This window comes from Acartia tonsa, chromosome 1 (assembly GCF_053477335.1).
Source record: "Acartia tonsa isolate MP-2025a chromosome 1, ASM5347733v1, whole genome shotgun sequence".
Taxonomy (NCBI): domain Eukaryota; kingdom Metazoa; phylum Arthropoda; class Copepoda; order Calanoida; family Acartiidae; genus Acartia; species Acartia tonsa.
The window spans coordinates 48,326,659-48,450,936 of record NC_137260.1 but is presented as its reverse complement, the minus strand read 5'-3'; the positions used below and the strand labels follow the sequence as shown (position 1 = coordinate 48,450,936).

The following is a 124,278-nucleotide window of genomic DNA, read 5'->3' as shown; positions in this document are numbered from 1 at the left end:
TAAAACCAAGAAAAACTCAATATATTTTTTTTTACCAAGTCTATTTTTGACTTTTGAATGTTTTAACATTCTATTTTTGACAAATTGGACTTTAATAACTTAAATGGGGCATTTGCACACGACACAACTGAGTTACCAAATTATAAATACTAAAAATTCTCTTTTTTTAGCTACCCTGGAGCTGGAGCCGTTTTTTTAACGAAAATAACGGCTCCTGCTAAATATGGTGGCTCCGCAACGCTTGTCTCAACAATGTGCAACAAGCACCTATCCCTCAGGCTCAACAATATGCCACAAGCACCAACCCCTTTAGGGTCAACAATGTGCAACAAGCACCTAGCCCTAAGGCTCAACAATATGCCACAAGCACCAACCCCTAGGGTCAACAATGTGCAACAAGCACAAAGCCCTCAGGGTCATGTCAGCAATATGCAACATGCACCTAGCCCTTAGGCTTAACTATGTGCCACAAGCACCAGCCCATTAGGGTCAACAATGTGCAACAAGCACCAACCCATCAGGGTCAACAATGTGCAACAAGCACCAACCCCTCAAGCTAAACAATGTGCAACAAGCACCAACCCTTCAGGATAAACAATGTGCAACAAGCACCAACCCTTCAGGGTCAACAATGTGCAACAAGCATATAGCCCTCATGCTTGACATTGTACAAACGCACCTAGCCCTCGGGCTCATCAATGTGCAACATGCACCAACACCTCAGGGTAAACAATGTGAAACAAGCACCAACCCCTCAGGGTCAACAATGTCCAACAAGCATTACCCATCAGGGTAAACAATGTGCAACAATCATTAACCCCATAGGGTAAAAAATGTGCAACAAACATTAACCCTTCAGAATACAAAGTGTGCAACAAGCATTAACCCCTCAGGGTAAACAATGTGCCACAAGCACCAACCCCACAGGGTTAACAATGTGCAACAAGCACGAACCCCACAGGGTTAACAATGTGCAACAAGCACCAACCCTTCAGGGTTAACAATGTGCAACAAGCACCTACCCTTCAGGGTTAACAATGTGCAACATGCATCAACCCCTCAGGGTCAACAATGTGCAACAAGCACCAACCCCATAGGGTTAACAATGTGCAACAAGCACCAACCCTTTGGAGTTAACAATGTGCAACAAGCACCTACCCTTCAGGGTTAACAATGTGCAACATGCATCAACCCCTCAGGGTCAACAATGTGCAACAAGCACCAACCCCATAGGGTTAACAATGTGCAACAAGCACCAACCCTTTGGAGTTAACAATGTGCAACAAGCACCTACCCTTCAGGGTTAACAATGTGCAACAAGCACCAACCCCTCAGGGCTAACAATGTGCAACATACACCTAGCCCTCATGCAGGCTTAACTATGTGCCTCAAGCACCAACCCCTCAGGGTCAACAATGTGCCTCAAGCACCAACCCCTCAGGGTCAACATTGTGCCTCAAGCACCAACCCTTCAGGGTCAACAATGTGCTACAAGCACTACCCCTCAGGGTCAACAATGTGCCACAAGCACCAGCCCCTCAGGCTCAACAATTTGCTACAAGCACCTACCCCTCAGGGTGAACAATGTGCCTCAAGCACCAACCCCTCAGGGTCAACAATGTGCCTCAAGCACCAACCCCTCAGGGTCAACATTGTGCCTCAAGCACCAACCCTTCAGGGTCAACAATGTGCTACAAGCACTACCCCTCAGGCTCAACAATGTGCCACAAGCACCAGCCCCTCAGGCTCAACAATTTGCTACAAGCACCTACCCCTCAGGGTCAACAATGTGCCACAAGCACCAGCCCCTTAGGCTCGATAAAGAGCAGCAAGCATCAATCCCAAGACATCCCGGCCCCCTGCACTGAATCAATTTCTTGGCCACTGTAGCTGAAGAAAATCCTGGGTCATTGCTAGCTCTCTATCTCGTACACTACAATCAACTGCCCTTGCGAAGGAGAAATTAATCTATTTATATACAATACTCTTAACAAGTCTATACTTCACGGCCGTTTGGTGTGCCCAGCGTAGCAGAATATTATGGTGAAACTATATATAATTCTTAAGTCCCTTGATTTTAATAATCACACAACATTAAAAACTAAATTATAACTGTAAACGTGCCGTCACTAGTTGTACATTTGCTGTGCGCGAAAATGCCGCGTACATTTGTCAACGCTGGGTTGTCGATAAAATTTTTAAAAAATAAAATAAAATCGCTTTTTACATTAAATTACATTGGTACTTACAAGTAAAAGTATTGTGTGTATTAAAAAATATTTTTTTCATCATTTAACAGGGTTTGCGTAAAACTTTCACTCCAAAATATATTTCATAAATTTGTATTTTACTTTTTCAATATTTTTGAAGAATAAGAATGTATTTGACAAGAATATTTATTTCTATTATGATTTAAAAGGAAAAAACTAAAAAAAAACGTTAGAAAATTATAATATTATAAAATAAAGTTTTCTTTCCGGTAAATTATAGCGGGCTAGAATTAAACGTTTGAAAAAAAAATTATCATTATAGGTTTATTATGTTCTTTTCTTCCATAATATGAAAGGAAAAATCTAAATTTATATTCTAAAGGTGTTAATTTTATCATTAAAGTTCGTAATATTTATGCTCAAAAAAATTACCTATACTTTTACTTAATAAAATTTTATTTTTATTTCAGAAAATATTTATTTCATTAAGAACAAAGACGTTTATGAAAAAAAATGCTTAAATAAGAGCAATAAAATTATTATATCCCTTATAGCGTATGTTTTGTTGTGGGTTGCGGCATTTTTATGCGTTCTGCTGAGCTATCATCAGCTATGCAAAGTTATTAGTTAACAAACCAGGAGTGACTTATAGAAATTTTCCCGGCCTGACAAACTATTCTTTCTCCTCATTGAAATTGTCCTCCCTCAAAGTTAAACGTGTGAGACACAATATTCTCCCGCCAAAACTTCGGCGGATTTATTAAACGAACTTAGTTTAATCTAATTCTACCTAATAAGTAACAATTCAGTCCCATCTTTCCTGCAAAATAATTCTAATAGCTTCGACTTTACTTCTTGCAAAAAGATAACTTTAACAAAAACCATGCCCAGCAACTTGACTCCTATAAATATTAGCTGAGAATACCTTAAAGAAAAGTACAACAATTAAGTTAAATTAAATACCGGTGTACAGATACCGGCAAAATATTAATTACTAAGCCTTGAAACTTTCAACAACAAACAAACAGTTACGTTTCCGCGCATTTTAATCAATAAAATCCGCAAATTTCAATTCAAAGAATTGGTATGTTAGAATATATTTAATTAAATAATCATAAAAAATATATATCTCTTAGGTTACTATTATCAATATATAAATTAATTAGAAATCTTATAATTCCACATCTATAACCTCAAGAATATACGACACCAATGCTTTATGGCAATAGAATAATGCTTAAATTAACAATTTAAATGTTATTTTTCTAAATTATCTACATAGTTAAATCAGCTAATAAATGTACATCACAATTTAATGTAAAATATAACCTGTATACTAAAGAGTTAAATAAAATTAATGCATGATAATTAGAAACCATGAAGATATTAATAAACCAATTAACTTTAATACACTTTCACATTACAAAACACTTTTAAACTTTCTAGAGATTTTTCTCTCCAACACACTTTTACCACATGTTGATGTCATCATAATTTTTCTCCCTTAAAACATAATCGATCAATCAAGTAAATAAATGGATAAGGAAACACAAAAATACTTGCGGCATTTGGGCATTTGAAAGAAGTCGGTTTATATTGTTGAGTAATTAAATTAATTATGGTTATGATAATGAGTATAACAGAGAAAAATTATTTATAATATTCAAATGGTCCCGAGAAGAAATACCAGAGAATATAAAATGTATTTTCAACTTACGTCCGAATAAACAACAACAGAATTAATTCCAAAAAATATTTTGAAATTTCATCTGTTTTTTTTTTAAGGGTATTTACTAGGACAGTCCCACAGAATTAGTTGAAACTACGAAATATTTTTTTCTATTTAATTTATCTATTGGTTGAGTTTTTACTTCACGAAGACTCAAAATAATCTCTTCATAATACTTTTTAAATTACTTTTTCGTTGTCATATTCGAAATAATATCTGAATTTATAATAGTTTTTTTTTTTTATTAATTCTTGAGCTTTTGTCGTGAATGTGTGAATATGACATTTTTTTCTAAATACAAAAATAAATTTGACTCAACAAGAGTTTTGACGTTAAATCCATAAGACATATCGCAACTTTTAGTTTTATAAATAATTTCTTACACTCGTTTTCGGATTATGAAAATGTTTGACAAAACTAAAAGTTGCACCTGTACAGTACGACGCGGCAATTGCGCAAATTGAGCGTTTAAACAACAAAAGAAAAGAAAATATTAATAATTTTGTGGATTAATCATACTTTTCACTAAAAAATGACGATTTTAATATTTTTTTGTTAAAATTATTATGCTTTATGCATATTTTTAGAATGTTATTATAGCGAACTAGAAATATTCACAAAAAATGGCCGGTAAAATATCTATAAACGATACAGTTTTTAATGTAGATCAGGTTAAATTTGTTTTTTTCTTTCCCTTAATTACAAATATAGTAACTTAAACCCGCGACCATAGCTCTACACGAAGCATAATGCACAGTTAGGGCTTTCCAAATAAAGGTCGTACAATCTAAAAGTTGTTTGTTTGATGGGTGTCACGCACGTACTTAACCATGCAATAAAAGTAGTTGGGGGAAAATTATAATTTAAAATACAGCATGCATACAAAAGAAGGTAGGGTTAGTCAGCTAAAAATAAAAGGAGGATGCGTATTTCTTTCATATGTATAACGTGCTAAATTGACACTTGAAAGAAACGATTTCGTTGGCGATTAAGTGAATGAATTCTCGTTAAATTCACAGTTGACCGTGGAACGATGATATGACTGTTGTAAATACTAACGACAATGGGGGAGAAATATCCCTTATTCAATCCAAATTCACATAGCATGTTCTTAAAAAGCCTTAGTGTGAGGATACATTTTCATTGTACAATATTTATTACACTAGTACAGCTAGTATATTTTATCTTTTATTAAATATGTCTTTTACATTCAGGATGTCTTGTCGAAGCATTCAGATTACTTTAAAGCTCTTTTTAATCCTATGTTTACCGATTCTAACAAAGAGATCATAACAATAAAGGTAATTTATTTTACAAATCAAATATAATTTAGGTATCTAATTTAAATAACTAAATTTTAAGGATAAAAACGCATGCGCTTCTAGATTTGTTAGTGCGGCTATAATATACTGGAGTGTTTTGTTGTTTGGTACATTTGCAATTATAATGAACTACTTAACGGTTTATTTGTCCTGAAATATTTTTATATGCCTTACAATACCTGCGTACCTATTTAATTTTTTTTATCTAGGATATAGTCGACGCTGACAACTTCCAATTGATATTGAATTACTGCCAAAGTGGACACTTAGGAATTGATTGATCTCAATTTTTGTTTGTTGGATATTCTAGTAAATATTTAAAGAAAGAAAGGCAAATGTCTAAATATCTCTTTCAGACTTTCTCCCCCCTCCCTCCTTTAAATTATGTGTAGGTACATATAATGTTGATTAAGATTTTGGAATCTCTAGGTAGTTAGGTACTCAAAACCATTCATTCACGTACCCTTCAATGTGTATATATGAGATTAAGATGATGAACAGATTTGAACAGAAATCTTCCCGAACTTATCAATCTCCTAGAAACAGCTCAAGCTCTTGCATTTGATGAAGCCAGTAAACTCTGTGTTCAAGAATTACATAGAAGAACTCTTCTTTTTGATAATATAAATAATTTCTGTGATGTTCTTAAAGTTGCGGAAGTTTTGAGTGTTAAACAACTCTTTAACTTATGCCTTGAAAGACTTGCTCTAAATTTTGACACAATTGACCAGGATTATTTTTCCAGTTGTTGTTTTTCTGAAGAGACCGTGATAGCTCTGATAGGATTTGCTCAATTGTCATGTGCCAAAGATTCAAATCTCTTAAATCTTGTCAACAAATGGACCGAAAAAAGGCAAATATCTACCAGATTGTACAATGCCATTGTCACCAGCCAAATGTAAGTTTTTTTCTTAAGTCTATTGAATTATATTATGATTAGGCAAAGGACAAATGTAAATATATTTATGTAGAGAATAATGTTCTTACATGTTTTTTTACGATTAAACTAATTTTTATTTTAGGTCTATTGTCGAGGAACGATTATGGACACTAAACTCTAATTGCACATCTGAGGAAAAAGAATTTTTAAACAAGACAATTGTGAATCTCAAAAGTCTAAGAAATGAAAGTTGCCAAATAAAAGATTTGGAACCAGCATTTCAAAGTAGTTTTAGGTAAGTTGTTAGGTATTTATTAAAGTTTAGTATTTTATAATCAGAATTTAAAATTAATTGTTTATCTTTCAGATCTAATTGGCCGAATCTCTGCCTGCTTGGAACTGCGCTACGCTGTGAGCCAAACTCCATACAAGACATTATTTGCTATTCCTTTAATCCACGTCTAAAACATATGATTCCACAGTTTAAATTTATTGATAACTTAACGGGAATAGAACAAGGAATTTTAAAAGGAAAGGTCATCATTTTAAATTTTAGATCAAACCTTAATTTATTGTTTACCTACCTATATCTTTTATTTTAATCACAAATAAATTTAGGCATCTTTTATTTATTTGTTAATTATGAATGATGACTCATAAAGGTGGAAGCATTACAACTGTATCTGACGGCTTTATTTTGGCTGGTGGAGAATATAAATATGGAAAGAATAATTGGAATATGGAAATTATAAAGTACCAATATTCATCTGGTAATCTTAGGAGGATTTCAAAGGTGACAAACTTTTTCTTTTTATTATTAAATGACTAAAAGGTTTTATAACCCTAGTCAAAAATTACCTTTTAACTTTCAGTTGGGAACATTACCTTCCCCAAGACGTCACCACACAGCTGTTCTTATTGGTCAATGCCTGTACCTGCTTGGCGGGTTTTGTAGAACCCGGGTCATGCTCACAGACATGCTTGTATTTCATTTGGATTCAGGCCAGCATAGAGTAATAGAAATGCCAAGTAGAGGATATAATATTGCAGCCACTGTTTACGAGGTATAGTTTTTGTTAGTTTAGTCTCCTAAAAATTATAAATAATAATATTGTAAACATTTAATTAGTAACAATATAATATGAATATAATCAATTTAGGGCAAACTTGTGGTAGCAATGAATGGAAGCATTTATGTTTACAACAACCAAGAAGAAAATTGGACTCACAGAGTTGTTTTAACTAGATCTATACCAATGAATGTCGAGTTCCATTATGCATTTTGTTATGAGAATACTATATACCTTACGTGTAACTTTCAGCAGACAGTTTTTAGGTAAGTAAACCGCTGAAAATAAAATAAAATAATTACCTATGCAATAAAAAATATTCTGTCTTCCGATTTTGGTAAAGAAATTGGATTGAAATTGAACATACTTTGTTTCTAGTACTGACTTGTCTCAGACAGACCTGTTGGAGTTCCGACAAGTTGGAAAACTAAACAACGAGGCACAGAAACCTTGCAGTCAAGGGCCGTACCTGTATAATCTCGCCAAAAGTGATGTCCTGGATTTTGATGGGTCCGGCGAAAAGGTCATTGAGAAGTTTGATGTTCGGACAGGTACATTAAAATAAATAGAATTAAAATAATATATTATATGCTTATTTGTTCATCAAAATATGATTTCAATGTTTTTAAGGTATCACAGAAGAGATTTACAAGTTTGACCTTCCAATACCAGTTCAAGATTTTCCTGTATTTTGGCTTATCAGCTAAAGCTCAATGTTCTGCATTTTGTAAAAAAAAAAAAAAATCCACTATATGATGCATATATTTTTTTTTATAAAAACTTAAATAATCATGAAATATTATAATTACGTATCTGCTTCCTAGTTACCAGTGCTCAATTCTAAATTGTAAAATGTAAATATATCGGTACTTTTCAGAACTATTTTTTATGTAAATTTTTACAAAATGGCTGAACTACTGGACAAACTCTTAGAGAATGCTGAAAAATTTGACAAAATAGACAGGTAATTTTGTTGTCACAGGTCATTCTAAAAACTATGCCACTGAAGGATGTTGAATTAGTGTATTAAATAAAAAAAAATGTTTTTTATGTATTTATATTAAGAAAGATAAAATGATCTTGTGTTTATAAGCAATTCATTGAAGATCTAACAAAAACTGCATAAAATAATTTGTATTTAGAATACTGAGTAATGTAACGCCACCCCCAGGCATTGACGAACATACATGGTTGTATAAAGAGGAGCTGCCATTACATCTAATTAATTATCTCAGAGAACAAACTACAAAGTAAGTTTTATATTAACAGGGATGAAGTTAAACAACAAACAAACCAACAAATTTTTACATTTTTGAACTTAAAAATTGTTATTATTTAAAGTTTTATGCATTATAATTGTTAATATTTTTGATACAATACTACTAATGTGTAATTTACAGAGAAATTAGCACTTATTATTTAACAATCTTTAAAAAATTAGAATTTCCATTTATTCCTGATTATATCTCATCGGTGTACAAATATTTTGGATGAGAACTCTGTCACAAGAAAGCAAAATTTTCATAATTTATCTTTTGAACCAACAATAAACAAGGGAAGAATTTATTGAATATTTTTATTACAGAATTTTATCAGAAAACCTATGTAAACAAACACCAAGCAAAGTAAAATCCACAACAAAATATAATTACAACTCTCCTGTCAAATCTGTGCGTAAAGAACAGCCGGCCAAAAAGGAACGAAAGGACAAGAAGAAAATCAAACTATTTCCCGCCAACGGCGGTAACGATTTTGGCGGAGGCGGCGGCGGAAATGGACCAAGAAGTAGTAATATTGATCCTGGCGCCGAAACTGATGGCGTAGGACCGATTGAAAAATATGGCCGCTATCAACAGAAAACACCGCCGACAAATGGAAATTCTTCCGCCGTTTTCACACCAAAAGAAAACTCGTTCAATAATAGGCATAGAAAACTTTAGATTATTAATTAAAATATTTTCAAAGGCGAAGCTTTTCTAGATTTATGGTCGGTCCAATGTTGCCTTGATTGTTAGAATGGTGATTGTTAGAATTATTACTTAGATATGTTTACAGAAAATTGCAATAAATTCATTTTTAAAGAAATTCAGAGGTGTAAATTCTGCACAAGATTTCTTTTCTCCTGCTGCTAAGAAATATTTAGTTTTTTTCCCCTCCTAGTTTTTTCCTCAGAAAAATGGGATAAAATGGAAAAATGTTTCAAGTTCTCCTTATTTTATTCATCTTTTTACCCATCCCCCACATATTTTTATAGTCCCCCCCCCCCCCCCAGAGGATGGGGAAAAATGTGTTTTTACATCTTTACTTTCATTTTTTTCACTTCCTTTTCTCATATTTTTTTTATTTTTTTACCCCAACTTTAGCAGGGTCAATTTTGCAGAATATACCTACAACCACGAAGAAATTTTATTCTACGTTCATTATTGTACGCTTGTCCGCTTTTATGTTGGATGTTGTCATTTTGGTTTATTTTAAAATACAAAGTCGACCCTATATCAATGTTACCTTTTTATTTTCAAATTAATTAAGCTACCTGTCTTGTCATTCTTAGTTTTCTATGATAACAGGTCTACCGGTGAGAAATCCTCACGAAAAAAGACAAGTCCGTCGCCACAGCCGTTTAGCCTCGGCGATTTTATATCCGTTGCCTGTAAAACCGGGAACGCGAGTACGACAAGAAGTCCGAAAAAGAATAAGAATGGTCGCCACGTGAGCGTGAACAAGTGTAGCACGCCAGTCAACTTAGACAGCTTCATGACTCGCCTGGATAGAGTCGAGGAAAATGTAAACAGGAGCGTGATACAAAAGATTTCACTTGACATTGATAACAAGGTATGTAACTCCACCCGTTTTATAATTATTGGCAACTTTACTAAAATGAGCTAATAATAGGTACTGTCATATTGACATTGATGTAGAATAAAATTGGATATTATAACAGGGGAAAAATTGTCTTCAATTTAGCTTGCTAACATGTTGCTCGTTTATTAGTCACTTCGTTCATCCAGTAGGAGGGGATAGTATAAAGGTGGGTTGAAAGGGGAAATCGTTATTTCAGCCCGTTGCAAGTTTCCCTTTATTAGAGAACATGGAAATCTTGTGGAAGAGTTATTTATATCCATTCTCATAGAAAAGTTTTATTTATAAATTGCATCATTGAAAATCAATAAAAAATAGTTAAAATTCTTGTTACGCTAGGTAGGTAGTCAAATTTTGTGCTAGAAATAAAATAATTTGATTTTGAAAAGTTTTACATGAAACATTTATTTTGAAGCATTTGCCGTTTTAAATATCTTAAATAACAAACAAACCTCCAACTACTTTACTTTTAGATTTATAATAAAAGAAACTCAAATAAAATGTTAAAGATTAAATGATATAGAAACTTTTATAATTGTACCCCTATTCTTACATTTGTACATTTAAAAACACATTTATAGTAAATGTAAAGGAAAACCTAAGCAAACAAAACCTCATTTCTCCAATACAAAAGTAGAATTTATTTTTCATTTCTCTGAGATTAAATGAACATTTTTTCTTCTTTTTACATTATTTTTCTCAGATTTTTGGTTTTAAAGCTTATCGGAGATGGATGGGACATTGGAATGTTTATTACACTCCCCAAAGTCCTATAATAACGTTTTTTTATTCGTTGGCTTACTAACATTGGGGACTGTTATTTAATTTTGATTTGTTTGTTCAGTTAGTTGAGTGTCCAAACGTTTCAACCACTATAATTTTGTGTATTATCATTTGGGGTGTACATCAATTTATCTCTGAAAGCTTATATAAATTAAGAATCAAATATTACACGCTGAGAAGCTGTATATAAAATAGTTAATAAGATTTAATTTGAGATTATTTTTTAAACAACAAGGAACATTTTTGATATTATTCTACTAGTCTTTTAAGATTTATAAGGACATACCTACAAATTTATTTACAAATAAATTATTGATTTATTACAACTATAAAAGATCCCAAAGGCAAAATTGCTCAAATACCAGAGCTTGATCTTTAAATCATTTTAGTGGTGAATCAGATCGGGGTGCGCGAAATTTCAGCAAATCACAGCGCGGCATTTTAAAAATGCCGCGCTGTGATTGGCTGAAATTTCGCGCACCCCGATCTAAATCACCATTAAAATGATTTAAAGATCCAGCTCAAGAATTATATGTCGTTGTCGTTACAGAAAAATACAGAACTTGGGACAAAAAATACCCGAGTTTAAATATCTCATAAAATGCAAATATTTTTAGGAACTTTTCCCCGAAATTGGCCAAAATACTGACAATGAAAAGAAGCGAAGAATTAAACCGATTTCTTTAGCTGGTAGTTCTTCAAATAATACAGGCAAATTTTTTTTTGTTGAGTTTCAATAATCAATTATAGTTAAAAGTTGCTCAGCTACTCCAAAGTCAAGCTCATTTTTCAAAACAAACACGACAGACTTGCATTAGAGCTGCACTTTGAATAATTCATATATGTAAATATGATTTGTAAGTTAAAAAGTTTTTTTTAATTGTTGCTATGGTTGTAATGGTCCTTATTTTTTTGAAAATAATTTTATTTTATTTCTTCTAATTTTAAAATATATTTTTTTTAGCCCCTAGGTGCCGTAGGCACGGGCTAAAAAAAGCTGGTTTTAATCTTATGATTGTACATTTTTATATTCGTAGAAAGCCGTTTATAATACGATGCTAGACATAGTTTTTTCGTATGGATGAGAACCGGTTCCCATCCACCGGATTCGAATAAATACGAGAAAGTTAATTATCAATGTATGAAAATAATATTTTTGAAGATATATTATTTTGTTATGAGTAATTTAATCCCCAAAAAGACAGAAACAGGATGTTTGTCTGTCTGTCTTTATGTCTTGTAAGATCTTTTAATAAGCTAGACTGGTTGTTTCATAAATTTTGTCTAGGACAGGTTTTTAGACTTTTTGGGGGATGTAGTACTTAACCTTCTTGTATTCTTAAAGTTATTGCCTAAAGAAATAAATTACCCCTCCCCTGCTTGGTAAAAAAGTTTTCTTTTTCAATGTAATAGAAAATAGATAGGGGAAATTCCCAACTCCCTAATTGGGCGAAGCCTCTAGATGCTAGGGACAAAGATACTAGTCTAACTATATTGTAATAAGATCTTATAAAATACATATTATGAATTATTCTTTTTCTGTTCTCTCTTAATTTAAATATTTTATAATACCCCAATTAGTTTCAAATATTAAGAGATTCTTAGAACTGTTTATTTTGTGTTAAGACTTACTATGTGTAAGATGGATTATTAACTAACTTTCACTAACACAAATAAATTCTTATACAAGTAACAGGATGTCTGTGTGTACCGAAGGATCTCGCTAACTACTGAACCGCTCAACCCGCCCAAGAGAAATAGTCTCCTCCAATCTTTTTACATTTTCTTTTAAAACTAAATATGATAGTGGGGGGGGGGGGGGGGTTCTCCCACCCCTTCCTCCTAGAGGCCACTAGGGGCATAAAAAAAGAAAGAATTGACTTAAATCTTTTATTGAATTTTGATTGGTTGGTTCCTGTTCCAACCTACAGTGTACATACTTTTCAACTAATGATTTTCATATACATTATCATTTGGGATGAACATCAACTTATCGTCCATTGGCTTATCTCTTAAGATCCTGAACTAATACACTCGTGAATACTGAATATTACATTATTGCTTTAGGTTTTGGTCAAGTGACGAGTAGATCCCACTCAACCTCTAGCAGCAACCTCCAATTTCGAGTGGCTGAAATCAACAGAGAAGATTGTCTTGATGACCGGCAGCAGCTGTTTAGAGAAGCAGCTGCCACCTCAAACAAAACAAATATGACGCCATATAAAAGTACAAGTGTACTGAATGGTCATGCTACTCCTGTTAAGCCGGGTACAACAATGACACCTAATAATAAGAATAACAGGTAATCATCAACTAATTCTAGAAATAATTCTCATGAAGGATTAAGATTTTGGACATCTAACATGGATGTTTAAAATTAACTTAAGGTAGAATATATTTAGCTAATATTGGATGTTCTTTTATTACAAGATTTTTTTTTGTTTTTTGCTTGGCAATAACTTTGTGACTGACAATTTTCAAATTAATTATATTTTTATAATTTTATTCTTGAAATACATACATTTGTTTCACAAAATTTTTATTATGTATTATTAAGCAAGAAAAGTACTTAGTTAATTTACAATCTATTTCATTTAACAAAATATTCTTTTCTAGTTTTACCCCTATGTTGTCAAGATCTATGTCAACTGTCTCCATGATTCAGCCATCATTGGAAGCTGTAACACATCAACAAAAATTAGGTAATTTTGTTTATTTATCTCAGTTATTCTACTTCAAAACATTTTTTTATTAAAATTATTAGGTTACTTTGCTTTGTTTTCTTTGTGTTTAAAGGTAAATCTAATATACATAAATCAAACAAATAGCCTTTCAGGCGATACAAAAGTAGGAAGTTGGAAAATATCTGGTTTAATTAAATAGTATTCACTGAAAAATCAAGAAAATTGTATTATACAGGGTGTCCCACGTAAACTGTTTTTTTTAAACGCTTATTACTCCCTGAATATTTGAGCTATCTTCGTAAAATAAAAAAGTATTTGGCAGCCTACTACTGACCATTTAATGATATAGTGATGAAAAATCCGCAAAGTTAACAGAAAAAAATCTACAAGGTAATACATAACAGGCTGATTTTAGTGAATATAAAACTAATCCACAAGAAAAATATGAAATAGTTAACTTTTAAAGCAGCTGGTGGTCAAACGGTGGATCACAAAGACTTACTCTGACATTATAAGAACTGGCATTGTAGTCTAATTAAAAAAATCTGGTATATTTCAGGTTCTTGTGTGCATTTAAAGCGAACTCACATGAAAAATTAACAAAGAAGATCAATATTATGCCCATTTTTACATATTGTTCACTTAAATTACACTTCAGATTCTTGAATATTGAGAATTTCTAGTATGCCATGTCACGATTGTTCTATTTTTGTGCTTAGAAAGTCTGAGCGACCAGCAGTTTGGACCCGAACTAATTTTAAAGTTCACAAAGCAAATATTTTCTTGTGGGTTAGTCTAAATTCAATAAAATGAACCTCTTATGTAATACCTTGTAGATTTTTTCCTGTTTATTTTGTGGATTTTTCATCATTATCCCATAAAATGGTCAGTAGTAGGCTGCAAAATACTTTTTATTTTACTAAGATCGCTCAAATATTAAGGAAGTAATAAGCATTTAAAAAAAAACAGTTTACGTGGGACACCCTGTAGTTAAGTTTGTCATGCATTTTTTTGAAAATGCATACCTATAGTTTTCACTTCTTCCATAAATGCTTTCTCATTAATTGGTTGGCCTTGCCCTTTAGGGCCTCAATAACAGTGGTCTCCAAAATGTTTATTTCAAATAGGCCTTAGTTTTCACAAAAACTAATCTTGTATTATTTATGTTTTATTTTAGATCTGTTGGTGTCTTTGTACTCGTATGTGATAATGAACAATTTAATGCCAAATTATATTGTGGAAATATACTTTCTTTTAGAATTATTGCAGGTATTGTATCTGAATATCTATTTTCTTAAAACTAATATATAAAAAATTACTCCCCTAGGGGCCGCTAGGGACGTAACCGCTAGTCCTAAAATGTAGAGTATTAACTTTTTCTGTCTGAAGCTTAATATTTTGATATTCTCTACTACCTGTATACTTGTAACTTCATTTTTCATAGTTATGTCTCTTAATCCAGACTAGCAAGTTGGCCTCTATAGAATCTTAAAATTGTCTAAACCCATTAAAAAAAAATAAATTTGAAATAGCCTAAAACCACCTCAAATTTTTTTTAAAGGAATTTGAGATGATTAGCAATTATTATGTTTTTTTTAATAGGTAGAAATAAGTAAAACAAATGAAACTGTAGATATTCAAACAGACGAAGGTATTTTTTATTAATATTTATTTCTCGCATCGTATTATAAACGGCTTTCCGCGGATATAGAATGTACAATTATAACATTAAAACTAGTTTTTTTAGTCCCGAGTTGCCGAAGGCACCGGCTAAAAAACTGGTTTTAATCTTATAATTGTACATTTTTATATTCGTAGAAAGCTAGATAAAATACGATGCTAGACATAGTTTTTTCGTATGGATGAGAACCGGTTCCTATCCACCGGATTCGAATGAATACGAGAAATTATTTTATATGTTATTGATAAGTAATATTTTATTTTGAATCCAAAATAATGCATGTAAAATATGAGATTTATCAAAATATTATGAAACATTATTGTAATGAAAATATACCAAAATAATACCTATATATTATAATTTACATATTGCGACTGAAAAATAAAAGAATGTCCATTCTGTAAAACTAGAGGAACAGAAATATTGAATATTGATTAATTTTAAAAGAAAAAAATGCCCTACATCAAAAAATGTAAATGAAAAGCGATTAAGATTTTTTATACTTAGTTGATGATTTTTATTAAAGTTTTGTTTATATTCCTTGAAAAGAAATTTCTTTTTTTTTAAATTACGTGTATTTAACACTAATGGATTTATTATAACTGGAATATTCATCAGATTTTCATATTATCAAATAAAAGGAAACTCAAAGCGGGCTAAAATAACGATACCCCCCATCCCCGCTCCTTCTACTGGATTAACAAACTGACAAATAATGAGTTCCATGTTAGCAAACTTAATCGAAGACAATTTTTCTCTGTCATAATATCGACGTATATTCTATATCCGTTAGAAATACAGTGTGTTTTTTTTTATGAGAACTTTTTTGAAAGCAATTTTACCCCACTTATAGTTATCAGAATTTAATGATTAATGGCTTAATTTCTTCGTTTTTTAAGGGAAATTATGAAACAACCAAAAAAAATTACAGTTTTTGTTGAAAAAGTACAGTAAAGTTGAAAATTAAAAACTTAGGTGTCAACATCTAAAAATGGTTTTAGCGCATTTTTCTTATGTTCAAATATTCTACCTTTTGCAAGAATGGCTGCAAAACGCTTCAAAGTTGAGATATAGAGCTATAAATTTATACAGATACTATTGGGGACATGTACTAGAATAGGTCATATCTCTATCTACTTTGAAGGCCATATCTCAATCAGGGAGAAAGTACTGCCCCCCCAAAGTCGACTACTGAAAATCCAATTTTTTTCTTGCAAAGGGTAGAAGATTTGAGCATAAGAAAAATGCGCTAAAACCATTTTTAGATGTTGTCACCTAAGTTTTTAATTTTCAACTTTACTGTACTTTTTCAACAAAAACTGTAATTTTTTTTGGTTGTTTCATAATTTCCCTTAAAAAACGAAGAAAATAAGCCATTAATCATTAAATTCTGATAACTATAAGTGGGGTAAAATTGCTTTCAAAAAAGTTCTCATAAAAAAAACACACTGTAGTTATATCAAAATTTATAAATATCTTTCTGTACAAAAATTTACACAAAAATATGTACAAAATTATTTTTATTTTAGAAGATTTGTTCCATAGTGTACACAATTGTGTGTATTTCAGTGTACAAGTTTTAGAAATAGTTCACCCAACATTACAATATTTTGACAGGTAAATTAATAAGTACTAATAACAAACAAATTTTATACTATTTGAAGCAAAGCTTTTCTATACCTACACAACTTTACGTTAAAATCGTAATGTTGTGATAGTATAATCATATTATAATGTGAGTACGTCCATATTACTGTCTCCGACCGTCTTATTTTTAACACTGCCATCATAAGCCTAGGTTTAAGAACTTTGAGTGTTTTAGATCGTTTTATTTAACAATGTTTAGCAGTGCTAAATCTTAACACTCTTCAAATTAACCATCGAGGGGTTAAGGACATTTCATTTGTTTACATACGTCAGTGTTAATGAACGTTTAGCAAAGTTAAATTTTAAACTCTGTAAACATCGCTTGCTCAGGGTTGCCATAGAAAAATCATATGTTTTTGCATTAATATTTCTAATGTCGTCGTTTCATATAGGAATAATACCGAGTTTAATTGATTTCTTTTTAAGGGGGATGTAACTGCTTTATTATGTAGGCCTTAACCAAACTTTGAAAGCCTTAAATTAGGATTTAGCCTAAGTAAATAAAAATTCAACATAAAAATGACTAAGTCCTACCGCAGTGGAAAATTTTTGGAAAAAAATAACATGTACTTAAATAATACAATATTGTCTGATTCGGCGAGAAATGTTAAAAAAAAATTCCGCCGGCGGCGGCGTTTTCTGCAGCAACGGCGCGGCTGCCACAGTTTCTCTGAGATATATACATAGTACAGAGACAAACATTGTCCTAACAAAAGAGATTTTTTTCAATTATCATTTGGTACAGACGGACATACAGGATAGACATCCTGTTACTTATGTATAAGGATTTCCTCTTTGTATTTTTCTTATATAAATTACCTACACTCTTTGTAAATTTAATTGATTAATAAGAGAAAAAAAATTCAAGAACATATCTATATTACCTAAATGTCTACAGAAAAATTATTATATAGAATAAATATTAATCTTTGTATTAAAATAAAATAATTTTAAAAAATAATAGTTATGTATTAAGAATCGAATTCCTTCTTTTTATAGAGAAGAAGACATTTAATATTATCTTCAAAATCAAAATTCAGTGTATTTTAATGGTCACGTGACCCAAATCAAGTGTGTTTACAGAGCGTTTAATGATGTAAAACGATCGTACCCATGGTTAAATTTTAGCAGTGTTAAGTGACGTCATACAGTGTTAAATTCAGATCGTTAATTTAGTTTGTGAACGTCCTTAACCCTTGGGCGTACAAAATGCGTAAAATTTGAGCAGTGTTTAAAAACTATTTGGGTTCTTAAACCTAGACTATAGATGTATGATGTCATCCTTGTTTTTATAATTGATTTTTTCGCTTATAGTACAAATCGAGGAAAAGTATGTTTATTATTAGCGAAGCAATTACAAGTTGCAAAAATAAAATCGTTGTGTAATAAAAGAAAAATTAATATTCAATAGGCAATATCATATAGGTAATTTTTTGATGTAGTTAAATTATGGAATAGAATTATTGAACCAATAGGTATTATATTATATATTAAAACACACAAAAAATGTATCAATGGAAAAAAAATTTTAATGAACTTGATTGTGTTAGGATCTAAAATTTGAGTATGCACTTAGAAATAGAATAATAAGAGTACTGAAGAAAAAGAGAAATAATCTTTTTAAAACATATAATGGTTTCATAATTGAGCTTCTTCATGAAATAATCTCTTCTTAGTTAATCTACAAAAAATGTTGGTGGACATTGCTACTGAAAATGAACAATTTCAAAATTTGTACCTTTTAATTTGATTATTATTCTATTGCCCTTGTTATAGAGTAGAAATATGAAATATATCCTTATTGGAATTATGTAAAATATATACACCCCTCTGCTACTGGCTTTCAATGACGATTATTGTTCAGATACCATATCTGTGTTACAAAGTTAATCCTTCTTGTAAATCTTGTTATTTAAGAAACAAATTATGTTGTTGAAATATTAAGTTTAAAAAGTTCTAATTTTGAGAGTATTATTGAAGAGGTTTTTAAAAGCGAAGCTTTTCTATAATTAGGGTCGGTCCGTCCGTACGTCCGTCACAAACGGATAGCTTTTTTCGTTAATTTATGCATGTTAGAATTGTCCTATCGATTTCAAACTTTGCATGGTGATTCCTTTAGTTGTTAGGTACGATTTAGAAAGCGTAGCAACTCTATAATCATACTAGAATGTCCGTACGTCCATTTTAAATATGTTTATTTTTTAACTTTTTTAACAACAAATTTTTATGTGATCTAATCATCCGATTGATCTGATTTTTGGTATGTTGATTCGTGGAATAATGTTATAAGCAAAGCAACTCTATAATCAAGTCCTTAAAATGTAAGTATGTCCATAAACATTATCCTGTATCTAGCAGTTTTTCATCAAATTTACTTACAATTTTGCTCCGATTCTTATACATTTATATTCTGATTATTTAGTTCTGACACTATACAAGTAATGTCCGGACTATACAAGTGTTAATGTCCGTTTGTCCTACCGTTTCAGTGCTTCGCTTTTATGGATATTGTCATCCTTGTTATTTATTTTGATAGGAGGATAAAATATAAGACAACTAAAATAATTTTTGGCCTTTAAACCTATTTTCTATTTACTCTGTTTGATTTTGGATTATATAATAAGATAACACTGAATGACAGAAAAATCAGGGATCTAAAAGGATGAGACAATGGCCCTTAAATTGATGTACACCCCCAATGATAAATGGTTGAAATGTTTAAACATTAACTAAATGAAGCAACCAATCAAAATTCGAACAGTCCCCAAAGTTGTTGAGTTGTTGAAAAAACGTTGGGGACTAATCTAATAAACAGTCCATTGTCCCATTCCTCTTTGCAGAAAAATACTAAAAAAAAGGGGGGGACCTAAAATTTTATAAATATTAAAAGCAGCATAATAGACTTGTGGATTAAAACTGTTAGGGAAAAAATTAAAAAAACAAGGTTTAAAATATACAAGGGGATTGATTAACAATTACTTTTCATTATTTTTTAGATCAACATTAAAACTACTGACAGAGAACTCGAGAGTTCAGCAATTTTCTGACAAACTATGCTCAAATCTTGAAGGTAACAAATATTCATCAAATTTTATTGGGTTTATTATTATTTGGTTATTATTACACCAGATTTTCATGATTTATTATGAGGTGAACTCTGAAGCAGGCTGAAATAACGATCTCCCCCATCCCCCTTCTTTACTCCATCCCCTCCCTTCCTACTGGATAAACGGCCCGGCCAATAAATGTGAGGGGATATTGCGAGCTTAATGACGACAATTTTTCTCCTGTCAAAATATCCACGTATATTCTACATCTATTTTTAATTTTAACAGATTTTTTGTTCAGTAGAATACTTGTTTAAAACATCACTCATAGACTATCCACTAACAGAATAATACATTACTATTGCTAACTTTATGTTTTCCTTATGAAGAACGTTATGGCATTCATAAAAAAATAGTAATGTACTTTTTCAGTAAAAATGTACTTTTTCAGTAAAAAAATTTACTTTTTACAAAATATACTTAAAAGAATTACCAAATCTTCTTAACATTTTAACTAAAATTCTTGTTATGAAAAAGAAATTTCCATCTACAATGAATACTTTTTTCTTCTTATGAACTATGCCTTGAAAACTTAAATTTTATTAATTTTAATCCCTTTTGTTTAGATTTAATGACTGGATTTACAGATGAAAGTCCTAATAAACCACGAGAGTAAGTTTTCCTTTTTTGTTTAAAATTGTACTCATCAATTCTGCCTAAATTATCAGATTTTAAATCAATAGGTAGTAAAATATAGGACCTCGCACAACGTAAACTAATTTGGATCTCCTTTACAGTATTTGTTTTCATAGTAAATAAATAGCTTAGGTACAATGAATTTTTATAGTTATTCCGGGGTAGGGTACCTCCGTCCCCCAAGAGAAATCGCTCTTAGTAAAAAATGCCCCCCCCCCAAAAAAAAATATTTTTTTTTTACTTTTTTAATAAAATTAAATCGAGGGTCGTTTTCAATCCGCCTCTCGTTTTTCCTCCCAGTGCCCCAAGAGGTATCTATGGGCGTAGCCGTTAATACTTTATGTAAAAGAATACCACACATACAAGAATTTAGTTTGTAATCTTAAAGAAAGAAAAAAAATCTGGTTTCAATGCAAATATGCCTGTTTTTCTTTAAATTTTGAATTGAAAATAATTTTCTGTTTTGCAGACATGTTGTGAAAAACGTAAGTTTCCAAGCAGATACGGACAATAGGTAAGAAAATAATTCTCCTGTCAACAGGGGTGTATATTCTGCACAAGATTTATTTTTTTTTTCCCCAGCTACAAAATTTTTTATTTCCTCCCCCCCCCCTAGTTTTTTCTCACCAAGTAGGGGGAAAATGAAAAAATATTTAAAGAACTCTATATTTTATTTATTTTATCCCTCCTACCACACATTTTTAAAAGTTTTTTTCACCAAGGAGGCGGGGGGGAAATGGAAAAAATGGTTTCAGTTTTCTTAATTTTTACATTTTTTTCCCCTCCAACCACTTATTTTTTATTTCCCCCCCCTCCCCCCCCTGAGCAGGGGATCCCATGTAGAATATACACCCCTGCCTGTCAAAATCAGGAAATTCACTTAGTTTTTTTCTTCTATCTCTCTGTCAACATTTTGATAAGAATTGTATTTTGTTTTTGTATTTTGAGCGTGGCTACTCTATAGGTAATTAATAGTGCAGAGAGAAGCTGCCGAGCCTTGGTTCAAAAAAAGGCGTCGGGATTATTTGTATTTATTCTTAATATCTGTTTCTAAGAAGCCAAATAGTAACTTTTAGTTTTACAGGATGATTTTAAAAGTACTATATGCTGGGATTATCATATCTATAAATTATCATGTGTAGTGTATCAATCATCATTATGTTAGTCAAAATGTGCTGTGAAAATCCTGCGTGGTACCTTATCCGCTACTCTAGTCCCTACTTGTCCTTGCTTTTATAAACCTTGAACTTACACAATATTTCCTTTGCAATTATATTTTGCATTTCTTATTTATTTGTTTAGTAAAATTTTTGAATTTGAAAATATTCTGTATCAAACATTTCCATTAAAGGGATAGTTGCACGAAGTGCATTTAATCCCGAATTTAGTGAACTGTATATTTTTTTCTGTTCAATAGTTTAAACTAGATCTATAGGACATATATATTTAAAAGAATTTCAATTTTTACCAGGCAGTTTCAAAAATATCAAGATTTGAAAATTATTTTTTTGGATATATGCAACTTATTATGGCTGTCTTATTTTCAAAAACAGCATGAAGACTATTTTGGTGGTACCTTATTGATTGCTATTTTTATTGTAATACAAAATTATATATGTTAGATGGTATTCTTATAACTTATGCTAGCAATCAAACTTGTTAAATGCACTTCATTCAACTATCCCTTAATATAGGAATCTATCATTTTAATTATTTAGGTTAAAATTTTCATAATATAAAATTACCTACCTTTGATTAGCTGTTAGATTATTCAATCCTTATACATAATACTCTGTACAATATTTTTTAGGTCCAATTTTCCATCTACCTCCTCCTTCCAAGATTTTAAGAAACAGAGAGACAAGTTTTATGCACTGGTAGGTTTTTTTTCTAACAATATTTCCTATAGTGACGTTTTTTAAGTTAATAACATACCTTATACAACAATTGTTAATATGTTATTATTTTTCCAAAACATGCGTCATAATTTTATTGTAAGTATGTCTCTTAAAATAGCATGTATAAACCCGCGATTGTGGTAAACACGTAGCGTATCCGAGCGTTGTCGGGAAGGTGATAGGTACAAATCTCGGCTCAATACTGTGTCATAACTAAAACTGTAAAAATGGTTCCTACTGCTGATATAACATAAATACCAAAAACGTTGTATCACAACATTAGATTAAAACACTAGAGAGGGAAAGGGTTAAGTAACTGTATCTCCCCATCGCACTGAACTTTCAAAAGGGTGATTGAAAATCAACCAATGGTGTGGTGTGTATTAACACAGCCAAGTAGCAGGAAATAATTTGATTGCAGACGAATAAGGTCATTGAAAGAAGGGAGGTAGTTATCTGTATAACATCTATACTATAGATCTATTATCACAACACACTCACACATTATTTACGGAAAATATTTATTTTCTAGATTCGTAGCTGGCAGGAACAGTACAGAGGAAAGGAATATGATTTCTCTCTGGTCTTTGGTGCTCAGGTAAAAACGTTATTTCTGGTACAGGTATAGTATTGGGGCTACCTAGTATTTACTCCCAAAATCAGCTAAATAACGGAATTTTTTTTGTGCTTTTTTAATATGATGCTTCATGATATATTGTTAGGGTGCTCGCTTGCAGTCCTATGGGAAGACATTTCAAGCATAACAAAGATGATTTCAATTAAACAAGCATAAATTATACATTAGGTTCCGTTCATTAGAGTGAATTACAGGACACCTGCCATTCTCAAAAGGATTACGGGTCTGCTATCAGAATGTGAAGCTGATATTAAAAATATTATATTTACAAATCATCCCTATACATAAGATCAATTCAGTCAAAACAACAAAAAATATATTTAAAAATGAAACTGTTTTATGATATTTAAACTGAACTTTGTTTAGGTTGATGATATAATGAAGATGTACCCACATCCAGTCAACTATTCTCACTTTTGTTCCCTGTTTCTACATCAGATGCTTGCCATGTGTAGGTATGGACATTTTCATTTCTTTTTCACGACTGAAGCCTTATCATACACACACATATAACATTGATAGTCATCCATAAAGATAATAGAAATGCTGTCTTATAACATTATAATTAATGGTCAATGGAAGCCTTATTCCAAAAATGAAGTGAACAGAATGATTACCTATATAATATAGGATACCATTTGCGTTTAAAAAATTAAAAAATAGTATGTTTAAAATGAACATTCGGACTTACTTGTAATGATTATAGAGTTGTATCTAACTGCCACAGGAATCATCAAGTCAACATGCCTAAATGAACTGTTAGAACCATCAGTTATCGACTCTAATATTAGAAAAAGCTTCGCTTTTAGAAATAACTAACATTGCCTTTGCTTAAAAGGGGGGAGGCGAAAGTGACACTTTTTGAAACCAAAACTAAAAGTAAACATAGGAACTCAACTAAAAAAAAGAGTTACAGGTCTGAGATTTTGCATGGCAGTTGCTTTATAGGGGTAAAATATGGAACAGCGAAGAAATGGCGGCGCAACCGCCAAAAACCGCCGTTTCCTGCCGAATTTGTTTTTGCCTTTTCTCGGCGGTTTTCGGCGGTTGCGACGCCGTTTCTTTACAGTTCCATATTGTACCCCTAAAAAGCAACTGCCATGCAAAATGTCAGACCTGTAACTCTTTTTTCAGTTGAGTTCCTTTAACTTTTAGTTTTGGTTTCAAAAAGTGTCACTTTCGCCCCCTCCCTTTGAATCAGAAGTTCAAAATAACAAAATTATGTTTACTAACAGAGGTGAAAACCTTGGACCGCTGCAAGGGCAAGCCAGAGCAGGACACGCACAGGATGATCTGTCCCTGCTCAAGACGCTTGACCCGGTCAAGTATGCAAAGTTGGCGGTCAGACTGGTCACTCCTAGCCAGCTGGGAGGCCCCTGCCCTCTTCCTACATTCCTAGGTAAAATAAGTTTGATTTCAAACTTCGAAGTTGACTATTAAACTTGATGGTTTATATTTATTCACTTGAAGGAATGGGGGAGGGAGTGTTGGTACCCTTAACTTTTTGATTTTTAAAAATTATTTTTTAGAGGGGTCGGTTTTTTTATAGGGTCAGTTCCTCTTGAAAGTGTGGTAGTACCCTCCCAAAAAATAGTTATAAATCTCAACAGGACCCAAGCTTCTTTTTACAGGACAATCATATCAGTTCAGCGGTTAGCGAGATACTTCGGTGCACACAGACAGACACACTTTCTATTACTTTTATATAAGGATGATGTTGCAAGCGCCCTGGCAATACAAATAATTTTTTTAGGTGCACAGGAGTTTTTCCGCGATTTTGTGTTGTGTTGCAATTCATTTAGATTTCTAGCACACCTAAAAAATACTTTGGTAGCTGAAATTCTAAAACAAGAAGCTGCTGTTTCAAATAATCAGGTTTGTCTAAATATTTTTTTTTTATAATTTTAAAATTTGGTACCTATCTAAAACATTGTTTTAAAAATTTAAATACGCACTTCTACTGTAAAAATACGTTCCTCTATGGTTATGCATTCGAAGGGATTGGGTAAAGCAGAAAAAATAGCCTAAAACAATCTCAAGACTTAAATCACATGGTCTATGTAAAGCCTCCCTAAAATAGAGAACAAAATCGGTTCAGTAGTAATCGTAATCAGCTACAGACAAAAAAAAACCTTACATTAAGATTAATTTTACTCTATTTGTTTTAGGGTGAAGATACCTCAATGCTGAGCAATTGTAAAAGTGATTGTGGAGATTCATTTACTCAAATACAGGTATTTATTTAACCATTTGAAAGTTTTATAAACTTTAAGTAAAAATTTCCTTCTTCAATTAAAAAATAGCATTTTATGAAGCCCAAGAGATAAGACAATTGACGATAAATTCATGAACATTCCCAATGATGATGAAAAAGTAGGAAATCCTTTCTGTAGATTAAAACTATTGTTAGTAAAGTTTGGACTTTACTGGTTTGGATCCAATTAATCAAAAATTAATTCAGGTACCCAAAGTTTTTGAGCTAACAAATAAGATAACTTGGTTATAAAACTTTGTGTACCTGTAATCTGTATAATATATAGTTTACATTCAAATGTCCCCTTTCTCGCCGATGAAACATAATTTTTCAATTGTACAGGATAAGTCAGGACTGGGCCTGGACGACACCATCCACGAGACCATTCTGTCCTTGAGGCTGCTGGGCAAGTTCCTGGGATTCATTGAGTTTATGCCGTTCGTATTCTCGGATCATGAAAGCAAGGGGTGAGTATTTTCATCAGATAGAATGTGTAATATTGCTAATTTTTATGGAACCCCGATAATTCCCTTATATGGCCTTTGGATCCCCTAAAAATTTATGTTTGAAGATTATTATTGGTTAGGTGAATTTAAGCAAGAGTTAGAATATCACTGCAAGTTGTTACCAAATAAGGAAGGGCAGGGTTAGAGCTTCCCGCATGGGCTAAATATGTTTTTTTTAAGAGATAGGTAATAATAGAAGGTAAGGGCATGGGTTTGGTGGTCCATATAAAAGTATGAGTGAAAGTACCTAGTTATTTTAAGGTTTCTAGCTTATGATATTTCATAATATAATTTTTTAGATCTTTATCAGTCGCTGATTCTGTGATAGAAACAAGAAAGGCCTGTGTTGCCCCTATTGATCTCAGAGAGGTAATTATGGCTTTAAATGTTATCATGTTCTGTTTTTTCCCTTATCCACTGTAAAATTATACTTATCATTAACTAATATTTGCTTGTGTATGTCATGTGTCCTGCTTCAATCCATCTTTTTGAGTTGAATCTAAAATATGGTGTAGTGAGAATTGAAATTAACTCATTTTAGTTCACTGAGATAGACTTCAACTATTAATATCTACCCAAATATATTTATTTTAAATTAACTAATTTTTTTTATTAAGATCTTGCATACAGCGGAGAGTAATGGTAAGCTGATAGTCAGCCTTCCTTGGATTCTGGAATACCTGGCACAAATGGATCCTTTCGGTTATACCCTACAGTATTACAAAGACATTGCATTCAGGTAAAAATTTCAGTATTAACGTTTCAACAACAAGATTAATAATAAATATGAGAAGCGAAGCATAATTTTAGATTTAACTAACAGCCAAGCAGATAGACTGACAAAATGATTAAAATATGACTTGAAAATATTTAAGCTTACGTTAGTACAATAGCAAACCACCGTTTAGCATTACAAGTTGATAGTAATTCTATACCTGTATTTTAGGACCTTTGCAACATCTAGAAAATCTATAAAATCTTCTCTTTTTTTTAGAATTGTACAAATCTACCAGAATATACTAAAACCTGACCAGGGACTGTCTCCAAGTGTAGCATTTTTTCTCAGGTATTAAAAATAGTAAATATCTTACATATACAGGGTGGGGCACATAAATCCGGACTTTTTTAAACGGCCATAGCGTCAAAACTATTTGACCAATCAGGACGTTTTACCCCATTATAAAAAGCTTAGGTAATGACCTTTCAGCACAAAAAAATATTTGGACGATTGGGGACGTGTACTCCGAGCTGGCCGCAAATATGTTCAACAAGGCAGATTCGAAATGCGCTGGTGGTTTAATCTTGATTCCCGACTAGGGCCTACTAAATCTGACCTCAGCCCATCTGTAGGTGAGGTAGGGTTATAAAACTTGCTGGAGATACTTTTAGATACATAAGTAAGACACTAGAAAAGACTAGAGCTCTCTATCTGAAATGGCTTGGCCGTAGTACTCCAGCAAAGTGAAATGTGTCAGATTTTAAGATGTTAAAAACGTCAAAAATCGTGAAAAATTGTTAATATTTTTCGGTTCTCGATTTCAGCGACCCATATGGAACTTTAAAAATCATTTTAGACTATGAATTGCGCTGACAACCATAGCTAAATTTTCATGCCATTTCCAAAAAGGTAAAGAACGTCGTTCTAGCTCAACTGTGGTCCAAATAAGAGCCTCCGTGTCTAAGGGTAGCTTGAAAGTTGGGTTAATTTGGATCCTGCGGTTATTTACGATCCTAAGGAAATGTGGCCTCCCAACAGCCTGATCTTAATTCAATGGACTTTTGGGCCTAAAGCTACTTTAAAGCATGCACCAATAGACTTGCCCATATCACAAAGACCTCCCTCGTTGCCACTATCAAGGAGAACTTCGCCAGCTTGGACAGGTATATTTTGACCTAAGCCTAACGGCGGTTGAGGAGGCGGGTAGAGGCGGCGAATAAGACTGGCGGCCATTTTTTTGAATAATCTAATAGTCATATACCTATTCTGCCTCCCAGTTTTTAAAATTCAATAAAATCTTTAAAATTGACGATTTTATGTTCATTTGTTTAAAAATTTGAAAAAGTCCGGATTTATGTGCCCCACCCTGTATAATAATATCTCCCAATCTTTATATAAAGTATATGCTTGTGTGTGCATACCGAAGGATCTCGCTGACCACTAAACCATTATGGTTCTCCTTTACAGGGTAGCTTCTCAAGAGAAATCGCGACTAGATAAAAATATTCCTTACCTCAAAAAATTTTTTTACTTCTTTCCTTTAACTTAAATTGAAAAGGTGTGGGGGGGGGGGGCGAGTGACGAAACCTCCACCCATCTCAAGAAACAATAGGAAATTAATAATTTTATGTCAAAATATAATGTTATACCCTGTTTATTCAAATTCATGTTAGAATTATGCTATTTTATATTTCAGTATTTATTCTGGATGGTTACTTGAGAAGGACGACTTTCCACGAGATCTTATTGTACTTGCAAGATTCCAGTCATATACTTACACAAATCAAGAACAGTTCTCTATAGGTAGATATAATAAAAGCAATATAACAAAAGGACGAAAAAGTATATTTAGACAATTATACAGATAGACAATATAAACAGTGGAAAGGGTTCTAAATAGAAATTATTTAAATTTCACATTATTGTTACGTTTTTGGACCATTTAAGAATATTTCCCCGTAAATTCATGAAGTTAGTGAATATTGGTAATAAAATAAAGGGGGGGGGGGAAGTTTTGACACATTTGCGTAAACAGGGAGTATAGGCTTTATCTTTGGACTGAGAGTATAGGTTATTAGGGATAAAATCATTCTTTTTTGATGAATTTTCCCAAGTTTTAAGATTTTTTGGATAGGCCTCCAGGTTCCGGAGCTCCAGGCCTCCAGGTCCTCTCTGTACAGGTAAAAATGAAAAAAAAATTTTTTTTTGAAGAGTTAGAAGTCAACTTATGAAACAAAATATGCGTTTTTTTCTTCAAATATGTGAATAACATTCAAAAATATGCATATTTTGTTTCATAGGTTGACTTCTAACTCTTCAAAAAAAAAATTATTTTTTAAATTTTTACCTGTACAGAGAGGACCTGGAGGCCTGGAGCTCCGGAACCTGGAGGCCTATCCAAAAAATCTTAAAACTTGGGAAAATTCATCATATAAGAATGATTTTATCCCTAATAACCTATCCTCTCAGTCCAAAGATAAAGCCTATACTCCCTGTTTACGCAAATGTGTCAAAACTTCCCCCCCCCTTATTCCAATTTTAAGGTCTTACATTACATACCTAGCATATAATCATTATATCAGTGCAATAAAAAATGAATTTTATAAATAATATATTTATTTTCCTTTATTAGATCGAACAATGTTTGTTTCTCAGAGCTTATTCAACCAATGTTGTCCTTGGTTGAATGAAATCAAGGTAAATACAATTTTAATTCTTAGTAGTGTAGCTACTCTGTAATAAAAGTATGTCCGAAAAACCATACGTATATTATTTTAGGTTTTATGTGTCATGGCGCAACGGTATGGATTGTGAAGTAAATAACACTTATTACATACATTTTTAGTATTAGCGGTTGCAATTAGGGGCTCTATATACTATGAGGGATAGGGAAGGAGAAAAAAAGCCTGGAACCATCATCTTTGTGAAGAAATAGAGAACTCAAATGGTTTAATAGTTGATAAATTACTGCCATCTTAAACTGTTTTTAACCTATTTTTAAAACCTATATACAAAATATACTATGACACAAGTAGAATGAGACTGCACAGCCTAAATTTGAATTAAGTCCCCAATAAACTTTTTTGGGGGGATTTAAATATTAATTTTTACTGTTGCCGTGATCATTTTGACCGAAGTAAAAGGTCTTTTTTTTATTTGGGTAAAATTCGTAGCTTTTAGAGTGTTTTGTTTCATAAATATTGTATTCTGGTATAGAGTAAAAATAGGCCTTATGATTTTACTATAAAAATTCACTAAAAAGTTAATTCTTTATAATATATCAACGAATTAACATTAACATGTTTGTGTTCTCTCACTTATTTTAAAAACATAAAAAATGGCTGTAAAGGGTTAAATGACAACAAATGTTTATGCAATACAACAAATTTATTTTTGTCACATATACAAATGTGTTATAAAATAAGATTATTCAAACTTATCTTTTAAAATAATTTTAAAAAGTATGTATCTTTTATGTGTATGGTTTTCATTCTTTTCATTTTAATTAAATAAAAAATATTTAACTACATTGGAAATAAGTCACTTTGTGAAAACAGTCTTTTTTTGAATTGTAAAGAATTATATAAAACAAGACTTCTTATTGGTTAGATTTCAGAATTATTTGTTTTATTGTAAATGTTAGATTTTTCAATGAAATTAATTGTTTTGGAAAAAAATTATTTCCAATGAACAGAGTAATGTTTTTTCATTGTATCAATATAAAGTGAATTATATAAAAATGTTCTGTAAGCCACAACATTACCCGAAGTAAAAAAAAAAGCTTTTGCTTCGGTCAGCAACACTAAAAATTAATTTTTAAATCCCCCAAAAAAAGTTTATTGGGGACTTAATTCAAATTTGGGCTCTGCAGTCTGACTTATAGGTGTCCTAGTATATTTTTGACCCCCCATTCAAAAATAGGTTAAAAACAATTTAAGAGACAGACAAGAAAAAAAATCTTACTACTTTACATAGTAGGATAATCTAAAAAGCTTGTGATGTATATTTAGGTATTACTGAGTACACCATCCCACAGACTAAACTTTAGTATGAATAATATGAACAAGGATACATATACTTTATATTTAGGTATTACTGAGTACACCATCCCACAGACTAAACTCTAGTCTGAATAATATGAACAAGGATACATATACTTTATATTTAGGTATTACTGAGTACACCATCCCACAGACTAAACTTTAGTCTGAATAATATGAACAAGGATACATATACTTTATATTTAGGTATTACTGAGTACACCATCCCACAGACTAAACTTTAGTATGAATAATATGAACAAGGATACATATACTTTATATTTAGGTATTACTGAGTACACCATCCCACAGACTAAACTCTAGTCTGAATAATATGAACAAGGATACATATACTTTATATTTAGGTATTACTGAGTACACCATCCCACAGACTAAACTCTAGTCTGAATAATATGAACAAGGATACATATACTTTATATTTAGGTATTACTGAGTACACCATCCCACAGACTAAACTCTAGTCTGAATAATATGAACAAGGATACATATACTTTATATTTAGGTATTACTGAGTACACCATCCCACAGACTAAACTTTAGTATGAATAATATGAACAAGGATACATATACTTTATATTTAGGTATTACTGAGTACACCATCCCACAGACTAAACTCTAGTATGAATAATATGAACAAGGATACATATACTTTATATTTAGGTATTACTGAGTACACCATCCCACAGACTAAACTCTAGTCTGAATAATATGAACAAGGATACATATACTTTATATTTAGGTATTACTGAGTACACCATCCCACAGACTAAACTCTAGTCTGAATAATATGAACAAGGATACATATACTTTATATTTAGGTATTACTGAGTACACCATCCCACAGACTAAACTCTAGTATGAATAATATGAACAAGGATACATATACTTTATATTTAGGTATTACTGAGTACACCATCCCACAGACTAAACTCTAGTATGAATAATATGAACAAGGATACATATACTTTATATTTAGGTATTACTGAGTACACCATCCCACAGACTAAACTCTAGTCTGAATAATATGAACAAGGATACATATACTTTATATTTAGGTATTACTGAGTACACCATCCCACAGACTAAACTCTAGTCTGAATAATATGAACAAGGATACATATACTTTATATTTAGGTATTACTGAGTACACCATCCCACAGACTAAACTCTAGTATGAATAATATGAACAAGGATACATATACTTTATATTTAGGTATTACTGAGTACACCATCCCACAGACTAAACTCTAGTCTGAATAATATGAACAAGGATACATATACTTTATATTTAGGTATTACTGAGACACCATCCCACAGACTAAACTTTAGTATGAATAATATGAACAAGGATACATATACTTTATATTTAGGTATTACTGAGTACACCATCCCACAGACTAAACTCTAGTCTGAATTATATGAACAAGGATACATATACTTTATATTTAGGTATTACTGAGTACACCATCCCACAGACTAAACTCTAGTCTGAATAATATGAACAAGGATATATATACTTTATATTTAGGTATTACTGAGTACACCATCCCACAGACTAAACTTTAGTATGAATAATATGAACAAGGATACATATACTTTATATTTAGGTATTACTGAGTACACCATCCCACAGACTAAACTCTAGTATGAATAATATGAACAAGGATACATATACTTTATATTTAGGTATTACTGAGTACACCATCCCACAGACTAAACTTTAGTATGAATAATATGAACAAGGATACATATACTTTATATTTAGGTATTACTGAGTACACCATCCCACAGACTAAACTCTAGTCTGAATAATATGAACAAGGATATATATACTTTATATTTAGGTATTACTGAGTACACCATCCCACAGATTAAACTCTAGTCTGAATAATATGAACAAGGATACATATACTTTATATTTAGGTATTACTGAGTACACCATCCCACAGACTAAACTCTAGTCTGAATAATATGAACAAGGATATATATACTTTATATTTAGGTATTACTGAGTACACCATCCCACAGATTAAACTCTAGTCTGAATAATATGAACAAGGATACATCTACTTTATATTTAGGTATTACTGAGTACACCATCCCACAGACTAAACTCTAGTCTGAATAATATGAACAAGTATACATATACTTTATATTTAGGTATTACTGAGTACACCATCCCACAGACTAAACTCTAGTCTAAATAATATGAACAAGGATACATATACTTTATATTTAGGTATTACTGAGTACACCATCACACAGACTAAACTCTAGTCTAAATAATATGAACAAGGATACATATACTTAATATTTAGGTATTACTGAGTACACCATCACACAGACTAAACTCTAGTCTAAATAATATGAACAAGGATACATATACTTTATATTTAGGTATTACTGAGTACTCCATCCCACAGACTAAACTCTAGTCTTAATAATATGAACAAGGAGGCATATAAGAAGATAACTCCTATATCTGCTCCGCAAAAGAATAACACTGTTGACCAGGTAAAGAAACTTTTTGTATTTATCCTAGGGAGAGGGGGGGGGGGGGTCATTGGATTGTAAATTATACTGACTGGTCATCAAGGCTTTATAAACATGTTCATTCCTTCGTGTGCTTTAAAATCTTACTAGCGGCTACGCCCCTAGAAGCCTCAAGGGGCACTGGTAGTAGGGAGAAAAGTCGACCTTATTCCATTTTAAATTTGAGTTTCAAAAAAGTTCTAAAAATATTTTTTGGGGGGAGGGGGGTGAAGACACCCTCTCCAAAGATAGTTTAAAACCTTCCCAGGACCTATAAGAAGCTTCACTTTAAAGGCGAACAATATCGTTCAGTGGTTAGCGAGATCCTTTGGGACAGACAAAAACGCTTACTACTTTATATAATAGGATAAATGAGCAGTATCTTTACCTTTCCGTCGGAAGTGATAATTTTGTTAATCACAATTAGGATTGTCTAATCTCTTAAGATCCCTGCTATAATACTAGTGTTCGCATGCATAGCCCAAGAAATTTAAGACATCGTACCAACCAATCACTTATGCAACTTTCCAATGCAACACAGGGACAGAATAACCGACAGCAAATTATTCATCATCCGATAACTGCCTTTGGTAGATGTGGGAAAATAGAGTAGTAGATTGATTTAATACATATTGTCTCTTCCCTCCCCGACTAAATTTGTTGTATTTCAGACAAGGTTGCTACAAGCAAGCCTAGAAGAAAATTTTTTAAACAACCAACCACAAGCGTTGCGCAGAACCATTGAATTCATTTCAGAAAGATTATCAAGCAATATTATCAAAATTGTCAGGTTAGTTGTTATTTAAACATTTTGTGTATCTTTGTAATTTTTTTTAGATATGTACTAGTGGCTCCGCCCCTAGCATTTTACTTTGTGTTCTAATGGGAGGGAAGGGAGCAGAAGAATAGTTTTAAACCATAATGTGTGATGCTGCTAAACCGAATCTTATAAAAAGAGTGTGCTGTTGGAGGCATCTCCAAGTGTAAAAATAACATATTTTAAACTATTTTGGGTCCCTTGTAAAGCTTCTCATAAAGGGTGAACTCAATTGGTTTAGTGATTAGCGATATCTTAACAGTGAAACAAAAAATACTTTATAATAGAATAAATATGAAAGAGTGGTCCATACAATATGAAAATACATTTAACTGTGTTTCGATAAGAAACGAAACAGAATGTTAAGACATGTAGAGCACAAAGGCTTAAACACGACAGGACCTGCTAAATTATATAATTGCTCTGCTTCTTATGAGATATTTTGTTCAGAAACAATTATGTACCTGAGAAATTGGCATCAACCTACAAAATTATTCAATCATCATTCATGCAGATTAGTCAAAAGGTAATTTTTTTTATAGATTTTGGCTTCAAAACCGATTAATATCCACTGAGTTAGAACCGGTTCTGGGCCTTACTGAAAAAAATATATCGTGATATAGACAAACTTTCACGAATAACCAAAAAATCCTAAAACTAATACCCTTATTATTGGCCTGGGATACCTCAGGACCATCAAGCTGAGATTATTATAATTTTTCATCTTACTATCTACTAGTTTGAAATTAACCAATCAAAATGGAATAGCAGTTACCAAATTTTTAAAACTTTGGGTACTAGTGTAAATTACAGAGTAATGTTCCCTTGCTTCCTGATAATTTACTGAGAGCAAAATTTAATTTATTCTTTTATTTAGGAAATTATGGATTATTGTAAAGATAGTGTTGAAACGGTGCTTAATCAATTAGATGAAACCATTCAAACTAAGGTAAACTTATTATATACATACAGCTGGGGTAAAAAAAATATTTCATTTAACCCTTTATTTTTTTCCACAAGGAGAAGAAACTGGAAAAATCAGTGAAATAGCTAATTTTCGACCAAGCTCAGTTGATGTTTTCCGTTTTTTTTTTGTTTTTTTTCATCCCTCAACCTCACACTTTTTTCATTTTTCTCCCCTTTCCCCTTATTAGCAGGGGATCCTTTGTGGAATATACAATTACACCCCTGATACAGTTAGAAATAGTCAGGTTGATAGATTTGCAACAATTTTACAACATTAAATGTAATACCAGTTTTCACCCGCGGAAATAATAATAAGATGTTATTACCTACCAAAGTTTAAATATTTTCAGTGTGAGATAGACACAGTGTCAACCCTACAGATTCTCCTTTCTGATGATATTCATCCAGCCAACCAGGTAAGTTGGTTAGGAAGTCCTGCAGGGGTAGATAGTTTATCTTATATTCTTTATATTACTAGTGGTGGCTTCCCTAGCATCTAGGGACTCTCTTCAAAGGGGGAAAAATATTCTACAACCATCCAAAGGCTTAAATCTTTAAAATAAATAACCTAAAACCATAGATACTAAAGAACAATTTGAACCTTTTCTAAATTAGAAAACTCATTCGGTTCATTAGTTATCGATATAAAAAAATCCTTACTACTTTATATCAGACTAGCGGCTTTGCCCCTAGCTTCTAGGGGCTTTGCCCCAAGAGGTATATTTACATCTTTTTTTGTTTTTTGGGGGGTTGGGGGTGTCCCACCCCCCAAGGAAAATAGCCTAAAACCACCACAGGACAAGTAGGTATATTCCCTGAAGAGTAGAATCCGATCAGTTCAGTGGTTACCGAGATCTTAAGGGACAGACGGACGGACAGACATCATTCTACTTTGTATTATGGATGAATATATGTATGATATTTTGTAGGAAATCTGTGTTGGGATAGTTGTACGGAATGTACGTGGTAAGCTGGATCAATGGTGTAAACAAAATCTTACAAATGAATATTTTCAAACTGTTTACCAGGGAGAGTTGGATAGATGTCATAAAGCAGCAGGTAGAGAACTTTTCAAATCTTTTCTGTAAAATTCTTTTAAAAAAGGGTAAAGTGTGAATATATTTGGGATCTAAAGGGATAAGACAATGGCTGATAAATTAATGTACATCCCGGTCGATGATATACAAAATTACCCCTTCTGTAGATTAATATTTGTGGTTGAAACGTTTAAACATTCAACTTAATGAATCAATCAATCAAAATTCACTGAAGTCCCCAAAGTTGTTCAGCCAACAAATAAGAGAACGTTGTAATAAAACTTTGGGTACTAAGTGTAATAAACATCCCATCGTCCGCTCTCTCTCTGTGGAATATTTTTAATACTGATATTTAACTCAAATTAATATTATAGTTAACAGTTATACTTTATGATTCTTTTTAAAAACCTCTATTAGATCTCATTTTAAAAAATCAACCCTTTTCCTAATATTTAGCATTATTCTAACTTACAGTTTAAAAGTAAACTTTAGATTTTTGAATTTCAAAAACTAAATTGATTTTCTAAAATGAATCTTTTTCCTTTTTAGAAAAGACAAAACCTAAGCAGTTGGATCCAAAGGAGCTATTGGTGGAGCACGATCCGAGTGCCCCCGTACCTTCCAGCGTCATCATCCAGATGAAAAGTGACCTGCTTGTCCTGCTTAGTTCAGGCGCCACCAACGGTCAACCTGTTGTACCTGGAATATTAGTCAACGGTCAGAACACTAGTAGTGGCGGCCAGGATGATATTCAGCCGCCAGAAGAGACTATGGAAAAGATAATTACCTGTATTCAGAAACGGTCAGATCTCACTTCTGTGGGTATTAATGGGCTTGGATCTTTAAGGTAAGCAAATATTTTAGATATTATATAGTTTATGCCCTCTAAAAAGTGAATAAATCAAGATTCATATCGCCACATGTAAAAGCACAGATTCTCTTTTATTAGGGCTTACATTTATTGTTATGCATTACTCTATCCGACTGAAAAAGCATCTTAATTTATTTTGTGTTACATTAATATCATTATGCAAATACTACTATATGAGCTGTAATATTACAAGGAACATTTGGCTGTTACTTAGCAATATCCTGACATTACATTCTTTAAACTAGCGCATCTACTCTATAATTTGTAAATATCCGTACGTCCAATTTTTTATTTCTGTCTCTCTTTCTCAATTATTTCGCTATCTTCGCCCATTCTTTCTTCTTATCTAAGATTTTGTTTATTAATATCCTTGTTTAATTAGCATTTGTTATTATAAAAAATGTTACCGACTTACAAAACACTTAAAACATATTCTAGTAGAGCTTCAAAACCAATTAATATTCACTTGATTAGAACCATTTCTTAGCCATATTGAAAAAATCATGTACATCATCGTATTACATACAATTTTCCACGAATATTGAAATAAAAATCATGAAATTTATTGCAGTTTTGTTAGCCCGGACTCAGACCATCAAATTTTTTTAATCTTACAATTTGTCATATTAATGTCCGCTTAAAACTGTCTATAATACGATGCTATACATTACTATCATACGTGCACATTCCTATCAAATAAGGTCGCGGCAAAATGAAATTCTGGTCAAATATTTATGTTTATTTAGGTATACAATAAGTAAAAGTCCAATACTCGCGCCCAAAACTTTTATATGAAAGTGTTCAAACAAACCAGAGAAACAAAATAAATTGGCAAAAATAATTTTGGAATCATTTAACATTTGTATTTGTACTATCTCCTACTTTTGGTTTTATAATTCACACATTAAAGTCTATTAGAAATGACAATATTTCTTATATAAAGTAAAAAGGATTTCTTTCCTTGTGTCTGTCTGCACCGATATGGTTCTCCTTTACAGTGTAGTTCCTCATAGGTCCTGAGAAGGTTCATATTAGGGGGGAGGGTACCACAACCTTCCCAAAAGAAATCGCCAAATAAAAAAAACATAATGCGCCGTTTAGGGGATAATTTTAAGGTTATCAGCTGATCTTAACGTTTATTTGAAAAGAAAACATTTTACGTGCCCCTAGAAGCCTCTAAGGGCGTGTCCGCTAGTTTCAAATAAGGGAAATTTTTGTTGTTTTTATGGTAACATTAGGTATGTATGCATGTCCGAGTTATAACTCTGCCTTAACAAAATATGGCAGAACTTGGAACATAAAGTCTACAATACTAGATACCAGGGATATAGAGATAGTTATACTTAATATAATATTCTAGAACTTGGAACATAAAGTCTTCAATACTAGGTACCAGGCATATAGAAATAGTTATACTTAATATAATATTCTAGAACTTGGAACATAAAGTCTACAATACTAGATACCAGGGATATAGAGATAGTTATACTTAATGTGATATTCTAGAACTTGGAACATAAAGTCTACAATACTAGATACCAGGGATATAGAGATAGTTATACTTAATATAATATTCTAGAACTTGGAACATAAAGTCTTCAATACTAGATACCAGGGATATAGAGATAGTTATACTTAATATAATATTCTAGAACTTGGAACATAAAGTCTACAATACTAGATACCAGGGATATAGAGATAGTTTTACTTATTATAATATTCTAGAACTTAGAACATAAAGTATACAATACTAGATACAGAGAAAAAGAGATAGTTGTACTTAATATGATATTCTAGAACTTGGAACATAAAGTCTACAATACTAGATACCAGGAATATAGAGATAGTTATTAAATATAATATTCTAGAACTTGGAACATAAAGTCTACAATACTAGTTACCAGGAATATAGAGATAGTTATCTATAATTAGAACTTGGAACATAAAGTCTACAATACTAGTTACCAGGAATATAGAGATAGTTATTTAATATAATATTCTAGAACTTGGAACATAAAGTCTACAATACTAGTTACCAGGAATATAGAGATAGTTATTTAATTTAATATTCTAGAACTTGGAACATAAAGTCTACAATACTAGATGCCAAAGATATAGAGATAGTTATACTTAATATAATATTCTAGAACTTGGAACATAAAGTCTACAATACTAGGTACCAGGGATATAGAGATAGTTATACTTGATATAATATTCTAGAACTTGGTACATAAAGTCTACAATACTAGTTACCAGGGATATAGAGATAGTTATTTGATATAATATTCTAGAACTTGGAACATAAAGTCTACAATACTAGATACCAGGAAAATATAGATAGTTATACTTTATGAAATATGCTGGAACTAGAAGAAAGGCAAGTTTTCCAAATAATTGTACAATCCCTTTTCCCTGTAAAATTGTGCATTCTTTTGACGATCGTATTGAAGGAATATTTGATAAAGTTTAAATTTGTGGCCACTGTCTTGGATTCAGGCATATACCAATGGATAATAAATAGTTATCTAAGTTCCTTTGTGTTTTGATTTAAAAATGGCACATCCACCTCTCCTCATCCTTATAATAAAATAACAGGATCTCGCTAACCGCTGAACCTTTGTGGTTCTCTTTTACAGTGCAGTGTTGCTTCTCATAGTTCCTGGGAAGGTTTAAAGTTTTTTAGATAAGGAGTGTCTTTAAAAATTGTACACAAATTATTGCAAAATTATTACAGAGTTGCTAAGCCAACAAAATTATTCTCTATTGTAACAACAAGGACATGCGTTGCTTGTCCAAAACTACAAAATTAAGTTAATGAAGTTTATAATTTTATGTAATTCTAATTAGTACCTTCTATGAACTTAATCCTACCTAGTTACAGTTCATAACTCAGCAAGTGGGAGTATTTTAAGCTAATATAAAGGAAAGAAATTTAAGCTATAGAAAGGCAGCCCAACCTTCAGTTGCACGACTCCGGCTTAATTCATATTTTGATGCTGTTGCTGAGAGTGTAGCTAAAGATTTGTAAGGATTTAGGAGGCTAATTCTCTCTTAGAGCACATGAGCGCTCCTCCTCGTAACTTCGCGGTTTGTTGAGTCTGAAGCTATTCTTGTTAGGCGGTTAATGTGACAGATTTTAAATAGCCGCGTTGCTGAATGAGACTAAAGTTGGCTTGGGCTGAGTTTGGCTTTGGGCAGTTGCGGCTGAAGATGGCTGCCTCAGTGGCCTATATAAGGCGTGCAATTGTACACAAATTATCATATACGTTATGCACAAATTCTAAGAAAACTAGCATCATCTTCACTTGATGACAAGGGTCTTAGTTTTCTTTTATGAATGTTAAGAATTATTTATTCTTCCCATTCATTCCTTGGCCAAGTCATGACCTTGCTTAGCTTCCTTTGTTTTCTGTGGTTAGTTATGAAAGAGTTTTTTTTATAATACTGTACATAAATGTGTATATACAAGCAGAACATGATTAAAAATATAACTGTATATTTTTTATATTTGAATATAATATCCATTCATATTTGTAATTAGATTGTCAACAAAACTAATTGTCTTTGTATTTGTTAACAAGAACAAATATGTTAATAATTTATAGCTCAAAAACTATACGAAGTGGAGGTTATTATTATGCTTATTGGTTTGGTATTTTGGTTTGTCATAGTTTTTCATACCTTGTTCGTGAAAAATTTCGAAACAACTAGATGATGCAAATTTCAGTATTATTCAGTACAGGTTTTGATCCAGTGGAAATTGATCAATTTTTTGTATTTAGTGTTGACTGGATAATAGCCCTGATATCTCAGAAACCAGAATTAGTCACCAAGAAACTTATTCAATCTGTTTTAAGGTATGTAATACTTTTTTTAAAAATAAAACTGATGGTTACGCCTCTACAGTCTTTGCAGCTAAACCCCAGTTTTTTGTGGAAAAAAAAATTTTGGGTAATTTTTTTTCTAGGGGCGATTTTATGGTGTTAGTACCCACCTTTTAAATAGTTATAAATTATCCCAAGACCTAAACTAAAAAAAGCTACACTGTAAAGCAGAACCATAATTATAGGTTCAGCCGTTAGCAAAAACCCATTGTTTCCGGTACAAGTATTGACCTTACTATATGTTTAGAGTATGGAAACTATTGTTACCTGTACAAGTATTGACCTTAATATATGTTTAGAGTATGGAAACTATTGTTACTTATACAAGTATTGACCTTACTATATGTTTAGAGTATGGAAACTATAGTTACCTGTACAAGTATTGACCTTACTATATGTTTAGAGTATGGAAACTATTGTTACCTGTACAAGTATTGACCTTACTATATGTTTAGAGTATAGTAACTATTGTTACCTGTATAAGTATTGACCTTACTATATGTTTAGAGTATGGAAACTATTGTTACCTGTACAAGTATTAACCTTTCTATATGTTTAGAGTATGGAAACTATTGTTATCTGTACAAGTATTGACCTTTCTATATGTTTAGAGTATGGAAACTATTGTTACCTGTACAAGTATTGACCTTACTATATGTTTAGAGTATGGAAACTATTGTTACCTGTACAAGTATTGACCTTACTATATGTTTAGAGTATGGAAACTATTGTTACCTGTACAAGTATTGACCCTGCTATCTCCCACCTCTCTTCTCGTGCTAGCAATGTCAAAGGACAAACAGAAGTCTTGGCGTTTGGTAAGATTGAATTAAATATATCATATAATAAATTTAGAAACAGATTATTCAAACAAATCTGAATAGTAGTGACTTCTGGACCTTATTATACAAAATGACATTTGAAAGTTTTTCATTATCTAAATTTGTAAAAAAAAATATTTTTAATTCAAAATTAATGTTCTTATTTTAATCTGGCATATTTCGTAGATGAGTAAGCTATTATTTACAACTTATGAAGAGAAGTTGTTACCCTCCTTGGCATTGGAAGATGCTTGTTCAGATCTTCTAACACAGGTCAGATTTTGTGATTTATTGACATTGCCATGCCAGAGAGAGAGTGGACAATGGGCTGTTCGTTACACAAGACTCAAGAGTAATATAATAACGTTTTCTTATTAGCTCAACAACTTTGGGGGCTTTTACTGATTTGTTGGTTTATTAAGTTGAGTGTTTAAACGTTTTAACCACTAATTTTAATCTACAGAAGGGTTAAACTTTGTGGTGTGTCGTCATTGAATGTACATCAATTTATCGGCCATTGTCTTTGTCTCAACCATGACACTTTGGTTGAGTATGACTTCCGAATTAGCGGGAAGTTCTCGAGATCTGTTGGCGAACATACAAACCCCCAATACCAGGAACCATCAAGTTTCAACAGCAGGTTTGAATATAGATTTATTGATGAAATTATTTCAAAGTCCTGAAATTACAAAATCAATTAGTTCATAATTCCAGTTATTTATAACCACGTAATCTTAATTGCTTTTTAAAAATCATTTTTCTCTACGGTTAAGAATCTTTGGAAACTTTGGCTTTAAAGGAAAATTATTTGGTTTAATAAATCATTGTTAAATGCAAAAATAAAGCACATAAAAAAAATACTAAAACATATATTAATCATTATTAAGTTTCATGTTTAGCTGGCTAAAGCCTTTTTTAAACTACATATAATCGTCCTATACACCATTCTTCTTAATAAAATTAACAAATTCTACCTGAAGTTCTTATGGTTTCAAATCCCTGGTATACTAGGGTCGTTCACGCACTATGAGACCAATGATAGGCCCAATTTTGTTCTCCGAAATCTTCACACACTCATATCTCATTCAAAAGTAACGAACGTGCGCATCAAAATATATAAACAATCCATGCCGCGTCACATTATGAAAGGAAAGTCAAAAAAGACGACATTTGCGCTTAGTTTTAGGATAATGATAAGGAATTAATTTCGAACTTGATAAACACAAAGCTTCCTCGAAAAGAGGTTAAGACACACCCCCCGTTTGAAAGTCAAATTAACTTCCTTAACGAAATTCAAGGTTTTTTTGCGCTGAGCACTAGCAACATTTCTCACTAAACTCAACTCACCATAATCACATGAGAATGGCCACATCCCGAAAACAGTGACAATTTTTGCTCCTAACTAAATGAAACCCCGTGAAATGCATACACAATATTATACTCCTCACTAGGACTCATAATACCTCACATTTAGGATAGAAGGATGGGGATTGGTTTGTACCATACAATATTCCATGCACATGACACTCACAAGATCACATACACAAATCCTAAAATGGATAATCCTATTAATCATGATGTTGTAAATATAACAACTTATACTAAATAATAATCATTTCATAATCAATAGGTAATAAATCATTATTAATAAATCAATAAGTACCTACGAAATCAGGTTGAAATGTAAACAATAATGGTAAAATAAAACGAATAAATCTTAGACAAGAAAATTAAGATTTATAGGTACTTAAAATTAAATTTGTTAAGCATCAAAAAGAGTAGTAAGAAAAAATATTTCAAAATCCTTGGGCAGAAAGTTTTTCAAACTTAATGAATAAGAACTGTACTATCTTAATCAACAATAAAACTTTTCAATACTTAAATAATAGCAAAATAATAATATCTCGTTAGAATTTTCATCGGAATTATGAAAAAAAATACCAATTTTTCTTTGTAAAAAAAAAATGAGACTTTAAATATGAATTTTCAATCATTCCTTGCTCTGAATAAAATGTTTTACTTGATTGAAATTCATATATAATTTTTAAAAAAAATCTGCTAAAAAAATACTTGATTTTTTCTTAGAATAAATATCGAATCACGCAACCTCGACACATTTATTCCTTTTTGGTAAACTTTTCAGGTAAGTTTTATAATGAATTGTACTTTTGAAAAGAAATTAAACTCAATAAAATTAAATTTGAGCATATGAAATAGAATAAAAATTAATCGCATTTCATTTGATTCTTATTTTAGGCATAAAAATAGGCATATGAAAATGTGGCTTTTTACTAAAAAAAATCTCAATTTCCATAAAATAAGAATCAATTATTAATCATAATTTTTAACAACTGCCTGACTGATACAGCATGTTCTTCCAGGGGAGATTTATCTGACAGCCTGAACAAGACTCTTGCAGTCTTTCTCCCATCCTCAATCCTCGTCACTCGGCCCATCCGCAAACATCTCATCAGCGGATTGGTACTCGTAACCAGAACTATATCTCCGTCGGCTAGTGGCTCCGCCATCTCATCCTTCCACTTGGACATCCGTAATATCTTCGGTAGAATCTCCTGGCGGTAGGCAGTCCAAAACTGGGCAGACAAATCTTCTAACAACTTCAACCTGGAGGAAATTTGGTCCTCCGGTTTCATCGCCACATTGCACAACGGCTGGCGGTCAACATTTCCCAGCAGCTGGCCAGGGGTAATCAGCCGCCAATTCTCCACGTCGTTCGCAGCTTCTATCGTCAATGGTCTGCTATTCATCAACTTGCTAACCTCTGCCAACAGCACCAGGAGCTCGTTGAAATTAACAGAACTATTCACCAACTTCTTGGACAGCAATCTCTTGGTTAATCCCACCATTTTCTCAGCTTGCCCAATGAAATGGTGGGCTCGGGCCGGGATCTGAGACCAAGAAAACTCTACCTGGCTGCCCAACTTCTGCTCTAAAACCTTGCGAGCACCGGATAATTGTGTGCCCATGTCGCTTACTATGACCTTCGGCAGACAATGAACAGCCTCCAACTTGCGCAGGGACAACAGGATACTGCTGGTATCATACTTTTCCAAGGCATCTAACCATAACGCCCCTGAGAACCTGCAGACCACCACGAACACCCACACCTTCTTCGTTGCTGTCTGACTCCTCGTTTTGGCGGCAGCTCTCCTCGTAACCAGCGGACCCATCAGGTCGACTTGCACAGCTTCAAAAGGCCTGCTCGGGACCAACTTGTCAGGTAACACATCCTTCATGGTAGTACGACATTCCTTGGCCCTCTCAACACTGCAGGGCCAACACTTCTTCACTTCCATGATGGACAACCTCCTTGCCTTCACAATCCAGCACCAACGGCGGCTCTCAGCTAAAGTTCCACGGACACCAGAGTGAAGCTCAACATGCGCTTCTCTCATAAAAACAGCAGCTAACCAATTACCAGGCTCCAAAATTATTAAACCTGGCATGTCTTCAAATATCATTTTACGGCCACCAGTAATGGCGTCAATGACGGGCTCTCCACGACCAACCATTTTAAGAATTCTCATCTCCCTGGTCACATAATTTCCTCCGGGCCCAACGACAGGCCAGGTCAATGATACTTCATGCACTAATGGATTCAATGACGCATAATTACCTTTAGCGTCATTTATCCACTCATCCTGTTGGCTACATGACACAATGAAAAGTTCCGCCGCCGCCATAAAATTGTACAAAGACGGCTTGTACACAGAATCTGCGGCTGCTACATGACTACCAGCGGCTGTAGTCTTACCTTCTTGTCTGCTCTTTAGCTTCTTCAACCAGGTGTTCGCTACTTGCAGGACAGCTGCCATAATACGTTTGGCCTGTCCAAATGATCTCCTGTGCTTAAACCTAAAGACATCTTCAGCGGCTTCTCCGGCAACTTTCATTGAACATAACTTAACCATTTTGGTATTCAACTCCTCTGGTGGTAAATCCTGCTTGACTTGTTCGGCAGTTTTCACCGGCCACGCACTTTCATCCTGGCGCAACCATTCTGGGCCCAATCTGTACCTGGAACCTGGTCCCAAATCTGATACCTTGCAGGTGCTTCTGGTACCCAAATCTGCAACATTGTGTGTCCCCGGGACCCACCTCCAGTCATCCTTGTTGGTTGCAGATTGAATTTCTCCAATGCGATGAGAATTAAATGTGTTCAACATAGCACTGTTGGAAACTATTTGTGATAAAACACACGATGAATCAGTAAAGTACATCACTCTGATAACATCAAAGGGCAGGGCATCTCTGATGGACTTTGACAACCTTGTGGACATCTGGCAACCCATCAATTCAAGGCGTGGAATTGATTCACACTTGACCGGCGCAACTCTTGACTTGGTGGCTAGCAGAAACGTTTCAAATCCTTGTCTAGTTGGCCACCTCAAATATGCCATACATGCATAAGCCTCTGATGACCCATCCGAAAACATCATCAAGGATGGAAGGCCAGTTGGTTCCTCCGGGACCACACAACGGTCAAACTCCAATTTGGCGACCTCAGCTCTGTCCTCCAGCGACTTAACAAGTTCATCCCGTAGACTTTTTGGAATGAAATCTTGCCAGCCCAAATTCAGCAAACATGTTTTCCGCAGGACAAGTTTAATTCTCAACAGAATAGGGCTGCAAAGCCCGATCGGGTCGAAGGTCTGGGCGGCGAACCTGTGGACCATCTTCTTTGTCAGATTCTCGTCCAAGGCGTCCTGGAGGTTGTACAAATCAGCATCCTCTTTCACCTTCTTTCCCTTGATTTTACCATCTTGGTTGACTCTTGTGGCGATGGACAACACATCGGTGGCTGGCTTCCATATCAGCCCGAGAACCTTGGTTGGCTGGCAATCATCTCCAGAATAAATGACTTGTTTGAAGGAAAAACTACCTTTGCCGATAATTCTGTCGGCCTCTTTCATCATCTCCTTGGCTTCTGGCTTCGATCCTGCTCCCGAAATAACGTCATCTATGAAGCTGTGCTTCTCAAGCTTGACTGCAACTGGAATCTGAGGTAACTTGAAATCCTCATCAGGGTAGGTAGGTATTTGTGGCTCCTTCCATAATTCAGGTTTAGCAACAATTTCACTACCGTTTATCTGCCCCTCTCCATACATCTCCTTGACCTCTGCTTCACTCTTTCCGCCGAACAGGCGGGACGTCAACTTCAGGGCTGTAACTGCCAAGTTTCCCGCAGCCAACTCGCCAAAATTCACAACTTTAGTCAGGTAAATTTCAAGTGGACCGTCTGGCGTCGGGGAAAATAAAACTCTCTTCATCTGGCTGTCGAACTCAGTGGCCAGGATGGAGTTATAAAACTTGGAAATATCCGCGGTTAAACCAACCTTGTAACCGCGGAAAAGCAACAAATGATAAAAAATCTTCTGCATTGGCGGCGGACCTCCCAGCATTATGTTATTAAAACTGGTACCTTTGAACGTCAGAGAACTATTTGCACACAATCTCATGGGTGTGGAACTTGAATCCTCCTTGAAAGCAACCACTATTGATGAACAAGACTTAGGCCCTTCATACTGCAATTCTTCTGGCGTGGCTTTTTTAAACACGCCTCTGGATATGGCGTCGTTGAATACTTCCACATACATTCCATAGGTACCTTCCTTGACCATCTTGGCACGATCCTTTTCAGCAATTTTGCGGGCTAAACTCTCATTGTAGGGTAAAGTGTGAGGATCTTCAATATAAGCATATTGACCTGTCCACTTGTTGGACTGCAAGTCTAGTGTTAAACCTGCCTCAATTATCCTCTGCCTCTCACGCTGGTCCCAGGTAGTGCCGTCGGCCATAGCCTTGCACTCTTGACAGGCAGTACATCCTGGACAAAGTGCCTGCGGCTGTACGCCAAACGATTCAGACGTCAGAAAGTCTGGCAAGGTGCCTCCACTGACACTGACAGCCTTATATGCCGACTTTTGATCTCCAGCTCCACCGTCAGCACTCATACAGATAAAACCACTACCAAAAATGGTTCGCCACAACATAGACTGGCCCACTTTCTGGTAGGTTGATGGAAACACGTCAGGATGTGTATTTCCAATGATGATATCTAAGCCTCCACTAATATATGTAAATCTTTCTGGCGGCATTTTAAATATCTCGGCGGCAGTTTCGGGGTGGACCGAGCGCATCTCGTTGGCCCCGCCGAGGGTAGGCATGACAGCTGCCTCAAACTCCCTCAAATTGCCGTCCCTATCCTTCAGATAAAACACAACATTGCGGCAGGAAGACTCACTGCCGTCAGCTACAGAAATAGTTGTATATCTGCCGGTAGATTTCAGCTTCAACTTGTTGGATAACTTCTCAGACACAAGTGGCAAATTTGCACCAGAGTCAAACATTACAGTGGCGTGGCAGGTGCCGCCGCCAGGTGCTACAACAGGAACTAACTGAAGTAAGAAGGTACAGGGGCTGGGTGCAGAACTTGACTTGTAGACTGTATTCACACCAGCACTAGCCTCATGGAGTAACCTAGAATGGTATCTGTCGCAATTATTGGTACCACAAACACCAAGCTTATCCGATTTATTACACTTGTCAGCAGTATGGCCGTCACACAGGCAGAGTTCACATAACTTCTTCTGCTGGACAACTTTCTTTCGGTCAACCACATCCATCTTCTTAAACGTGAGGCAACGGAAAATCGGGTGTTTCTCCTTGCAGCTCTCCACAGGACATGCACTGTTCCACTTGGAAGCCTTGTCCTTTCCAGCCTTTCCATTCTTATTGTCGCTGCGGCCAGATACTTGCGCGGCGGCAGCTCTGTCACAATTTCTCTTGCCGGCGCTAGTGTCATAGGACATATCACCGGCCAACAATGCTCCCCTGGTCCTCTCCAGCAGTTCTACAATCTTCTGGATGTTCGGTTGGTTCATGCTACCTAGCTCCATCATAATTTTCTCTCTCAAATTTTCAGGGCACTTGTCTTTGAAAATATGAATAAGAGTTAGGTGGTTGTAATCCTTAGCTGCAGAACCAACGATGGCTTCTACCTCCTGCATCATGCTCTTGAAGGTAGCAATTGCGCTAACCACGTCCACAGGTTTATCCACAGGTTTCATCTTGTTCAGCTTAGTTAAAATCCTCATGAACCGGCGAGTGTTTGATAAAAACATCTGATCGAGAAACGACCATTGTTCATTATGATCTCTAATCGCTGACACTTGCTTGCGTAGTTCCGGGTTGGTTATCACCTTCTCCATACACAACATCAGACTTAACCTCTGGTCAGCAAATCCGTAACCAGAGCATAGATCCTTAAAGACCTGTTTAAAGTTTGGGTAATCCGTGTCAGTGCCGTCGAAGGACGGCAGCAAACTGTTGTCCCAGCGCCCATACTGCGGGTTGGAACTCCGAATATCCACGGCAGACATACTTCTGGAGAGCATGGCAGGTGTCCCACTCTCATCCAGGTTAGATGAACGACGTTCCATCTCTCTAAGCCTTCGGTACATATCACGTACTTCTTGGCGCAACTCCACGGAAATTTTAAGCACTCCCATGTCCATCTTCACCTTCTCAATGACGTCAAGGTTCCTGGCGACAGTGCTTGACCTCGCATCGTCTGAATCATTGTCAAGCCAGTACAGAATTTTTGTACACTGCTCCAACGACGCATAAACTTTATCTGCAACAGTTTTCTGCTCACTAGCTTCATCCAAATCACGCTTGAACTCGCGCAGCTCACTAGTCTCCACGGCAGGTTTTAGACTTTTTATTAGGTCAGATTGGTCCTTGACCTCACTAAAAATGTCACGAATTGATTTTACATTCACATTTTCACATGAACTAAAACTTTGGCAGGCTTTTAGATTGTCATAAAACACTTTTAACTGTTCGTCAAACACTTCTAGCCTTTCACTGCCAATAGCGATAGCTCGCTCAATTTTCTGCTTTTTGGTTAGTGGCATATTGATTCACTAGGTACTTATTTCACAGAAAAAATTGTCACAGTTTATTGCATCAATAATTCACTGGATGCTATTGATCTCTTGATGAATGCTAACGCCTATTCATCAGATACTTTGAAATTGTCTCAACCATGACACTTTGGTTGAGTATGACTTCCGAATTAGCGGGAAGTTCTCGAGATCTGTTGGCGAACATACAAACCCCCAATACCAGGAACCATCAAGTTTCAACAGCAGGTTTGAATATAGATTTATTGATGAAATTATTTCAAAGTCCTGAAATTAAAAAATCAATTAGTTCATAATTCCAGTTATTTATAACCACGTAATCTTAATTGCTTTTTAAAAATCATTTTTCTCTACGGTTAAGAATCTTTGGAAACTTTGGCTTTAAAGGAAAATTATTTGGTTTAATAAATCATTGTTAAATGCAAAAATAAAGCACATAAAAACAAGGATGACAACATCCATACGTAGCGAAGCACAAAATTTTGTGGATGGGACTGACCGTCATGGTTGTTTCTTCAAACGACGTGAAATTTAATTTTGATATCTTTAACTGAAAAAAATTTGAAAATCGGACTAAAAACACCAAAGATATGTGGGAAAATGTAAAAAATATAAAAATAGCCAGAAACCTGCAAAAAGGCAGTCTGACCGTCATTATTGTTTTCTCCAAACGACGGAAAATTTAATTTTGATATTTTTAACTGAAAAAATTTTGAAAATCGGACCATAAACACCAAAGATATGAGGGAAAATGTAAAAAATATAAAATAGCCAAAAACCTGCAAAAAGGCAGTCTGACTGTCATAGTTGTTTTCTTCAAACAATGTGAAATTTGATTTTGATATGTATAACTGAAAAAATTTTAAAAATCGGATCATAAACACCAAAGATATGGGAGAAAATGTAAAAAATATAAAAATAGCCAAAAACCTGCAAATAGGCAGTCTGACCGTCAATATTGTTTTCTCCAAACGACGGAAAATTTAATTTTGATATCTTTAACTGAAAAAATTTTGAAAATCGGACCATAAACACCAAAGATATGGGGGAAAATGTGCAAAATTAAAAAAATAGCCTAAAACCTGCTAAAAAGCCGTCCGACCGCCATTGATGTTTTATAGTTAATTGTGCTCCTTAATGATGGGAATGTTGTCAAAAAATTTCAGAATCCTATCTTTTATAGGAGCTGAGTAAATCCCATTTCCCCCATAGCGTTACGGACTGACTGACGGACTGACGGACTGACGGACTGACGGACTGACGGACGGACATAGTGAATTATAGAGTAGCTTCGCTACTAAAAATACTAAAACATATATTAATCATTATTAAGTTTCATGTTTAGCTGGCTAAAGCCTTTTTTAAACTACATATAATCGTCCTATACACCATTCTTCTTAATAAAATTAACAAATTCTACCTGAAGTTCTTATGGTTTCAAATCCCTGGTATACTAGGGTCGTTCACGCACTATGAGACCAATGATAGGCCCAATTTTGTTCTCCGAAATCTTCACACACTCATATCTCATTCAAAAGTAACGAACGTGCGCATCAAAATATATAAACAATCCATGCCGCGTCACATTATGAAAGGAAAGTCAAAAAAGACGACATTTGCGCTTAGTTTTAGGATAATGATAAGGAATTAATTTCGAACTTGATAAACACAAAGCTTCCTCGAAAAGAGGTTAAGACAGTCTTATCCCTTTAGATCCCTGGACAATGCCTACCATTATTGTCCGACTGTTTTACTTTGTATGATAATCATTACATTACGGTCTATGCAATTCCTACTCTAATATCATGCGTTTGACAAAACAGCAGTAGATAAAATTTCAACATTTCTAATAAATAAAGGAAAATAATATAATTTAATCCACTACTAATTTAAACCTATATCATTTAATTTAGGAGATAGAAAGCCTGGACAGATTGTTATCTTGCCTGGATTATTTATACCTGAAGGATAAATCTGGAGATCTGGCCTGGATCCAGGACTGGAGGCTGGAATATTTGGCTCTCAGGAATTGTTTATTGTTCAATTATAAAATATAGAAAACAACTAAATGTACATGAATGGAACGAAAATGAGAATATTAAGTTCTTCAACTTCAAATACAAACGTCTGCTGTTTAGTCTTTTTTATTTATTTGCTTTTCTGGATCATAGCCATTGTGCAGAGGATTTCCAAATGTTTGGAAACTTAAGACTTCAGAAGTTAATATGTATGTTCGCATGTATCGTACATGAAGGGAAAATAAAAGCATAAATTTTTAAATATTGATTTAATAATCTTACATCTGCAATAACAATTAACAATAAACATAATAGAGAGGAGATAACTGGTGAACCTAACTCTGATCTAATATTCTCTATAACTGATGATGATCCCATCACTCCACCAGAACAAGAACAACAAGATGATGATTGTATTAATGATGAACCTAATCAATACACTGATACTGTAAATACTTCTATTGACAATGAAAATGATGAAATTTTTGATGAAAATTCTGTTGCTTGTGAAGGTAAATTATTGAAGTTTACATTCGCATAAAAAATTGTCAAGAGCCAATCGATTGCTAATCAGTAATCAAAGTAAGTTGCCTATGTTATTAGAGATCTTGATTCGGCATTGGTTCTAACAGGGAGGGAGGAAACATTGGACTGTAAATTTCTTATTCGTCTTTTTCTTATTCGTTGATTAAAAACTTTGGGTACTTTTTCTTCATTTCGGTTGATTGGTTTCAATATATAGTAGCTAAACTTTCCAACCCATAATTTTAATTTACATAAGGAGTAACTTTGCTTATCATCATCGGTAAAATGAATGTTATTTTATCGTCCACTGTCTTATCCCTCATGATCCCTGGGTTCGTACATTACTAAAATCTAAAATCTGAAAACTTTTTCACATATCAAGTCTAATGATGTAAATTTTTAGGTAGAGATGACGAACCAAACTGTATGGATGCAAGATTAAACTTTGCTAATATTATCAAACAACATATTGAAAACAAATAGTTTTATAATAATGTTTTAATATTTTATTATTATTTTTATGATATTTGGGTTACATAAGTTATTTGTAAAGGTTGTTTAATGAATTTGAGTTTAAACCTAGGGCGGGCGTAATGTACACCCCTTTATTATAATTATAATTGAGGAGGTATTTCTTACATTTTCATCCTTAAGGTTTCAACCCCCTAGGGAAAATCATTTTGCACGCCATTACTTGGTCGAAGTATCTAGACTGTAACTTTACCTTTTGATGAAAAGTGTAAATAATTCAGAGATTTAAGGATTGGTCATTGGAAGAATAAGGGGGGGGGGGAAGTTCTGACACTTTTGCGTAAACAGTGTTTATAGGCTTTATCTTTGGACTGAGAGGATAGGTTATTAGGGATAAAATCATTCTTATATGATGAATTTCCCCCAGATTTAAGATTTTTTGGATAGGCCTCCAGGTTCCGGAGCTCCAGGCCTCCAGGTGGTCTCTCTACAGGTAAAAATGGAATTTTTTTTTTAAGAGTTAGATGTCAGCTTATGAGACAAAATATGTATGTTTTTTCTTTAAATATGTGAATAACAATCAAAAAGAAGAATATTTTGTTTGATAAGTTAACCTCTAACTCTTCAAAAAAATAAATCTTATTTTTAATTTTTACCTGTACAGAGACCACCTGGAGGCCTGGAGCTCCGGAACCTGGAGGCCTATCCAAAAATCTTAAATCTGGGGGAAATTCATCATAAAGGAATGATTTTATCTTTAATAACCTATCCTCTTAGTCCAAAGACAAAGCCTATAATCACTGTTTACGCAAAAGTGTCTACCTTATCTACCCCACAATTAATTTGCGGATAATAAACCTCCTCACAACCATTCTTTGGGGTTAAAATTTTCTTTAGTTAGAAGAGAAATATTTGGAAAATTAAAAGTTATAAATTGACTTTGTCGCAATTGTCTTTTCTTTCTTGGCTATTAGGAGGAAAAAATGGGCGTAGATTAATCTTTCATCCCTTGTTCCTTTCTCCCTGACAAACTCGATTAATCATTCTTGTCTAGCTGAAAGTTTATAAAAGATTTTAGTTGATAATATGAGATTAATGATGTTCAAACTCAATTTATGGTTACAAATGCAGTTGCAGCACTGGAGAGATATTAAATAACAAGGATGACAACGGACATAAGTAGCAAAGCTCAAAATTTAATGATGGACAAACGAGCAAAGTTCATTTATTTTAAATTATACTGATTCAGATGTTTATGCATGTTTATATTTTTGTAGCTTGATTAACAAATACAGACCAATTAAATTATATGATGGATGTTCATTGGTATAAAGAATCTCCACACAAAATTTCTATCTATTTAGCAACCGAGAAATAACATTTAAGTCTTGACCGAAGGATGTACGGACAGACAGAATTAATTATAGAGTAGCTTTGTATATCTTATTTTTTATAGTAGTCCTAAAAGTTTTATAATATATCAAAAGTTTTAGCAATTCATCCAGATAGAAGATAATTTCTTTCACATAATAACTTAATCGGCTGCTAGTGTCGTGTGCAAATAATTAAACCGGACTATAAAAGAATTTGAACTTTTTTTGTTTCTTTTCTATGAAAACTTACAATTGTATTCTATGTATAAAGAAAGCTAAATTAATAATTACTTACAAAAATTTTTTATAAGATTTCATTACCTATTGAATTATTTTAAATGTTCATGATAATTGTTTTTTTTTTAATTAATTGATTTTTACCGTTTATTAGATTTTTAAAAAATGCAAATTGCTGTGATAAATATTAATTTTGACTTGCGCAAGGTTGCTTAACTCATATTACCTCTCATTATTTTCTTATTGTCTATAATTATGTAAATATAATGTACATTGATAACATATTTTGTATAGCATGTTATTTTTTTAAAATAAATTGTTAATTTATAAATTGTTTTACATTTCTGTATATTTATATTGAAATTGGCTGCAGCTGCCATTATTTTTAAATGTTAGCTGGCATGCATAGCGGCTGATTATAATTAGTCTAGGCGGATAAAAAGTATGAAAATCTAAAGAAAATAGTTCTTTTTGATTTTGATATACAACATATCAGATAAATGTATATAAAATTAGTGATTAAAAACTATAAAACAAGTTTTAACTTTTTTCAACCCTATCATTGATTAAGATGCACTTTTAGGTTTACTCATTACCAAAGTTGCACATAAAAACTCTTTTTATTAAGTTATTAAACAAAATAAATTCAAATCAACAATTAGGCGTTTTTTATAATGCAGTAGACCATTTTCTATTTGTTTTTTTTTGGCATTTATTTTGTTTAATTACAACATAACAAGAGTTTTTATGCACTACTTCAGTAATTCTTAAACCTAAAAGTGCAATTTAATCAATGACAGTGTTGAAAAAACTTATAACATGTTTAATAGTTTTTGATCACTAATTTTATATACATTTATCTGATATGTGTATCAAAAGCAAAAAGAACTATTTTCTTTAGATTTTCATACTTTGCAAAAATGTCTTGGTTACTTTTTGCACTATATTGACTCTAAAAAGGATTCTATATCTGATTTTTACATTTAGGTTGATAGATTTTATGCCAATTATTGTGTTTACTACATCAAGAAAAAACATATTTTTTGTTCCTATACCTTTTTTTATCATAAAATGTGAGAAACTGCTTTTTTCATATATAAGGTGAAAAAAGTAACACTAAAGAAATTTTTTTTGCCTTAAGTATGTTCTAAACATATAAATAAAGACATTTCATAAAAAAAAAATTTTCTATAAGTCATTTAAGGCATGAAATTAATTTTGCAAATTAACATTGCAGATTTTTGCAAATAACTTGCAAATATGAATTCTGCGGATTTTCTAATTTACATAGGCGTTTTCTATGTATCTCTTTTCAAACATCCCTCACTTGTCAAGATTGGATAAAAAAATCTTTGTGGTCGAGATTCCATAACTGTGGCATGCTAGAATTGTCCTATCGATTCCAAATTTTGCATGGTGATTCCTTTAATAGTTAGGTACGATTTAGCAACTCTATAATCATCGCCAAAATGTCCGTACGTCCATTTTAAACATGTTGATTTTTTTTCACTTTTTTAACAACAAATTTTTATATGATCTAATCATCCGATTGATCTGTTTTGTGGTATATTGATTTCAGGGACAACAAAGTACAATGTTATAAGCGAAGCAACTCTATAATCAAGTCCTAAAAATGTAAGTATGTCTATAAACATTATCCTGAATCAAGCAGTTTTTCAACAAATTTACTTACAATTTTGCTTTGACTCTTATACATTTATTATTATGATTATTCAGTTCTGACACTATACAAGTGTTATTGTCTGTTTGTCCTACAGTTTCAGTGCTTCGCTTTTATGGATGTTGTCATCCTTGTTATACAACAAGTAGCAGGCTTGTCTTTTTAAACTTAAAGATAGTCGCAGCAAAAAGCCCTTTTAGCAGAGATTATTTCGAAGCTTTCTTAAAAATGTACGTTTCAATCGGGTCAGTGGTTAGCGATAATTCAATAGACAAAAAACCTACCTCCATTATATAACAGGACTATAAAACGATTGTACTACAATACTCCTATTATTTTTATTGAAAGTTTTCTTACATAATCCAATACCATTCCAAATCTGCTAAACGTTTTTCGATATATGCTAACATGAGATTGATCAAATGTTTAATGGGAATACTAAGAATTTTAAAACCTCTAGATAAGAACCGGGTTTGATCCATACTGAAAAATCATGTATCGTATTATAGACATTTTTCACAAATAATATTAGTACTATCTGTGTTAGGTAGAGCCTTCGGCACCTAGGGGCCACCAAAGAACCATGACTGTTGATGGAGAGGGTACCATCCCTTCCAAGAAAAAATATAATACCCAATTCCCTCAAGTGCCACTAGAGGCCTCCAGGGGCGTAGCAAACAAGAAGTTAGTTCAACATATTAAGCTTTACCTACTGAACTTAATTTTTTTCAAATTAAAATCTTGCGTTACCTCATTCCTTAAGAAAATCCTCGCTTATGTACTAGAAACAAGGAAAGTAAATTGAAATAATATTTTCAACATTTAACCTCAAAGATGATAAACAATTTTTGGACACTTGTTTGGAACAACCCAATCGAAATTAAATAAAAGTGTCCAAAGGTTATGAGCTAACAAATAAGATACCGTGGCTATAAACTTTGGGTACCAGTGTAATTTACAGTCCAATATCTCTTCCCTCTCTGAATATCCGACGGCATTAAAAAGATTCAAGTAAGAAACATTTAACTCCAGCGGTTAACGAGATCTTTTTGCACAAAAGACAAACATCATACCACTTCAGTGTAAACATTAAACTATCCCTTTATTTTAGAAAATTTGATGATTTTAATTTAATAAACTTGTATTTCTTGATCTAAGGGGGGGTTTTTTAATGCAACCATCTCGTAATCAATGTATAAATGGCACTTAGAATTCGAATTTTGATCTGAAATTTTGCATGAGTAATCCTTGGTAGGTCTATTTTCCCTAAATCGAACAAAAAGTTGGAAAAGTAACGGCTGGCAGCTGGCGGCTCAGCCGTTTAGCCGTTTTTTGCCTATTTTTAGGGCAAATTCATCATTAATTACGTAGGAATCAACTTTTAAAAAAATATTTTTGGTTTAATTCATGTTAAATGATAGCAATAACCATTTTTAAAATTTCTAGTGCCAGCTGCTAAACGGCTAGAACCGGCTGAAAACGGCTGGGAGCCGCCAAGAGTATGATGAGTAGATAGGGCATGTGACATGTCTAGGGGTAAGTTTTTATGGTTGCTGAGCTCAAAAATGTTACCAAAAATAGTGGCAGCCCATCCATATGGCAGCTGGGTAACAGCAGCAGCTCAGCTGGTAGCAGCCAAGGGTAGAATAAGGGCTTGTGACGTGTCTTGGGGTAGGTTTTTATGGGTGCTGAGCTCAATAATACTACAAAAAATAGTGGCAGCTCATCCATATGGCAGCTGGGTAACGGCCGCTGCTCAGCTGGGAGCGGCTAAGAGTAAAATGAGTAGATGGGCCTTGTGACGTGTCTAGGGGTAGGTTTTTAAGGGTGCTGAGCTCAAAAATACTACAAAAAATAGTGGCCGCCCATCCATATGGCCGCTGGGTAACGGCCGCAGCTCACCTTGGAGTGGCCAAGAGTAGAATGAGTAGATAGGGCTTGTGATATGTTTAGGGGTAGGTTTTTATGGTTGCTGAGCTCAAAACTGCTACCAAAAATAGTGGCGACCAATCCACATGGCAGCTGGGTAACAGCTACAGCTCAGCTGGGAGCGGCCAAGAGTAGAATGAGTACATAGGGCTTGTGAGGTATCTAGGGTTAGGTTTTAATGGGTGCTGAGCTCAAAAATACTACCAAAAATAGTGGTTGCCCATCCATATGGCAGCTGGGTAATGGCCGCAGCTCACCTTGGAGTGGTCAAGAGTAGAATGAGTAGATAGGGCTTGTGACATGTTTAGGGGTAGGTTTTTATGGTTGCTGAGCTCAAAACTGCTACCAAAAATAGTGGCGACCAATCCACATGGCAGCTGGGTAACAGCTACAGCTCAGCTGGGAGCGGCCAAGAGTAGAATGAGTACATAGGACTTGTGAGGTGTCTAGGGTTAGGTTTTAATGGGTGCTGAGCTCAAAAACACTACCAAAAATAGTGGTGGCCTATTCATATGGCAGCTGGGTAACAGCTGCATCTCAGCTGGGATCGGCTAAGAGTATAATGAGTACATAGGGCTTGTGACGTGTCTAGCTGAGCTGTAGCTGTTACCCAGCTGCCATGTGGATGGGCTGCCCCTATTTTTGTTAGTATTTTTGAGCTCAGCACCCCTAAAAACCTACCCCTAAACATGTCACAAGCCCTACCTACTCATTCTACTCTTGGCCGCTCTCAGCTGCAATGTGGATTGATCACCACTATTTTTGTAGTAGTATTGAGCTCAGCAAACATAAAAACCTACCCCAAGACACGGCACAAGCCCTATCTACTGATTCTACTCTTGGCCGCTCCCAGCTGAGCTGCAGCTGTTACCCAGCTGCCAAAGGGATGGGCTGCCACTATTTTTGGAAGCATTTTTGAGCTCAGCAACCATAAAAACCTACCCCTAAACATGTCACAAGCCCTATCTACTCTTCATACTCCTGGCTGCTCTTAGGTGAGCTGTGGTCGTTACCCAGCTGCCATATGGATGGGCAGCTTCTATTTTTGGTAGTAGTATTAAGCTCAGCACCCATAAAAACCTACCCCTAGACATGTCACAAGCCATATCTACTCAATTTACTCTTGGCCCTTCCGAGCTGAGCTGCAGCTCTTACCCAGCTGCCATATGGATGGGCCACCACTAATTTTGTTAGCATTTTTGAGCTCAGCACCCAAAAAAACCTACCCCTAGGCAATAGACATGTCACAAGCCTACCCCTAAACATGTCACAAGCCCTATCTACTCTTCATACTCTTGGCCGCTCTAAGGTGAGCTGCTGCCGTTACCCAGCTGCCATATGGATGGGCTGCTTCTATTTTTGGTAGTAGTATTGAGCTCAGCACCCATAAAAACCTACCCCTAGACACGTCACAAGCCCTATCTACTCATTCTACTCTTGGCCGCTTAAAGGTGAGCTGCGGCCGTTACCCAGCTGCCATATGGAGGGGCAGCTTCTATTTTTGGTAGTAGTATTAAGCTCAGCACCCATAAAAACCTACCCCTCGACATGTCACAAGCTAAACCTACTCATTCTACTATTGGCCGCTCCCAGCTGAGCTGCAGCTGTTACCCAGCTGCCATATGGATGGGCCGCCACTATTTTTGGTAGCATTTTTGAGCTCAGCAACCATAAAAACCTACCCCTAGACATGTCACATGCCCTATCTTCTCTTCATACTCTTGGCGGCTCCCAGCCGTTTTCAGCCGGTTTTAGCCGTTTAGCAGCTGGTACTAGAAATTTAAAAAATGGTTATTGTTATCATTTAACATGAATTAAACCAAAAATATGTTTTTAAAAGTTGATTCCTACGTAATTAATGATGAATTTGCCCTGAAAATAGGCAAAAAACGGCTAAACGGCTGAGCCGCCAGCTGCCAGCCGTTACTTTTCCAACTTTTTGTTCGAATTAGGGAAAATAGACCTACCAAGGATTACTCATGCAAAATTTCAGATCAAAATTCGAATTCTAAGTGCCGTTTATACATTGATTACGAGATGGTTGCATTAAAAACCCCCCCCTTAATCTCACACTCCCCCAACCAAACAACAATGGATTTATTATTGCATGGATCTTACAACAGATTATCATGAATTCTAATGAAGCTGGCTAAAATAACAAACCCCATACATCCACACCCTTTACACCATCCCCTCTTACTGGATTAACGAACTGACCAATAAGAGATGTCCATGTAAGCAACCTAAATTGACGATAATTTTCCCATGTCATGATATCCACATATTTATAAATTCAAACAACAACAAGTATCATGTTCAAGCAAAACTAAAAATATAACTTGAAATTAATAGCGAGTCTACTTTGCAACAATGATATGTCAGTAACACACTCATTCCACACAATCCAAACGCCCGCAAAAGCCTGTTTTATGAGTATGCAGTGCACACTCCTTTTTATAAAATTGTGTCGTTGTAATGCCAACATTAAGTATGTAGTTATATAGATTAGATTTTCGATATTATTTTCGACCACCTTTTATTAAAACCATACAGTCGACGTTAATATTGTCAAATAAATATATTGAAAATAGAATGTTAATATTATTTCAAGGCGACATGCCAACAATTTTAATAGTTTAAATGGTCTTGTTTAATTGGTTAAATTGTATGCACCTTCAGGACAACTTTGTGCACGCACGCACACAAATTTGCCCATCTGCGCTCATTTAAGGGAACATTTGGTACAATCGAAAAGGGGAGAGGTTTTTTTCATGATTTAAACATATATGTTACTTATGAGTACAAAAAAATTGTGACCTTTCCTTAGAATTAATTAGCTTGTTGTAAATTAAATAAAAAATACTTCCACCTATATTTTTAGTCTAGGTAATTATGTTTATCTTACTGTGGGTGAACATCAATTTATCGTTCATTGTCTTATCCCTTTAAGATCTCTGATAATACCTTATTTTCTACAACCTATAATATCTAATAGGAGGGGGGAATGGGTTTAAACACCCCCTTATAGTATATCATGACAATATCAGATGTCTTTCATAATTAATTGGCTTTAAAGTATACATGAAACATGGAATAATAATCAACTTAGATCAGAAATTCTAAAAATTATCCATTTTTTTCTGAAGATATGAAGTATTATCCCATGTTCAAATAGCTTAAAAGCACCAATTGGAACATTCCAGCAGTTGCTGAAAGATTAACATCCTATTTCTTTCTATTATGTCAAAGTTTCCCTTGAATTTTTTTGACCACAGAACCCTATTATTTGATATAAATTAGAAATTGTGAGGGGGGGGAGGGGTTGTAGTTTTTAATTTAGGTAAGGTTATGTTATATTTGGTTGTTGATAGGGTCAAGGCTCCGCAGGCATAGGCCCCGCAGAATTAGGGCTCCCCTAGGGAATTAGGCATAAGGTAATCACCCCTTATTAAAAATAAATAGAGTCGCAAGGAACTTTTTTATTTCTGTTAAAATCTTTTCTTTTTTATATTTTAGTTGAACAATCTGTTGTTATTTACTAAGTATATTTGCGATAACTTTTATTTAATGAAATCTTCCAATTTTTAACATGTATAAAACGGCCTGCTTAATTGCTTCAAGATCCATGTCAGATCTATATAGGAAATAAATGTCTATAAACGAGCTCAAGTTTTCCAAGAAATAATTGTTAAAAACTCATAGTGCTCCAATAATCCATAATAAACTCTCATTGCCCAGAACGATAAGACCCATTATTTTACTTTATTAAAAATAAATTCCTTTTTTTAATTTCATGTTGCTATTTACCTTATATTGATGTATTTAATTTCTAATAATAAAAAAGAAAATTTAAATTTATAATATAATAAATTTAAGAAAACTCTGTTTTAAAAGAATTCGATTGTGGCGACACTTTGTGTGTTCAAATATTAAACTAAAATTGTAATCATCATCATTAACCCTTTGGTGATGGTAATGTAAAGAAAAAATATAATTTAAAAAATCTTTTTAAAATCACTTAAATTATTAAATATTTACTTTCTTTTAGATAGTAATGCCGGGTGAGGAAAATAGATTTATTGAGAAATAGATATGCATATAGAAAACTAGCCAATAGGGAGATAATTATATCGAGCCAACTCTAGTTGTTGTATAAAAGTAAAGTAAAACCATTGTAAAGTATTGATGCCAGCTATGAGACATTTTACCAATGAAATTTATTCCAGTTTTTATCAGGTTTTCACATATCAGGAACAAATCTAATGCATGTGTGTTTGTTCTTCTGTATGTTTGTTTGTTTGTACGTCCGTCTGTCTGTCTGTATGTGTTTGTGAGTGTGTGTTTGGGGTTTAACTAACTTGTGATGTTTCTTTCCTTTCATTCTAGTCTGGATATTTGGTTCGTGTACTTTCATTAAGGAATTAAAAGAGTAAACATTTACATCTATATAAGTACACAAGTTAAAATTTGCAAGTTTATTTGCAAAAATTTGATAAATCAACGCAAAAATCAAGCAAACCTAATCTTCAATTGGCAATTGTAGTAAACTTAGATAAATATTAACTATCATAAATCATTAATATTTGATATTGTGGGGATATTACATATTAAAAGTTGAATTATTTGTGATACATTTTACATTTTTATTATACCAAATACATTATATTTATAAATTCTTGTATTAATAATTACTCTTTTAGATATAGAAAATGTCCCATGTAAAGGTAAATTTCATAGTACCCTCTTGAACACTGATACCCCCTTACTACCTCCTTATTTTAATATAAATTAAAATAAGGGGGAGAGGGCAGTTTTCGTTAGTTTGTTTATTACTTAAGGTTAGGTTAAGGTATATTGGGTACTGGGTAGCCCCTTGGTGTTGGGGCACCGCAGTTAATGGCCCCGCTGGTCTAGGGCCCTCTGCAGGGGTTAGACCATGGGAAAAAATTCAGGTATAGAAAAAAAACTCTCCCACCTTATTCATAATTTATATTATTATATATCAGTGCTTAGTAAGTAAGCTATTATAAAATCATAAATTAGAAATAAGTCAAAACTTTTAGTTATGGTAAAAATTGATTGTTCATTGCATCCGCTATGTTGTGCAATGAAGGATTTTACACTAAACAGAGAGAGAGCCAATTGTTCGGACACATAGACGAACAAGCATATACTACACACTCTTTTCATACGATAGTTGCGACAACAGATCTATAGTATAGATGGATATACAGACAACTACCTTTTCAAAAACATTTTTTATCTGCTATCAAATCATTTTCTGCTACTTGGCTGTGTTAATATAAGAGACACCATTGGTTGATTTTCAATGAACCCATAGAAAAGTTGCACAAGGTGGTTGCGATGGGCAGATACAGTTATTTAAACCTTTCTCACTCTAGTGTTTTACTCTAATGTTGCGCCACCAAAAGTTATTTGATTTTGATGCGCAACAACTCTATAATTGTAGAAACTGGAGGCCATCTCTAAGAAGACAGGTTTCCCCCTGGCCTCTCCAGAATTAGCTGGACACCTGGACAGTACTGATGAACTCAAGGACTACAGGGAACAATTTGTTTTCCCCACTTTGGAGACTTTACCCAGAGGTATTTAATTTTTGTAATGATAATGGGTAAAATATTTAAAGATTTGCAAAGCTAGCCAAGAAGTCAGTGTTTCCAATTTTCTGGGCCGGATATTTTTTTGGCCGAATACCGGATACCGGATATCTGGCTGATTTCTAATGCCGGATATCCGGTTCCGGCCGGATATCTGGCCAATGTTCGATATCCGGCAATTTACCGGATATCCGGCATCAAAAATCAGCCGGATATCATGTAACCGGATAGTTCAATATCCAATATCCGGCCGGATATTGAAAATGACCGGATATCCGGCCCAACCCAATAGACATGGAATATGTAAGATTTAGGATAGCCTGAGAAATTTTATAGAATTTGGACTATTTACTGAAAAATATATCTTATTCACCAGTTTGTAAGATTTTTTTATGGTAAAATTGCTATAACAAATTAAACATTGAATTAATTTGACATTGCCTGTAATTATCGTAAAGCAGTGGGGTGCACAGGGTTTTGGCCAAGGGTGACTTATTAAAACGGCCTATTTTATAATGGTGTTTTATTATGAACACAAGTAACACCTTTATTTTGGGGGGAGTGGGGAGGAAAAATAGCCTAAAACTGTCTGACTTTGATTCAGAGATAAAATAGAATAAAACTTGCCCTGAAAATATAGAAATTTTCCTTAAAATAGAAAACTTTATCGTTATATCGCAGTGGTTAGCGAGATCTTAACGGATAGACAAAAAACCTTACAGATTAATGCAAAAGTATCATATTATTTTGATGTAAAACCAGTATCAAATTTCTGCAATCATATATTTTTTCAGTACATAAAGTAAAACGAGTTGAAAATTATTATTTTTTTTTAGAAAGTACAGGAGACCAATCCCAAAAGTGTATTTACCTCCTTGGAAATAGTTTGGGCTTGAAACCTAAAAATGCTGACAAGTAAGGATTTATTTACACGGATCTAAAGGGATAAGACAATGGCCAATTGATGTACATCCAAATGATGATGCACAAAATTACTCCACCTGTATATTACAATTAAATGTTTATATGTTTGGACACTTAACTTAATGAACCAAACAATCAAAATTAAATAAAAGCCCCCAAAGTTGTCAAGCCAACGAATTAGGAAACTTTGGGGACTAGTGTAATAATAGCCCAATGTACCCTCCCTCCCTCCCTGATATATTTTACACAATGTAAACTTGATATGAATTGTGTTTTTCTTCTTCTTTGTCTGTCACTCTCTCCTCCAATGTTTTATATATTATCTTAAAATTTCCCAATGATCTGGTTAGATTTTTTCCTACAAAATGTAGTACATTAAGGTATTATTCATCTAGACATCCAATATATTTTTTTTCTGTGATAGCAGCACTAGTATTAAATCTTTATTTTTTGCTCAAAAAAATTAAACAAGGATGACAACATCCATACTTAGTGAAGCACAAAAATAAAAGATGAACAACCTGACAAATTTAGTTATAAAGCAGAAAATTATTCTAAAATCACGAAACCTTTCAAATGTTAAGTGTATGACTGACAGACCACCGAATCAAATAGATTATACATATACTGGATGCTCTTGGCATAGAGAACCTTTCCACAAAAAATATCAGCCATCTGATTTGCAGACAGACGGATATACAGATGTACAGACAGACGGATAGACAGACGAACTGACAGTCGGACAGACAGACTGACATACACACGAACAAACAGACAGACAGACGGAAAAACAGATAGATGGACAGACAAACAGAGAAAAAGAGGACAGATAGACGAACAGAAAGACTGACAGGTAGACGGACAGACAGACAAACAGACAAACGAACAGACAGACGGTCAGTTAGACGGACAGGAAGACGGACATACAAACAGTCAGACAATAGACAAAAATATAGATAGACAGACAGACATACGAACAGACAGACAAACAGATGGACACAACGACAGACATAAGAACAGACACACACACAAACGGACCGACGAATAACTAATACAATCTTACTTCCAGGTACATGCAAGAGGCCATGGATATGTGGGGAAGACGGGGTATTTACCACCATACAAGTGGAAGGATTCCAGCTGCCTACGCTGACCAGCCCTGCAAACCATTGGCGGCAAAGTAAGATTTTTACTTACGATAACGTCTTACAATACAAATGAACAATGATAGAACAATACCAGGTATAAGGTATAACCAACAAGTGAAATAAATCTTAAACAATATTGGGGGAGGGGGGGCAAATGAAGAGGTCGTAAAATTTACTTTATGTTGCCCCCCAACGACAGCTGAAAACAATATACAGGTCTTTTTTCAAATAATTTCGTTATTGGTATAAGCTGGGCCAATACACAGACTGAATCACCAATAGCAGGCCATCATACATTTTAATTGACCAATGCTAGGCCAGTATGACGTAATTTTTAAAGGTACTTTAACTATAAACAGCTTTTAAAAGAAAGCTTTGAGGCTGATTTTGAAATGCTTTAAAATGAAATTATTTCACCATCATGGTTGATATACGTTTCTAGTTCTATTATTAGACAGAGATCTAAAGGATAAGACAATAGACGATAAATTGATTACATGTCCAATTATGATTCACAAAATTACCCCTTCTGTATACTTCATTTAGTACTTTAAAAGTTTGGACATCAACTTAATGAACCAACCAATTAAAATTCAATATCAGTCCCCAAAGTTGTTCGGCCATCGAAGAAGGAAACGTTAATATAAATCTTTGGGTACTAGTGTCCACTTTATTTGATGTTCAGTCAGACAGTCATATTTTCTTCAAAATAACTGTATAAACTCAGGTATAAGGTATAACCAACAAGCGAGATAAATCTAAAATATTTTTTTTTTTTTTTGGGGGGGGGGGGGCAAATGGAGAGGTCGTCAATTTTACGACAGCTGAAAAACACGTATGGGTTTCGTGATTTTTTCCCGATTTAATTTCGCTATTGGTATAAGCTGGTATAAACTGTAAAAAACGGTTAAACGTACAAGAATTGTTACAAAACTTTAATTTTTTTATGTTTGTAATGTAAAAACCTTTTTAATGTTTTGCACATAAGATATTGCACTGTTGTTGATTCTTAGTGGTATACAGTGTAGCTACTGTTTAATTTTCTAACTAACTGTAACCAAAAAATGCTGCGGCGATTTATAAAAAAAATTTGTATGCGCAGCTGTGGCTATCTTAAATATACGCCACTGTAGCTGTTTGCAGCTTTTAAATTCCACAAGCTGCTTTTAAGCTTTTTTTTCTAACACATAAAGTAGTAAGTCTTTTACGTTTGTCAGTTAAGATCTGAGTTATAAATTTCAGAGAGCTTCATAGATGTGTTTGATTTTGAAATAAAAAAATGCCTGAATGTAAAAAAAATTTAATGGAGCTTAGCAAAATTTGTACAAAAAGAAAAATATTTAACCAGTTCTCCTCAGAGTGACTGTATCCTTTTTATAAAACACTTTTTGACAGATAATGCCTACAATGATTAATTATTCTTTTTAATTTCATATAAAAAAATTTTACTTTCAAGACCTTGCAATTTTTATGCGGTTTTACGTTATAAAGTGTATCTTTTCTAAAATTATGGTCGAATCATCTGTCCAAATGTACGCGTTTGTAATAATAATGATAACATTTACTAAGTTTCGCATATATGGATGTTATCATCCTTGTCTAAAGTGCATCTTTTCTCAGGGATCTAAAGGGATAAGACAATGACCGATTAATTGATGTTCATCCTCAATGATGATACACAAAATTATCCCTTCTGTAGATCACAATTAGTGGTTGAAACGTTTAAACACTCAACTTAATTAACCAATCAATCAAATTTGTTAAGCCAACAAATAAGAAAACGTTATTATAAAACTTTGAAGACTAGTGTAATAAACAGCCCAATGTCCCCTTCCTCCCTGTTCTTTTCTTCTTGGCAGTACACAACTCTAAATTTGTGTGAGGTTCAAACAATCAAACATTCACCATTCATTTATTTCCAAGATTTATACAGCATATTATCTGAGTACTGTAAAGACAACACTTGAGGTTCAAACAATCAAACATTGAACATTCATTTATTTCCAAGATTTATACAGCAAATTAACTGTGTACTGCGAAAACAACACCTAAGGTTCAAAAATCAAATATTGACCATTCATTTATTTCCAAGATTTATACAGCATATTATCTGAGTACTGTAAAGACAACACTTGAGGTTCAAACAATCAAACATTGAACATTCATTTATTTCCAAGATTTATACAGCAAATTAACTGTGTACTGCGAAAACAACACCTAAGGTTCAACAATCAAATATTGACCATTCATTTATTTCCAAGATTTATACAGCATATTATCTGTGTACTGTAAACAACACTTGAGGTTCAAACAATCAACCATTCATTTATTCCAATATTTATACAGCATATTAACTGTGTACTGTAAAGACAACACCTAAGGTTCAAAAATCAAATATTAACCATTCATTTATTTGTCAAATCCCAATAATCAAATTTGTGAAAAATAAAGCTTCAGTTACAGTATTTCATATTACTTCCTTGGAATGACTACTTTTCCTCCCCCCACCCCCCCCCCCCCCCAGGAAAGTAGCATAAAAACCACAACACTACCAGACAGAAGCACAAACAAAACAGTTTAGTGGTTATTAAGATCCTAAGAAACAAACGGACGTCTGGATGGATGGACAAACAAATAGTCAGGATCAATAATAAGTCCTTTTTGGGACTCAATCTCAAAAATAGTTTAGTAAGGATTTTAATCTTCAAGTCTTTACAATTTCATTAATGTTAAATGATAAGGATTGTAGTATTTATAAGTATGTTTGTACAAAATGTACAAATTATGAAATTCTATTTTAGATGTAAGATAAGTAAGATCTTTGTGTTTTGTTCTGTTTACTCTTCACTCAAATATTTCTTAATTAGTTGCTACAATTACCCAGGCATCTTAAGGAATAGGACAATGGACGATAATTTGATGCTGATAGACAAAGTTACCCTTTTAAAAGATTGAAATTATTGGTTGAAAATTTCAGTTTTGTTAGCCCTGAGAGGCTGAAGTCCCGGGCTAACAAAACTTGTATTAATATTATTTTATTTTATTATTCGTAGTAAATTGTCTGTAATAAGTTACTATACATGATTTTTCATTATGGCTTAGAACCGGTTCTTATCTAGTGAATATTAAGCGGCTTCAAAGCCATACTAATACAATTATTCCTTGATCCCTTGATTTACAATACACTTGTCTTTACTTGCATTTATTTGTTTTCATGTGCAGCTTCAGAAACAAAGGAATATGTTGATTTAGAATAAACTAATTTCCCGCCTGTTTTTTTTGAGGTTATAGGAAAAAAAATATTTAACTTCTACTACAGGAGGGAGGAAACTCAACTCTCCCATTTCGGGTGGGAAGGGGGGGGGGAGAGAGGTTTCTCTTAGCATGGTGGATGTATCCCCCCTCTAAATAGTTATAATCCTTCCTGTGACAGCTTCACTGTAAAGGAAAACCATGTCATCGGTTCAGCGGTTAGTGAAATCCATTACACACATCCTATTACTTTTATATAAGGATTTATATTTTCCTTCAGTTCCAAGATTTTCTGTGTCTTTTTGTATGTGTATGTTTGTATATGTGTAAGTGTGTGTGTGTGTTTGATAGTGTGTGGTTGCACTTTCTTTAGGCATCAAGGGTATAAAGTGGTAATGAACAAATAAACAGGTTTTAATGAATCAAGTTTATTGCAATTTGATGATTTTCAGAATTTATTTAAAATCTCATTGCTATAAATATACCAATAATAAATAGTTTTTAGGGAAGGGAAAGAATAATGGCACAAACATTAACCCTTAAATGTCGGGGCCCTTTTCTATTGAAGCTATAAGAACAATATTTTAAAAATTGTATATTTTTTTGTAAATTTTATAATTACCATCAGGAGCCATTATAGATTGCTGGAGGCCTGGAGGATCTAACCTGCATGGTCATACCTAGAATTTAAAATTTAACTGAACACATTTATTTTATTTTAGAATGTACTGCTATAGAATATCTTAATTTTTTGGTAACATAAAAATACTTTGTTTATACTTTGCTTTTTATCTGGATGACTCTGCCAGGTTTGCTGGCATTCTGTGTCCGCCAGGATAATGATATTAAAAAAAATCATTTATTTGCCAAATTGTTTTCATTGGCCAAGGGAATCTGTAGCTGTTTTATTTTAGGGTAGTAGGTGCGGCTGACCCAAGCGAGGTGACAATCATGAATGGTTTGACGGTCAACCTGCACCTGCTCATGTTGGCTTTCTATAAACCCAAGGGGAACAGAAACAAGATTATGATTGAGGATCATGCTTTCCCTTCGGACAGGCAAGTCTAATAATTAATCAATTAAAAAACGATTCCGACAATACAAAGTAATGTGATGTCTTTCTGTCGATAAAAGAAAGATAGAACAACTTATTGATATAGATTTACAAGAATTTTATCAATTCATAATTTCTACCTATTGAGTTAAGTTATGGAAATTATTATCAATGATACAATATTTGAGTAAAACAATAGAGGGGTAAGGGGTTAAATAACTGTATGTCCCCAAATCGCCAAGTTGTTAAAAAAAGCAGAAAGTAATTTGCTAGTAGACGAAAAAGGTTCCCAAGACTAGGCCAGGTAGTTGTCTGGGTTATACATGTATACTTATTACATTTATTTGCCAACGTAAACTGAGGTTGTTGATTTGTAAAGACCATGAATTTTAGATATGCTGCCCGTTCTCTGATGAGAGTGTTGGGTGTAGATGAATCAAGACTTATCATTTTAAAGCCTGGCAAAGATGGACTCTTCAAGACCTCTGATATTTTACAGGTTTGAGTTTATAAATAATATGTCAGTTTAACACGTAGCACATCCCCTGAAAGTCATCTTGGAGGGTAAGGGTTCGAATCTAAGCCAAAATCGCGTCATAACTTAAAACAAACAAAGTCAAAACTGCCGTTGTTTTATATACGTTACATTAATAGCCTACACCCAAAAGCAGGCGTAACTCATTACCATCAAAGAATGGTGGCGCAACCAAAGATTTAGTTATATGCAATAGTTTAACTGTTGGTGCCTTGGGACATACTTAAACTGACACTAAGTTATTACTTACTGTCTCTAGACGCATTAGTCAGGTATATAATTTTATAATTAACCCTCTAAAACTTTCATTTTAAACGTTAAAAAAATTTTTTGTATTAAAATCTAAGAAAAAAGGTAAGATTTATTTTTGGTTTTTATGTAAACTTTTAAAAATATCATGAATATTTTACACGTATTAAATTTTAAACTAAATGTAAAAGTCATGTGGATAATATTATTATTAAAAATAATATTACAGAAACATAGAGAAGACAAATCTTTAAATATTTGAATTTAAAATTTTAGCGCTAAAATTAATACGCATGATTGGTTCGTTTAGGCGGCATAGACAGAATTTTGGAAAGAACGTGTCCTAACTTTTGTTATTTTTATAACCCATTCGTGACGAGCTCCCAAAGTTCAAAGTTTTGATTTTTTCAATAATTACTCAACAGAATTAAAAAGTAAGGTGTCAAATTAAAGATATCATAGACGTCCAAGGGGGGGGGGTAATGGGGCGATTACCCCCCCATTTAAAATTTACCCCTACCCTGGGGGTGCCGTAGGCACCCCCAACCATTTAGGAGGGGGTAATTACCCTCCCCAAACAATTTTTTGGGGGTAAATACCTCCCCCCCAAATAAAAAATCTCTAATAAAAAAATTTTTTAATACTAAATATTTAATAAAATTTAAATTACCCCCCCAAAAAATTTTACCCCGGGGGTAAATTTTGGGCGGGGTAAACTAAATTTACCACTGCCAACTGATCTCAGGGGGGGTAATTACCCCCCCCCCCCCCCAAGCAAATTTTACCCCCGGGGTAAAAATTTTGGGGTGGGTAAAAAAGATTTTGGGCGCGCTTCGCACGCCATTTTCCCACCCAAATACGAATTACCCCCCCCCCCCAAAAAAAAAGCTTGGACGTCTATAAAAGATATTACTATTTTTTTCATATAATGGCAATTTTCTTCTTTTTTTTTGTTACTTTTTAGTACCTTAAAACCAACTTAAACTGTTTTTAACCTATTTTTAAAACGTATATAAAAAATATACTATGACACCAGTAAAATCAGACTGCCCAAATTTGAATTAAGTCCCCAATAAACTTTTTTGGGGGGATTTAAATATTAATTTTTACTGTTGCTGTGGTCATTTTGACCAAAGCAAAAGGTCTTTTTTTTATTTGGGTAAAATTCGTAGCTTTTAGAGTGTTTTGCTTCATAAATATTGTATTCTGGTATAGAGTAAAATTAGGCCTTATGATTTTACTATAAAAATTCATTAAAAAGTTAAATCTTTACAATATACCAATGAATTAACATTAACATGTTTGTGTTCATTCACCTATTTTAAACACATAAAAATTGGCTGTAAAGGGTTAAATTTGATGACAAGATGACATGATGTCAACAAATGTTTATGCAATACAACAAAATTATTTTTGACACATATACAAATATGATATAAAATAAGATTATTCAAACTTATTTTTTTTAAATATTTTTAAAAAGTATGTATCTTTTACATGTATAGTTTTCATTCTTTTCATTTTAATTAAATAAAAATTATTTAACTACATTGTAAATAAGTCACTTTGTGAAAACACTCTTTCGGAAATTATAAATAATTGAAATGAAACAAGAAATCTTATATGTTTGACATTAGCATTATGTGTTTTATTGTATTATGTTAAATTTTTTACTAAAATTGATTGTTTTAGAAAAAAATTATTTCCATCGAACAGAGTAGAGTTTTTTTATTATTGTATTGATATAAACTGAATCATATAAAATTGTTCTGTAAGAAACAATTTAACCCCAAACTAAAAGTTGCTTTTGCTCCCGTCAAAATGATCACAGCAACATATAAAATTAATTTTAAATCCCCCCAAAAAAGTTTATTGGGGACTTAATTCAAATTTGGGCTCTGCAGTCTGATTCTACTGGTGTCATAGTATATTTTTGATACATGATTAAAAAATAGGTTAAAAACAGTTTAATTTTTTAAAAAACTTTAATTACTTTAAAAATAAGAGGTCTACTAAAAAACCGATTGCATATCTAAATTCTATGGATCATTTTACATCTACTGCCCACTTTAAACACCGACTAGCTATTTTTTTTAAAAGTCACAAAAGTTAAGACACCTTCATTAAAGATGTGTCATCAAAGAAAAACAATTTGAACAGGAAGATTGAAAATAAATAATTTCAGAAAAGAAGGGATCTTAAGGGATATAAGACGATGAACAATAAATTTATTGATGACAAGTAACTTTTCAGTAGATTGAAAATAATGGTGGAATAGTTTAAGCAATATTATATTGTAAAACCCAACCAAAATTAGATAAAAGACCCCAAAGTTTCAAAGCCAACGAATTAGGGACCTTGTTTATACCACTTTGGGGAACAGTATGACATTAGTCCAATGCTCCTATAGAAAAAGTGTATTCAGATGGCGAATTCTAAGATTTTGTAGACAACTATCTATAATACAAAATAGCTTGATGTCTGGCCGCCTCTCCGTCCGTCCGTCCGTCCGTCCGTTTGAAGCTTAAGATCTTGGTAACCACTGAACCGATCGGATTCTACTCTTCAGGGAATATACCTACTGGTCCTGTGTTGGTTTTAGGCTATTTTCTTGGGGGGGGGGGGGCGAAGCCGCTAGTGATTTTTAAAAGTACTTGAATTGCAATGGACTTTGATGCTAGAAAATTTCTCTTAATGTACTATCATTAAACCCGCAACCGTGGCTCAACACGTAGCGCATCCGCTCGTCGTCGGGAAGGTTTCAAGGAGACAGGTCTAGTACCCGAAGCGACACCAAGCCTGCTAGAGTCTTAACTCTTAATATACTATTAATACTTATAAAAATATAACATACCTATGTACTGTATGGACTTTCAGACAAAGGTCGTGCAAATAAAGGGTTGGTTGTATGTATAAGCACATTTGGCCATGTAATCATGCACTTCATTGGCAAGATTTGGTTCAGAAATACCAATATAAGACGTCGTGTATCCTATAGAGGTTACAACTTATATCTTTAAATATCAGTTTAGTATGCATGATGTCAATTATGATTAATTAACCAATTACCAAAAACAGAAAAATTACAAACTATTAAAATACTTTTGTTTTGCTTCCTTTAATCAATTAGTATTCTTTACAAACAAGGATGTATTGCTTATTGGATTAATTCAAAAATCATCTTGTTTGGTATCTTCAATTATTTATATTTAAGAAAAAATATATAAGAGCTACATAGCCTTTCTAAATAATTATGTGAAAATTTTGATTAAAATTGGCTTATTGAGAGGCTAACATGCCGCGTGTCTGACAGTGCAGTGAGGCTCATTGGGCCAGGTGGCTTAAAAGCCTACCGACTGTCGGGTGCCTTAATTCAAATTGGTTACTGAGGCTGAGGATTTTTGGGTTGGCTAAGAGCCTAGGAATGCCGCGCGTCTGAGAGTTAATTATTGAGCTTCTACCCATCTGATAGTAGTTGTGATGACGCCAATCCTCTTTTATTGTTGACTATTGATCTAATTAATTATCAGGAAATAACAGCTGAAAAGAACAACCTAGCACTTGTTATGCTTCCAGGTGAGAACATACATTTTAGATAGCGAAGCTTTTCTTCATTTAGGGTTGGTTCGTCTGTACGTCCGTCAGGGATATGTCTTATCGTTAAGTGGCATGTTATAATTGTCCAATCTATTTTGCATGATGATCCTTGCAAGGATTAGAAACACTTCAGAAAGCATAGTAACTCTAAATCTGAATAAATGCGTTTTCACCTAACGTTTGTTAATGATTATTTATCAAACCTTCAGAGCTTCACTCTCATAAATGTTGTCATCTTTGTTATACACATACCTTCTCTATTCTTTTATTTGTATGACGTTTTATTTTACTTTATAGAAGAAAGAGTAGCATTGATGCCTTGTACCGATACAGAATAAAACATTTTCACGAATTAAGGGCGGGAGGGGGTGTGAGGGAATAAATTTCGGTAGTCAAGAAATAAGTTTGTGTAAAATCTGACCATTCCAAGCAAAATCTATAGAACTTTTTCTCAATTCTCCAGGTGTGCAGTATTACACTGGACAGAAGCTGGACATGGAGAGTATCACCAAGCATACTGTGGACCTGGGAATACCTGTAGGATGGGATCTGGCACATGCTGTAGGCAGGATTATTTACTTACTACAGTTTCTACATGGAGGATGGGGACATTGGAATATCGTAATATCGAAAGTTGTATCTTCTTAGAAACTCTCTCTCATTCAATTTATTCACAACACTAGCATTGCTCAAACTTTTCAACTATCATGTTTTTGTATGTAATCTCGCTAAAATATTGTTTTATAAGCCATTTGTTTTATTACACTAATTCCACATTTCAAAGTTTACTTTTCTTGTAATAAAGTAAAAAAGGTCCATACATTTCTTTAAAAATCTGTTAAGTAAATACTGATTGGTCACAGGTAATGTGAAACTGGAGCTGAACGCTTGGGGAGCTGATTTTGCAGTCTGGTGCTCTTATAAATACCTCAATTCTGGAGCAGGAAATAAATATTAAATGTAATAGAAAATAAATAGAAATAGTTCATGAAGCCAAAAACTACCTTATTTTTAACTAGGGACAGCAGATCAAAGTAACAGACAAAAGAGTTTCCTATATTAAAGTAACAGGGTGTCTATCTGTTTGTCTGTACGAAATAAAGAAATTGCCTTCTGTTAGACTGGTATGGCTGTCCTTTATATCAAAGCTTTCCATGGTTTTTTTTGTCTACTTATGGCTTGACATTAAGTTTACCTATAAACAATATTAAGCTGTTCTGAAAATCGTAGTGCATCCGTTTACTGGACATTCATACACACAATATATATGGTTCTATTACTTTTCATTCTATGGAAACAGGTGCCATTGCTGGAGCATTTCTACACTCTAAACATCATGGAAAAGTGCCAAGCCACCTGGAGGGATGGTGGAGTAACAAACAAGTAAGTAGTAACTATAATATTATTTCTACACTCTAAACATCATGGAAAAGTGCCAAGCCACCTGGAGGGATGGTGGAGTAACAAACAAGTAAGTAGTAACTATAATATTATTTCTACACTCTAAACATCATGGAAAAGTGCCAAGCCACCTGGAGGGATGGTGGAGTAACAAACAAGTAAGTAATAATCATAATATTATTTCTACACTCTAAACATCATGAAAAGGGCCAAGCCTCCTGGGTGGATGGTGGAGTAACAAACAAGTAAGTAGAAATTATAATATTTTTTCTACACTCCTAACATCAAGGAAAAGTGCCAAGCCACCTGAAGGGCCTTTACCTGCGGTACCAAAGCCCAGTGGGGCTACCAAATACCTAATATAACCTAAGCTATAATAACAAGAGCTAGGCTTATACTCATAGTCGGTTGCTCTGTTATTATCCAGGGAGTAAGGGAGGGGACAATGGATCGAATATTCAATTTTTAAGGAGTCTCAGACTTTGGGGACTGGCTTAAAGGGAATGTGCACGAATACAGCAGATTCTTACTGATTTTGGGGACTTGCGCATCAATGCCCCGCTAACTAGCTGAGCTAGTTTTGAATATGCAGACAGAAAAGTTTGTTTTTTATCGCTGGTTTTAACAAATATTTTTTCCCCAAAAAATGTCTTTTCATGTATAGAAACTCTACTGTGATATTTATGTATTTAATAGTCTAAGAACCGCTTGAATTTAAGGGTCAGTTATAAATATATCAGAAGGGTTGAGGCAGTTCTAAACAAGATTTTTCTAGTGATTAATTACAGAATGTTTACTACATTGTGATGTATTGATAATTGAATTTTCAAGTAAATGATTTTTTTCTTAGAACTAATTTTGTTCTAAATTAGGTTACCATGATCCCCTTACAATTTTGGTAATATTTTTATGATAAATCTGGTTTTTATTGCTTTTCAGCGAACGCTCTTAAATTGAATTAATTGCCCATTGTCCCCTCCCTTACTCCCTGGTTATTATCCCTAGTTGTTAAATTGCATATTCTTATCTACAGGAAACTAGATTTGAGATGAGAGACGTGTTGGATCCCGCCGTTGGCGTGGAATGTTTCCGCCTTTGTAATCCTCCGCCATTCCTCACCGCTCTTAATCTTGCCGCCTTGGAGATGTTTGATGAGGTACGTCAACTATTATTGGAATTTTTATACCTTGATAATAAGACACAATATTATATGCGAGGCAGCTCTATATTCAAGTCTTAAAATGTAAGATAAGTATGTCCATATTAAGCACTTATCTACTTCTGAAAATTTTGAGAGATATACCAGGGAGAAAAAACTTTGGGTACTTTTATTGAATTGTGATTCAAACTAGCAGTGTCGAAACTTAACAACCAATGATTGTAATCAACAGAAGGGGTTATAATTGGGGATGTATCATCCCCTGAAGATATACATTTTCTAAATAACAGCCATTTTTAAAGTGCTGACACTCTGTATTTGTTAATGTTCGTTTGTCTGTTTAGCTGAGCTTTGCCTTAATTGATGTTGTCATCCTTGTTTTAAATAATTTAATTATTAGGTTGGTATGGATAATCTGTTGAAGAAGCAAGAGCTACTCACTGGATATCTAGAATATCTTCTTACTCTCAAACTTAAGGGTAAGTACTGCATATAGTTTTGAATAGAATTAATATTTATTTTGCACTGGATAGACTGGATAAAAAACTGATAAGAAAAAGTTAAGCTGAATACTGTGAAAAATGTAAGCCATGACAACCTTTATTAGTCAACATCAGGCCTAGCTATTGTAACAATCAATTCTACAAAAAAATCACAAAACCTTTGGAAGTTAGCTAGGGCTATATCTTGTTTTTTTTCATATAACTGAAGAGGGGTGGATAAGAAGGGGAGGAAAAGGGGAAGGGGGTTGTAGGAAAATTTTCCTTTAAAATTGTTTGTCAAAATATCATTCCCTTTCCCTGGTCAACATGAAAAAGAACATTTGAATGATAGCATGTGACCAGACCATATTACAAGACGAAGCACAATCCCTTCCACTTTTGAGCAAGACGATTCCTATATGACGTCATATAAAGGGAATAGAAAAAGGGAAGGGTGGGAAGAAAATCTCTTCAAAAGAGATGGGAGAAAAGGGAATCGTCTTGCTCAAAAGTGGGACAGATTGGGCTTCGTCTAATACAAGATAACAGGTATGACAACATCCATAAAGGCAACAAATCAGATGGTCAGGTAAATGAAGTCAAAGAAAGAAAATAATCATTATGTTCTAATAGGACATACTTACATTCTAGTAATGTTTATAGAGTTGCTACTATTACAAGAATCAGCATAGATTTTTTTAAAACGATAGGACAATTCTAACATGCCTAAATAAACTATAAGAGCTGTCCGGTATGGCTGCTTGAGGAAGCTTTGCTTTTAAATTCTCTCATTAAATTGATAGCTGATGATTTCTAAATAAATCTACTAAAGAAGAAAAAAACAATTGCATCTTTATTTAGTGGATGATAAAATAAATATTGTAAGAAAATAAAAGTGTTCTAATAAAAAAGTAAATTTTTTATAATAACTTTTAAGGCAAAGTCCGAAATTTCTCTTAGGGCTTAATTGGTTGGTCGCTGGGTTGAAAAAATTTTCAATAATTATTACCGATATAGCATTAAAAAAGACACAATATATTTCTTTAAAAAATATATATGAATTAAAAACGTGAGGGTCAATTTTATGGTGTTTTATTTGTAATTAAGGAAAAAACTGAGATGCTCTTTGCATGATACTAGTTTTAAAAAGTTACTTTTTTGTAGCAAAATATATAAAACACTTTTTTTGTGTGTATTATGTAAACACTAAAAATGGTAAATGTCAATTATATGGTCCTCCAGCTTTTGATGTAAAAGTGCATCTGTGTCAAGATTTCTTTACCAAGGGCGGCAAAATTAATGACAACACCTGCCAACACAAATAATACTTAAAACATATCAGGGACCTAAAGGGATAAGACAATAGCCGATAAATTGATGTACACCACATTCCCTAATGATGTAACACAAGATTACCCCATCTGTAGATTACAATGAATGGTTGAAAAGTTTGGACTCTCAACAAAATCAACCAACCAATCGAAATTCTATAAACGTCTCCAAGGTAGATAAAAAGCTTATCAATTCTACTATGAGTTGCCCCCCAACGACAGCTGAAAATCAAGTATAGATTTAGTAATTTTTTTCGAATTTATTTCATTGTTGGTGTAAGCTGGCTTTTTGGCCTATCCCAATAACAAACACAGAAATAAGATTTTAAATTTTGCACTTTTTTGTGAGCTACCCTTGATAAAGATGTCCTCAATTGGTATGTCAGTTTTTCCTATATCATATTAATGTACAGGTTATTTACTTATATAAAAGAGTTGATAAAATATTACATTTATCATAGAAATATTGTTTTATTCAATAAAGAATTTGTAATTAAAATTCTGTTCTCTACTAATGTTTTATTCTTAACTACCAGTTCTAGTGTATACTGTTAAAGCTAAGGACTAAAACTAAGCTTTCCTGAACTGACTTCTAGCTTGAATATAAAGGATTAGTGACTTTGCGTGTCCCTCTAGGGCCATTATCTAAATATATACAATATTTGTAGTGGGGGGGGGGGGGGATATTTTATGAAATAAAGATATACATATGGTTGAAGGCTTGATTATAGAGACTCGTAATAGTTCGACTATTAAATGATGACTAATCAAAATCATGGTAAAAGGACAAATACATCACGCAAAAATATACCATTGGTGATCATAAAAAGTATGAAATCATTAGAAAAATGCCTAAATCAATAAATCCATTACTTATGTGCGGACGGACGTATAGTACGTTATTGTAGAAAAGCTTCGCTTTTGAGATTTTAAAAGGTTTTTTCGTATTCATTCGAATCCGGTGGATAGGAACCGGTTCACATCCATACGAAAAAACTATGTCTAGCATCGTATTATATCCAGCTTTTTACGAATATAGCACCTCGGGGCTAAAAAAACTAGTTTTAATCTCATAATTGTACTTTCTATATCCGCGGAAAGCCGTTTATTATACGATGCGAGAAATAACTATTAAGACAGAAAAATAAATCAATAATTGACTATTCATATGAATTTGATTTATACAATATCAATGGAATTATTATTACATGGATATTGCACCAGATTATCATGCAATCTAATAATGTGTAACTTATAGCTGGCAAAAACATGGATCCTTCCCCATCCTACTGCTTCACCCCATCCCCTCTCCTCCTAATGGATGATTATTAAGTGATGTCCATGTTAGCTTAAATTGGCGACAATTTCCCCCTATCGTATTATCCACGTATATTCTACATCCATTACAACATCTTTCACGTTTTTCATTTTGGACGTTCATTTTTATTACTAAAATCAATTAACATCAACATTATTTTTAAAGAATGATGTATGAATCTTAATTAGAATTTAAAGAATTGATGTTTTAGGAGAGTTTCTTATAGGTTAAACAAATAATTATAGCTCTTTTTCGAGCCCCCTTTTTTAATATTAAACTATTAATTTTGATTAAGAAGTATTAAATATTTCTGTCAAATTATTACGATATTGTGAAAACACTGTTATTTTGTCTATATTTTGATTTATGAAATGATTTTCCGTCTGTTAGAAATTGAACCCATTTAAATTGAAATATTTTTGCTTGGATTTAGACATTAAATTGAATGTTATATTTCATGTGTCTAACGCTTTGCCAAAGTCTAAAACACATTAAATAAATTTTTATAATATTTTCCTTATGGGATTTTCTTTTTTAAAGCTTTTATATCTATTTAGGGTAGGTCCGTTCGTCGGTCCTTAAATCTGTAATTTATTTCCAGATATTTAAATATCAACTATTAAGTGATGTAATTTATTTTCACTTTGATTTTTAAAAGGATGATTCATAGAACGAATAGGAACTGTGTAATAAGCAAAGTACCTCAATAATTACGCCTAAACACGTTAAAATGTCCATTAAATATTCTACATTTAAGTTTGACCATATTCATTTGTCCGTTTGACTTGGTGAGCTTCGCTTTTATGGTTGTTGTCATCATTACTTTGGTATCAAAAATAGTAAAAAATTTATTTTGCATCGTATAGCACCAGCAAACACTACTTAAATTATTTCAAATTATTATTTGTGAAACTATTATAAAAATCTTCATATATTATTTAAAAACTAGTAGCTACGCCCCTAAATGAGGGAAAGATGAGGGGGAAGTCGAGACTCCCCTTTCAATGTGATTTTTAAGGAGTGATTTTTCTTGGGAAGGAGGTGGTATCCAGATCTAAAAAGTTAAAATCCTTGCTGTACTAAAAGAAATTGATTAGATTTTCTTACAAGTATAATCCATTTCATTTGTATATATTTTTTTAAAGATCATTTGGACATACTGACACCTAAAAATTCACAAGAACGAGGCTGCCAACTCTCTGTTGTTTTCAGGTAATCCATGGTTTCCAAAATTTTCGTTTCTGCAAAAAAACCTGCTGATTTTTGAAGAAATACATATTTACATCTAATTAAAATACGAAATTAGTTTGATAAATTTTATAAGGTTTGACAAATAATATTTATACCAATTCTTGTAAAAATATGAAAAACAATTAATTTATTAGTTTAAAAGACCTTTGTAATTTTTTTCTTTTCTAGATTTAAAAAAATCTTTGTTTTACTTATAGGAAAGATGTATCTCAGATTCATGGAAAACTGGAGAACCATGGAGTAGTCTGTGACACTAGGAACTTACACATTTTTATTTTATGTAAAAGTAACAGGAAGTCTATCTGTCTATAGATTATGATCTCACTAACCGCAGGACAGATATGGTTCTCATTTTAGGGAAGGGTACCTCCACCTTCCCAAAAGAAATGACCCAGAAAAAGTAGCCACCAGAAAAGATTATGTTTAATAAGCACTTTTTTGGAAAATATTATAGAGCCTAATCGATAGGACAATTCTAACACTTAATATAAACGATTAAATCTATCCGTGACGTGAGTATCTACCAATAATGGTTGTAGAATATACGTGGAAATTATGACAGGGGAAAAATTGTGGTAAATTTGTGTTGCTATTTACCTTATCATTTATTGGTCAGTTCACTTACCCAGTGGAAATGGGATGGGGTAAAGAGTGGGATGGGGTGATGTTATTTTAGCCCGTTACAAGTTTCATTTTATTAGAGTACATATTAATCTGGTTTTAAATCCAAGTAATAATAAATCTATTGACCAACCCTATTTGTGGAAAAGCTTGACTTAAATAAAAATGTGTAATATCAGAGGAAAGGTGATGAGAATTGCGCCAGTTCCATTCTACAATACATACACTGAAGTCTTGACATTTGTGAATATTCTTACAGATATTATAAATACATAAGAATATGTAATATTTTATGCAAACCTATTCTATCCAGGGATCAAACGGGATAAGACAATGGCTAATAAATTATTGTAAATCACCAATAATAGACTAAATTACTCTACTAACCTATGTTATTGAGGAACGAAGCAGACATTTGGACTGTAATTGTCTTATACGTTGGCTTAAAAACTTTGGGGACTATTTAAAGAATTTTAATTAGATATGTACTAGCAGTCGATAAGTGTTTAATATTTAAGAATTAATTTATTTAACTTGAATCTATCGTTTTTGCCCTATCTCTGATGATAATTTCAGGAGGGAGTGGACATTGAGTTATTTATAACACTAGTCCCCAAGGTCTTAAAATTACGTTTATTAATTCGTTGGCATAACAACACAAATTACTTTTTTTGAATTTTGATTGCTTGATTCAATAATAGTGTCCAAACGTTTCAACCACTAATTGTAACCGTGAAAGGGGTATTTTTGTGTATCTTCATTTGGGATGAAATGAAACTACCGGCCATTGTCTTATCCCTTTAGATCCCTGATAATAGTATAATGTATATTGGGTATCAGAATTACTGCAGTATATCTCAGTATATAACAGAAGGATAGGTTATGGAGTTAAACATTATACAGATTTTATTTTATCATATAATTTAGAAAAATCTAGTGGCAAACAACAACAACTATAGAGTAGCAACGACTTTAATATTTAGACTTCGAGAATGTGAATAAAAATACTTATCATTAAATGTAAAAGGGCAAAATACTTCAAGTATCAAAATATTTACTAGGTTTTCCTTTAAATTTTACTTGAATCTTTATAGAAAAAAATCAAAATGAGTAGGACTGCGAATGGATAGACATACCCTCCCAAAGCAGAAAAACACGAGAAAGGGAAAATTAAATTTTTTAGCTAACTTACTAATTCCTCACTTCCCAATCATAATATGTTAATATAGGTTATGCAGAAAACTAGAAAATTTTTATGTATTTTAGTGAACATAAATTTATATATGTTTTGAAAATAAATTTTAGAATTTCTTGTTGAATATCGTACTTATTTCTATATACAGTTGCTCGTGGATACGCAAATGAAAGGAAAAGACTGGAGAATACAAATATCACAATATTTCTCGTGGGCAGTTTCTGTAACATGATACAAGAGCTGGATCTTTAAATCATTTTAGTGGTGAGCCACATCGGGGTAAGCCAACTTCCCACCAATGAGAGCACAGCATTTTATTAAATGCCGCGCTGTGATTATCTGAAATTCGGCTCACCCCGATCTGGCTCACCACTAAAATGATTTAAAGATCCAGCTAAGGATTGTTTTTTCCTTTTGTCGTTTCAATATTGAAGATGGAAAGTCTTATTCATAAAAAAAATATGCTCAAGTGCTTAGCAAACATAGAGCACCTATACTACCCTCCTTGTTTTTAAATAAATTAAAGATAATAAGCGAGCGGAGTTTTTTTGTTGTTGTTGTTGTTGTAGCCATGATTCTCAGAAGTTAGGACTCAGATGCACACGGAGACTGGAAGTGTGAATCCTTTGGCCAATCTTAGATTGGTAAGCTTCGCGCACAGCTGATTGTATTCTATGTTACATTACAAGCTGACCCGCAATTTTCGTGGAAGCTACTCAATTATTACATCACCCTGGCCTAGAGTTTTGGCAGGTGTTCCATATTAAGCCACCCTAATTAAAGGCACTCTCATACGAGGAGCATGGAAGAGGGAAAGCATGGTTAGAGCTGCTTGATTTGTAGAATCCTAACTACCTACAAATCTCCCCCCTTACAACCCTAGGGCATCTTAGGGAAGGTTGCGTGATCATAATCTGACAAATTGCGACAGCATTTGTCCACCAAGTGCAAAGTCTATGTGGGGACTTGAACTCGGTTTCTCCCAACCACAGCGTAGTGCGCTAACCACTACACAATGGGAGTTTTTTGTCTATCCCTCCAGGGCTATCCTGCAAGTTACCTGAACTACAGTAAAGAAAAAACACACGAAAAACTAACCCCACCCATATTTTTAAATTGTTTCAAACTGAGCACGGAGGATCGAGGGTTCAAGGCTTGACAAAGCACTTTGAAGAAAACTGCATAATATGATACTAGCAAATAAGATATTTAGTTGAACAAATTTAATAAATACTCTTGTATGATATTAGACCATAGTGAACAGTCATGAATCTTAAGAATAAGACAATGGATGATTGAATCTACATATATACACTCAAAGAAATGATAAACAAAATTACTCCTGTGTAGATTAAATTGATTGGAAGAAAAGTTTGGACACTGCTAGTTTGGAATCAAAATTATATAAGGGTTCCCAAAGTTTTTGAGCCAACGAAAAAATAAGAAGATAATAGAGGTGGATTCTTAAAAAAATTTGCCCCACTAATCGCTTAGTGGGGCAAAATTGTTTTCGTGAAAAATCCACCAAAATCACATAAAAAATCTACGAAAATTAAACAAAATCATAGAAGGGTTATTAACATAAGATTTTATTTAATTTTTGTAGATTTTTTATGTGATTTTGGAGGATTTTTTAAAGAATCCACCTCTGATATAATTTATACTTCCTGGTGAAGTGTAGAATATATGTATAGAACAGGTTGTAAACTAAGCAAAGGATTGCATTCTATCAGGGTTAGAGTGATTGGATTTTGGATGATAAAATAATCTTCCACGTAGTTCTTAAAAGATCTGTTTTTGATAGATTATAATTAACGGGAAAAGAAAAGTTTGAAAATAATTCTTAAGTGTAAAATTCAGCTTTTTGAATTTGTTTAATGGAAATAGAAAGGTTATAGATTGATTAAATTGTCCTACCTACAGTGTAGGTCCTACACCCCATACGTACGCTTTTAGCATTGGATATGAAAAGTTGAAAAAACAAGATTTTTTTCTTTCTTGGAGTCTATATCATTTGTCAGTAGGTTTTTCTTTTAATTGGTCTGTAATGCCTGTAAAAGCTAAAAAAATACAGGATTTGTTTATTCCCCTTTCCCTTTTTCATTATCTTCTCCTTAAAAACATTTGCTTAATCCCTAATATTAGATCCATTATCTATTCTCCTTTCATCACTCACTTAGCACCAGGAATATTAAGGGATGGGACAGTCGACGATAAATTGATGTACATGATCAATTATAACAAACAAATTACCCCTTCTTAGATTAAAGTTGTTGGTAGAATTAATAAAAGTCCAAATTGTTTTTAGGCCAAAAGATGGGAAAACCTAAACTTTGGGGACCAGTATAATAAACATTCCAATATCCCCTAATTCCCTGGTAAGCCCCCACTCACCAAATGAAACCTAAATTCTCTTCAGGCCCTGTGTAGTTTATATTAGCACATAGATTCATAATTTATTAGAATAGTAAAGAATTTACTGCCTCGCGACATTGGCGCGCTTAAATGGTAGGTTGCGTGCTTGCTGTTGGGGAGGTGTTGATTCAAGTCTAGACCACACCTAATACTAAAGACGTTAAAAATGTGCTTACTGTTGCTTATGTATAGGGCTTGACACGTTATTTGGGGATGTCTTAATATATGACTATGAACAGAAAGAAATTTCAGACAAAGGTTGTGCAATTAAAGGGTTAGTTGTCTTCTGTTGTACGTACTTAAAATAATATCCTACAACGGATGGTGCCCCTAGGGTTCTCTAGATGATGATTTGAAATTGAAGGCGAACTCCGTCCCAATGAATTTATTAATTTATGTAATTTTTTACATTTGAAAAAAATTGTTGTAACAATAATCTTATCTGTGTAGTAGCGAAGCTACTCGCAAACTAGTTTGTCCGTTCTTTCGTCTGTGTAACGGAACTACTAAACAACTCTGAAACAATGCAATGTCTGTACGTCCGTACGTTCGCCAGAATGAAAAAATGTATTTGTATTGCTACTATGTGAGATATAGTCCTAATTTTATACCTTCCTATCAGAAAATTATTTGGATCATGGTAAGAAGACGAGTAGCGGGTTTCGTCGTATTTTCACTGTAGCTTTTTGTTATTATAGGTGAGGTCAATGTTAATGATTGCCCCGCAAGGTTAGGAAATTGGTCCCGCAGGGGCTAGATATAAGAAAAAAGCTTCTGTGAAAATATGACGAAACCCTTTACTTCGTTTTTTCCATGGTCCAAATATTTTTTGGCTACACATATACCTATTTTATATGAATACTTTATTCTAGAATAAGTATTCATTACTGGAATTTCTTTTTAAGACACCTATATAAATTGTATGAAAAATAAAGATTACTACTACTCTACTAAATCTGTATTATTTGATATGAATTGTAATAACATACATTGTATTCCCATTGATTCTATTATTATATTATACAATGCATTCAAACTATTTATGCTTAACAATTCAACTCACACTTTCGCCAGGGAGGTATGGAAAGGAAATAATACTTTAACAAGGATGACAACATCCATAAAAGCGAAGCTCTGAAACGATAGGACAAACGAACATTAAAACTTGTAGAGTGTCAGAACTGAATAATCAGAACGTAAATGTATAAAAGATGAAACAAAATTATATTTGTATATCTGCAAATAAAAAAAGGACATATCCCACATAGCGTTACAGATGAACTGATAGATGGACGGGCAGACAGACGGACATATTATCTTAATTATGGAGTAGCTTTACTAGTAAACTGAAAGAAGAATTTCTAAAAATTAAGTACACATTCAATTTATATATTTAATACATATTTCTATATATAATTCATTGTTTAAAATATTATATTATGCATGTTTTCTTTGGGATGCAATGTAATAAAAAAGTCTCGACTATTTTAGAAAATTTTACTTATTAACGTATTTTCTAAGATTTCAAAGTTTCAAGGGGTTTTCATCAAAGAGAGAGAGAGAGAGAGAGAGAGAGAGAGAGAGAGAGAGAGAGAGAGAGAGAGAGAGAGAGAGAGAGAGAGAGAGAGAGAGAGAGAGAGAGAGAGAGAGAGAGAGAGAGAGAGCGAGAGAGAGAGAGAGGGAGGGAGAGATAGGACAATGAGCTGTTTATTACACTAGTACCCAAAGTTTTCTTATTAGGTGTTTTAACAACTTTGGGAACCTTAGTGAATTTTGATGGACTTGATCCTTAAGTTGAGTGTTTAAACGTTTTAATAACTAATTTCAATATTCTGAAGGGTTAATTTTGTGTATCATTATTAAGGATATGCATAAATTTATCGAACATTGTCTTATGTTTTAAGATCCATAGGGTTATTTTAAAATATAATACTCCTTAAAAAAGATAAGAACAACAGAAAGCAAAAACCAACTAGTAGATGAGGTCTCTAGATTTTGCAGACTGACAGACAGACGGACAGACAGAAACCTACCCCTCTCTTTAAAAACTCTTATCGTTGATTAAGGTACGACAACATTGTCCTTTCAATTTCATTCTTTGTAAGATGATTCCTGAAACAGTTAGGTGATGTGGTTTATATATTTTCTTGAAAGGTTATCGTGGTCTATGCAGTAATTCATCCAAAAGGATAATATCTTAAACCTTTTAAACTTTTATGAGAAAATCTACTTTTATGTCCATAAAACTTACCGCAAAGTTTTAATAATATACATTTTTTTTTGTACCTTATAATTTCAATAAAACTATATACATAAGTTCAAACAAACATAAGTTAATATTGACTATTATTTCGTTATATAGACTTCAGGGACGTTCAAGGTAAATAGATTTCCCCCCCCCCCCCACCTCAAAAAAATATCAAAAAGCTTGGACGTCCTTGATAGACATTTATGAGATCTTTATTCACAAAAATAGATGCTGTGCCTAAAATATAGATAAATAAGTACAAAGCCAATAATTATGTTTAAAGAACAATAATGTAAAGCAAATGAAAAGTAATTTTTTATAAAACCAAAGCTTTGTTAAAGTCAAGATGTTGAAAAATTACTGAAGTTATAATTTGTCGATTTCATGGTAGGTTATTGGTTGAATATGCATGGTTGCCAAATCCATTGAAAATCATCAACAACCGTATAATCAATTAAAATCTGAACAACGCCAAATTATGCTAAAAAACATGAATTAAAGGCCTTTAAAACATGCTTAATACATAAAACAAAAATGCCTACTTTTTACAATATACAACATACAACATATATGAACATGCTTTGGTTTTTAAATTGCAATGCAATGGTAAGAACAAGAAATGGAACTAAACCACACTATAGTGCATATTTTCTCAGGGGTATATGGATAGGTAAAAATCTGTTATTTACATATTCTTACGCAGGGATATAGAAATATATAAATAAATATTAAGAATAAGAAATGTAACTAAGCCACACTATAATGCATATTTTCCCAGTGATATATAGATATGTAAATATCTTGTAAATTACATATTCTTTCTCAGGGATGTAGATATATGTAAATAAATAGTAATAAGAATTGTAACTAAACCACACTATAATGCATATTTTCTCAGTGATATATGGATAGGTAAATATCTTGTATTTTACATATTCTTATGCAGGGATATAGAAATATATAAATAAATAGTAATAAGAAATGTAACTAAGCCACACTATAATGCATATTTTCTCAGGGATATACAGATAGGTAAATATCTTGTATCATATTTTTACTCAGATATATATAAATATATAAATAAATAGTAAGAACAAGAAATGTAACTAAACCACACTATAATGCATATTTTCTCAGGGATATATGGATAGGTAAATATCTTGTATATAATATATTCTTACTCAGGGATATCTAGACAGGTAAATATCTTGTATAGTTTGAAAGCTGCTCTACTAATGGATATAATTACAAATTTTATTACATTTAAAGCTTTGCTATAGATTAATCTTTTCAATTTCTATAAGCAAAACTTTTCTATAATTAAGGTCGGCCCGTCCGTCCGTAACGGTTAGGATCTTTTCGTTAATTTTAAAAGGTTAGAATTGTCCTATCGATTTCAAACATTGTATAATGATTCCTATATTAGAGAGGTACGACTTAGAATCGCAGCAACTCTATAATCGTTACCATGCGTCTATTTAAACATGCTGATTTTTTACTTTTTTGACAACAAATTTTTGTATGTTTGAATTATCCGATTCATCTGATTTTTCATATACTGATTCCTATTAATACAAGGTTCAATGTTATAAGCGAAGCACCTTTATAATTTAGTCCTAAAAATGTAAGTATGTCCTTAAACAGTATCATGTATTGAAGCAGAATTACAACAAATTTGCTTACAACAAATAATATTTTACTTATTCAGTTCTGACACCCTACAAGTTTTAAGGTCCGTTTGTCCTTCCATTTCATAGCTGTTTTTTTTATGGATGTTGTTATCCTTGTTTAAAAGTTTTTTACTCAAGAGTATACTTTTTTTGTAACATAATCCGTTTAAATCTGTTTATGTAACATCTTTTTAGCAGGGCCTGTCAGCTAACATCAAAATTGAGCTGCAACTTAAAGTTATGTAAGACAGTAAGTGGTTACAGCCGAAGGCTGCTCAGGCTAAGTTAGGCTTATGTATTCTTTAGCCGAGGGTGGATTTGACTTACGAAGGATTATTTTTAGCCTCGAGGCTTATGTCATGCGACTGATGCTGCCAATCCCAAATTTTTCCACGGCTGAACAATTGTATATAAGTATTTCATAATTTTATTTGAATATATAAAACTACCCATGCTTACTTAGTATGCATAGCATAGGAGCTTGCTTGTAATATTTTACTTAAAAAGGAAATTGTCTTTAGTTTTCATAATTTCCTTTTATGCATTGTTATTGTATAATAGAGTACATTTTTTTCTGTTTAATTTATGTTGTCTTTGAATTTTTTCTAGTTGTTTTTGCATTGACTTTCATTTTATGTAAACGTATTTGTTCAAAAGTAAAGATTAAAAATATTTCGTCGCATTTTCACAGTAGCTTTTGATAGGTTATTTTAGGTTAGGTAAATGTTAATGACTTCCCTCACATGGTTAGGAAATTGACCCAGTTAGACCATTCGCAGGGGCTAGAAATAGGAGAAGAGCTACTGTGAAAATACTACGAAATCCGCTACTTTGTTTTCTTTCCCTGATCCCAAATTTAATCTGTTATTGCTTGTATACATTCAATGTTTGAATTAGGTTTCTTAAAAGCCGGGCCTAAACGCGAAAAAAATAGAATTAATCCTTTCCTTTCGGGTCAGTGAAAAAAAAACAGACAAGCACGAAAACTTATAGAGCAGCTTCGCTACTTAAAATGATATTTTGCTTTAAAAGCTTTTTTTGTCACAACAGTAATAATCCTTGTATGTATATACTTACAAAAGCCTTTCTTTAGAAAAATTCTCTTTTTTTTCCTTATATCATCCTTTAATAAAACTTTACAAAAATGCATTTTTCTCCCTTTTAAAATTTTACTCATATAAGATACATAAACTTTTGTTTATTTAATATAATGAATAAGAAAATAAGTTATATAATTAATAATTTTTACAATAAACTAAAATTAACTTGACATAATTCACTAAGAAGAACTTGTTTCATAACACTTGTGCCGCCAAATTCAGGAAGCATGGCCGTGTGTTGGGTCACATCAAAGGGCTTGGCGGTCACATGCTGTTGCCAGGTAGTAGAATTGGCGGGAAAGTGGGATGGATCACCCTTCCCCACCCCTGGCGGCTGCCTGGTGCAAACTGAGCACAACTCTGCATTTTTTGCAAGTCTTATAGTGTCAACCAGCTCAAGGATTAAATGTTCCCGGATTTGCTGGAATTGTCGTGCAATTTTCTCCTTATCCCCCTCAAATATTCTTGTATATAATTGTTTCTTTTCTTTCTTTTTTTGCTTTTGTAATTTAGCTTGTGGCATTTTCATGGATTTTTCAACTGTTGCAAGCCAGTGGCGGCGTAAAATTTCTCGGCGACGCCGGCGTTTCCGCCCGTTCATGTTCATGTTGGTGTTTGAATTGTTGTTGTTATTGTTATTGTTGTTGTTATTATTGTTGTTATTGTTGTTGTTGTTGTTGACGTTGACGCTGGTCAGTCCACCGCCCAGGAACCCGAGCAACAGCGCCTAGATAATAAATTTAGATTATAAAAAATAAATGAATATTTGGTAAAGTATATCCAGGGATTAAAAACTTTGGGTATCAGTGTAATTTACAGTCCAATGTCCCCTCCCTCAGTTTATAATATCATTTAGTCATATTATATGTATATACTAGCGGCTTCGCCCCTAGCCAGCCCCTAGAGGTAATAAAAAAAGTTAGGTGAAATTCGTAATAGGACCAGGGAAATCTTCTGCAAAAAAAATAAAAAAAAGGACCAAGGAAATCTTCTGCAAAAAAAAATAAAAATAAAGGACCAAGGAAATCTCCTGCAAAAAAAAAAATGGGGGGGGGGATTTTTTTTGTTCTTGAGGGGGTTGGGGGTGTCCCACCCCCAAGAAAATAGCCTAAAACCACCACAGGACCATTAGGCATATACCCTGAAGAGTAGAATCCAATCGGTTCAGTGGTTACCGAGATCTTAAGCTTCAGACGGACAGACGGACGGACAGACATCATTCTACTTTGTTAGATTATAGATAGTAGAAAATACGCTCCTGCATCTAGGGGCTCTGTTTTGAAAAGGGGTGGGGGCTGGGCAGAAAAACATCCTAAATCATCCAAAGGCTTTAATAAAAAAAATAGCCTAAAACCATCCCGGAACGTAAGTAAAGCTTCTCTAAAAAGGAGAACTCATCAGCAATAATTGAAATTTTTAGCTTCAAAAAAAGAAACATTACTACTTTATAAAATACTTTGTAACTATAAAAATGAATATTTGTTCATATCTATCTTTGTCCAGACTGCATTGAAGACTTAAAATGATGGAAACACTTTCTCAGCGTCTGTTAAATATCTGAGTGATAGGGTGTCTGTCTGTCTTTTGTTTCAGGGAAGGTGGAATAGTGGAATATAAATTGTTATTGTACCCAAAGTTTTATAGATTCGTTCGCTGGCATAAAACTTTGGTTACTTATGTTAAATTTTGATTGGTTGCTTCAAACTAGCAGTATCTATAGTTTTTAACCAATATTTTTATGTAATGAAAGCACAATTTCAAATAATCATGCATTGTCTTATCTCATTGTGTCTGTGTCTTGTGTCTGTGTGTATTTTGAGTAATGAGTACTGTTAGTCTGCATGCTTGTGTTATAAAAGCGATGCTTTTATACAATAATAGTCAATCTGGAACAAATGTCATCTTTACTTGATGATTCTCGTAACAATATGGTATACAATTTTTCAAAAAGAAATCTATAACTACAATTAGAAAAAAAGTTCATACATCCATTTTAATAACTTTTAAAATTATAAAACTATTTATATGTCACCTTGACTTTTAGAATTCCTAAAATGATTCGACAATTATCTATTAAAGAAGTACTTTTTATAATTTCGTCATAAAAAAAATTAATAACTATTCTATTGTTATCCTATGTTTTTTATGTTCATTTATAAGATTGTCTGAGTTATGAATCTTCTCTATTATGGATGTTGTCATCCTTGTTATGTGTTTATGTTTGTGTGTGTTTTAAAAAAATGTGAAAAAGTTTGGTCAAGCACATCTATTTATTATGTTCCAATAAAACTATCAACTTTTTGAACTTTGATTTAATTGATCTACTTTAAAAAAAAACCTTTGCTTATTTATGCTATTTTTTACCAATATTATTTGTTAAAATATTTCAATATACCATTAACATTAAGCATAAGACATAATTGGCGCTGTTACCCCAACCCTTATTTTTGATATAAATGGAAAATTAGGGGGTGAGGAAATATTTTTTTTTTACTTTATGCCTAGCCCCTGCATTAATTTAAATTTGATATCTAATTTAAAGCAGACGGACCCACATATAGGAGCTAGATTAAATAATGGCTGTGCTAATAACATATTATATTTAGTAAGAATGTATGACTTAAGAATGATCGAATGTTGAGGAGTAAAAAGAATAAAGCCACAGAAATATAAATATTACAGGGAGAAAGAGATATATGCATAAAATAAAATTTGTGATTCACTGCCTGTTAGGCATTGATAATAAACATAAACCTTCCTTTTATACATAAATTGAAAATAAGTGGAGGGGGGGAGGGGGGTTCCGGAAAATCAACCAATAGCATAGGGAATATTAACACAGCCAAGTCGCTACAAAAGAGCGGAAAGCAATTTGCTAGCAGACAAAAAGGTCCCCACCAGTGGGATCCAGGAAGTTGTCTGTTTATATATCTATATTCATAGATTTATTGGATTTTTAGCTACAAAACTGTTTCTACATCTCTGTACGTGAAGTCTGCGCCATTTTTGATCAACAAAAAAGTTTGCGCATAAATATTATGATAAAGACATCACTTTTGCCTCCAGGGTTGATGGGGAGAAAAAGTTTGCTCAAGATATTATAAAGGTTTTACGACACATAAAAATGCTTCTTTTACATTTTTTACACACTTTTAAAAGTGCATGCATACTTAGGTATTACTCATTATATTTAGCAACATATTAGAGAGTGGATAATCTATAACTTACTTTGGGCGGTTTCCCTCTTAATGCACAAACAAACTTTTTTTAGGTTTGGCTAGATTAAATAAGTGATAAGGGCCTGCAGGGCTAGAACCTCTACAAAAATGAAAAATAAGAGTGGTTGGGGCTAATCGGAATTGTAAAAAAAAGGCAAAAAAGGTCGACAGTAATTTTTTTCAAACATATATTTTTTTTTATCAGAGGGGCCTTTTAATGGATTTAGAATATATAAGGATATAATGACGGGACAATTTTAGCTTATCAATATGGACCTTATTTATTGGTCAGTTTGTTCATTCAGTAAGAGTGTAGTTGATGGAAAAAAGGGGATGGATTGGATAGGGGGAATCGTTATTAGCCAGCCGCGAGTATTACTTAATCAGAGTACATTAATATCTGGTGCGACATTCAAGCAACAGAATATCGATTGCCCCATTATGACCTTATTTGATGAATTTTTAATACTATCTTTTATTTTTAAAGTTAAGATAACACCAGTATAAATAAATGTACAATATGGTAGTATGGTTAGCGCTAGCTACATATGGACATAATTATCCTCGTTGCAATAATATGTTCTGGTGCCCTGCTTGGGTACATAAAAAATATTTTAAAAAAATATTTATTTCAGTCAACATATTAAAACACAATGATATGATCAGAATATTTCATAGGTATATTGTTTATATAGTTTTATTTTATTTATTTTAATACATAAGAAATATCAAATATGTTGCCTTGTGGCAGGACCTAACGCAAAACACAATGTGGAAATTTTTTAGCATTAAGTGGATTATTAAGCAATAACATTATGATCATGCGGTAAAAACATATATGAGTGAATACACCGGCATGGGTCAGGGATCTAAAGGGATAAGTCAATGACCGATAAATATACGTACATTGTACATCCCCAATGACGATACATAAAATTACCACACCTGTAGATTAAAATTAGTGATGGAAATGTTTGAACACTCAACTTATTGATACAACCAATCAAAATTCCCCAAAATTGTTAAGCCAACGCATATAAAACGTTATTATAAAACTTTGGGTACTAGTTTAATAATCAGCCTATAGTCCCCTCTCACTCTGGGCTCTGGTATATATATGAGTGAATACCCGTACTTCACTTTTTACTCACGTTGCAGTATTATTAGCAGGAAAAGTGCTCTATATTTTGAAATTTTTGTCTGTCCGTCTAAAACAGCTCCTATTTAAGATAGAAGTCTACAATTTTATGTCCATATTCCGATAATTTTGGATCATGTTAATGAATTAAACATCTATGGCAGTCACCCTGCTTTTAAGCCGCTTTTGTCGAACTGATTTCCACATATCTTTGGTGTTTGTAATCTAATTTTTAAAATTTTGGCAGGTATCAGTGTTGAAATCTAAATTTCCCGTTGTTTTAAGGTATTTTACTATCTATAGATAAAAGAACAAGTAACTTAATTCGGCTCAATTATTTTTGTCATAAATACACATTCCAATTGTTTCATGACAAATGTACTTAGGACAAAAATTTTTAATCAAAATAGTTTTAGTAATATTATCAAAATTAATTTTTTTTTATGCTTCACTGCTTTATAGATGTTGTCATCCTTGTTTTCTATCTGTTTCCACTAGTTTAAATGCAACCAGAATCTTTTATTTCGAAACTAGCGGCTACGCTCCTAGAGGCCTCTAGGTGCACTTGAGGAGGTGGGAGTCGAATTTGATAACCCAATTTCTTATTTTAGATTTTAAAAGAAATATTTAAAAAATTTTTTTGGGGGTGGAAATTTTTTTTTTTTTTGGCGGGGGGGTTGGGGGTGTCAAAAAAATAGTTATTAACCTTCCCGGGACTTATGAGAAGCTACCCTGTTAAGGAGAACCCGATCGGTTCAGCGGTTAGCGAGATCCTTCGGTACAGACACACAGACAAACTAACAGACAAACATCCTGTTACTTTAGTATAAGGATATTTGACCGTAGCCCTTTCCTTTAAAATCTAATGGAGCTGACGTTTCATATTCCCTAAAGTAATAGCTTGTGTGTCTAGCAAAGGTGTACCAAGGATTTTTGCTTGAAGTGAACGGCCCCTAAAGGAAGGGGAGGGGGGATTCACACCCTCTCTGATAGTTACATGGTGTATATGAACGATATTCTTGGAAAATGAGTTAACCCATCCTCCCTAATATAATTTTTCTATGCTGAAGTTAATACAAAGTTAACCGTCCTTTTATATACACTAGCGGCTACGCCCCTAGAAGCCTCTAGTGGCACTATGTTTGAGTTCTTTTAAAAAATGATACGATACCTATCTATGTTGCTTTCAAGTTTCTACGATGCTTTGCAATGTTGCGTAGGAGTCTCTATCAAGTTTCTATTCTCTATTCGAGAATTTTTTTTTTAGATTTATTGTGATTTCTCTTGGGAGGGTGGTGGTACCCTCCCCCAAAATAGTTATAAACCTTTCCAGAACCTATGAGACCCTGTTAAGGAGAACCCGATCGGTTCAGCGGTTAGCGAGATCCTTCGGTACAGACAAACAAACAGACAAACAGACATCCTGTTACTTTATTATAAGGATATGTAGAATAATTCTAAAACTTTTTGACTTGAATTCATGTGGAGGTGGGAGGGGAGGGTAGTGGGGGATACCATTAAAGATATATGAAATATATGGGATGCACCCAAATGCACAAAGTACAAAAAGCTTGAAGCTTTAGTTGAATAAATTGAAAACATGACTTTACAAACCAGAACTATTTAGTTTGTTAACTTTTTTAGACATATTAAAAGATATTGCTTTCTGTTGTATATGTAATTTAATTTTATTACAATTATATAAATCTTTCAAAAGGAAAATTTAGTGTGTTACAGAGGTATCTACCAATTTTCAGACCATCTAAGAGGAATCTACATAAATATCCCTTGAAGGCGAAATCAAACATTAGTTCTGTTGAAAGTGATGCATTTTTTAGTAGCGAAACTACTGTATAACTCACTTAGTCTGCCCATTCGTCCTTCCCCCTTCTCTGGGGGAAAAGTGATTTTCTTGGCTGCTTTTTAAGATTTACAACTGAATTTAAAAAAAAAGAATCCTTTACCCATGTGCAGCTAGTATTTAATTGACTTTGTCTATCGGCTATGCTTCAAAAGACACAAATACATTTTCATAATTTTCGATCTTTTATCGGATATTCTCAAACTTTATTTTTCTTTATTGTTCTTTATTGCACTTTGCTACTTATGGATGTTGTCAAGGACGTCCAAGGGGGGGGGGGGGGCGGGGGGGTGATTAATTTTTTTTCATTTTACCCCTCTATTTAAAATTTACCCCTACCTTGAGTGTGCCGTAGGCACCCCCAACCATTTAGGAGGCGGTATTTAACCCCCCCCCCCCCAACCTATTTTTTTTTTTTTTGGGGGGGGGGGTAAATACCGCCCCCCAAAATAAAAATCCCCAACAAAAAAATTTTGGGGGTAAATTTTGGAAAGGGGGGGGGGGGATTTTTTAAAAGTTAAAAATGGTTCCTACTGCTGCTATGTCAGGTGCGCGACATAAATAGTAAGAATAAGGGGTAATGCCTTGGCCCATAAACAGGTGCAACTCACTACCATGTACAATTAGGACTTCTCAGACAAAGGTCGTGCAATCAAAGGGTTGGTTGCCTGGTGGATGTTACTTAACCTAATATCCTTGGGTGTTAGAGTATCGCATCCCATTACACGTGGATGATTCTATAGATGATCACTTAAATCGAAGGAGAATCCCGCCCTTACGAGGTAATGGTAATCTATTAAAATTTCTACCTGAAGTAAAGAAACATTCTCTCCATTGATCATAATATTTGTCATGATTGATCCCGCCAGGTTCTGCAGGATTTGGAGCAAATATACCTGAACAAATAAAAGATTGCTATAATAGATGTAGAATATACATGGATGTTATGACAGGGGCAAAATTGCTAACATGGAACTCATTTATTGGTCTGATCTTTCATTTAGGGAATTATTATTTTAACCCGCTTCGTGTTTAACTTTATTAGAGAACACGAAAATCTGGAGTAGCATCCAACTAACAATATATCCATTACTAGCGGCTTCGCCCCTAGCCTCTAGGGGCTTTGCCCCAAGAGGTTTTATCAAACTAATTTTCGTGTTTTAGATTTTAAATAAAATTTTTTAAAAAGTGATTTTTTTTTTAGGGGGGGAGGGGTATTTTTCATTTGGGGGGGGTTAGGGGTGTCCCACCCCCCAAGAAAATAGTTTTAAACCTTCCCGGGACCTATGAGAAGCTACCCTGTAAAGGAGAACCAGATCGGTTTAGCGGTCCTTCGCTACAAACAAACAGACAGACATCATTCTACTTTGTATTAAGATATAAAGATGGAAGATTATTAATCTTTCCATTTTTGTGAATTTACATTTCTTCTTGGCGGTGTCCCAAATGTCGTCCATCAAGCGAATTTTAGTTGTTATGCTTATTTTAGGTTATCTTAAGCAAGAGATAGTACCCCGTAGGTAAAAGAGGAAGGGGGTTTTCTTGGCTAAAAGGGTTTATGTAGTTTTAGTGTCAATATTATGTCAGCTATGACTTCTTTTTATTATGTAAAAAAAAACTGCAAAATAAATTGTAAATAAAAGCAACATAGTACGTAATTTAAGATAGGATTAATGTTCAAGGATTTTAAAAAGTAATTTAACAAAAATTCAGAATTTGCATTAAAATTCCTATTTGGTTTATTTCTTGTTTTTTCAAAATCATTTTAAAGTGATGTTTTTTCACCTCTAGGTAAAGTATCCTGTAAAAACACAGTTTAGTTAAATTTGTTAGATAAGAGAAAATGACAGGAAAAAGTATCATTGCAGCGGACATTCAACAACCACACAGCGCTGTCTTCAATATTTCTTGTATTGGTCAAATTTTAATGATGACGAAAAAGTCTGCTATTTCGGTGTTATCTGCTTAAGAATATTTTTTCTTCAATTTTTATACCCCCTAACAGGAAAATACCACTATTTAAGGCGTGAGATATCAATATCAAAAGTAGGGGGAATGCCTTGGCCCTTAAACTGGCGCAACTCATTTCCATGCAATTAGGACCTCAAGACAAAGTTATTTTTATTGGATGAATAGACAATTATGATTTAAGGTATGTGAAGAAGTCTTCAATCTGAAGTGACACCAAGCCCCCTAGAGGTCATCAAGTCATAACATAGTTTTATATAACTGAACATCTTTAATTCTTTTCTGAAAATGTGTTTTAAATAATATGTACAAAATATGTGCAAAAATTATGGTAATCCACATACATTGTTATGCAAAAGACAAGGGAATGACATTCGCACGTATAGAAGGCATCTGTCTGAGAATTTTCAGAGCTGCATGGATGAGAAAGGTTGTGGCTCCAGCTTCTAAAAAGCCACAGGGCTGTGTGGGTAGCCGTGCAGCTTACAATATTTTGAGGTTTCATTTTAGACTTTCTATACAGAAGAATTTAAACATAATGATTATTGACATATTTTATAGATAAAATATTTCATAGGAATTAAATCAAAGTTTACTATTAATAGGTGCTATTTGACAGTTATTTGGCTTTTAAAGTCAGATACAAATGAAATTTTTATACAGAAGGGGTATTTTTGTTAATCATCACTGGGGTTTTATATCAATTTAATTTTCATTATCTTATCCCTTAAGATTCTTGAATACAAGAAAACTAAAAAAGGAACTAGCACTAGAGCTGCTGCTGGCAATCCCTGTTGAAAAACTTGATATTATTATACCATACAAAAATAATATGCAGCCAAGCATTAAACATCTTGAAATACAATATTCATACATATCTATCTTTCTATCTATATACTAGCAGCATTAGAGTAAAACACTAGAGGGAGTAAGGGTTAAATAACTGTATCTCCCCTTTGCAACCACCTTGTGTAACCTTTCCATTGGGTCATTGATAATCAACCAATGGTGTCACTTATATTAATACAGCCAAGTAGCAGAAAATAATTTAGAAGCAGACGAAAGAGGTCTTTGAAAAAGGCAGGAAGGTAGTTGTCTGTATATACTCTATACTATAGATCTGTTATAGCAGCTACACCCGAGAAACCCCTTGGGAGGGGGGAGTAGTTGAATTGCTTTCTAGAATTTTTTTCTGGGGTGGGAGTCATTTTCTTCTAGATGGTAACCTATTTTTAAAAAGTAATGAACCTTTTCAGGACATAAGGTAAAGGAGAGCCATAACAGTTTAGCTGTTAGCAAGATCATTGGTCGACAGACAATTGTTTATCCTGTAACTTATATCTTTAGACAATTGATAACAGTTAAACACCCCCCCCCCCTGCTGATTATTTTCTCTTGCTAAAAAATCCCTTTCAGTTTACTTTTAACATCCAACTAAACTCAGGGTTGATCATATTATTTTCTTCTTTTTTTAGCAACATTTTCTGCCTTTATAGTTCTACAAATTTCTCTATTTTTACCTATCTTTTAATATGTAAATTAAATTAATATGATTTATGTCATTTAGTCTGAAGAGGGTGCAATGTCCACCGAAATATATTTCAATAAATAGCTGGGAATTATCAAAGACTTTTTCACTCAAAGAATTTACCAGCCAACCCCTTGACTGTACAACCTTTAACATACCCAAAATAACGTAACACCCTGCACATATTTCTAGTTTTTAAATATAATGGGAGGGTGGTGTTCAAAATGCATTCTGACCAAATACTTAACAGCTTGGTGTGCATAATAGAAACTTATATGAACCAATACATATGGTGCTGCCAGGTGTGCATGCTAAAGACATAAGACCATAAAAACAAATTGAGGATAATCCATTCTGATGGCTGTTTAACAGTTTCAAGCCGTTGCAAGTATAATAGAATAACATCAATAAGTTGCAATATTAAATGTAAGGATATGTCATATTTCAAATGATTAGCCTATATTTCGAGATTAAATTAGCTTTCCTTACATGTAGTTGCCAGACCTTATTATATGCTAGCTTCGCTTCATCTAAATGTATTATCCTTGTTGAATTTGTATACTATTTGTTATTGTTGATTATTTAATGCGTAGAAGTATGTATTGAAAGATTTGACCGTTTCAAGATCAACTGAAACACAATGGAAATTTTCTCTTAGCTGTTTATGAAATAAGTTATTTTATATTTATTTATGTTTTATTATATCTTTTACTAGCGGCTACGCCCCTAGAGGCCTCTAGTGGCACTTTAAATATTTTTGTTTGTTAAAGTTAATTTTTTATGTACGATACCACCTTATTTGACGTTGAAGTCTCCCAGATTTTAAGAATATTTTCAATTTTTGTCATTACTTTTGGGAGGGTGGTAGTACCCTCCCCCAAAATAGTTAAAAACCTTCCCAGGACATATGAGAAGCTACCCTGTTAAGGAGAACCCGATCGGTTCAGCGGGATCCTTCGGTACAGACACACACAAACAAACATCCTGTTACTTTAGTATAAGGATATGATTTTATATACTTTTTTCTGAATTAAAATTGAAATCTAGCTTGGTGATTTAATACAAAAAACACCCTGTGTTTTTCTTCAATTTGGTAAGTCCAGTATTTAGAGTATGATAGATTAAGTTTTGTTAAGTTAGGATAGGTTAAGTTTAAATCCTTTTAGAAAATCTTTATTATAGAAATGGGGATTAATAATTAAAAATATTAGTTATAAATAAAATATTTAATGTAAAAGAACCATCTAGGCATTGAATACAATTTTAGAAAATAACTGCAAAGGCTTAAGAATAATATGACCTATATGTAGCATCCTTTAATTTGAAATGACAAAAAATATTACATTTAGATTCTGGGCTGCTTCTTAATATTTTAAATTTAAATATATGATAATCTCAGAAATGATATAGGTGGAGGTCCTATAAAAGGACCCTTTTCCAATGTGAACTGGAAAATATATTTAAGCCTTGGTCTTCTCAGACTTCTTGGGGAGGAGAACAGCCTGGATGTTGGGGAGGACACCTCCCTGGGCGATGGTGACACCGCTCAACAGCTTGTTCAACTCCTCGTCGTTACGGATGGCGAGCTGCAGATGTCTGGGAATGATCCTTGTCTTCTTGTTGTCTCTGGCGGCGTTTCCGGCCAACTCAAGAACCTCAGCAGCCAAGTACTCCATGACGGCGGCCATGTAGACGGGGGCACCAGCACCGACACGCTCAGCATAGTTTCCCTTGCGGAGCAGACGGTGGATACGACCGACGGGGAACTGAAGTCCAGCACGGCTGGAGCGGGACTTTGCCTTTCCCTTCACTTTTCCTCCCTTTCCTCTTCCGGACATGATGATAGTTAGATTGGGTAGTTACAAAACGAAACTGAAGTAAATTACGAAAACATCCCATATTTATACTGAACGCACAACCATTTACCCCTTCCCCTTGTTTGAGGGCTGGTTTGGAGTAATGGGGGAATTTTGATGGTTGGGGATTATAAGGTTACCCGCTAAATTCTTTGTTTCACCTATTTTTTAAAAAACATAAATTTTCTATGAAACATTGATGTATATTTAAACTATTATAAACATAAAATGCGAAGAAAATAATTTATATGTCATAAAAATTTAAACTAAAATATTATATTTTTGAAAAATATAAAATTGATGGGCGAAGTCACAAATAAATTATAAAAAATAACCTAATTTTGTAAACATACTTTATAGCCTAAATTTCGAATTATACCGATGCAAATAAAAATTTGCTTTTTAGTTATGATTATCTAAAAAAATATGTATTAATGTATATTTAATTGGAATTTAGGTATAAATGGCTCATATCATAGTTAGGTTCAAAATAAATAAGATTATTTGACTTGTGATTTGATTAAACTATTTTTACCTACATAGTTATTTATCGCAACGTATTATAGACAGTTTCCGCGGATATTAAAATGTAAAATTATAAGATTAAAGCCAGTTTCTATATATTCGTAGAAAATTCAAGCATAAAACCAGTTTTGTTGACCCTGACCAAAATTAGAATTTATATTATGATTTTCATTTTGATATTCGTGGAAAATTGTCTTCAATACGATGATATACATCATTTTTTCATTATCCCTAAGAACCAACGGATAATAAATGGTTTTTAAGCCATACTTGAAATACTTATAAAATTTTTTTTTTAAACAAAGCTTTTCTACATTGTGGGTCAGTCCGTCTGTTTAACGGATAAATAAAACGATAATAACTAAACATTTCAGAATTATCCTTCAGATTTAAAACTTGTTAAAAAAAGATAGGTACAAATTAGAAAAGCGTGTTTAAGATAGTGATTCCCAGGAAAATTAGGCATTATAAAATTAGCGAGTCAAAATCTCAAATAAACACATAAAAAATCATGTTTTAAGACCTTTTTACCATAAAATATCATTATAATGTTTGATGGAGATTTTGTTCGAGTCTTTATATATAATTTTTACCATTATAATACAGCTACTTCAAAATAATAAGAAAAACGTTTGAAAATCCATAATTTCTCCAAACATATTAAATTACTATAAAGGAAGTATAAAATTTGGCGCGCTATTGAAAATCCAAGCCAAGCTATTTTAAGTTTAAATCCCCTAAAATATGTAGAAATTGGGCGCCAATGGTTTTCAAACGTTCATGCACAACAGCAAATTTATTTAACCAAATATAAATGTGTGAATCCTAAATTAAAAGTAATAGGATGTTCCGAGAGATCTCACCATTGCAGCGAAGCGATTTATTGGTTCCGCGGGAGGTTACCTCCTCCTCCCAAAGAGAAATTATCCCAATATCCTTATTTATATAGTTGAAATCATATAATTTGAAATCTTTATCCTCCAAATTTTATAGGAAAGTCTACTTAAACATTCCGTTAAATATACTCAATCAATCGCACCTTTCAGTGAAGTGGATTAAGCAAATTTAGCTTGTTTGCTTTAAACTACAAGTACAAATCAAAATATTTTGCTTTGTTTTAGCGGAATTCAAGAAACACTCAATAATCAACCATCTCTACCTGACGCTGAATTCAATAAAATCCCGCCTTTTGCTCTTGTTTGTTTCTCTTGGTATTATTTTGGCGGTAAAATCGATGTTACTTTGACTAGCCTAACTAAATTTAATTCTGTCAAAATCGTAGAATTTTTGTTGACATTTTAACTAAACTTTAAAAACAAACTCACTTTAGTTTTAAATGTGAAATTTTTACAATTTTACGAAGGGATACCAAATAATATAATTTCTTTGGCTTACTTCAACCAAAGATAAACAAAATCGGGCAAGTAAAAAAAAATAAGGACAGGTTTATCCATATGTTCTGAATATTGTAAACAGTAATCAACTGACACTAGGAAATTATAAAGGATCTATCATTTTCTATGACAAATTACAAAAATATTTCGGTCTTAAAGCAGTTAGAATGATGACAACATGCAGAAGTAGCGAAGCTAAAAAAATTAAGGATAGACATTAAGAGATATAAGTTTTCCGGACTTGTAATGTAGGGAGTAGATTTGAAATCTGCATCAAATTTTAAGGATTTTTTATAAAATTCGTTTTTTGTAAAATTCTTTATCTAAAAGCGAAAATACATTTTAAGTTAATTAATTTTGACCAATAGGATAGGTGGATTTTAAACTACCTGCGCTCTAATTGGTTGAATGATGTACGACATCCAATCAGAGCGCAGATTTTTTAAATCCACCAATCACAGATGCCAAAATTAATTAACTTAATTTGTATTTCCGCTTTTAGATAAAGAATTATACAAAAAACGAATTTTATAAAAAATCCTTAAAATTTGATGCAGATTTCAAATCTACTCCCTACATTACAATTCCGGAAAACTTATATCTCTTAATAGACATATGGAAAAAATGATCCATAGAGTATGTCACAAATATATTTAATAAAATAAATCACGATACCTTTTAAAAATGTATTATTGTCTTTTGAAACATTATGCTAATAAAAAAAAACGTGAAAATATAGTAATCGATCTAGCACCCCAACCAATTATCTATATAATATATGCAAATATTATAAAAATAAGTCATTTTCAGTGGCGTGCGAAGCACTTTGTCTAGGGGGGGGCATTTTGAAGATTTTGATTATATATACTAATTTTAAATAAGGGCGTTTTAAGGGTTGGGATTATTTGATTATGGGCCTCCTAGTCCTTATCCCTTCTTCCCCATCCCTATTTCCCATTTATATCCCTCATCTCTCCCCCCCCCCATCTCTTCTCCCCCATCCCTTCTCCCCACCCTGCAATGACCGAAGGGAAGGGAGCTAGAAAGCATCTTTGAAAAAATAGTACAGAAGATAAATTAACCTTTCCACCCCCCCCCCTCTCCACCACAAAACATTTTTAATGGGTGGAAGGGGATGTTATAAAATCTCAGCAGGAAGGATGAATAACCCCATTAAAAAAAATGGGGGGGGGGAGATAAAAACACTCATTTTGGAAATAATTTACCAAAAATTAACCTAATATGAGAAAATGATATTAAATATTTCTTTATTGTTTGACAACAAGGATGACAACATCTTTAAGTAGCAAAGCACAAAAAATCATTAATAATAATACAGACAAGTAGATTTAAAGAGCATCTGTTGAAATAAATATATATTTTAGGTAGAAAAAGTGACAAATCCTTTTTCCTGTATGTTGTGTGATGACAGTCAAAGTAAATTACATACTGGATGCTCGAAACAGCGAGAAATTTTTTTTAATATTATAATCCACAAAAAAATCTATTGTACCATAAAAATCAAAGATATAATGAACTGTGTAAAAAATAAAAAAAATTACTTTCATTGTGATAAAAAGCAGAAACTATTTGGAATGGCGCGAAGCGCAAATTTTTTTCTTCAAATATGCAGGGAGGGAAGGGTTTTTGGGCTATTTATTTCACTAGTCCCCAATATTTCATAGCAGAAATCATTTGGAAGGGCACGAAGCGCAAATTTTTTTCTTCAAATATGCAGGGAGGGAGGGGTTTTTGGGCTATTTATTACACTAGTCCCCAATATTTCATAGCAGAAACATTAGGAAGGGCGCGAAGCGCAATTTTTTTTCTTCAAATATGCAGGGAGGGAGGGGTTTTTCGGCTATTTATCACACTAGTCCCCAATATTTCATAGCAGAAACCATTTGGAAGGGTGCGAAGCGCAAATTTTTTTCTTCAAATATGCAGGGGGGAGGGGTTTTTGGGCTATTTATTACACTAGTCCCCAATATTTCATAGCAGAAACCATTTGGAAGGGCGCGAAGCGCAAATTTTTTTCTTCAAATATGCAGGGAGGGAGGGGTTTTTGGGCTATTTATTACACTAGTCCCCATTATTTCATAGCAGAAACATTTTGGAAGGGAGCGAAGCGCAAATTTTTTTCTTCAAATATGCAGGGAGGGAGGGGTTTTTGGGCTATTTATTACACTAGTCCCCAATATTTCATATAAAATTTTCTTATTCGTTGGCTCAACAACTTTGGGGACTTTAATGGAATTTTGATTGGTTGGTTAATTAAGTCGAGTTTCCATACATTTCATCCACTAATTGTAATCTATATAAGGTAATTTTGTGTATCATCATTGGGGATGTACAAAATTTCTTTGGTAAAAAGTTTATTTTAAACAAAATAAAATACTTCCTATAACCTGGTTTGTTATGTTCAGTGAAAAAAGATTATAACCTAATTTCTACACTAATTAAAAAATTTGGTAAAGTTAAATGAATAGTAACTGTCTGTTTGGCGCGAAGCGCAAAAATTTTTTTTTGGAGTATTTCTTGATCTTTTTTTTTGGAAACTGGGATAGTTTTGCTTTTTGTAGGGTAGGGGGCAAAAAGGGGCATTTTTGTTGACCAGGGGGGGGCAAAATGGGGCATTTTTTAACATTTAGGGGGGGGCAGGGGGGGCGGTTGCTAGGGGGGGGGGGGGCGATTGCCCCAAATGCCCCCTTCGGTTCGCACGCCACTGGTCATTTTAAATCATTTAAACACTTTGTACCATCATCAGCAAAGTGCAAGCGCCCCAGAATACTGTGATTAATAAGGCTAAGTTTATTATTAAAATTATTTCTATTATATATGTACAGTGTACACTATTCCTAATGTAAGTAGGGCCATATTTTGTTAACGTGATGATGATAATAGTCATTTAGGCCTGTAATGCTGCAGTGCAATAAAACGAGGCGAGCAGTTGTTGCACAGGAAAAAATTAAAATTACAATATAAAGACAGAAAATCACAAAAACTTGATAAATTAGGAATCGATCAAGCACCCCAACCAAGAAGCATATCTTAGTAAAACTTGATTGAAATTTGTAGAGTAAACTATTCAATCCCTGAAAATTTCAGCCGTCTATCTTGAATAAGGTTCGAAAAAATCTAGTAATCGATCTAGAACCCCAATTAATATACAAATCTTATGAAACTTATTGGAATTATGTAGTGTGGATTTATTTAATCCCTGAAAGTTTCAGTCGTCTGTCTTGAAAAGTCGGGAGAAAATTACGAAAACGTAAAAATCTAGGAAACGATCTAGCACCCCAATTAACAGACAGACGGACAAGACAATGTAGAGATTAGTTGAGCATATGTTATAGTAAAGTTTAAGATGTCTTATAAATAGGAGCAGAGAAAATCACCTTTCTCTCATGGTGAATTATAGCGTAGCTTCGCTACTACAAATAATAAAACATGCCCGATAATTAAGGAAATGTATTTAAGAAAGGTGGCTAGTGCTCATAAAATCTGAAGAATTAAAATAGATATTAGAGACAGCCAGGTTTCTGTTGTAAATGCTATAAATGAAATTACTGCTAAAATACTATTTAGTTTATCTTGGTATATGACGGGTGTAGAGAAACGTCAAATCAAGTATTTATTACTCCAATATTCTCTTACTGCATTTTAATTCAGTACACGATCAGCATTAAAAAGTAGTAAGAAAATTATCTCAATGTGTTAAATTTTTGGCCCTTATAAAAGGGCGCTTTTTTGATGGAATGAAGTTGTTGGTTGCTTAACCGCCGAATCCATAGAGGGTACGGCCTTGCCTCTTCAGAGCATAGACGACATCCATGGCGGTAACAGTCTTCCTCTTGGCGTGTTCGGTGTAGGTGACGGCATCCCTGATGACGTTCTCAAGGAAGACCTTCAGAACACCACGGGTCTCCTCGTAGATGAGACCAGAGATACGCTTGACTCCACCACGACGAGCCAAACGCCTGATGGCGGGCTTGGTGATACCCTGGATGTTATCTCTCAACACTTTGCGGTGACGCTTAGCGCCTCCCTTTCCGAGTCCCTTTCCTCCTTTGCCGCGTCCAGTCATGATGATTGTATTATAAAATACTGAACTTCTAATCTAAAGTTTTAGTTTATATACTAAACCATATGGTTGAATGAGCGCACCCCAAAACCAATACCACCCCTTTACACCAAACCATAATGTTGTTCATCTTTCCTGTCCTATCTATATTTGTGTTCAGAGTAAGGGGATGGGGACAATTAAGGGGAATAGGGTTGTATGGTTTATAGGTCAGAAAACCCGGCAAAAGAAAACAAAGAATAAAACTGCCTTTTTTTATATTTAGCTTCAATATGTTTTTATGAAAATTTTAATTTGCCAACAAAAAATATGAATACTAAATTGTTTTTCTAACAATTTCATGAATTATTTCGAAAAAAAATTTTACGTGCATAATTCCTCTGATAAATGCAGCATATTGTTCATATATATCTTATTTTCTGTCAGTCGATATCTTATTATTTAAAGAAGCAAGGTTTTTTATTACAAAAAGTAATATAATAACTTCTGTTCTTGTTGAAGTTCTTCATTGTAGGGAAGCTAAACATACTTCCAAGAAGGGTTTTAGGTTATTTTCTTTTTAAATGTAAGTCTTGGATTGGGTTTCAGATACTTACCCCTTACCCTTTGTAATAAAACTACCCTAGATGCTAGGAACGCGGCCGCTAGTAACATAAATTGGATTATGATTAAATGTAGGCCTTGCTAATAAAAATCTGAAAGTTTTAAGCCAACGAATGAGAGTAAATTGTTCATAAATTTTTGGGGACCAGCATAATTTACAGTCCAATACCTCCTTCCCCCCTTCAGAGTTAGAGAAACTATGGGGAAACGTAATTTTCTCTGCTTCTTTTAAAGATAGACAGCTTAAATTATAAAGATTTCTAAAACATATGCACATCTAATCTATACATCGTTTTGTTCAAAATTTTCATCTTATTTTACAAAAACTTTAAACTAAATAAAAGAATTACCTTTTTTTCTTGGAAGCACAGTAAATATTCGAAGCACGCAAAAAAAAAACACATTACATTGAAGATGTAAAATACAAAGTTAATTTCAATTTTTGAACATGGACTTATCCTATATAAAGTAGTAAGGTTGTTTTTGAATGAATTTAGATAAAATCCTTGAAATGTTTTAGGCTATTTTTCTGTCCCACATATACCCCTTTGAATACAGAGCCCTCTAGATGCTAGGGGAACAGCCGCTAGTTTACGAAAAGAGTAATTTCGCCAATGAAAATTAAGTGTGTATTGAAAGCAATAGCGACAAAAAAGCAGTGAAAGACATGTGTTCTGAAAGCTAAATCACCTTCTTTGTTTAACATGGCAGCCATGTAGGAAAGTAAATAAATTAGGGGAATCAACACAAATAATCAAGTATTTTAGTGGCTTTGTCAAATGGACAGACATATCCTATCTTTATAAAATAAGAGGTGATGTGTTTGTTTGTCCGTTATGATTTTGATAACCACTACGACTGATTAGTTCTTTATTTTAGAGATGCTCCAAATATAGTATAGGTCCTTGGGATATTTTGTTTCCAAATTTTGGCCTTGGAATTGTTTTAGGCTATTTTATTATCCTTATTATTCCCCTAGAGGCTAAGTAACAGCACTAACATTAATACAAGCATCAAAATCCTTTTAATAAATTGTCTAATGAGAGGTATCCTTCGGAAAATATCCGTTAAAAAAGAATTAAACCCAAACAAATGGTTTCGCGCCTTTTTCAATTTTCCCCGAAATTCGTTGGTATATTTAAACAAAATACATGTATTACCATAACAAAAATTTCGCGCCAATTTCCTAGTTGTTTACAAAACTATTGGTGTAGCCTAATCCCAAACCTCTCATATTTCGCGCCCAAACCACGTTAAAAGCGGTGGGGGAACGACAAAAGGGAAAGATAGAAAATTTGGGGGCAAGAAAAAGGGAATAATTGTGTGATTTGGGTTGGAGATGATAAAAGGGATGGTTACAAAGTAAGAATGAATTTGTATTTATATTGAAACTTAATTTCCTTATGCATAGTTTATCTATAGTTTAGCCATGGCTCGTACCAAGCAGACCGCCCGTAAATCCACCGGAGGCAAGGCCCCCAGGAAGCAGCTCGCCACCAAGGCTGCCAGGAAATCCGCTCCTGCCACCGGCGGTGTCAAGAAACCCCACCGTTACAGGCCCGGAACCGTCGCTCTTCGTGAGATCAGACGTTACCAGAAGTCTACTGAACTTCTGATCCGCAAGCTTCCCTTCCAGCGTCTGGTCAGGGAGATTGCCCAGGACTTCAAGACCGACTTGAGATTCCAGTCCAGCGCCGTCATGGCTCTCCAGGAGGCTAGCGAGGCCTACTTGGTTGGTCTCTTTGAGGATACCAACTTGTGCGCCATCCACGCCAAGAGAGTTACCATCATGCCCAAGGACATCCAGCTGGCCAGAAGAATCCGTGGAGAACGTGCTTAAGTGCCTAATAGCTTTATAGCTCATTAGCACTAAAGGTCCTTTACAGGACCGACAAATTTAAACATGCGAGTATATTCTAAAATCACATTTACTAATACATCTAATTGTAGCCTTATTTGAGTTATATTGTTAATCTTGTAATCTTAAATTACAAATAAGCATAACTTACCAAAAATAATAGGAAGGAGAAAATGCCCAATCCGCCTCCCCCATAGCAATTATCATGATGTCCATAACCACCTAGAATTATAAAAAATTAAACAACGTTCTGCCCTACCTATCAAAAAGAATATAATACCACCCCAAAAAGCAAAGATTAAACGATTACAATGAACAATGTAAACTAACAGTGACATTTATTTAGTTTTTTGCTTAAATGCTGCTATAAATACTTTTAGATTAGCCTCGCTTCTTAGACTTTGTGTTTGTGTGTCTAAACGAAAAATGACTCGTAACAATAATATTCTTCCTCCCATCAAAAATTGAATGAGGGGTGAATCCCCCCCTTCTTCACGATAGTCTTATAGGGTTGGAGCCACTAGTAAATATAAAAAGTAATTTTTGTTTACTTTTTAAATGTTATAGAAATAGGAAATTATCCTTATAATATAGTAACAGGATGTCTTTGTTTCTCTACCGAAGTATCTCGCTAACCGCTGCATGAACCGATCTAATTCTCCTTACCCGGGAAGTATTTATAACTATTTGGGGGGGAGGGGGGGGGGGGAGGGTACTACAACCCTCCCAAGAGAAATCACTAAAACATCTATTAAAAATTTTTTATCGCCTTTGCGTAAATACTTGAACACAACAAATTAATTTTTAATTAATTAATAATGTCTGTTTGTTCACAACAAAGAAATTGCTAACCGCTGGACCAATATGGATCTCCCTTAAAGAGAAGCCTCCCTCTAAATAAAAATTTATAATTTAAAACTTCAATTGAAATATGAGGGTCGACACCCTCCCCTTTTTCCCGAAAGTTCCCTAGATGCCTCTAGGGGCGTTATTGATACTAGAAAATATAGACTTAGCAACTAAAGAGAAGCTTTAATTAAATTTAACTATTAACTAAGACATATAAAATATTTTTGATTTTTAATGTGAAGAAAACTTACTATCTCTTTTTCTTCTATCTAAGCTTGACTTATTCGGTCTATATTCTTGTGATAAATTCAAAGCTAACTTATATAACTCTTTTCCACTAAATAACTCTTTATTTTTCATTTTTATTAAGTAAAAACACGTAATTTTTACATAAGTTATGACATAATCACCGTTAAACGCGTCCTTACGCACTGAAAAGTTGCGTTATGTGCGTTTTGGATGATTTCTTTGGTACCGTTACTTAAATTTTCTCTTTTTCTCTCTCTATATGTAGTACTTAGATGTTGAAAGGGAGAAATTTTATGAAAAACAAGTTTTAAAATTTATGTAGTTGTGTAATCCTATTATATAAAACTAGCGGAGCGCCCCTAACTACTAGGGGAATAGTATAAAGGGGGTAAGGAGTCAGAAAAATAGCCTAAAACTATCCTGGGACCGATGTGATTCTTTCTTGAAAAAGAGAACTTAATCAGTTCATTAATGTGAGGTATTTTGTTCCTTAAGATCTCGCTAACATCTAAAACGATTAGGTTCACACTTTTTTTGAAGTCTTCCATATGCTCTACTAGGATAGTTTTAGGCTATTTTTGGTTATTTTCTAGCTTATGGATGATTTTTGGAGCAGTCGCTAGTCTATATACAAGTCAGTGTAACTCAAGAGCTTGCAAACCGCTGGACCAATATGGTTTTATTTTACTGTGAAGCATCTTTCTTGTACTTGAGGGGAGGGGGGGGGGGAGGGTCGACCATCCTACATTTGCAACTTTAGTTATAGAAAGAAATACTAGTTTTTCTGTTCGGGGAGAGAGGGGGGGATATTTTATTAAAGTTCTTTTTTTGGGAGCTTCTTTTTCATTGAACACAGACAGAAAAACATCATGTCACTTTTATAATAAGGATAATGATCTTTAGTTTTCTTATAAAGTATACATAATTTAAAATCATTAGAATTCAGACAGCCCTATAAACTTGTTAGAATATTAAAAATCATCGTTTTAGTGCATGCTTTGATAATATCTAATAACGCATAAAATTGTCAAACTTTAATTTCAGTTTTTCAATAACTTTTTATTTTTAGCGAAGCTACTCTATAATTTACTTTGTCAGTACGTTACTCAGGAATGGTCATTTTCCCGGCAACTAAAAAGAGATAGACAGCTGAAATTTTTTGTAAAGATTCCTGTGATATATGCACACCTAGTCCAAACATTGTTTTATCCGCCTGTCTGTCGGCCATACTTCAAAAGACAAAAATACCTATTTTCTAAAGGTTTCTGATTTTCTTAATTTTTTTTTGCATATTCTCTTTCTTTCTTTTCTATGTTATAACAATTGAACACCTGCCTTATAAATCACTTTGTCCGTTTGTCCATTTCATGATTTTTATGCTTCGCTACTTGTGGATGTTGTCCTTAAGATGTTGTATATGTTTGTCCAATAAGATCTCATAACGACTTGACCGTTTATTCTACAATCCTTAGAAAAGCCTAATATTTGCCATCTGCAAGTTTTTAGCTATTTAAAGGAGTGGAGTTGCATCTTTACCAACAGATTCAACTTGTAAAGTATTTATGCTGGAAAAGAAGTAAAACTGTTCTTAAAGTTAAAACATGCATATGCAATTAATTGTTAAAACAAAGCTTTTAACATTCAAAACTTTTAAGATATCAGGGATAAAATAATACGGTAATTAAAAAAAAATAAGACATTCTACCTGAATAAGTTTGGAAGCTATTTTTTGGAAATGTAGATGATAAACAAGTCGTCTGATTCTTCCTAAAAGCCGCGTGGTTTGTTGCCTCTTCGGTTGAATCTTCGACAAAGCCTTGAAATGAGTGCAGCTGCAGCTCTAAAAAGCTATGTGCAGCTGCGAGTGGCTTATGGTAAATGAGCCAAGTAAGGCCTAGGACATCTGGCTTAGGTTGGCTCAACTGAAATTTGGTTGCTGCGACTGAAGAAGGTTAAAGGGAGAGGGGTTTAGGATGCTACACTCCCCTTGCAATCGAGAAGGATAGGATTAATGTTTTTTAATTATTGTAGGCACAATATTTACATATTTAAAGTATTTTAAAGCCAATTTACTAATTCTTGTATCTATGGGAGAAAATTTGTGCTCATTAAAACAATTAAAATATAAACTTGAATTACTTTTCAAACAAATCTCATTTATTGAATTTCTAGTATTGTATACATTTAATGGTAGGTTCTAGAAACACTTGATAATTACAATATATCTTTCTGAAACAAATAGAAGTATATTAGATTTTGGTGTGATATTTAACTGTTAATTGATAAAGGAAATTGTCTGTAATGTAATTAATAAATTGCATAAAGTTAGCAAAGCTTCTCTATAGTTCCTTTAATTAGAAAGGGTTTTACCTAGAGATCCTTAGGAATAAGAAAATGGACGATAGATTAAATTGATAACCACCCCCAAATTATAATAAACAAATTTACCCCTTCTGTAAATTAAAAGTATTGGACACTGCTAGCTTAAACAACCCAATCAAGATCTATTAAAAGTTCCCAAAGTTTTAAAGGTTAAGAAAATGTTTTTTACTTCAAATTTTTGTCATAAAGGGGCATTAACCCTGCAGGGCCCTAACCTTGCTGGGCTACCCTGTAATAAACCTAATTTTGGCTAAATCACTACAGAAATTAAGGCCCGCGCTTATTTTCATTTCATATAACAAGCAGAATCATCATCATCATCGCCATTTATCTCTTCTTTTCAGAGCATAGGCCACGCACAATGGTTCTCCATTTTTCTTTGAATTGGGCCTCAGTAGAGGCATCATTGAAAGAAGATAGATTCTTTTCTTTCAGTTTATACCAAGCAGAGTGTTGAACTTATTTGGTCTACAATGTGCCTGAAGGGATTATGAAAGCGTGTTTTTCATTATTAATATTTTGAATATTGTCATCCTTGTTGAACTGAATGAAATTGCATATAAGATTATCATAAAAGATCACGCACCAATTATCTTTCATTTCTTTATATAACCATTATACACAAAGTAGTAGGGGCAAAGATTTAACAAGTTCAAAAAATAAAACTTTACAATTGTTGTTTGCTATATTGTTATTACTTCGCAGCAACTTCATAAACCCGCGACCGTGGCTCAACACGTAGCGCATCCGCTCGTCGCCTGGAAGGTGATAGGTTCGAATCTCGGTCCGACACTGCGTCATAACTAAAGACGTTAAAAATGGTTCCCACTGCTACTATGTCAGATGCGCGACGTAAATAGTTAGAATGCCTTGACCCAAAACAGGCGCAACTCGTTACCATGCACAGTTGGGACTTCTCAGACAAAGGTCGTGCATCTCAGAGAGTTGGTTGTCTGATGGGTGAATGGACGCTTTACACTACAATCATAAGCGGAGTATGTTTCAAGGTGCGTGGAGAAGAGGTCTAGTACCCGAAGCGACACCTAGCCCCCTAGAGTCTTATCTAACTTCATAAACAATATAAATCAAGTCAGGTCAAAGTGGAGTAAAAATATTCTTTGAATGATTGTTTCCAGTTTTTTTTCCTCATACTTTTGTAAATTTTCGTTATAATTACTGCATGATACTTTAATGTTCTTCTTCGTTTAAAAATGATACTAGTTGTTTTTTAATTTTGGGGGCAACACATTGTAGTAAAAACGACCCCAAAATATCATTTTAGGTTATTTCGCTTGTTGTTTATGATACCTTATTCCTGAAATAGAAGCCAACAACAAGCAAAATTGCTATGCCTAAAGATGTTTTCAATAAAAAATTTGACAATTTCGTAAAAATAGTTGGCCTGAACGCTGCTTATGAGTTTTGTCTTTGGACATAATCGTTCGAGTTATGAAAATAAGAAGCAATTTAGTCTGAATTTTTTTAATCGGCCAATAAACAATAAAGGTGTATATATTCCTAACTCTGTATATTTTTTTGAAATAATAAAAAGAAAGCATACCAATCGTATACCAACTAATATAGTTTACTATAGAAAGTTATAATATTTTGAATATCCAACCATCTACCTGGTAATTCCGACCTGCTTTCCACTTGTCAAAACATTCTTCTGTTTATGTTTATTTATAATACTTGTGTGTAAATCTATTTTGATATTTTAACTAGTTATATTATTCATAATTAGTAATAGGATGTCTGTCTGTGAGTCTGTAACTTAAGATCTCACTAACCGCTGGACCGTTAAGGCTCTTTTTTTCACAGTGAAGCTTCTTATAGTCCAGAAAAGTTTAGTTTTGGGGAAGAATAACTTCACCCTCCCAAAAAAATCACACCTAGAAAAAAATACCTCACTCATATTTTTTCATAATACTTTTTTTTACTAGCGGCTTCGCCCTTTGAGGAGGTGGAGTTGAATTCGATAACCCAAATTTCTTATTTTAGATTGAAAAAAAAGTTTGAAGAGGGATTTTTTTTTTGTGAGGGTGGTGGTACCCAACCCCACAAAACAATAGTCATAAACCTTCCCTGGACCTATGAGAAGCTACCCTGTAAAGATGAACCATATCGTTTCAGCGGTTAGCGTAATTCCTTCAGTACAAAAAATTACAAAAAACAACCCGTTACTTCATTGTCATAGTAACTAAAATTGAAATTAAAGTGTCGAATAAAGTGACCCTAGGGGCGTAGACGCTATTTATATCTATAATACAAAGTAGAATGATGTCTGTCCGTCCGTCTGTCTGTCTGTCTGTCTGTCCGTCTGTCTGTCCGTCCCTTAAGATCTCGGTAACCACTGAACCGATCGGATTCTACTCTTCAGGGAATATACCTACTGGCCCTGTGGTGGTTTTAGGCTATTTTCTTGGGAGATGGGACACCCCAAACCCCCCCAAAAAATGAAAAAAATCCCCCCTCAATTTTTTTTTGAATTATTTTAAATTTGTGGGGGCATCTCCAGAGGTAATTATTTTTTTTCTTTAATTACCTCTTGGGGCAAAGCCCCTAGAGGCTAGGGGCGAAGCCGCTAGTGGTTAATAAAGTCGTATGTCGTATCCTTTTAAAAAAGGAACAGGATGTCTTTACTCTTTATGTGTTTGTTTGTAGCCTAGGATCTTGCTAACTGCTTAACCAATATGATTCTTATTTACAGTGAAGCTCCTTATAGCTCCATGGAAGGTGAATACATATTAACACTCTCAATCCTAAGAGAAATCGGCAGTGGAAAAAATTTAGTTTTAAAAACTAAAATTAAAGATATATATTTTATATGACATTAATATTATATACTATATGTATTTGATATAGCAAAAGAATTCCAACTTAAGAATGAACGCACAGAGGCTAATTACAGAAAGACTTCGTATCAAAAAAGTTTTTGGCAAGAATTCATTTATTGTTTAGTTTTTGTTTGTATCTAAGAATAGAAAAATGTATGAGATACTTGAAACTTTCTTCAAATGTGTAAAATTATAAATGATATCCTTTTTTTGTTACTTTGCCCCGTTTTTACCCCGTCTTTTAACTAAGATAACTCTCTATTATTAGGTTAGATTTTCTAATATCCACCAACCTATAGAACACCAAAGTAGGACTTTCAAGAAAATTTATTCATTCGGGAGGGAGGTGGGTAAAAAATTTATTTCCTCTTATTTGTAAAAACTAAAGGCTTTGAATCATGTGACAAAGTGCTAAAAAATGTAGGTTTTATAGGTTTTTTGGGTTATATTTTCTTTACACCACCCTCTTCCCCCTTAATAATGAAATGCCAAAAAGAATGATTCAACTTCGAATTTTCAAATTTATGATTTGCCGCTTAAATGAATCAATACAAATCACGTGTCTTCTTTAATATACTAGACATCCAATAATCCGCAGGTATTGTAAAAGGAATTCGTGTGATTTGTTCATTATAGCGGCAAAGTCAGAAATTTTAAAATTTAAAGTTGTTGTTTTACCATTACGAATTATAGTAATGGATATGCTATTACTTGAATGTTACACCAGATTTTCATGTTATCTATTAAAGTGAAATTCGTAGCGTGTTAAAATAACAATCACCCTCTCCTCTGGATAAACGAACTGACCAATAAACTAGTTCCATGTTAGCAACCTAAATTGACGTTAATTTCTCCCCAGTCATAATATCCACGTGTATTCTATATCCATTATTATAGTCATTGTGGGGGGGGGGGGGGGGGATTTAAAGACAATATAACTTAAGAGGGAGAATATGAAATTATATTAGAAAACTTTGTGTATATTCCACATCAAAATGAATTTAAATCCTCGGCTGTAATAATTTTGGCGTAATTTTACAATGCAAATTTACATGCAAATATAATTCACAATAAATTGCAGGCTTAAGAAACAACTTTTACTTATTTTTAAAAGCAGCGAAGCTACCGTTTAATTATAACAGATGTTATGTAAGTTGGTTGTGCATCATTAACTTCGACTTGTGGGATGTCATTAAAGGAGTATGTTAAAGCCAAAAAACTAGTTTGTCCAAAGGAAGATATTATGAAGAACTGCCTCTCTCTTTTTTTCACCCCCTATAGGTTTTAAACCCTCCTGGCAAAACCATGTGAAGGCTAATACTGGCAACCCTTTAATTGCCAAACTTTTCTCTTGAGATCCCATTTATTACCTTTCATTCATTTCAATAGTCCCAGAAGTTTTATGATAGCGTTTTCTTATTCGTTGGCTAACAACGTTGGTTGATTCATAAGGTTGAGTGTTCAAACGTTTCAACCACTAATTGTAAACTACAGAACGGGTACTTTTGTGTAAGATCACTGGGGATGTAAATTAATTTATCGGCCATTGTCTTATTACTTTAGATCTCTGAACTCAATTGACATAACAACAACAGATATCCACAGCTTTATATTTAGAACTAGCGGCTTCGCCCCTAGCCTCTAGGGGCTTTGCCCAAAGAGGTAATTAAAAAAAGTACTACTGGTGCTGTAACCAACTGCCTCATAAACAAAAAAATGGGGGGGGATTTTTTTCGTTTTGGCGGGGGTTGGGGGTGTCCCACCCCCCAAGAAAATAGCTTAAAACCACCACAGGACCAATAGGTATATACCCTAAAGAGTAGAATCCGATCGGTTCAGTGGTTACCGAGATCTTAAGGGACAGACAGACGAACGGACAGATGGACAGACAGACAGACATCATTCTACTTTGTATTATAGATTAAAACCATCTGGGCTAACGGAGAACCTTGTTATTCTTGTTTATTCTTATTCTGTGTATTGCAAAAATTTGGCACATTATTCAAAATATTGTGCTGGGAATATTCCAGATTCACTTATTCTGCAAGTGGAAACCAAATTCCCCCCCCACACCCACACAAGGACGTCCAATCTTTTTGTTGTTATTGGGTAGGGTACAAAATCTCATTCTGAAGGGAGTGCGGGGTGATAAAATGATTAATTTTTTACCCCCCAAAAGTTTATTTATAAATTTGGATGCTGTGAGTATTGGTGCAAAAAATATGAAGTAACAAAAAAAATTAGCCAATGAGAGGCCGTTATTGACCAATGGTAAAATTTATAGTGGCCTCTCATTGGCTAATTTTTTTTGTTACGTCATATTTTTTGCACCAATACTCACAGCATCATAAATTTGCATAAGAGATGATGGGTAATCATCTACATCATCCCCAATAACTTTTTACCCTCTTACTTGTATGACATTGCACTCTCCCCCAACAACCAATAGATTTCTAAGGGGTTGTGGATAGTTTTAGTCAATTGGCAATTCAAACATAATTCGTTCTATTAATATAAATTCAATTAATATAGAATGGACTGTCAGTAGTCTTTCTTAAAAAGGCGTTTTAGATGGAGGGGGATAAAGTACATGAAATCCACTTACAAAATCTAGATTTTTTTTTGTAAAAATTGTATTTCTTGGAACTTTATGATAAAGTGGCTCTTCTGCAAATAACATTAAGTCATGTACACAGTCACAATCCTATATTTTATTGAAAGCATAGACAGCTGTTTTGGGGGTTTGAAATAACAATTACTTTTTAGCACTGAAGCTACTCTATAATTCTCTTTGTCCGCCCGTCCCTAACGCACATGAGGTAATTATTATTTAAGGTAGACTTCTGATTTTTCTGGTGGGGAAGATAAATTTTACCAAACAGCATCCACCATACACGTTATTTGATCTGTATGTCATATCTTTGAGCGTTTGGTCTATATAACTTACTTTTTTCTTTTGTCCATCCATGATTTTTTTATTGTGTTTCGCTATAGCTTATGGATTTTAAATAATTAGTTAAGGAATAATAAAAATACATAAAAAATGAGAAATAATAACGGATTAAAGAAAAATTTCATAACTTTTCAGAAGAAAGCGGAAAATATAGAATATTCTGACTGCACTATTTTTTATTGAAAGAGTTAGGAAGGGGTGAGAATACTAAAATCAGAATGAAGGACAAACGAAGAATAACTCTTGTAGAATGTTAGAACTTTATAAACAAAACATTCATTTGTAAGTCAAAATTGTATATAAATTCATTGTAAAATTGTGTAAATATAGGATGCAGTATAAGTACATACTTTCATTTTAAGGATTTGATTATAGAGATGTCTCGCTTATAAAATTGTACCTCCTAGGAATCATTATTATAAAAATCAGATAAATAGAATAATTATATCATACAAAATTTTGTAGTCAAGGAGTTCAAAATCAGCATGTTTTAAATAGACATACGGACTTTTTAACAACAAATATAGAGTTGCTTTTTTCCTAAATCGTAACAAAATGTTATAGGAATCATCATGCAAAGTTTGAAATCGATAGAATGATTCTAACATGTCTAAACTATAGAAGATCAAACAGTATCAGATTAAAAATCTTATTTGATTATTTAATAAATACTCTATTTCAGAACTATTAAAATGTTGCATGTATCGGGTCTGGTTCCCACGAGATTTTTGTCAATCCTATCACATCTCATTCTCACCCTGACCCTGCTTATGTCAAGAGAAGAAAATATCATAGCATGTCTACCGATAGGTAATTTGGAATAGATAATTATCTCTCTGGCTTTTAGTGATTTATTGATATTGCTCTTTCCTGCACCCCTAGCATCTATGAAAGGGAAATGACCTAAAACCTGACTAAAATCTTAAACCAAATTGGCCTAAATCCATCTCGGGACATATTAGAAGCTTCCCTAAAATGTAGAACTCAATCAATTAAGTAGATATCAAGATCTTAAGCTTCAACAAAAAAACCTTACTACTTTGATGCTATTTGCATAGGAGAAAATATCAGAGGTGGATTCTTAAAAAAAATTGGCCCACTAATCGCTTAGTGGGGCAAAATTGTTTTCGTGAAAAATCCTCCAATATCACATAAAAAATCTACAAAAATTAAAGAAAATCTTATGTTCATAACCCTTCTATGATTTTGTTTATTTTTTGTAGATTTTTAATGTGATTTTGGTGGATTTATCACGAAAACAATTTTGCCCCATTAAGCGATTAGTGGGGCAAACTTTTTTTAAGAATCCACCTCAGGATATTTACAAGATGAAACTCATGATTATGCAGGGCATAAATTGATGTACATCCCCAATGATGAAAAACAAAATGACCTGTCCTGTAGAAAAAAAATTATTGATTGGAAGATTTTAACAGCTGGAACCAACACATCAAGATTAAATAAAAGTCCCAAAGTTTATAAACCAACAAATGAGAGAATGTGTTTAATAAAACTTCGGGTACAAGAGTAACTAATAGATGCAAGTGTGTCTTAAGTATTATGCATTTCACAAAGTGCTGTTTTACCTTCAAAATTTAACTGTAAAGAGGAACTTCGACTCCCCGTAAATACATGTATAGATGTATAACCCAGACAACTACCTGGATCCAGTTATGGGGAACTTTTTCTGCTGGCAAATTTTTTTCTTCTCTTTTGTAGAGACTTGGCTGTGTTCATGTTTCCAATGCTATTGGCTGATATTCAAAGACCCAATCAAAAGTCGGCACAGAGTCCACTGGGTGGGTATATACAGTTATATAACCCATTTCCCTCTATTCTTTTACTTTAATAACCAAATGACAAGCATTTATGCATTTACCGTGGGTTTTAATGAAAAATATTAATTTGTACTTAACCTCAACAATTTAAAAGAGAAAAAAATGCCACAAAGTAATGTTTTATTTCCTTGAGAAAAGAAGCAAATTACTTGAAATTACTAGCTTGCTCATTTTCAAAACTTTTACCAGGTTTGCCAAATGATGCACTTTAGAGACCCATCATTCACAGAACAGTCTTTATACAAAGATTTTCTCTTTTTTTAGTAGTTTGTGTATTATATTGTCTTAGTTTTACGTTGTAATTATGCTTTCTATTTATGATTTTGCTAGCTCTGTTTCAATAAAGAAGTTCGAACCTGTTTAGGAGGTGGTGGTGAGGCTTTAGACTATCTTATGGAAGAATATGTTAACCTTTACATTTACCTTTTATAATAATAATAATAAAAATAGCCAAAATGCTTTTAATTGTAATTCTACTTAATCACATAAAAATTTAATTTCAAGTAACTTTCTTTTGGTCGGAAATATTTTTATCAAAACTCTTTTAGATTGAGTAATAATGGCAAGAATGGTTAGAAGATTGAATACATTAGACAATAAACATTAAGTAAACAATTTATCCAAAATAAACCTTTACTTTCCTTCAAGAAAAAAGGATTGGTTTCCTTGAAAATTTCATTATTTTGAGAAAGATTTAAGTTTTTCACTTTTCAAAAACTGAAAAAGAGTTAAATTTTATGTTGAATACATTTTTAAAAACTCTTGACTTTTTATGCATTTTGTTTACATTTAAAGCTAAGAGGTGAATAACACGGTGATCAATCACTTAGGCCAGCTTTCTGGACATGTAGGCAGGGAAGAGGATCCTGATCAATCGTATAGGCCAGCTTTCTAGACATGTAGGCAGGGAAGAGGATCCTGATCAATCACATAGGCCAGCTTTCTGGACATGTAGGCAGGGAATAGGATCCTGATCAATCACATAGGCCAGCTTTCTGGACATGTAGGCAGGGAATAGGATCTTGATCAATCATATATACCAGCTTTCTGGACATGTAGGCAGGGAATAGGTTCCTGATTAATCATATAGGTCAGCTTTCTGGACATGTAGGCAGGGAATAGGATCCTGATCAATCGTATAGGTCCGCTTTTTAGACATGTAGGCAGGAACTAGGAACCTGATCAATAACATAGGCCACCTGATCAATAACATAGGCCAGCTTTCTGGACATGTAGGCAGGGGAGAGGATCCTGATCAATCATATCAGTCAAATTTCTGGACATGTAGGAATAGGACACTTATCTGAAGTATAATCAGCTATGGATAACTAATGGTAGCATGATTTTCCTACAGTGCATGGCAAATTGTTGTAATGGTTAATGGGCTAAGGATTCGCAAATAAAAAAGGAAATTTTAATAAAAAAAGAAATCTTTATAACTATTAGGTTATAGATACTTAAAAACGGGGTTTTCATTACCAGATCTTCAACCCTGCATAACTTAAAGAAATTAAAATTTTACTTTAAATACGAATTAAATACACATTCTGTTGCTATACAAATAATGAATGCAATTACAGATTTTCAAACAATAATCATATTTTAACTTAGACATGACTTAATTTTCATTCGTATACTTATAGTTTTAATAATGTAACTCTAGATACTGTACATTAATTACCAAAAAGATCTATGTTAGAATTCGCTTTTATAAATGTTATTGTTCTTGTCCTTTCATAAATTATGAAGATTTACAAATACTTCTTGTAGTGTTTTTTAGTGTCTATAGGTATCTTTTTATTGGCAAGCTTTTTACCTACATCATAGAATACAAAGAAATAGAAAAATTTCTATGTAATTCCAATTTTTTTTGATTTGTTTGGCCTTATCAAGGAACAAGTAAAATAGAATCGGTTGCCTTTCCCTCAAAGTGCCTATCAAGCACAAAAACCCAACACCTCTTATTTTTACATATAAAAAATAATTGGGGAGGTAGATTATTTTTTATGCCTAACCCCTTCAGGGGGCCTTAACCCTCTGGAGCCTATACATGTGGTGCTCTAACCCTTCATCTGTGTATGTATCTATCTATAATTGTCATTGTTAGAAGATGTTAGTTTTATGTTTTTTTTTATCTATAATTATTCTCTGATGGAAGATGTAAGTTTTATGTATCTGTGTACGTTTCTATCTAAAATTATTCTATGATAGAAGATGTTAGTTCTATGTATCTCATATCTGTGTATGTTTCTAACTATAATGATTCTATGATAGAAGATGTTAGTTTTATGTATCTGTGTATGTTTCTAACTATAATTATTCGGATCTACTGCAGTTCACGGTAAAATATTGCGGGTAACGAATATTGCTGAAAATCTATGACTTTTAAAGACTGCTAGCTGCCAAACGGCTGAACGTACAGATCATACCCGCACACCATTTTAAGCCGTATATGAAGGCCTACAAATTATCTGGAATAGCCAAGATCTAATGATGCACAGGGAAAGCTTCACTGAAGAAAAAGCGCGTAAAATAGGCCTTTTTCGCGCATTTCTCTGCACTGCGAGATAATTATGCATTATTGATCTATGGCTATTCCAGATTATTTGTAGGCCTTCTTATGCCGCTTAAAACAGTGTTCGGGCATGATGTGTACGTTCAGCCGTTTGGCAGCTAGCAGCCTTTTAAATTCATAGATTTTTAGCAATATTCGTTACCAGCAATATTTTACCGTGAACTGCAGTAGATCCAATTATTCTAAGATAGAAGATGTTAG

At 33.4% G+C, this 124,278-nt stretch overlaps 6 protein-coding genes across 6 annotated transcripts; 3 read left to right on the top strand and 3 right to left on the bottom strand.

The window, feature by feature from the left end:
• Positions 1-4,455: 4,455 nt before the first annotated feature.
• On the top strand, positions 4,456-8,090 carry LOC145322472 (uncharacterized). Its single transcript, XM_080164482.1, has 11 exons — positions 4,456-4,610; positions 5,154-5,240; positions 5,471-5,531; positions 5,763-6,159; positions 6,284-6,436; positions 6,509-6,673; positions 6,805-6,934; positions 7,014-7,205; positions 7,302-7,477; positions 7,590-7,762; positions 7,842-8,090. The coding sequence occupies exons 1-11, from the start codon at positions 4,563-4,565 to the stop codon at positions 7,916-7,918; spliced, it is 1,659 nt and encodes a 552-aa protein (XP_080020608.1). The 5' UTR covers positions 4,456-4,562; the 3' UTR covers positions 7,919-8,090.
• Position 8,091: 1 nt separating this feature from the next.
• Positions 8,092-52,585, top strand: dlt (codanin-1 like protein dlt). The gene is made up of 38 exons (XM_080171363.1): positions 8,092-8,175; positions 8,354-8,461; positions 8,797-9,135; positions 9,779-10,043; positions 11,471-11,564; positions 12,921-13,155; positions 13,470-13,555; positions 14,715-14,806; positions 15,140-15,188; positions 16,748-16,835; positions 19,862-19,935; positions 20,539-20,584; positions 21,078-21,122; positions 22,419-22,485; positions 23,039-23,104; positions 23,510-23,598; positions 24,379-24,542; positions 24,897-25,018; positions 25,312-25,377; positions 25,740-25,864; positions 26,203-26,272; positions 26,521-26,642; positions 26,898-26,969; positions 28,318-28,424; positions 29,254-29,318; positions 33,080-33,196; positions 33,886-34,004; positions 34,482-34,557; positions 34,909-34,980; positions 35,348-35,413; positions 35,927-36,056; positions 36,584-36,881; positions 40,688-40,762; positions 41,505-41,607; positions 41,797-41,883; positions 51,473-51,597; positions 51,893-52,089; positions 52,506-52,585. The coding sequence occupies exons 1-38, from the start codon at positions 8,117-8,119 to the stop codon at positions 52,583-52,585; spliced, it is 4,260 nt and encodes a 1,419-aa protein (XP_080027489.1). The 5' UTR covers positions 8,092-8,116.
• A 9,880-nt stretch (positions 52,586-62,465) lies between these two features.
• LOC145322463 (kynureninase-like) lies at positions 62,466-83,052 on the top strand. The gene is made up of 15 exons (XM_080164472.1): positions 62,466-62,517; positions 63,264-63,399; positions 64,248-64,326; positions 65,405-65,515; positions 69,650-69,793; positions 70,183-70,288; positions 74,104-74,149; positions 74,634-74,735; positions 75,034-75,115; positions 75,472-75,553; positions 76,605-76,727; positions 77,131-77,209; positions 81,007-81,073; positions 81,310-81,369; positions 81,913-83,052. Exons 1-15 carry the CDS (start codon positions 62,503-62,505, stop codon positions 82,007-82,009), a joined length of 1,329 nt encoding a protein of 442 aa, XP_080020598.1. The 5' UTR covers positions 62,466-62,502; the 3' UTR covers positions 82,010-83,052.
• A 7,312-nt stretch (positions 83,053-90,364) lies between these two features.
• On the bottom strand, positions 90,365-111,677 carry LOC145322485 (uncharacterized). Its single transcript, XM_080164504.1, has 4 exons — positions 111,495-111,677; positions 110,546-110,616; positions 97,388-97,474; positions 90,365-91,088 (listed from the first exon to the last, which is right to left on the bottom strand). Exons 1-4 carry the CDS (start codon positions 111,601-111,603, stop codon positions 90,507-90,509), a joined length of 849 nt encoding a protein of 282 aa, XP_080020630.1. The 5' UTR covers positions 111,604-111,677; the 3' UTR covers positions 90,365-90,506.
• Positions 101,301-101,925, bottom strand: LOC145309469 (histone H2A-like). The gene has a single exon (XM_080150373.1). The coding sequence runs from the start codon at positions 101,910-101,912 to the stop codon at positions 101,535-101,537; it is 378 nt and encodes a 125-aa protein (XP_080006499.1). The 5' UTR covers positions 101,913-101,925; the 3' UTR covers positions 101,301-101,534.
• On the bottom strand, positions 107,572-107,945 carry LOC145307892 (histone H4). The gene has a single exon (XM_080150265.1). The coding sequence runs from the start codon at positions 107,934-107,936 to the stop codon at positions 107,625-107,627; it is 312 nt and encodes a 103-aa protein (XP_080006391.1). The 5' UTR covers positions 107,937-107,945; the 3' UTR covers positions 107,572-107,624.
• Positions 111,678-124,278: the final 12,601 nt, after the last annotated feature.

Bases quoted from the DNA above. Each gene is read 5' to 3' on its own strand.
- dlt (XM_080171363.1), top strand. From the start codon at position 8,117: ATGGCTGAACTACTGGACAAACTCTTAGAGAATGCTGAAAAATTTGAC. The intron at 13,156-13,469 runs GTAATCATCAAC...ATTCTTTTCTAG, and splicing joins CCTAATAATAAGAATAACAG to TTTTACCCCTATGTTGTCAA. The intron at 24,543-24,896 runs GTAAAATAAGTT...TAATTTTTTTAG, and splicing joins CCCTCTTCCTACATTCCTAG to GTGCACAGGAGTTTTTCCGC.
- LOC145307892 (XM_080150265.1), bottom strand. From the start codon at position 107,936: ATGACTGGACGCGGCAAAGGAGGAAAGGGACTCGGAAAGGGAGGCGCT.
- LOC145309469 (XM_080150373.1), bottom strand. From the start codon at position 101,912: ATGTCCGGAAGAGGAAAGGGAGGAAAAGTGAAGGGAAAGGCAAAGTCC.
- LOC145322463 (XM_080164472.1), top strand. The intron at 69,794-70,182 runs GCAAGTCTAATA...CATGAATTTTAG, and splicing joins CATGCTTTCCCTTCGGACAG to ATATGCTGCCCGTTCTCTGA. The intron at 81,074-81,309 runs GTAATCCATGGT...TTTTACTTATAG, and splicing joins CAACTCTCTGTTGTTTTCAG to GAAAGATGTATCTCAGATTC.
- LOC145322485 (XM_080164504.1), bottom strand. From the start codon at position 111,603: ATGAAAAATAAAGAGTTATTTAGTGGAAAAGAGTTATATAAGTTAGCT. The intron at 110,617-111,494 runs GTAAGTTTTCTT...TTATAATTCTAG, and splicing joins AGATAGAAGAAAAAGAGATA to GTGGTTATGGACATCATGAT. The intron at 91,089-97,387 runs GTAGAAATTTTA...TTTATTATCTAG, and splicing joins AGAATGTTTCTTTACTTCAG to GCGCTGTTGCTCGGGTTCCT.
- LOC145322472 (XM_080164482.1), top strand. From the start codon at position 4,563: ATGGCCGGTAAAATATCTATAAACGATACAGTTTTTAATGTAGATCAG. The intron at 5,241-5,470 runs GTAATTTATTTT...TTTTTTATCTAG, and splicing joins AAGAGATCATAACAATAAAG to GATATAGTCGACGCTGACAA. The intron at 6,674-6,804 runs AAAGGTCATCAT...GACTCATAAAGG, and splicing joins GAACAAGGAATTTTAAAAGG to TGGAAGCATTACAACTGTAT.